At 37.3% G+C, this 144179-nt stretch overlaps 1 protein-coding gene and 1 pseudogene across 2 annotated transcripts; one reads left to right on the forward strand and one right to left on the reverse strand.

Annotated features, from left to right (window-relative positions):
- Positions 1-19066: 19066 nt before the first annotated feature.
- On the reverse strand, positions 19067-78817 carry LOC119513981 (annotated as a pseudogene).
- Positions 78818-79365: 548 nt separating this feature from the next.
- Positions 79366-112008, forward strand: LOC119527242 (cytochrome P450 2J2-like). 2 transcript variants are annotated; one of them, XM_037827080.1, is made up of 9 exons: positions 79368-79648; positions 88005-88167; positions 91475-91624; positions 92020-92180; positions 96996-97172; positions 98789-98930; positions 100870-101057; positions 102610-102748; positions 111472-112008. In XM_037827080.1, the coding sequence occupies exons 1-9, from the start codon at positions 79439-79441 to the stop codon at positions 111648-111650; spliced, it is 1509 nt and encodes a 502-aa protein (XP_037683008.1). In that variant the 5' UTR covers positions 79368-79438; the 3' UTR covers positions 111651-112008. The 2 variants fall into 2 exon arrangements, with proteins under 2 accessions (XP_037683009.1, XP_037683008.1); XM_037827081.1 differs by lacking the exon at positions 102610-102748 and having other exon boundaries at positions 79366-79648.
- Positions 112009-144179: the final 32171 nt, after the last annotated feature.

The raw sequence follows: 144179 nt of genomic DNA on the forward strand, positions 1-144179 counted from the left end.
TCCTCAACATGATAAAGAGCATATATGAAAAACCCACAGCCAGCATAGTACTCAATGGTGAGAGACTGAAAGCCTTCCCTCTAAGATCAGGAACAAGAGAAGGATGCCCGCTGTCACCACTGTTATTCAACATTGTGCTGGAAGTGCTAGCCAGGGCAATCCGGCAAGACAAAGAAATAAAAGGCATCCAAATTGGAAAAGAAGAAGTAAAACTGTCATTGTTTGCAGATGATATGATCTTATATCTAGAAAACCCTGAGAAATCGACGATACAGCTACTAGAGCTAATAAACAAATTTAGCAAAGTAGCGGGATACAAGATTAATGCATATAAGTCAGTAATGTTTATATATGCTAGAAATGAACAAACTGAAGAGACACTCAAGAAAAAGATACCATTTTCAATAATAACTAAAAAAATCAAGTACCTAGGAATCAACTTAACCAAAGATGTAAAAGACCTATACAAAGAAAACTACATAACTCTACTAAAAGAAATAGAAGGGGACCTTAAAAGATGGAAAAATATTCCATGTTCATGGATAGGAAGGCTAAATGTCATTAAGATGTCAATTCTACCCAAACTCATCTACAGATTCAATGCAATCTCAATCAAAATTCCAACAACCTACTTTGCAGACTTGGAAAAGCTAGTTATCAAATTTATTTGGAAAGGGAAGATGCCTCGAATTGCTAAAGACACTCTAAAAAAGAAAAACGAAGTGGGAGGATTTACACTCCCTGACTTTGAAGCTTATTATAAAGCCACAGTTGCCAAAACAGCATGGTACTGGCACAAAGATAGACATATAGATCAATTTAATTGAATTGAGAATTCAGAGATAGACCCTCAGATCTATGGCCGACTGATCTTTGATAAGGCCCCCAAAGTCACTGAACTGGGTCATAATGGTCTTTTCAACAAATGGGTCTGGGAGAGTTGGATATCCATATCCAAAAGAATGAAAGAGGACCCCTACCTCACCCCCTATGCAAAAATTAACTCAAAATGGACCAAAGATCTCAATATAAAAGAAAGTACCATAAAACTCCTAGAAGATAATGTAGGAAAACATCTTCAAGACCTTGTATTAGGCGGCCACTTCCTAGACTTTACACCCAAAGCACAAGCAACAAAAGAGAAAATAGATAAATGGGAACTCCTCAAGCTTAGAAGTTTCTGCACCTCAAAGGAATTTCTCAAAAAGGTAAAGAGGCAGCCAACTCAATGGGAAAAAATTTTTGGAAACCATGTATCTGACAAAAGACTGATATCTTGCATATATAAAGAAATCCTACAACTCAATGACAATAGTACAGATAGCCCAATTATAAAATGGGCAAAAGATATGAAAAGACAGTTCTCTGAAGAGGACATACAAATGGCCAAGAACCACATGAAAAAATGTTCAGCTTCACTAGCTATTAGAGAGATGCAAATTAAGACCACAATGAGATACCATCTAACACCGATTAGAATGGCTGCCATTAAACAAACAGGAAACTACAAATGCTGGAGGGGATGTGGAGAAATTGGAACTCTTATTCATTGTTGGTGGGACTGTATAATGGTTCAGCCACTCTGGAAGTCAGTCTGACAGTTCCTTAGAAAACTAGATATAGAGTTACCATTCGACCCAGCGATTGCACTTCTCGGTATATACCTGGAAGATCGGAAGGCAGTGACACGAACAGATATCTGCACGCCAATGTCCATAGCAGCATTATTCACAATTGCCAAGAGATTGAAACAACCCAAATGTCCTTCAACAGATGAGTGGATAAATAAAATGTGGTATATACACACGATGGAATACTACGTGGCAGTAAGAAGGAACGATCTGGTGAAACATATGACAACATGGATGAACCTTGAAGACATAATGCTGAGCGAAATAAGCCAGGCACAAAAAGAGAAATATTATATGCTACCACTAATGTGAACTTTGAAAAATGTAAAACAAATGGTTTATAATGTAGAATGTAGGGAACTAGCAATAGAGAGCAATTAAGGAAGGGGGAACAATAATCCAAGAAGAACAGATAAGCTATTTAACGTTCTGGGGATGCCCAGCAATGACTATGGTCTGTTAATTTCTGATGGATATACTAGGAACAAGTTCACAGAAATGTTTCTATATTATGTAACTTTCTTGGGGTAATGTAGGAACATGTTGGAAATAAAGCAGTTATCTTAGGTTAAAAAAAAAAAAAGGAAGAAATAGAAAATCTCTTCTGACCAATAACAAGAGATTTTATTAGTAAAATAAATAAATAAATATGTAAATATATAAATAAAATAAAATAAAAAACAACCTCCTGTTTTAGTTTCCTAGGCTGCTGAAGCAAATACCATGAAATGGGTCAGGTTAATCAATGGGAATTTATTACCTTGTGGTCTTGTGGCCAGGAAAATGTCAAAATCAACAAGGCAATGCTCCCTGCAAAGACTGTGGTGTTCTGGTCTGGCTGCCAGCAATCCTTTGTGGACATGGCAAACCACATGGTGCCATCTCCTGGTCTCTTCCTTCTCTTCTGCATTTCATTGATTTCATCTTCTTACTTCCTGTGACTTTCTCTTGGTGTATCTGAATTTCATTCCACTTATAAGGACTACAGTAATAGGATTAAGACCCATCCTGATTAAGGTAGGTCACATCTTAACTGAAGCAACCTCATCAAAAGATCTTACTTACAATGGGTTCACACCCAAAGGAATGGATTAAATTTAAGAACATCTTTTTCTGGGGTACATACAACTTTAAACCACCACACCTCCCAATATAGAAAATTCCAGGACCAGATGGCTTGAATGGTAAATTGTACCAAACATTTAAAGGAGAATCAATACCAATTCTTATCAAATTCTTCCAAAACTTTGAAAAGAATGGAATACTCCCTAACTCATTTCTGTGATAACAACATCATCCTAATACCATAGCCAAATAAAGACATCACAAGAAAAGATACAGACCAATCTCTCTTATGAATATAGGTGCAAGAATTCAAAACAAAATACTAGGAAACTGACTCCAACAGCATTATTAAAAAGATACACCACAACCAAGTGGCATTTATCTCAGTAATGCAATGGTGATTCAACGTTAAGAAAATCAATCAATTATTAAAAAGATACACCACAACCAAGTGGTATTTATCTCAGTAATGCAATGGTGATTCAACATAAGAAAATCAATGTAATACACCACATTAACAGAATGAAGGGAAAAAGCACACACACATGATCATCTCAGACACAGAAAAGATATTTGTCAAAATCTAACATCCCTTCTGATAAAAACACTTGGAAAACTATGAGTAGAAGGGAACTTCCTCAACATGATAAAGGCCATCTAGGAAAAACTCACAGCTATCATCATACTTAATGGAGAAAAATTGGAAGCTTTCCCCCTAATGTCAGGAGCAAGACAAGGATGCCCACTGTCACCACTGTTATTCAACATTGTATTGGAAGTTCTAGCCAGGGAAATTGAGCAAGAAAAAGAAAAAAAAAAGCATTCAAATTGGAAAACACATAAAATATCTCTATCTGCAGATGATATGATCCTATATATATATAGAAAATCCCAAATAATCCACAAGAAAGCTACTGGAGCTAAATAATTGAATTCAGCAAAGTTGCAGGTTCAAGAGCAATATACAAATTTTCTTAGTTCTAGAAGCTTTTTAGTGGGTGCCTTGAGGGTTTGTGATATATAAAATCAGACTATCTACAAATATAGTTGTACTTCTTTCCAATTTGAAGGCCTTTTATTTCTTTTTCCTGCCTAATTTCCATAGCTAAAACTTCCAGTACAATGTGGAATAGAAGTGGTGAGGGTGGACATATACCGGGAATGAACAATTCCAAAATGAAATTAAGAAAAATACTCCCATTACAATAGGATCAAAAATAAAATAAGTAAAATCTAACAAAAGAGTACACTGAAAACTACAAACCATTAATGAAGGAAATTAAAGACCCAAACAATGAAAAGATACCCCATGTTCATGGATTAGAAAACTTAATATTGCAAAGATGGCATTGTTCCCAAAATTAATCTACAGCATTGTGATGGTTAGATTCATGTGTTAACTTGGCCAGGTGATGGTATTCAGGTTTCTAGTCAAGCAAGCACTGGCCTAACCATTGCTGCGAGGACATTCGTGGCTACTTGATAAACCAGAAGGCTGGTTTATTAAATCATCAGTTAATTGGCTGCAGCTGTGACTGATGATGCCAATGAAGGATGTGTCTTCCACAATGAGAGAATGCAGTCAGTGGATTTAATCCAATCAGTTGAAGACTTTTAAATGAGACAGACAGAGGACCTTCACTTCTTCAGCTAACCAATGAAGCATTTCCTGAGGAGTTTGTCAAAGTTGCCAGTTTGTTTCCTGAAGAGTTCATCAAACAGGTTCATCGAAGTTGCCAGTTCATTTCCTGAGGAGTTCATCTAACATCTTCATTGGAGTTGCCAGTTTGCTGCCTGTCCTATGGAATTTGGACTTGTGCATATCCACAGTTGCATGAGACACTTTTATAAATCTTATATTTATAGATATCTCTCATTGATTCTGTTTCCCTAGAGAACCCTAATTAATTCAAGCATTTAGCAATTCCTATCAAAATCCTAGATGGTTTTGCAGAAATTGACATGCTGATTCTAAAATTCATATGGAAATGCAAGAGACCCAGAATAGCCAAACAATTTTGAAAAAGAAAAAGAAATTTGAAGAACTCATGTCTCTCAATTTCAAAACTTACTTCAAAACTTACTTCAAATCTGCAGTAATCAAGATTAGTGTGGTACAGGCATAAGAATACACATTTAGATCAGTGGAATACATTTGAGAGCTCAGAAATAAGGGGTTATGGTCAGGTAATTTTCAACATGGGTGCCAAGACAATTCAATAGGGAAAGAACTGTCTTTTTAAAAATTGAGAAAATTGATAAATAGGAATTCATCAAAATAAAAACCTTCTGTGTTATATCATCAAGAAAGTGAAGAGAAAACCCACAGGATGGAAAGAAATTATATGAAAATCACACATCTGATAAAGGACTGTATCCAGAATATATAAAGAATGTTTACAAGTCAACAATACCAAAACAAGTAATGCAATTTACAAAAGTTGGTAAAGAATTTGAAGAGACATTTCTTCAAACAATGTATAAAGTTGCCAATAAGCATGAAAAGATGGTCGAACTCATTAATCATTAGGGAAATGCAAATCAAAATCATGAGATCCTACTTCACACCCATTAGGATAGCTGAAATAATACATACAATATCAAGTGTTGGTGAAGATGTGAAAAAATTGGAGCCCTCATATGTTGTGGTGGAATTGTGAAATGTTGCTGCCACTTTAGGAAAAATTTGGCAGTTCTTCAAAATGTGTAACAGAGTTATTGTATCACCTAGTAGTTTTTCATGCTTGCAGGTATATATCCAGAATAGAAAACGTATGTCCACACATGTTTTAATATAGTTCAAAGCAGCATTTTTCATAACAGCCAAAAAGTGGAAACAACTTAAAACACTTAATCAACTGAAGAATGGGTACATAAAATGTGGTATATATTTAGGTATATATGTAATATATTATTATCCAGCACTAAAAAGGAATGAAGTATTGATATATGCTACAGCATGGATGAACCTTAAAAACATTATGCAAAGGGAAAGAAGCTAGTTACAAAAGACCACATATTGTATAATTCCATGTACACAAAATGTCCAGTGTAGGCAATCCATAGATATAGGAAGTTGATTAGTGGTTGCCAAGTGTTGGGAAGAGGGAAAAATGGGTAGTGACTACTAATGGGTAGGGGGTTTCTTCTGGGGGTGATGAAAACATTTTAGAGAATGAAGAGAATGGTGACTGTACCAGTTTGGATGTATTATGTCCCCCAAAACAGCATGTTCTTTGATGCAATCTTGTGGGGGCAGCCATATTAGTGTTGATTAGGCTAGAACCTATTGACTGAGTGTTTCCATGGAGACATAACTCAATCAACTGTGGGCAAGAACTTTGATTGGATAATTTCCATGGAGGTGTTACCCCACCCATTCAGGGTGGGTTTGAATTAAATCACTGGAGCCATATAAAGAGTTCACAGAGGATCTCAGAGAAGTTGTGAGTGACATTTTGGAGAGCAACTGAGAGTGACATTTTGGAGAGAAGCTGCAGCTAAGAGAGGACAAAATGCCCCAAGAGCAACATTTTGGAGAATGGCATTTTGAAACTCAACGTGGGAGCAAGTGAATGCCAGCCACATGCCTTCTGAGCCAACAGAGGTTTTCCAGATGCCAATGGCCTTCCTTCAGTGAAGGTACCTATTGTTGATGCTTTACCTTGGACACTTTATGGCCTTAAGACTGTAACTGTGTAATCAAATAAGCCTCCTTTATAAAAGCCAATCCATTTTTGGTGTTTTGCAAAACAGCAGCATTAGCAAACCAGAACAGTGATGATTGCACATCTATGAATATACTAAAAAAAGCCTCTGAATTGTATACTTTAAAAGGGTTAATTATTATGGTCTGTGAATTAAGTCTTAATAAAGCCATTGTTTAAAAGAAAAATGACTTTTGATAAGACCACTAAAAGGCTTAGGGATAGGTCCAGAGGAGTCAAAACATTCCATGGCTTACAGATATGTTCAGGGGAGTTGTGAGGCTGAAATTAAAACCCAGTTCTCCTAATTCCTTGCCTATTCAGATGTTCTTTGCAATGCACTCCCCTGATCTCTTCAGAGTTGGAATCCAAAGAAATCATTTTGTCCATTATCAGCAAATCTAGTTTAATGCCCGACATAATCTGTTGACTGTATAGAAGATATTATGCTAAGTACTGTGGGGAAAACAGAGATGAACCACATATGGCCCTGGATCTCAAGAAACTCAGTCTAATGGGGTGGACACATAAACAGGGTAGGCAATGTTAAAGATACTAAAACAAAGATTTTGAAAGTTTAAAAAAAAGGAATCTTTCATTTTGAGAAATCATGAAATGTTTTATGGAAGAGGGGGATGTTTGAGTTGAGGCAAGAAGTCTAAACTGCAGTTTTTACCACTTAATGAGGAGCAAGTCGCTGGAGCCTGGGAGGGCAGGGGAATGGAGAGCTTAACCTGCAAAGCCACAGCCAACTTGAGTGCAACTGTAGCCCTCTTCCTGTGCACGTCACTGTGTGCCAGAATGTGATGTCTGAGTTTCACTTTTGCTATATTTCTGTGATTCCAAATCACCTCTAATTTCAGAGAGAGAGATATGGAAGATGTACATTCAACCTAGAGATCTAGAACAGAACTGGCCAATAGAATTTTCTGGTGATAGAAATGTTCTATATCTCCACTGCATAATATGTTAGTAATTAGTCACATATGGCTGTTGAGCATTTCAAATGTGGCTGGTGAAAATAAGGAACCAAATTTTAATGAATTAAACATATTTAAATATCCATTGTGGTTAGCAGTCACCATATTGATCAGTTCAAATCTAGAATCTTGGATCACTCTTTGTGAACTAGTCCCCAAATAATGTAATGTTGTGCTAGCATTTATTGTATAGTTATTCAGAAAGTTAGATTCTTAGAAGCCTGCTCTTTGAGGATCATGGGGACAGCCTGAAGTGAAATAGGACTGCACTTTTGTCTCCATCCTTGCATACCTGGCACATTAACTTCAATAATTCAAATAATCATTAAACAAACATTTATTGAGCATCCATTAGCAGCAATAGAATTACACTTTTCCAAGAACATGGAATACCTGCAAATATCTAGAAATCAATTTCACAACTCATTTTTGACAAACCTGTATAAATTAAGAAGTAAGATAGGATACTAAAACAAAGAAACCACAAAATAGAGTAGCTTTAAAAGAAGATAGCTTAAAACAAGAGAAATCTGGGCAGGGAATTTGCAGCTGATGTGGCTAAATGATGGTGTCAGGGACCCAGGTTCTTTCTAGCTTGTTGTTCTCCTGTCCCTGAGAGTGCTACCCTCAGTCACATGGTTGAAAATATTTTCTGGGCCAGCTCAGGGGGAGGAGAAAAGGGCTAGGAAATGCATGCTCACAATTTTAACACACACACACCACTACTACTAATATCCTGTTTGGCCAGAACTTAGTCAAATGGCTCCAGACAAAAGAGTCTGGGAAGTAAAACTTTTTTTTGTTTTTCTGGATAGTAATATAACAAGTTAAAATTTAGGTTCTATTACTAAAGGAAGAAGAGGAGAACAGATATAGGGATAAATAGCAGTCTGCCAAAGATAAACCTTTCAAACAGAAATGTTCTAGACTCCATGCTAATGAGGAGGTCTACATTTCATTGGTGAAATTGGAGACATAAGAGGGCACAGCAAAAAAATTACTTTTATACATCACTTCTTTAGCAAGAATTTTTCAAAGGAAAAACAAAATTAGAATAAAATTAATGCAATGTACTTTTCTTTGCCAATTCAAATATTTTTAATCCTTTATTTAATGCAGCAAAGAGCATACATTTGTATCCACTAAAACCCATCATATACAGAAGCAGAAAGTTTATGTACTTAAAACATTTCACAAATATTATATTGTTATTCGACAATCATTTATTTAAAATAATATGCTAAATCTTTACAAAAATAAATCAAGTATTGCTTCTATTTTTCAGGTATCAAAGCCTTTGCCATAGGAAATAGAAAGAACCCTTTATAAACTAAACATTACATTTAAACTACATAAAGTTTAATAACTGCCCAGTCTTTTCTTTCTGATTGTGCTTTACGAATTTCTTTGAAAATATAGTTTCACAGTAAGAATGCATGTATACAATACAATTTTATATAGGAATGTTTCTCATTAAATATACACATAGAGAACTTAACAAAGAGAGTACTGTGGCCCAAAAGTCACCTCATAGGACCAGAAATGCTACTAAACAGTAACAGGCATAGAAGTGCAAGCATTATCTAACAGTCAAATCAGCACTCAAGTTATCAAAGATGATGCCATCTTAATGAAGGATACTCAGTTTAATGTTTCCAGACAACAAGACATCAATTCTTAATTTATACTAAATCATTAGTTCATCAGCCTTATTCTTTGGAAAAACAGAATAAGCTTGAAATATTTCTCAATACATTTAATGAGTCTCAGGATAAACAGTTATATATACAAACTTCTATTTTAAAAAGAGAGAAATGAATATAGATCTTAGAGCAAATGCTCAAAATTAAAGATCATTTCCAAATTGTTCTGTGGTTTTACTTTATAATCATAGGGCCATTCAATTCCTTATCAAATAGATAAATGTTGAATTTCTCTTTCATGGTATATACATTCAAGCCCCTCACAACACAGATGTGTATTAATCATGGTTCATAATGAAATATTTATAATGCTTTACCACCCACAGGGTGTCAGTCTCACTAAATTAACCAGATGTGAAAAGAATCTCACTTCTGATCAGTTCATGAATTTCTGTATGATTACTCACAATAACACAGAACTTAAAATTACATTAATCTTGTATAAATACTTGCATATCAAACACTTTAAATTCTATTTAACAATTAGAAAAATTATCAATCAGAAAATTTACCTATTCTCCATTAAGAAAAAAGAATCAAGCTTATGTTCTTATTCAAACATTGTATGAATTATTTAGAAAGTCCAAGTATAATAATCAGAAAGTTAAGAGCAACTGAACTGTGAAAATACTAACTTGTTGAAATTGATGTTCTAGAAAAAATGCCATAAAAAGGGAGCTTGAAGAGCTGGTAAATCTTAATTATAAGCAAGTAGTAAACACCAAAGGGGCAAATGTTTCCCTATTGACCAAAATACATCAAATGCCATAATATTTAGAAAATTTTAAATAGCATGCTAAAATATTTTCCAAGGCTCATTTCATTTCACTAAAAGTCACAGACAAGCAGAGGCTACAAGAATCTATAAAAATGCGAACCAACAATATAATTGCACCAAATAAAAAACATCAAGATCTAAGAGGTAGTCAACTGAATTATCCCTGGTAAACGAAAATATCCTGAAAGATGCTCCCTAATATCAGAAATCCAAATGCAGTATGGAATTCTTGTATTTTGAGTGATTAAGTAAATTTATTGGAAGAGAATCTAAAAACCGGGTACTAAATGAATAATACTGTGAATGGAATAACAGCCATACTTGAAAAGAAAAGCTAAGAATAAAAGTCTAGACCAGGGATCTACAGCCCTCAGGCCAAATCTAAGCCACCACCCATTTTTTTTAGTAAAGTTTTATTGGAACATAGCCATGCCCATTGTTTCCATAGTGTCTGTGGCTGATTTCACATTAAAGCAGCAGTTGACTAGCTGTGACAGAGAGCATATGGCTTGCAAATCCTAAATATTTAAAATCTGGCCCTTTACAGAGTTTGCCGGCTCTGGTCTAAGCATCTTCCTAGTGTGTAGTTGTTGTACAGCCCTGGAAAGATTTGTGAATGTCACAACATAAGGTATTCAAACTGTAAGGAATGTAGGATGTAGTTATGTCACAATTCGATTCTTTTTTATATCTAAAATAGTTCTAGCATTTTCCTTCTTATTTTTGTGGCTCTATACCAAAAAAGTATTTCCCTAGTTATTATAAAAAGATTTAGTGTGTTCTTGTCCAATAGAACTTTCTGCAATAATGGAAATGCTCTACATCTGCACTAATACAGAAAACCCTACTGAGCATTTGAAATGTGGCTGGGTACAACTAAGCTATTGAATTTTTAATTTTAATTATTTGAATTTAAATTGCCAACTGTGGCTTGTGGCTACCTATTAGACAGCACAGATTTAGCCAACTAAATTAAATTTTCAAAGCAGTTACTTTTTAAAATGACCAAAACTTTAGAAAGTAACACTTTTGCAAATAAGCGTTTTAGCAGAAATGAACTGAATACCATAAACTCAGCCCAAGACAGACTTCTTAATTAGTGAACAAAATCAAACTGATTCCAATGTCACTTTTCAATAAAGAGGCAAAATTATTATACCATCACGAATCTTTCTTTTTAGCAGAAGCCCTGATGATTTGCAATGCTTAAAAGCAGTAATTGAAATTGCTCATCAATTACATTAAAGAGTATGTTGGTATTTCACACAAAGTATATTTTTAAGCTTGATTTCCATTGGGAAGTCATCTCCTACAAAGGTCAGTTTGCTTCCACACCCTTAACATTTCAACCAAGCTGTATAGAAGAAGCCCTTGTATATAGTAAGCACGTAAGAGAACTATGAGCTTTTTTAGTCATTTTTAACTATGGCAAGGTCATTTCAACAGTCAACTCTTCCAAAATTTATATGTTCAATGACATGATAAAATATAGTCACTCAATGTCAGAATTAGAAGGATAGAGGTAAAAACTTGTATATATCAAGTCAAAGAATCACTCTTGTATATCTCTCCATGTATGTACCTCAAGAATATGTTTAATATGGGCCAAAAAAAAAAAAAAAATCACCCAAATAAAGATGTTTTTAGTTTACCTATTCTCGCTTAAATATTACAAAATAATCAAGTTACTGGAACAACTGAAAACACTAAACTAAAATATACAATATCAATTTGATATTATAATACTCTCAAAAGGCAACTATATTTGTTTGAGAGGTATACCTAATTACATCTTGTAATTATTCCAATGTGCTTCCTCCAGAAATGACAAATTTTATACTTCATTAACAAAATCAGCTGACATCCAGCATCATAAACTTCCTTTTCAATATGGTAGTTAGTTGAAATGTACAAAATATTTTAAGGGCACTTCTGTTTATGTTTTCTTTGCAATTTAATCAGATGTTGCAGCAGGAACTTTAACAGACAGATTTCTTCTGGTGTTGGTGAGGTGCTTTTGTTGTGCTAAAAATGACCATGCAGGAGTACATGCCCCAGTGTCTTTGCAAGAACCACTCCCACTCACAAGTCGAGATTCCATCCCCAGTTTCTGGAATACTAAAAGCTGCACAAAACAAAACAAAACAAAAGAGTAACATGACTAAATATTTGTATAGCCTTTAGAGTCTGTAAAGTGCTCTTCACATATATCAAGTTGTTTAATCCTCAAACAATTTTTTAAGGCTGGGGTTTTCCTTATTTTTATAGAAAAAAATATAAGTGTTGAGAAGCTAATTGATCTGCACGCAGTGATGCTAGTAAGAAGTAGAAAACAAATGAAACTCAGTTTCTCTATTTTAATCCACTAAACTTGAAATCATTTTAAGAGGTAGCTTAAAAGAATGTGCTGGAACCAGGTTTATTTATAACAATAGGAAACACTTCCAAAGAAAATTTGGAAAAATAGAGAAGCTTAGATCAGTGTTTCTCAAAGTGTGGTCCCTTGGTTAATAACATTAGTATCATTGGGAATTTGTTAAAGATGCAAATTCTTGAACTCTACCCAAACTTATTGAATCAAAAGTTCTACAGGCAATGTCCAGCAATTTGTGTTTTAATAAGTCTTCTTAAGTTTGAGAACCAACAGTAAAGTTCAGATTTACTATGGTCTATCTATATATTGATGCATGACTAATTACTGTATTTGTGGCTGTTAGGTTTCTTAATAAGGGAAGTCATTATTTACTCTTGCCAGACCTCATAGTGGAATTTTACTGAATTTGGTATCATTAGTAACTAGGACATTACATGAAATATATGAGATGCTCAATGAAAGCAAGTTGAAAAAAAATGAATAAATAATGAATTATTTGGCTCTAGTGTCTTTACGGATTTATGTATCAAAAAGCCACAGAGGAACAAGGGAAATGACACACAGTCCCTTATTTTAACTAGGAAAGTTCTAGAAACGCCTTTCACAGAGTAATTTCCTTCAAGGCCATGCTAAATTAAGCCAGAGAAGGTAGGGAAAGATGGAGGGATAAGTACAGACAAAAAATGTGATGGTATGAAAGAACAAGGCATGTTTGAGGAAGGGCAGCTAGTTCTCGGTGGAGCATAGGGAATCTATAAACTGATATTCCTTCATATTAAATAAACTGATATTCCTGAGGTAGACAACAGCTGGTTTATCTATTACAGATAATTAGAATAACCCAAAAGAACCATATATGCCATGAAACAATACCCTTGAAAACATCCTGCCGATACTAAGGATGACAAAATAAAACACATTTCAAATTATTTAATACTATTTTCTTCTTGTTAGGACAAATAGACAATAATTACAAAGTATTCCCTAGATAAAAAGATACAAATACAGTTAAGGACACAATGACGGGCAAAAGAGGATATTAAAATAATTATTGAGTTTCAGAAGCACTAATTTTGCATTATACAGATACCCAAATTTCTTCAGAAACCCTTTAAGGAACGCAAATTAAATGTCTCAGTTTGAATAAGGCAATTAAAAAACCATTTATGAATTGTTATGCTTGTACTTCATGCATATCAACTAAAGACTGTGACACATTAATAAATCATGAAATCAATTTAGTGGATTATGACCAATATTTTTTGAAAAAACAGAATAAAATACAACAGAAAATATCAGGGTGCAATGTAACTTGTGTTTCTATTATATATATATATACATGTACTGATTTATGATATAAAATCTATTTCCTTCTATAGTTCTTCATCAAAAAAGTTTGATGAACACACTTCTAAAAATTGAATCATTAGCTAAATTTCATCTCGGCTTACTATACCAGGCAGACACAATTAGTTTTTCTTCATAATCATAGAATTTTGCAACTTTACATTCACTCTGGAGAAACATAAGATAACTATTAAAATCTCAGAAATCACCACAAATTACTTAAAATGGAATCATTTCATCATTATGCTCATTTTTGAGAAAATCTGAATGCATTTGTGAGGCATATAAAATAGCCAAAGTGTAAACTGAATTATGCAGAAATGTATGTACAAGATTTTTAGAAAAGAATAGGATTTGTGACTAGTAAGTCCTTATTTCAGTAATTTTACCAGCAGAAATGAGCAATTTTCAAAAAAGAAACTAGTGATTCTTAGACTACTGACCCCAAAGTCTAGAAAGAATGTAACAACTGGCTCAGGTAACAAAACAGTGGAGCAGCCACCTACAGAGGAGTCAAAACTAAGGAGAAAGCGGCATAGTTTAAAATACCCTGAGAAACAATCCTTTAAATTCGTCCATTAAGTTTACCACAAATTCCTGTCTCTCAAGTCCTGGTGGCCTCTATACTAGATTCCTTTTAGCCACAAACAATTAGCCTAAGACGATTACTCTAATAGTGCTCAATTTCTTGTTTTATTGATCACCAAATATAGTTGGCTAATATTAGAAATATCATCTTGAAACACCTGAATCTTCCTTCAGTGGGGCAGGATGCTCATGTATGAAAAGCACACAGGAACCGAGCCCAAATGAGAAAGGGAAGGCTTCCTCCTCCCGCTCACAGCCACTCCAGGCACAGGCTCCCAGACAACGAAAACACACAAAGTGACCTCTGCTATTTATGGTATTTTCCCCCTTTTCTCTTTCGCAGTGTGAGTACAGATAAATTCACATAAATTAAATGCCTACATGCTGTGACTTAACTGAGTCTTTTCCTCCTACTTGTTAGGGAACTGCATACCAAACATGAATGATGTACATTATCAGTCTGGCTTTCACTGGGAAGTAAATAATCAGGAATTTAGTTATTGAGATTATCCAATCCAAGTCTCATTATTTTAAAGATGAGGAAATTGAGGTCCAGAGAGAAGAGGTGACAAATTTAACATAAGAAATTACCAATACTGTAAATCTGGCCTCCTGATTTATGTAATATTTAATGCTGGGGATACAGAGACAGATAAGACACAGCCTGTGCCCTCAAGGCTTTCCTAAACATGCCAAAAAAGTTCAAAGTACATGGAGTTACTATGGAGAGGAAAGTAACTTTGCCTAAGGAATATAGAGAGAGCTTTATGGATGAAGTGATATTTGAGTTGGATCACAAGAATTAATCATATTAGAAGAATTAGCAGTATTTCTTCAGACAGATACCCCTCTCCAATATTTGCTACAAATACTGCATGGCCTGAACAAGCATTTGTGGCTTATAGGTCTTCATAGTGGGTACACATAAGGTTTGTGTGTACACAGGGTATAGGGAAGAGAGTGTGTCAAAAAATATTTGCACCATAGCTCACATCTACTAGCTCAGAAATAATATGAAGGAAACAGTAAATTAATGTTTCTCTGAAATATATTATTCCTAATTGATTTAAAAAGAAACCAACTATCAATTATGAGAATTTCAAGGTCAGTATATAGACCTCAACATGGCTCTGCAATTATGTATATGTTATTATAAGGAAGTGTATATTGACTTCTAGAAATACCTCAAATCTCACTATAGTCTTAAAAAAATAGTAGCTTTGTAAAGGAAACTAGAACATGCCCAGTTAGAAAATCTAAGTATGCACAATTTCATATTGACATACTTAGCTCATAAAAAGTTTTAACCACTAGCTCAAAGACTTTTAAAGTTAAAGGTAGTAGCATTAATGTTAGTATTAGTATACAAGTAATTAATGAGAACATGCCATTACTAACACAATTTTGCCTGATTGACAACCAAGGTTGCCACTTCAGTTCAACGGCTCACTGGGATCCTATAAGTATGTCCATCTCCCAGGAATTCCAACTGATAAGTTGTTTAGGGTCAGTCAGGAACCAATGGCAGAGAAGACAAAGCTGGTTAACTGAGTGAGCACAGTGCCTTTCTAAAAAGGTGAACACAGTTTCTGTCTTTTTTAATTTTTTGAATGCAAATCACATCGGCAGAATTTTGAAAGGAACATCATAGAAGGACTCTGTTAGAAACTCAGGGATCTCCTATTATTGGCTATTATGAGGGAGAGAGACACAATGCAACAAGCAGTTTATAAATACAGTCACAGACAATACAGTCACCAATCTTGTGGGCTAATGAGATGTTCTGTAAGTGCTAAAACATGGTATTTCTACCTTCACCTTGTGAAACATTATCATTAATGACACATAGATGACAGCAGTTAATTACCAGGGTTACACAGAATAAGTAACAGGAAATGATTGAAATCAGAAGTTTTACCTCCAGAATATGAGTTCTTCTCTCTTTCTCTGCCAAATGTTTTCTAAGTGACATTATTACAACTGAAGCTGGATTTAATTTGGGATCTAAAGTTTTTATTACCTGTTTAAAGAAAAACTAAATAACATTTTATGTTCCTTTTAACTTAATAAGTATTGAAAATATAGGATCATCATCTATAAAATCTGTGTAAGTAAAATGAAAAATTACCTATGATATAGATCTAGAAAGGGATCCAGGAGCTAATTATAGCTTGTTCTACAATATAACTTGAATAACAAAATAACTTTTTCTATAAATGAGAAATCATATAAAAACTCCCCAAAATGGGAAGAACCCCATATCAAAATTGTTTCCCTTCTCCAAAGTTCAGTACTAATGAATATTTATTTAGCCCTTTCAACCTTTGAGTGCTGAGGTCTTGCAATAATTCTACATTTATCTGCTTGAATATTTTAAAAAAATTTAATGAATGCAGTAACTATAGGGGGACTTGTAGATTTGGCAAAATAAAAATAGCATACAAAAACAAAGTTCTTAGCAAATATCTTTCTTACCCCATTATCTAGTTATGTGTAATCCAAAACGTAAGATAAACATAATAGATGTTGGTGATTTTATCTGCAAATCTTAGGGTACTCAATCACATTTATGTAAATTACTAAAAATTAGGTTAAAAAGAGATGCTTTATCAGAATACCATTAAGAGACTCAGCTAAACTATGTGGGTGGCAGTCAGTCAGGGAACATCAGATACAAAGTACAAGCAAACACTACAAATTCTCCAATAACAGGCACATGCATAAAATGTCATTCTAAACCTACTAAAAAAGGTTTAAAATTTTAAAATGAATTAGGAAAATATCAAAATGTCATCTATATTTATTTAGGCCATGAAAAAAGAATAGAATACAATATACCTAAACATTACTGTGGTTCCTTCATTCATTCATGAACGATGCACTGAGTTGCCTACTGTGTGGTAGATACTGTGGCATATGGGGATACAGCATGAACAAGACACAGAGGGCCTGCCCTCAGGGAATTCACACCAAAGACAGACAATATTTTAAATCATAATTTAATTACAATGCTGTTACCTCTAAGTGGTAAAGTATGGCTGTGACGTTTTTATATTTTCTGATTTCTACAATGGACACGCGCTATAATTTTAACCAGCCCTTTCCGACCCCAGGTGACTCCCCTACCCCCATCCCAATTACATAAGGGCGAAAAAGAAGTCATGTTGGCCAAAACAAGCAACTGATTTCTAAATGATAATACTTTGATGGCAAGAATATGCTTTTCATTGTCATTGTTTACTCCAATTAATTATAATCCTTTTAGAATATCATTTAGGAAGAATCCTCCTAAAATTTTCTTATCCTTCAACTTGGTAATTCCATTTCTAGGAAACAAGGTTAAGATAATAAACCAAAGAGAGGGGTAAGTTTTCTGTATCAATCTGTTCCCTTTAGCCTTAACTTCTTTCTGGCAACAGAAAAAGAAAAAAGAAATGGAAAGAAACTATTGCCAACAATATGTTGATGAGTAAATAAACTAGGATATATCCCACACATTTGAATATTGTAGAGCCATTATTTAAGTCTGTTCCATAAGGGTAGCATCTGTCTTATTCTCTGCTGTATTCCCAGTGCTTAACAGAATAGACATTCAATAACTATTAATTACGTTATGTTTGTACAACATGAGGAAATGCTTGTGATTTTAAGTTAAAAAATCAAATTATATACATATATATGTATATATCTCACAAATCATGGAAAAATTACATAATGAAAAAAATGCACTGTCAAGAAAATACACCAAAATGGTGACATCAATTGTTTATGAGAACTTTTCTATAGTTTACATTTTCTACTATAAGCATTTATACTTTTATAACTCAGAGAAACTCAAGTGTGGCAGAGACTTCCTGGATGTTTATGAAGCCTATTTCCCTTTCTTTCATAATTTAATTAATTAAACAAACAAGGCCACACTATCTCTTCCTTTCTCCCCTGCTGCTGGGTGTGGCTTGAGTTCTGCCCAGTGGAATGGAAGTGGAAGTGATTTATGCTGTTTCCAGGCCTGACCCATTAGGCACCTCCCATGCAATCCATGCTGTCTTCTCTTATCTACTGGTTGGACAGCAATGCCGAGTGAACTGGGGAACCCCAGGTTTGAGAAGGCAGAGTCTCTGTCAGCTTGAGACAGACTGCAGGGAGCAGAGCTCCTTCCCCAGCAATGATTGGACTTATAAGTATGACTGTCTAGCAAGACAGTTCCCTATACAGTTGTGTTTTACTTGACTACCTGGGCTGGAGCAAAAAAGAACAAAACAAAAATAAATGTAAGAATGAAGTCACTTCAATATCACATACAGGTGCAAATTAATGACTCTAAAGATTTTGTTTTCAAATGGGTATTAAAACTGAAAAAAAAAGCTAATTAAGGAACAAAAAAACATGAAATGTGAAGGTCAAATGGATAATCTGTTCATTTGAGGAACATTTCATATGTAGAAGCTAAATATGAATGTTATGTTGTCAAACACAATTCATCCTGAAACAAATGCTAGTATTTATGTATACTTATGTCTAATTAACTATATTTTCTCAAAAGCTAAAATATGAATTATGGGAATGCATTTCCTTACACAAACCTTCACAAAATATACTAATGGGTACTGGAACATCAAACTAAATGTATTTACAGGTTACTCCATTACAAAATTCTAAGGGAAAAAAGTATCATTTCGGGTTTAGGGGTTCTAATAAAAAAACTGTCTTAGGAAGAATAGAACATTATTCTTCAGCTGAAGTAACTATGAACAAGCATGAAAGAAATTAAACTAGTATCCCAGATAAAAATTGATCAATACTTAAGACACAGTGATAACTCCCAGAAACCCTGATTAAAATATGGAATACCAAAATTGACTATGTAGTAACTCAGAAGTGACATAATTATATTTACACATAACCATACCTAAGTATATCTACTTCATCTTTCAGAGCTCTTGTTTCTTCAGCAAGACTAGTCAATTCACTATTTCTATGTTGAAATTCAATTAGTTGCTTTTCACAGTGAACACGGTAATCATCTTTTGTAGCTTTGCAGCTTTGAGCCTTTCATAAAGAAAACAACTATGTACTTGCCATCATTTATTTTTCCTACTGAGCTATGATCTTAGGAGGGCAAACTTTTTTTAAAAAATTTAATCCACAATCAAAAGAGGAAACACTTAAAGGGTAAGAAAATTTCAGGCTGTTGGTTTTAAAACAGACTTACGAAGTAAACTTAATGTTTTGAATTTTCATTTTCACTTCTGAAACACTGTGCTTAGTATTATCTCTAGTTCTAACAGAAATTTCTATTTCAGATGATGAGAAGAAAATGCACTTAGCATATTAAAATTACTCAAAGCTATACATAGCATGTAAAGTGATAATAACTCTAAGTAGACTGATGAATTAAGGATGAATACTTCAAACTCTAGAGCAATATCAAAAAGTAAAACGACAATACAGTAATGAAAACCAAATATTAAAAATTTATTTGATTAACCCAAAGAAAGCAGGGAAGAAAAAACAAAGGAATGAAAGAACAGACAGGGCAAATGAAAAACAAGGAGCAAAAAGACATATCTAAATACAACCATATCAACAATTATATCAAAGGGAACTGGACAGACTATGCCAATTAGAAGACAAATAATCAGACTGGATTAAAAAAAAAAAGCAAGGCTGAAATACACACAAACCACAAGACATATTTTAAGTTTAAAGACAGAGATAAATTGAAAGTAAATGACAGAAAGCTGTAGTAACTATATTAATATAAAGAAAAATAGATTTGAAGACAAAAGTATTATAAAACATAAATAGAGAAACTTTATATTTATGCAAGGATGAATTCATCTGAAAGGGAGTAAAATTCTATTAATATTTGAGATGGCTGTCATTCCTTAGGCTTTTCTATGAAAAAAAAACACACAAGTACTAGAATTAGTAGGTAAATTATGAAACTTTGCAAAATACAATACTAATATACAAGAATCTATTGTACACTTATATATTAGAAGAAAACTTTTGGATAATACTTTTAAAATTGCATTTGTAATAGCAACAAAAGCATAAAATACTTGGGAATAAAATTAATAGAAGACCTCTACAATGGAAACAATAAAGCACTGCTGGGAGGAAAGTCTTGAATAACTCAGAGACCATGTTCATAGATATGAAAACCCAATACAGTTAAGATTTAGATATACATATTCCAAATCCAATCCTAAAATGTTTTTTGTAGAAATTATTTAGCTGATTCTCAATTTTATGTGGAAATGCAAAGGGCTAAGAATAACCAAAACCAATTTTGAAAAGAAAGAACAAAGTTGGAAGACTTACACTATCTACAGTAATCAAGATTTGCTCTAAGTTTATAGTAATCAAAATAGTATCCTGTTGGCATAAAGGCAGACAAAATGATTGATGGAACAGAATTCAAAGCCCTGAAAAACACCTAGAGTTATATGGTTAATTTGTAATTCAATGGGATAAGCTAAAAGTCCTTTAAACAGCAGGGGTTTGAACAACCAGATGCTAATAATAATAATAATACCCACACCTCATGCCATTTGAAAAAAAATTAATTCAAGATGGCATGTATGCCTAAATATTAAAGATAAAACCATGAAGATTTTAGAAGAAAAATTTAGAGAATATTTTCATGACCTAGGAATAAGCTAATATTTCTTCGGCAGAAAACAAAAAGCACTAACTTTAAAAACACTTATAAATTTGACTTCATCTAAATTAACAACTTTTTCTCTCTGTAAGACACCATTTAAAAAATGAAAACACAAGTCACAGAATGGGAGAAATATTTACTCTTCTGTACCTGACAAAGAACCTGTATCATATATTCATATATATATATATATATATATACATATATATATATATATAATTAAAAAAAGAAAAACCTCCAACTCAATAATATAAAGACTACCCAATATTAAAATAGGATATAAAAATAGGTAAACAATGCAAAGTGAAAATACTCACAAAGTAAGAGACATGAATGGTCAATAAGCACATGAAAACTCAACACATTAATTATCAGGAAAATACAAATTAAAGTCTCAATTAGATGCCACTACACACCCACAATTAGATACCACTGCACATCAACTGGAATGGCTAAAATTAAAAGCACAGAGACCAAATTTTGGCATGTAGTTGGAACAGCTAGAACTCTCAAACACTGTTGATAGGAATGTAAAATGGTAAGACCACTCTGAAAAATGATTTGTCAGTGTCTTTTAAAAATTAAACACGGACCTACAATATGACCAAGCAATATTACTCCTATGTAACTGCCAAGAGATATGAAAAATTAAGTTCGCAAAAAATCTTGTGCTCCAGTGTTCATACCAGCTTTATTTGTACTAGCCCCAAACTGAAAACAGTCAAATTGTCTACCTAAAGGAAAATAGACAGCCAAAATATGGTATAATGTGGTATAATTTTATATAATTGAATACCACTCAGCAATAGAAAAGACTGAATTACTGATACATTCATTAACATGGATGAATCTTTTCAAAAATTCTGAGCAAAAGAAGCCAGGCTCCAGATTTCATACTGCATTATCCTATTTATATAATGTTCTAGATCAAAGAAAAATAACTTATGGTGAAAAAAAAAATCAGAAATTAGGGGTGGAGGAGATTGGGTGGGAAGAGGCAGGAAGCGATTTTTTGTAGTGATCCACATATTGTTAAGAGTGAATTACACAAATGTATGCATTTGACAAAATACATCAAATTCTACTCAGTAGTTATGCATTCCACTATATGTGTTATCTTGTAAATAAAAAAAGAAAACTGTAAACATACTGAACTCTAGCAATAGGCTGCTTTTTACAAAGGTATGGGTTAGCAATTCTGAAACGACTTTCTGTACACTTTGGGCTTGAGCAAATGAATATTGAGGTATATGGAAGCCAGGTTTTTCTCTATTGGAGAAGGAAGTTACAATACAGAAATGGAGATGACTAGAATGAATCCTATGGTGTAAATCTGGTTAGTCCATTTAATGAATTTGTGGCTCCTTTCTAGATTAAAAATAAACATGTATGTACAAGTATGTGAAAGATACATACTTGTATATATGGGCAAGTGTGAACCTGTGTGAGTGTCTTTTCTAGCTATGCCCACACGGTGGTCCACAAGCAGTGATTAAAAAAAAGCACATTTGGAGTATGGATCTTTGTTTATAAATAACATTCTCCAAGTAAAAGAAACCAAAATTCTTTGGAGAAATGGCTGCCTTAGAGTTGGGAAAAGTAAAGGATGAGATGAGTCTGGAACATTTTGTTGAGCCAGAAAGTAAGAACATGCTCAAAGAATGAAGCCAAAATATTGAAAGGACATAAGGGCCAATCTGGGACAATTTGAGCATAAAAATAAATGATGATAGTAATTGATTTATAATCATTGAATAAGAATCCATTACTAAATGCAATGCATCATGCTGGAATGGATTCTGGACCAGGAAAAAAAACCACTATACAAGACATTGAGACAGCTGATAGAATGTGAATATGATCTGTGGGTTAAATAGTATTGTATCAATGATCATTCTACTATGATTATGTAAGAGAATGTTCATAGGAAATACGCACTGAAGTATATGGGATAAAAGAGCATGTCTCCAACTTACTCTCAAGTGGATTGGAAAAATATGTATGCATATCTATTTGACTATGTTCATAGAATGATAATGTAAATGGGGCAAAAAGTAAAATAATTGTTGATTCTGAGTAAAGGGTATAAAGGATTCCTTGTATTATTATTGTAACTTTTTTTATAGGTTTAAAACTATATCAAAATAAAGGAACAAGATATGTACAGCACAATTAGAGTATCTACCCTCAAGGTCCTATGGTGAAAAGCTCAGTGGTAAGCATTCTGGAGACAATATGTTCTAAAGGTAAGAATGTGTACATTCACTTTTTAAAATATATATATAAAATTAAAGTGAAAAGATTCTCTTTAACTTCATATTTACATTTTTTCCATTTATTTTCAGGTTTTCTGTCCTATGTAAAAAACTGTCTATCCTCTCCATTCCCCCACCCACCCCTGCTGGCTTCAGCAATCAATCCCTTTTATGAACTCCTTTTGTTCTCTTCTGTAGTCCTCATTTGTCTGTTATTACATGCTGTTTAGAAATGTTTTCCTTTTATATGGCATCCACTCACCTAACTGGATTATAAGTCCTGTGAGGGCAAGAACAACTTCTTATATTATTTGGTATCTTTAGTAGCTTAACAGTATCCCATACATGTTTAGTAATGCTTAATAGTTATTGATATTATGGTTTTTGAGCTACCAGTTTAATAGACAGAACTCCATAAAATGACTTGTACTGAGAATGATACCTGAAGATTTCTTCCTGTAATTGCTCTAGTTGTAATTATGTATGAAAATACTTTTTTACAATCATTGTATTTGGATCATCAAAAGATCCATCCAACTGGTCAAGTTTTTCATTCATCATCTCATTCTCAGAAACCAGTGAATTCTTTTCATCTTGAAGTGTGGTCATCTAAAAAAAAATACACAAATACAAACATTGGTCGCAAAAAAGTCCTTAGATTTGAGTCTGAAGTTTTGGATTCTAATTCTTTCTGAGTCATTAAGTAGCTTGGTCAATAGGACTAGATAATTTACAAGGATCTTTCCAACTTTGGAATTTTGAGTCTACAAGGTTTAGGTCAAGCAAAAGAAATCAAAACAGAGTTAATATGGGAGAACCAAAGATGGCAGCTAGGTGAGACAGGGCAAAAAACACCTCCATGAAAAATACTAGATAAAAGCCGGAAAGTGACCCAGAACACCACTGCCAGTGATGCACCAGCCAGACAACATCTGCTAAATCCACAGGGAATGTGCATTTGGTGACACCAGGAGCCTGCATTCTGAAACAAGTGAGTGAGTCAGCTGAAAGTCCCATGGCCATGCTGCGGTGTGGGGAAATGGTGGGCTGGCATTTGGAGACGGACTAGTTCTTTAAAAAAAAAGCCCGGGAGTGGCTGCAGATGTGACAGGGAGAGCTATGCAGTGAAGCACAGTGGAAGCGAGCTGGGCTAACGCCTCAGTGTCTCTCATGGAGGACACCACTTCCCACACCCGCTGCTGATTGTCTTGAGACCAGAGGAGCAGAGAGGAGCCAAAAGGAGGAAAAAAACCGCATTCCTTGTAGCCATCTCCCCAGCAGGTGGGGGATGCTCCTGCCTGGGGCCAGACCCACAGCCCAGAGCCATGACAAGAAACCCAGTGTGATGGGGAATCTTTCAACAGCACTACACACAAACCACAATATCAGCTGTGGACAGTGGCCTTTTAATACACCCATGGCTGATGTCCCGGAGCTGGGAGGGCGGAGCTGTGCAAAAAGGGGGAAGTTAACGCTTCCCATTCAACCATCTATGAAGTGGGCTGGGAGTGCCCCTGCATGGCCCAGGGACCCAGGGCTTCCCTGGCGGGCTGGTGTGCACCTGTGATATGGCACAGCCTTTCCTCAGCAGAGGCTCTGGAAGAGCACAGCTGGGAGGGGGGAACCACTCGGAAATCCCAGGGACCCTATGCCAGTGCCAGGGACTTGTGGGTCAGTGCCAGAGAACAGCCTTAAATCTCCAGGAACACCTGGGAGGTTTGATTATTAAAGCTGCCCTGCCTGCCTAACTACCCAGACACACACCCCACATTCAGGGCAGACAGCACCAGCAACACACCCAAACGTGGTGCACCAATTGGACCCCACAAGAATCAGACCCTTACACACCACAAAGACAAAGTGAGGGAAAACTGACTTGAGGAGAATAGGTGATTCGTGGACACTGTTTGCTGGTTAGTTAGAGAAAGTGTACACCACCAAGCTGCAGTTCTGTCAAATTAGGGATCAAGTAAAGCAAATGCCAAGAGGCCAAAAACAACAGAAAATATTAAAGCATATGATAAAACCAAATGATATGGAGAACCCAAACCAAAACACCCAAATCAAAAGATCAGAAGACACACAGTACTTGGCACAATTAATCAAAGAATTACAGACAGGCAACAAGAGCATTGCTCAAGATATAAAGGACATGAAGAAGAGCATGGCACAGGATATAAAAGATATAAAGAAGACCCTAGAAGAGCATAAAGAGGAAAATCCAAGAGTAGGTAAAAAATAGAAGATCTTATGGAAATTAAAGAAACTGTAGGCCAAATTAAAAAGACTCTGGATACTCATAATACAAGATTGGAGGAAGCTGAACAACAACTCAGCCTCCTCGAGGACCACAGAACAGAAAATTAAAGAAAAAAGAAGGAATGGGGAAAAAATAAAAAAAAAAATCAAAATGGATCTCAGGGATAGGATAGATAAAATAAAACATCCAAATTTAAGACTCATTGGTGTCCCAGAAGAGGAAGAGAAGGGTAAAGGTTTAGAAAGAGTATTCAAAGGAATTGTTGGTGAAAACTTCCCAAACCTTCTACACAATGTAAATACACAAAGCATAAATGCCCAGCAAACTCCAAATAGAATAAATCCAAATAAACCCACTCCAAGACATATTCTGATCAGACTGTCAAATACTGAAGAGAAGGAGCAAGTTCTGAAAGCAGCAAGAGAAAAGCAATTCACCACATACAAAGAAAACAACATAAGACTAAGTAGTGACTACTCAGCGGCCACCATGGAGGCAAGAAGGCAGTGGCATGACATATTTAAAATTCTGAGAGAGAAAAATTTCCAACCAAGAATACTTTATCCAGCACAACTCTCCATCAAATTTGAGGGAGAGCTTAAATTTTTCACAGACAAACAAATGCTGAGAGATTTTGCTAATAAAAGACCTGCCCTACTTCAGATACTAAAGGGAGCCCTACTGACAGAGAAACAAAGAAAGGAGAGAGAGAGATAGAAAATTTTAACAGACATATATAGAATATTACATCCCAGGTCACTGGGACACACATGCTTCTCTAGTGATCATGGATCTTTCTCCAGAATGGACCATATGCTGGGGCATAAAAACAAGCCTCAATAAATTAAAAAAAAAAAAAAAAGAAGTGAATTTGTTCAAGGCACATTCTCTGACCACAGTGAAATACAAATAGAAGTCAATAACCATCAGAGACTTGAAGAATTCACAAACACCTGGAGGATAAAAATGAGGGGGAGATAAAAACATTCCTGGATAATCAAAAGCTGAGAGGCTTCATCACCAGTAATCAGTCCTATAAGAAATGCTAAAGGGAGTTGAGCAGGCTGAAAGGAAGGAACACTAAACAATTGACTGAAACCACATGAAGAAATAAAGATTTCCAGTAAAGATCACATGGTAAATATAAATACCAATACTACTGCATTTTTTATTTATAACTCCACTATTTACTTCCTGCAGGATCTAAAATACATAAACTGTAATGATAAATCAGTGGTTTTGGACTCAATGTAAAATATGTAATTTTTTACAAGAACTAAATAAAGGTGGAGGAATAATGGAGTATAGGAACATAGTTTATGTGTCATGTTGAAGTTAAGTTGGTATCAAAGAAAAACAAGATTGTTATAGATTTAAGATGTTAAATTTAAGCCCCATGGTAAACACAAAGAAAGTATCAGAGAATATGACCATAGAGATGAAAAGTAGAGTAGGGGTTATGAGAAGTGGGGGAAGGGGCAATCGGGAGTTAAGAAATGAGAGTAGGGTTTCTGTTTGGGGTGAAGGGAAACTTCTAGAAATGGATGATGGGAAGGTGATAACATTGCAACATTCTAAATGTGATTAATCCCACTAATGGAATGCTAGGGAGGGGGTGGAATGGGAAGATTTAGGCAATATATATGTTTCCACAATAAAAAAAAAAAAAAGTCTAAATAAATGACAATTAAATGCCAAGGATGATCCTGGATGGGATCTGAGGATGGAGGACAGGAAGCTCAAAGGGACACAGATAGGACACACACACACACACACACAAAGGAAATATAGAATGTAAGCTTTGTATCAATGTTGAATTTCTTCAACTTCTTAGCTGCGCTTAATGAGATTGCATAAAAGAATGTTCTTGTCCATGGGAAAGGTATGTGTGAATTATATTGTTTGTTCAAAGATATGTGCAGCTTGCTCACATATGTTCAGAGGACAGAGCAATAGATGGATGACAGATAGGGAGGGAGGGAGGGAGAGAGGGAGGGAAAGAAAGAAATGATGGTGTGACAAGATGTTAAAGGTGGTGGATCAGGGTATCAGGGGAGGGGGTCGGGGTATGATGGAGTTCTATGTATGGGGTTTGTACTGTTTTTGCAACTCTTCCTGTAAGATTGAATTTATTTCAAAATAAAATCTATTAAATTAAAAAAAAAAAACAGTTAATATATCTTCAAAATGTGCCTGCCTTAGTACTGGGAAGAAAACATTTTGAGACCTCTAAAATTTGACAGGCCAATAAACTTCAAAAACATCATTATACACTTTTAGGTATAAAATATCTAATTTTCAGGATGCTGTTACAAAGTAAACTAAAATACACACACATGCATAAAGTTATCATTTTAGGGTCACAGAAAATTATCAGTCACACATCACATATTCAGGGGAGGATCATATTTGGTTAATGAATGCATAGCAAAAAGATAAATTGTAACCATTTACACACTGAGAATATCTATTAACTGATAAAAATATGTTATTTTAGAACCACATTTTATGCATTTTTTTAACTCACACTTTATACCCAAATAGGACTTGGTTCTCTGGTGCTACTTCTTTTCAATTTAAAAACATCCTTAAAGGTGACATCATCAACATGATGACATGAACAGCTACTGAAAACTTCTCTCCAAAGATTCAACAAAAAAAATGATAATTCTGAGTTGTTTGAAATTCTGGAGGAGGATATAGACTAGAGAAAGACCCTACAAATGCCTAATTGAAGAAAGAGAAGAAATATCAGGTAGGAATTTTCCATTTCAGACAAGCCAATCATCTCACCTCCCCCTTACTTTGTCTCCATGCAGGAAAGGCACAGAAACAGCAGACTGGAACCCTCCCACCAGAGACACAGATTTTAAAATCTTACAGCAGTGAAAAATACCCTCACTGTTTGAAGATCCTTAAGGGAAGAAGCAGCCAGTGGCCATTTCCTTCCCTTTGGGGTGGCTTGAGTGCTGGGTCAGCTGGGGGAGTGCTTTGCCATAGGTGGGGCCCCATGTCCAGCCAAATTTTAGCCAGCAAAGGGAGGGCATAGGAATCTCACACTTTCAACCTGGCTGGGCCATAAAAGCCTGTGATCTGAGGCAAACAAGCCTCTGAGGATGATTAAGTTACTGAACAGCACCATCCACTGGACAGTACAGAAAGTGCAAAGGGGAAAAATACTTATTAAAAGAGGCTTCAGACTCTTAGGAGCACAGGACCTGGTCTACATGCCCTGTATGGAGACCCAGCCTTGTTTTGGCTGAGAAATAGGGAAGACGCAACTATTAAAGCAGGGCCCAAAAACAAACCCAGGTCTTTCTAGCTGGTGGAAAATAGGGCACCACTGGAAGCCAGCAGATTTGATTACCACACACAGTGAACTTGCTGGGTGCCCAGTGCCTACCTCCCATCCCTATGGCAGGCCATGGTGGGTGCCTGATTTGGGGAGAAGACTGGCAGGGGGGAGAGCCAATCTGAAAACTGGCCAGAGAGAAAAAAGAAAAGATAGAGATCAACACCAACCAACAAGAAAACCTTAGGCAAAAGAGAGAAAACAACCTACAGAATAAACCAATAAAGAAAACCAGATGCCTAGACACCAGCAAAAAATCATGAGCTACACTAGGAAATGGGAAGATATGGCCCAGTCAAAGGAAGAAACTAGCATTTCAACTGAGATCCAGGAGTTGAAACAACTACTTATAGATGTTCAAACATCTTTTAAATCAAACCAATGGGGTGAGAGAGAATGTGACAAAAGAGATGAGGGATATACAGAAGACACTGGGTGTTCATGAGGAAAAATTTGTAAGCTTGAAAAAACAAATGGCAGAACTTATGGGAATGAAAGGCACAATGGAAGAGATGAAAAACACAATGGAGACATAAAACAGCAGACTCAGAGAGGCAGAAGAAAGGATCAATGAGATGGAGGACTGGACACCTGAAATCTTGCACACAAAGGAACAGATAGGGAAAAGAATGGAAAAATATGAGCAGGGGCTCAGGGAACTGAATGACAACATGAAGCACATGAATACACATGTTATAGGTGTCCCAGAAGGAAAAGAGAAGGGGAAAATGGCAGAAGGAATAATAGAGGAAATAATCAATGAAAATTTCCCAACTCTTATGTAAGACATAAAATTAAGGTCCAAGAAGCACAGCCTTCCCCAAACAGAATTGATCTAAATAGACCTACTCCAAGACACTTACTAACAAGATTGTCAAATGTCAAAGACAAAGAGAGAATTCTGAAAGCAGCAAGAAAAAGCAACCCATCTCATACAAGGGAAGCTCAATAATACTAAGTGCAGATCTCTCAGCAGAAACCACGGAGGTGAGAAGTCAATGGTATGACATATTCAAGATACTGAAAGAGAAAAAAAACTGCCAACCAAGAATCCTATATCCAGTAAAACTGCCCTTCAAAAATGAGGGATATTTAAAAATATTTACAGATAGACACTGAGACAGTTCTTGAACAGGAGACCTCCTCTACAGGAAATACTAAAGGGAGTGCTACAGATAGATAGGAAAGGCAGGAGACAGAGGTTTGGAGAAGAGTATAGAAATGAAGATATCAGGAGATAGAAAGAGGGTAGAGATCAGGCATTTGATGTTAAAGGAGTATAGAATATTCTAGAAGATTGGCTGTGTAGATCTAGAAATGGAGAGCATGGTGCTGTGTGATGGTAGCACAATGTTGTAAATGCACTGAAAAAAGATGACTGTGAATATGATTGGGGAGGAGGGTTGGAGGTCTGTGTGATACCAGGAGGAAGGATAGAAGATGAAGACTGGGACTGTATAAATTGGTGAAACCTAGAGTGGTCAATGAGTGTGATGGAATGTACAAATATAAGAATGTTTTTGCATGTGGGAGCAGCAAGAAGGAATGAAGTTGTGAGGTATGCAGTGAAGTGAATGGACTATGAGGACAGTAGGTTGAGTGAAATAAGCAAGAAATGAAAAGACAAACATTATAATGCCTCACTAATATCGACTAATAACAATGTGTAAACTCTGAGACTTGAATCTGGGAGGATGGGTTATAAGGGTAGGGCTTATGTAAAAGTTCCTAGATTGTAAGCCCTTCAGCAGTCACATTTATTCATGAGTTGCAACAGTTATTTCTAAATGTTGAGATTCTGAGCTGTTTGTTTGTGATGTGGTCAGTCCCTGGAGCTTCGGGTATCTGTATGGCACCTGGGACCAAGAGTCAGAGTTCGGCAACTGTGAGTGTCAGCATCAGCCCATGAGTCAACTATTAAAGAGGCTGAAAAGGAGATATGAACAAAATGGACTTGGTTGAGATTGGGGTAGATCAGACCAAAGGTAGAGGATGATATTAACCATGTTTTAAAACTTTGGCTTCTGTGTGAGTCCAAAGGAAGAGATGGTTATATGGTACAAAACCTATATTTTCTGTAGCACACTATATAATTTAACTTGTATTAAATTACTCAAATTCCATAATTAACTAGGGAGTGAGTCCTTGTTGGTTTCTACAGGTTAGCAGGAAGCCCTGATATAACCCAGAGTAATCTGGGCAGAAAATAAAAAGGATTTGCAAAGTCCCCTTTTAGGGACTGTGGAAATATTAAACTTCCCTAGCTGGGGAATTCCTGAAATTCTTGCAAGCATTGGGGACCACCAGCTTAGTAGGTTGAGCCCTCGATCTTAGGACTTGCCCTTATGAAGCTTGTTACTGCAAGGGAGAGGCTAAGCCTACTCATAATTGTGCCTAAGAATCACCAACAGAGGGCCTCTTTTGTTGCTCAGATGTGGCCAATCTCTCTAAGCCCACTTGCAGGTAAACTCACTGCCCTCCCCCCCTACATGGGACATGACTCTCAAGGATATAAATCTCCCTCGTGATGTGAAACATGACTCCCAGGGATGAGCCTGGACCCTGCATTGTGTGATAGAGAAAGACTTCTGGACCAAAAGGGGGAAGAGAATTGAAACAAAATAAAGTTTCAGTGGCTGAGAGATTTCAAATGGAGTCAAGAGGTCATTCTGGAGGCAACTCTTATGCATTATATAGATATCTTTTCTTAGTTTTTATTTTATTAGAATAATTAGAAGGAAACTATTAGAAACTATTAGAAACTATTCCTTCTAACTATTCTGTAGAACTGCAATCCAGTATCCTTGATTCTTGAAGGCAATTGTATAACTATATAGCTTATATGGTGTGACCATGTGATTGTGAAAACCTTATGGCTCACACTCCCTTTACCCAGGGTATGGACAAATGAGTAGAAAAATGAGGAAAAAGGTTGTTCTAGTTTGCTAATGCTGCGGAATGCAAAACACCAGAGATGGATTGGCTTTTATAAAAAGGGGGTTTATTTGGCTACACAGTTACAGTCTTAAGGCCATAAAGTGTCCAAGGTAACACATCAGTAATCGGGTACCTTCACTGGAGGATGGCCAATGGCATCTGGAAAACCTCTGTTAGCTGGGAAGGCATGTGGCTGGCGTCTGCTCCAAAGTTCTGGTTTCAAAATGGCTTTCCCCCAGGACATTCCTCTCTAGCAAGCTTGCTCCTCTTCAAAACGTCACTCACAGCTGCACTCCGTTCAGTCTCTTTGAGTCAGCATGTTTTATATGGCTCCAGTGATCAAGGCCCACCCTGAATGGGTGGGGTCACACTTCCATGGGAGTATCCCACCAAAGTCACCACCCACAGCTGGGTGGGGCACATTCCAAGCAAATCTAACCAGCACCAAAACATCTGTCCCACAAGACCACAAAGATAATGGCATTTGGGGGACACAATACATTCAAACTGGCACAAAGGTTAATGAGTAATATGGAGGAGGGAGGTATGGGATGTTTCGAGTGTTCTTTTTACTTCTATTTTTATTTTTATTTTTATTTTTTGGAGTAATGAAAATGTTCAAAAATTGATTTGTGGTGATGAATGCACAACTATATGATGATACTGTGAACAATTATTGTATACTTTGGATGATTGTATGGTATGTGAATATATTTCAATTTTAAAAAAATTTTAAAAAGTAAATGATGGAGGAGGAGGGATATGGCATGCTTTGAGTGTTCTCTTTCACTTTTTTTAATGCAATTTTTATAACTATTTATCAAAAAATTAAAACAACAACAAAAAAACATTTAAAACAAAACAAAGCAAAGGATTAAGAAAAACAAATAACCTAAAATAACTGCTTTTCTTCCAACATGTTCCTAACATACCCCAAGAAAATTAACACACAATAATCAAAGGTATAAGAAAAACCAAGTAACCTAAAATAACTACATTGAAGCTAATTGTTTAATGCAATAGCTTTTTTTTGGGGGGGGGGGCATGGAAATGCATTATATCTTTTTATATATATATGTGTGTGTGTGTGTGTGTGTGTGTGTGTGTGTGTGTGTGTGTATTTTATTGAGATTGTTCAGATACCATACAGCTATCCAAAGATGCAAAGTGTACAATCAATTGCCCACGGCACCACCAGACAGCTATGCATCCATCAACACAATTACTTTTTTTCAATTTTTAGAACATTTTTACTACTCCAGAAAAGAAATGAAGACAAAAAGAAAGGAAACTCAGATCCTCCCATACCCCTAACCACACACCCCCTCCATTATTGATTCATAGTTTTGTTATAGTACTTTTGTTACTGTTGATGAAAGAATGTTAAAATACTACTAACTGTACTATACAGTTTTCAATAGGTATATATTTTTTCACTATATGCCTCTCTATTGTTAACTTCTAGTTATAGTGTCATACAGTTGTTCTAGTTCATGAGAGAGATTGCTAATATTTGTATAGTTAATCACAGACATTGTCCACCACAAGATTCACTGTTTTATACATTCCATCTTTTAACCTCCAACTTTCCTTCTGGTGACATGTATGACTCTGAGCTTACCCTTTCCACCACTTTCACACATCTTTTAGCACTGTTAGTTATTCTCATTACATGCTAACATCACCTCTGTCCATTTCCAAATATTCAAGTTCACCTTAGGTGAATATTCTGCTCATAATAAGCAACCGCTCCCCATTCTTTAGCCTCATTTTTATATCCTGGTAACTTATATTTCATGTCTATGAGTTTACATATTATAATTAGTTCATATCAGTGAGACCCTGCAATATTTGCCTTTATGTGTCTGTCTTATTTCACTCGATATAGTGCCCTCAAGGTTTCTTCATCAACCCATTTCTTTTAAGATGGTTTTGTTCAAACACTATACATTCCATCCTAAGTAAACAATCGTTGGTTCCCCATATAGTCACGTATTTATGTATTGAGCACCATCGTCACTCTCTATATAAGGACATTTCTTCCACAAAGATGGAGGAAGAGTCAAAGAAGGCAGAGAGGCAAAAGAAAAAGGCAAGAGAAAGAGAGAAAAACAAACAAACAAAAACTTGATAGCTAGGTGACAAAGGAAAGATAGCATTAACCTAAAGTAGAATAAAGAGACAACATCACCAATGCCAGGAGTCCCATACCCTTCCCCAATTCTCCACTCCCCCATATGCATTTAGCTTTGATATATTGCTTTTGTTACATTAAAGGAAGCATAGTACAATGTTTCTGGCAATTCTAGCCTCTAGTTTGCATTGATTGTATTTTCCCCCCAATCTCACCCTATTTTTAACACCTTGCAATGTTGACATTCATTTGTTCTACCTCATGTAAAAACATACTTGTACCTTTTATTACAATCATTGAGTACCCTAGGTTTCCCTGAGTTACACAGTCCCAGTCTTTATCGTTCGTCTTGTGTTCTGGTGTCCCACATGATCCCAGCTTTCCTCTTTCAATCATATTCACAGTCATCTTTGTTCAGTGTACTTACATTGCTGTGCTACTATCTCCCAACATTGTTTTCCAAACCTCCACTCCTGTCTTTTCCTTTGTTTGCTGTGCTTCCTTTAGTGTTTCCTGTAGAGCAGGTATCTTGTTCACAAACTCTGTCATTTTCTGTCAGAGAATATTTTAAGCTTTTCCTCATATCTGAAGGATAGTTTTGCCAGATATAGGATTCTTGTTTGGTGGCTTTTCTCTTTCAGTATCTTAAATATATCACCCCACTTCCTTCTTGCCTCCATGGTTTCTATTGAGAAATCCACACATAGTCTTATCAAGCTACCTTTATATGTGATAGATCACTTCTCTCTTGCTGCTTTCAGGATTCTCTCTTTATCTTTGATGTTTGATAATCTGATTATTAAGTATCTTGGCGTAGGCTTATTCAGATCTATTCTGTTTGGGGTACGCTGCGCTTCTTGGATATGTAATTTTATGTCTTTCATAAGAGATGGGAAATTTTCATTGATTATTTCCTCTATTATTGCTTCTGCCCCTTTTCCCCTCTCTTCTCCTTCTGGGACACCAATGACATGTAAGTTCTTGCTTTCCATTTTGTCTTTAAGTTCCTGGAGACATTGCTCATATTTTTCCATTCTTTTCTCTATCTGTTCTTTTGTGTGTAGGTTTTCAGGTGCTTTGTTCTCCAGTTCCCAAGTGTTTTCTTCTGCCTCTTGAGATCTGCTGTTGTATGTTTCCATTGTGTCTTTCATCTCTTGTGTTGTGCCTTTCATTTCCATAGATTCTGCCAGTTGGTTTTTTGAACTTTCAATTTCTACCTTATATGCATCCTATGTTTTCATTATATGGTTCAGCTCTTTCACCATATCTTCCCTAAACTTTTTGAATTAACTTATTATTAGTTGTTTCAATTCCAGCATCACAGTTGAAGTGCAAGTTTGTTCCCCTGACTGGGCCATAACATCATTTTTCTTGGTGTAGGTTGTAGTTTTCTGTTGTCTAAGCATGGTTTCCTTGGTTACCCCAATCAGGCCTCCCCAGACCAGAATGGGCTCAGATCCCAGAAGAAAGAAATATTCAGTATCTGGTTTCCCTGAGGGTGTGTCTTAGAAAATTGGTACACTCTCTGATGCCTCCAGTCACTGTACTTTTCTGCCCAGCAGGTGGCGCCTGTTAGCCTATAATTCTTGACTGGTGTAAGTTCTGAATGAGAGGCAGGTAGTAGAGCTGGGCCCCACCCCTTTCCTCTTAGAGAAGATAGACCCTCTAGGGGGAGGTCATTAGCATTTCAATGGTCTCTCTCTGCCAGTGCTATACCCTTGTCTGGGTCACAGAACTAGGAACTGAAAATGGCTGAGGCTTTCTCCACTGAGGAACAGAGCTAGTCTGAGGCGACCCTCCTGCTCTCCAAGGTCAGTCATTACCCAAAGCCTCTGTCTACTTGTTGGGGATTCGTACCTCGTAGTGAGCAGTTCACACTTGCTAATTAAAATCCCAGTTGGAGCTCAGCTGAGCTATATTTGCTCGCTGGGAGAAAGCTTCTCTCTGGCTCCACGAGGCTTTGTAGCTTGGGCTGTGGGGGAGGGGTCTCCCAATTTGGATCTGCAGTTTTTACTTACAGATTTTATGCTGTGATCTCAGGCATTCCTCCCAATTCAGGTTGGTGTATGATGAGTGGAAGGTCATGTTTGTCCTCCTGCAGTTATTCTGGATTATTTACTAGTTGTTTCTGGTTTTTTTTAGTTGTTCCAGGGGGACTACTTAGCTTCCACCCCTCTCTATGCTGCCGTCTTAGATCCTCCAATCTCTCGTTCTCTTTTATTTTTATTCTTACTTTCATTTTTATTTTTTGGAGTAATGAAAATGTTCAAAAATTGTGGAATTGAATGCACAACTATATGATGAAACTGAACAACTGCTGTGTACTTTGGATGATTGTATGGTATGTGAATATATTTCAGTACAATTTCAATAAAATTACTTATGGATTACATATAAAAATATATTTGCAATACAAATACAATTACATAAATAAATAAATAAATAAATAAATAAATAAATAAAGACATCCTTAAAAATTTATGGCTAAGGTTGTTTCCTTTGATGAGGCCAGAGGTTTACCTGTGATTTTATTAAGAATTAGTTTGAAGAAAAGGTGATTATCATGACTTCCAATATACTATTGGACAAGTTTTTCTATTTATATTTGCAAAAGGTATAACTAATTCAATCTACTTAAGTGAATGAAAATATAAATTGGCACTATGAGCTAATAATGACAAATTAAAATCAACTGATTGCCTTAAAGTATAGGCAAGTTGCAAACATTGCTCTCCAAACAAGAAATTAAAAGACTAGGGAATCCGTCCCTAGGTAGACTACACAAGGAAACAGCTTTCTGTTTTTAAATTTAATGTGTGCATCCATTCCTGTCATGCAATCAGCTTAGTGACTATTATCTGCCATGTACAATTCTAAGTGGTTCAAATACAAAGAAGAAGGGTTCAGTCCTCAAGGTTTTACAGTAGACATGTACATGAAGGAAATGTTCAAGGTGCACTGATGGAAGCATATTAAAGGGTGGTGATGGGGGCACAGAGCAAAGACTATCTGATTCTAGCTTGATAGTAGGGGCTGTCATAAAACAAATGATAGAAAGTAACAATGCCCTTAGTCTTCAAAACCAGGTATGAATTCTCTAAGAAGATGAAGAGCAAATCTAGTGTTTCAACACCTGGTGAGTAACCAGCTTTGATCCTGTCAGTATTTTTCACAGTGTGGTTCCAGAGCCACCTTCATCACAGACATGGGGATAAGGTGGGGTGGGGTGTTCTGTTTACAAACTCCTTAGACCCACCTCAGATCCTTGACTTGGAACCTCTGGTAGTCGGATTCTAGACATCTTTAACAGGCTCTCCAGGGTGATATATTTTAGGGGTTGAGACTGCACATGCCTCTGTCCTTCTCTTTCTGAGCCACATAAAAACATAAAAAAAACCACCCATTTTTTCATACCACCCGGATTTAACTATTAACACTTAGTCATGTTTACTTATTTCATATATATATATATATATTTTCTATAGCTGTATAGCTGGAGTCCCACATGATTATTAGGCACATTAAAGTTTGAAAACCAATGACTTAGAATATGAACTTACATAGTGATGATCAGGATCATGTTTTTTCTCTAACACACTATAAGCAGGAATAATGGGCCACTACTACTACAGTAAGTGAAAGAAATTCAGCTACTAAGCAGGTGTTATGAATAATGATTGGAAGAGAAGGAAATTAAGAGCCATTGGCTATAACTTGCTCTAAGTCCCCATAATCTTTTTGGCTGAAAAAGAAGTGGAACATGATATCAAAATTTTCAAAACTTCACATCAAAATCACATGTGGATATTTTTTAAAATACATATATTCAGGCCTTCCTCCTAACTTACTGAATTAGAATTTCAGTTGTCTCAACATATATAACCATAATTTGGATACAAGCTTAGCCATGTAAATGGATTCAAGCTTCACCACCAGATCTCTCACCACAGAATCTCTGTTCTGTATTTTGATTAATATTTTTATTAGCTGCATTGTGTCAACAAGTAGTTTTTTCAAGAAGGGCTCATCTGATTTGTCATCTGGGTTTAATACTGTTTCTCTGCCTCAGCACTTTGTACGTTTTCTGGCATCAAAGTTGAGGGTGGCTTCCCACCCCCCACCTACATGGGACAGGACTCCCAAGGGTGTAAGTCTCCCTGGCAATGTGGGACATGATTCCCAGGGGTGAGCCTGGCCCTGGCCTCATGGGATTGAGAAAGCCTTCTCGTCCAAAAGAGGGAAGACAAATGAAACAAAATAGAGTTTCAGTAGCCAAGAGATTTCAAATAGAGTTGAGAGGTTGTTCTGGAGGTTACTCTTAAGCAAACTTCAGCCAGATATTACCAATTGTCCCAGTATGCCAAGCCCCAACCAACAGTATTCCTGAAAACCCAAAAGAATACCCTGGGCTCTACCTAAGACTACATAAAAGTTTTACCCATTAGGTTTATTTTTTCAGAAAATTAAAGCCTCCAGATGGCTCCTATCCAGATAAGACCTGAAACCCAGAGGTTCCAGTCTCTCCAAGAACATCAACCAGTTTCATTCCTCTACCCCAGTATGTTGACACCCCTTTCCAGCATGAAGAAGTTAGAATGGTCATTGCCCAGATATCCCTGAAGATTGACGGAATGATCGAATGAGAGGGAGGAGCTGTAACTGAGAAGTTAGGATTTATCAAATGATTATGACTATTGACTCATTATATAGATATTTCTTTTTAGTTTCTAGTGTATCAGAATAGCCGGAAGGAAATATCTGAAATTGCTAAACTGTAGTCCAGGAGCCTTGATATTTGATAATGATTGTATAACTAGATAACTTTCATCTTCTAACAGTGTGATTGCAAAAACCCTGTTATGGACATCCCTTTTGTCTGGTGTATTGGTAGACGGGTAATAAAATAAAGATATGCATAGAAAAAAAAAGTTGCGTGTGGGTTCTAATTTTCTTTTCTATGGGTAATATACCTTTTCTACCTGAATGACTGAGGAATTATCTTTGTTCTATTCTTAAAGTACAGTAGCTTAACTAGGATAAGACTTGATCTGAAACACTATTTTTGTCTTTGAAACTAATTTTTTTTCTGAAACAGTGTGCTCTTCTTAATCTTCACATTCAGTTCATTTTAGAGTAAGTCTCGTATTTATTTGTTAGTTTCTTTCTGTTGCTTAGATCTCTTTATACTTTTTCTTAGATATATATGAATATATACACATATATGTGGGTCTCTATAAACACCTACTTATTGTCATTAATCCAACAAACATTTAGCAAAGGTGTATACATGCCAGACACCATGCTGGATACCAGATCTAGAGCAATAATTTATCACAGTCCCTGCCTTCATGGTGCTAACACAGAAACAGGGGAGTCCAAAAATTAAGCAAGTAATTACAATAAAATGTGTTGTATCTTATTATGGGAAAATAATGAGTTGCTATGGGAACAAACATTGGTGATTTTTTTGAGAAAAAACTTACACTAATCCTCCTTTATACTACCTGTATTTTTTCCTCTCCTTTCATCCTTTATTTTTTTTGTCCTCAATTTTTAAAAAAATAAATTTAAAAACATCCTCCCTTCCCTTCAGTTGCCTCTAATTTGCTTTCTATCTGAAAATTTGCTGTTACTAATCATCTCTTATAGGTGACATCATATAATAGTTGTACTTATGTGCCTTACTTATATCACTGAGTGAGCATGTTTTCAAGATTCTTCCATGCTGAATAATATTTCTTATGACTAAATAATATTACATTGTGTGCTAGTATCACATTTGTTCATATACTCATTTGTCCATGGACACTTGGGTTGGTTCCTCCATTGATTGTTGTGAATAATGCTGTAATAAACATCGGTGCACAAGTATCCCGTTTTCACTTTTTGGATATATACCTAGAAATGGAATTGCCATGTCCCAGGGTGATCCTGTATTTAACTTTTTGAAAAACCACCATACTGCTTTCCACGGTGGCTGCACCATTTTACACTCCCACCAACAATGTATGAGGTTTCCAATTTCTCTCCAATGCTTATTTTCCATTTTTAAAATAACAGCCATCCCTGTGGGTGTGAAGTGGGTATCTATTGTGATTTTGATTTGCATTTCCTTAAGTGCTAATGATGTTAAGCATCTTTTCAAGTGTTCATTGGCTATCTATATTTCTTCTTTGGAGAAATGTCTATTCAAGTTCTTTGCCCATTTTTTAATTAGGTTGTATTTTTGTTGTACTATAAAGGTTCTTTATATATATTCTGGATATTGAGCCATTATCTGATACATAGTTTGAAACTATTTTCTCCCATTATGTAGGCCATCTTTTCACTTTCTTTATAATTTCCTTTGATGCACAAAAGTTTTTAATTTTGATGAAATCAAGCTTATCTATTCTTTCTTTTGTTTCTTGTGCTTTCAGTGTTATATCTAAGAATCCATTGCTGAATCTCAGGTCATGAAGTTTTTCCCCTATGTTATCTCCCAAGAGTTTTATAGTATTAGCTCTTATATTTAGGTTGTTCGTCCATTTTGAGTGATTTTTATATGTGGTTTGAAGGAGGGGGTCTAACTTCATTCTTCTGCATTCTTCTGCATAGTTTTCCAGTCTTTATATTTTTTATTTGCATTCAGTGTGATCATCTTAAATCTTTCCTGTTAGTCATCTGATTTTCAGCTAAGTCTTTTCTGTCTCTGGCTGTTTCTGATTTATTTCTTAGTACTATAATGATATTGTTTTAGGGTCTCAATATGTTTCTATACATCTTCAATCTTTAAATCTCATTTTTTTAGATGTTTTATCATCTATTCTGCTTTGCTAATGTATTTTTGTGAAATTGCTATTCAGCATTGAATAGCATTGAAGCAACATTACTTTCTAAGCTGAACTATTGTCTCTTACATGCTCTCTTATTTTCTACTTTGGGTTTTAATCTGTAATATGTTTGCATAGGTGGCATGCTATTTTTCTTTTCATCTTCTTTATGCTTGATTTGCAGTTGAGAAATACTATTTGTTCAAATGCAGTGTGGATGACGTCTTTGACACCCTTCCCATTGTATCTGAGAGCCAAGTATATTTTCTCCTCTGAATCATAGTTGGGACCATATGAGACTACAGAGCTGTAAATGTTTTGGGAGGAATGGAGGCCAGTTGAGATAATGTTAGAATCTTTTTAGAACATCTGGAATATGCTCCAACTTCTGAGGTTGCACTAAGTGACTTATAACAGAATAGTGGGTGGTGTATCCTATTCTCAAGGGAACATTTTGTTCTTGCTTCTATGCAGTAATTATCTAATTTCATTTGTGCAGATAATTGAAGGATAACTCTTTTAATACTGGAATTTAAATTTCAAATCTTGGGATTTCTGCACTTTTTAACTAAAACCATGAAATCACATACTCTTCCTTAAATATGACAAACACTTAAATCTTGAACATAAAATTTTTTTATTTTTTAATGAGTAGAAATTTCTTATCAAAGTGTGTAGAGATCCTACATGAGGTGGCTAATACCTGCATGACTCAATCATCTATTCTCCATCTGAGATATTCTGGAGGATTCCTATGATCCTATATGAAAGGAACACATCTCAGGTGTTCTGCATATGCATGCAAGCGTGTGTTACCATGCTGGGTAGAGATGAGTGCAGATGGGAAAGATGCAAAGGAGAACAGGTAGAATTTCCCCTATATTTGAGATACTTTGTTTGTTTAAATGCAGAGGACTGAATTTTAAGGACAAACTTGTAACATCTTCTAGTACTGTCAGTGTCACATGTTGCCAAGTCACACTGAAGAAGTCACTTCTCTGTGGTAGTTTCCTTATTTACAAACATTTTAGGGTTAGACACATTGATTACCCAGCCCTATCATTCTAGATACTTACTAGCATTATCTAGCAAGGATAATGCACAACCCTACTTCCTTGTCCTCACACTTTTCAGAAGGTCAACTATTTATTTAGCTCATTATTTGAAAATAAAAAAAGGAACTTATACACAGCATATTATGAAGGTACATTAAACCTTTTTAATATATTTTTCAAGACTTATTACACACATACACATGCAAAACACATACATCGTGCTTATGTGCCAGACCCTGATCTGAGTGCTTTAGTTATATTAACTCATTTAATCTTCACAGAAACTCTGGGAGATATATACTGTCATGACTCCACTTCTCAAAAGAGAAAACTAAAGTGCAGAGAAATTAAGTAATTTGCCTAAGAGCACAAATCAGCTAGTAACCTGGTCAGGTTCTGGATATAGGTAGTCTGGTTTTACAGTCCATCCCTTAACCACTAACTATTGCCTCTCATGCCAGGTTTGTTTGTTTTGCTGACATGTATGTGTGTATGAGCATGTATGTATGTAATTCTCTCCATATATGTGTGTACATGTGAAAGAGAGAGAGAGAGAAAGGAAGAGAGGCAGAAAGGAAGCCAGGTAGACAGGGAGGGCAAGGAGAACACACTCATGTTTACTGGGTGTCAGGCACTTCTAAGTATTTTCATAAATCACTTTATTTAATACACACAAACACACAGTGAAGTAGGTTCATTAATTTCCCTATTTTACTAACGAGAAAACTGAGACCTTAACAGTTGAAGTTTTACAATTAGTAGACATGTTTTCTCAAACTTCCTTTTGGAGGCAGGGAATAGTTAGGTTATCAATTTCCAGCTCTCAGAGAAAAATAATTATGAATTTCATGTTTGAATAGCCAAGCCTATACCAAATCCTTTTAATGAACTCACCGTGAAATGAAACCCAACTTCCAAAATACTTTGCCAATTAATTAAAATAAAAAATCATTTATACACTAGAAAGGAATGTTTTTCAGATCAGGTTTCTTTTCTGTACCTGCATATCTAGTTCTTAGCATCTTTGTCTCAGCTCTTCTTTTTCTGCTAGTGCTTCCTGAGGTTCTTCCAAGGCCCTTTTAAGCTGCAATATAAAATGTCTTAATTTTTATTAAATCATGTTCTGACTCAAATTGAAAAAACATACTTTTCTCACTACAAATATATATATATATACTGATATTGGAAATTATTTTTTTAAATCTGTTAACAATGAGTCTTAATTTGTCTTTGCATAAATATTTATATAGCCTCATTAATGTTTAAGGGATCCCACAGGAAAAAAATTATATATATCCTGGCTAAATATTCAAACAAAAAAGTATTAGAGGAAGTATTGTTTAGTTTCATCAAAGAAAAAGTTTTGAAAGAATATAGCATGTTTAAATTTAAACAAATTTATTGAAAAATTTAAAATACTTCTTGAAATACCTGGTGACATTCATGAAGAAAATGATGTCCAACATTTTTAAAACAATAAAAGCACTTGATTGATTTGCCTCTCCTTGCCCACTTTTCCCTACACCTCAGATCAGGTTATACATAGGAGAATGACTTTTCCCTCATATAAAACAGTCATGTACTAGAACAAGGAAAAGGAGCCTTGATTACATGGTTTTTAAGCTGCATTTTCAATATCAGAAGAAATGATAGCTACAGTGACAAAATTATATTACCTTAATGGATAAGTTAAAATTTAGTATAGCTTTTCTTTGTCTACTATATAATTGTTTAACTAACATAGGCTAAATATTATCACAAATGTCAGAAGGAAAGTTCAAAGCTACTCATCTCTTCTAACATGATCACAAAAACTCTGGGGACCAATACCAGTTGCTTTTATGAAGGAATATGTAATAACATATAACTGAGTCTGTATAGCATAATAAATGCTGTAATTTTCATGGAAGGAAATACTTTTATATATGCTCTTCTTTGTAAGCCATATGGTAGTAAATGGCAAAGGAACTGTATGTATTTCTCTTTTTAACATTTTTCTCACTATTGAAACACTTACCTGTTGCTCTAGTTCTCCAACATCATCATTTATAGAAGAGCTCATTATTTCTTTACTCATCGACTAGGAAATTAGAATAGTTAAATTAAGTACAATAATGTGATGTTTCTGTATTAAAATATATTTACTTGAATGGATGTTAAGTGGCTTATCTTTAGTTTTTCCTTACCTTAACTTGATCCCCAGAACACTATTCATATAAAAATTTTATTAGAGGTTTAAACTCAATAACAGAATGTTCAAGCATTATTTTAGTGAAGACATTAAAAAGTAAAACATGCTTTGAATATATAGATACATTTAAAATACTTTTTGTACTAGAAAGTTAGAAACCAAGTTTTAGAAGATGAATTTCTGAATAACTCAAAAATGATTGCTTCATATAACGTAGACATTAGCATGCTTAAAATGCAGCCTTTAGTGACGTGGCAAAATTCCTAATTTGAGAAGTTACTTTAATATGTAGAAGTTATAATTATGACAAAAAATGACGCTGTAAAATATTTTTTTTGCATCTGAAAGACAGATTTATGTATAGGTAGGGCTTTGAATTCAAACCAACAGTGCAAACCCAGAGTATACAAATTACTAAGGTCCCGTATGATGTCTCTCTCTAAATCATGCCTTCTGAATTTTGCTTTTTCTCACTAATCCCTCTGTCAACTTCCCTTCATGTCTCTTCTGCACTCCATGTCATCGCAGCCTTCTTAGCCTGATTAAGAATCAACCCAGTCCTTCTGGCTCCACTTAGACAAGTAGATTTGCTTGAACCCAAATTACTTAGTTCCAAAACAGAAGTACCACCATACTTGCTAACAGATACAACATTTTGAAACTGCAACTGAAATACGTAAGCTTTGAAGTCTCAGGAAAGATTGTTTGTACTGGAAGAAAAAGAGAAGAAATTTTAAAACCACACACACACATATGCAGAGGTTGTTTATCCTAATTAGCTGAAATTATTTAAAGAAACTTGACAATATTAATTTATCAACTAGTTTTTAAAATGTAGATATTAAAATAGGACTTAAAGGTCTTTTAAGATACTCTGTAAAAAGAGATGATACCTTAGCTAAGATAAGCAAATATGCTATGAAGGGAAGTTTATGCAAATAAAAATGTATATCTAAAGTTTTTGTGAAAAGTTTTATATAATTTGGTTAACATGATATAACTTACCTCTTGAATAGCAGTTATGACTATACGCTTGAACAGACTCTTCCAATGACATTATATTTTGTATTTCCAATGATTTTTAAAAAAGATGAAAAAAATCTACTCTACTCATAGTACCTTAGCCATCCAATTAACAGAATGTAAAAATTCATTTACCACAAATAATCCTTCACTCAGTATATTATTTGCTAATAAAACAAATACATCCACTGAACACGAACAGGCAGTATAGAAAATATTTATAGAAATGCTTTTAAATGTTGTTTTTTTTTCCTAAATAAGGAAATCTCTAGTTTTCTTATAAGGAAGAGAGAGGGAAGAAATCACAATTAATCCAATTACAACATTTTTTTCTCTCTTGCTACTTGATGGATTCACAGATACGACATGAACTTCTAAAATCTTAGGCCAGACAGTTTCATTTTATCATCTACTTAGTTCATTCCAGAAAGGGTTTCAAACAAGGGAATTAATTATACAGCCTCCTTTTAAAACCTGTTCAACACTCACTAAGTCTCACTGTATGGAGATGCTTATACCTTATCACAAACACACGTATGCACTAAGTTAAGGTAATTCTGTCCTAATGAGAAATAAGGAATCATGAGAAAGAGTCCTTCATGTATTTGAAAATTTAAAGCCACTCAGAGTGTATGTTCTCCAGCTAAACAATTTTCCAAAAGTTTTAAGGATTTATTTTCTAATAATTTTATTGTTTTAATTTTCTTCTGAGAAACTTCTAAAAGTTCTTTAAATCCTTTTAGTTGGGAACCCAAGAACTGGACATAGATTCTGGTATGCACCTGACCACCAAGGACTATGTGAGGAGGGGGCACTAATCAGAGAATGCACAGGAAATGGATGGATTCCTTTATCTGATTTTCTGAATAACAGTGTTTGAAATCTGCTGAAACCCTTGCCAAAAATCACCCCCCCCTCCCCAATATAAAAGAGTATTATTATCCAAACTAGCTCTTTCTTTCAAGACTGAGATTGTTGCAGTACCTTGGAATCATTTTTATATCAACTCTGACTGAAAAATACGAAGTCATGGGAACTGTATCATATCCTAGATGTGTTTTGTTTTTAAAATTTTAATTAAATCAGCAATATGTTATTTTCGTTCTCCTAAAAACTGGAAACCACTATATACCCCCAAAAATAAATTCAATTAGATAATCCTGATTTTTTTAAATAATGAAAATATAAGGAAATTTCCTTATATTTACCACTTGCTAAGGTTTTGTTTACATATCCAGGAACTGAAAATTCTTTTAAAATTATGGGATAAAATTACTAAGTAATGCTTACAGCTGAAGTATGAAAATACTATATATCACCTCAAAATTTGTAGGATGCAACAAAAGCATTACTTTATTGCTTAACACTTCATAGTAGAAAAAAAAAGGAAGGCTAAAAATTAATGAACTATATGTCCACTTTAAGATGTTAGAATATGAACAGCTGATTAATTCACAGGAAAATAGAAGGAACAGATAAAAGATAAAATTAGAGAAAAAAATTCAAGCAAAGACAAAAGTTGGTTCTTTGAAAGAAAGCCTAATAAAACTGATAAATCTGGTAAGATTAATGAAGCGAAAAGAAGAGAAGTTACAAATAACCAGTAATAAGACATAGAAACAAAGCATTAATCAATGGAAAAAATAAAAACAGCCACAATTTTAAGAGAAAATTACTGGATTTATAAATGAATTACTAGTTGTCAATTTGTCAGTAAACATTTAAGGAACTGTTAACTTTCCATGAGAAATGGCCTTCACTTTTATAAAAAATTCAATACGTAAATCTTTGGCATGTGTAGGTGAAAAATAAAAGTCAATGAAGTACTGACTTGCTCTAAAAAAAACAGTGAGTTGATGATAGAGGGGACTAATATTAAAATTTCCTGATACCAATCCTTGTCCTTTCTTACTGATAAATTATATTGGTTCCATGTATTTTATTTTTCTCCTCTCTGAATTTGTTCTTATTGAATTTAGCCTCTCTCATATGCATCCCTCATTAGTTGGATAATGTTGCATGTGTTTTCTGAGGTGCTGGCTTTGAGTATTTTGCAAACTTAAGCACCCAGCATTCTGTTTTAAAGGTGTTGTACTAAGGCCAAGTTTGGACAAATCATGCAGAAAACATCAGCATCAAAATTCTCACCACCCGGACTGATACTATGTCCTTGAGGGAAGTAGTTCAAGATCTGTTCAGTTTGTAATTTAATTCTTTATATGCAACCAAAATAGATTTTTTTGTGCCCAGCCACAAATGTGTTGCTATATTAGGATACACCAATATAATGATCCAAATCCCTTTTATATTCAATGAAAATTGGATGAGCATTATTTCAAAAAGAAAAGAATATCATTTGAAGAGGCCTGGATTATAACTTAATAGCTGCATATTTATTTATGAAACATTGAATACTTAAGGTTCTATGTCACACGTAAAATAGATAATATATCAAATCAATATGTGCAATTTCTTATTGAATATCCATTATAAGCCAAGCACTGAATATATTAAATTAAGCTGAGCTATGAACTAAAATACCTTCATTTTAGCCACTGAGTATAAATCTCTGAATCCAGGTTCAAATGCGATAGTTAAGATACGTGGCTTTTTAATGGAGGACCTGGCCTGAATTCATATCTTCTGACTTACATTTCAGGGAGCTTTCTGCCAAGCTATAATAGCAAACTCTTATGCTATTTTGTATGGCAATGTAGGTTGTTTCTAGAAAGACGATATCCTTAAAGGATTGAAATTCACTTACCTTGCTTCTTTTCACAGTTGACCGCACAACCTAAAATAAGCTGGAGCAATCTCCCGAGCTCCAGAATTTGAGCATTCAGTTCTTTGGTTTAAATCAGGAATAAGTTCTTCAGAAATCTGCTGCCCTAAAAACTGACATGTCAAAACAACAAATTTAGCTAGGCTAAATTTAGGTAGGCTACAAGCAATTAACTACATTTGATTATTACAAGAGAAATAAATTATAAGTTCAAGAAAAGAATCAGATAAATTTACAAATGGCAAATCCAAAATTATTGATTAAAACTAGAATGTCCAGACAATCTGCCAAAATTTTGAGTATACAACAAAAATCAGAGGAAATGGTTTTCCACCAAATAGTCTTTGATGCCACTGTCACAGGGAGGGGTTGTTTAATTTAAGGAGCCCTTGACAAAGGATCTACTATGACAAAACTTACGTTTTCCATAAAATAAAGAGTTTTGTAAGCCAAAGAATATACATATTTCTTAATAAATTAGCAATTCCTAGAGAACCACAATACAAACTGGCACATTTTTGAACAAATAAATAATAATAATCTTTCCTTTCAATATTTTTAGCTTTTTGCTGGCATTGGAAAAGCTTCAAAATAACATTTATGTATTAATAAATAGAAATTGTTCAGGTAATTCTTAAGTTTTTTTGGAACAAACTACAAGTTTAATTGTGTGACACTACCAATAAATAGAAATAAAAATTCCTTAATAGCAAAACCAAACAAAAAGCTTCCAATCATTAAGCAATAAACTACCTGACAAAGGGTTTTCTTGTATCAAATAACTGTACAGAATTTTTATGATGCTGAACAAGATAAAATATGTACTATCTGAGTAACATACTAATGTAAATTTAATACTACTTTCATACAGCATTTTCCCCAATTAATCTCTACAAGCATAAATCTCACAATATATCTTTGCTGTTGTTTACAATGGAAAGAGACGTAAGATAAGAGAATGCTTTAAATTGAAAATTACTTAAATTTAATAATAAAGTGTACTTTATAGCACTGCATAAAATCAAATCATATAAAAATGAAGGTAATTCTATTTGAGGAAATATTTTAAAGAGTATGTGTATATAAGCAACTTTATTTCACAAATCAACATATTTAATTTTAAGTATGTCTATTTTCACAAAATTTGAGCGTACTAAAAATGGCAATAAGATAATAATATGTTCCAATTATGATGCAGTAAAATGTTATAAACAAAAAGCCAAGGGATTTTTCTGTGCCAATATAATTATCATATAGCATTTTGCATTTAAACAAGTCATATGTTTTTCATTCCTCACAGTAGTAACTCATAATTCCCTGAAGGACTTTCTTTAAATTACTAGCTTAATGGAAAAAAAAAAGAAAAAGAATTATGTAAATTCTTACTTCATAGAAAGAACACGTATGCCAAGGTGAAAGCCAAGAAAAACTTTCCCCTATTAAGAAGAATGACAGCAAAACCATCATATTAGAGTTAGATACCAGAGAAATCATAGTTTAATTGAAAGGAAATTTGTCTTCATGCTTACATAGTTTAACTAGGGTGATTCTATTTAAAATGATACACAAAAAATTCAAGTACCTGTTTTAAAGATTTAGTTATGAGCACATCCACTTCCAGCCATGAGCAAGTAACAAGTTTTGGATTCACCCTTGTACCACAAACAAGTAGAAAATAGGACAAAATACAAGGAGCAATCATTTTCAAACTCAAGACAACAGGCAGTATGAAATTCTGATTTCTGAGAGAATGAAAACAAAAGAGATGAGCCCAACCCTTACTCCAGCTTTCTATCTGGAGACAATTTTCAGACTACAGCATGGGGAGATGGAAACCAGACAAAGCCTGATATTTCCATTGAGTTGAGGAGACAGACATCAGGACCCAAATGCAGCTAGAATTTGCAGAGCAGACAAATAAAGAGGTGGGAGGTATGGAAAAAATGAACTCATAAATCTTTTTACTGGTTCCTTTTACTCTTTGGCTAAATATCAATTTGCACATGTGTAAGATAAGCTCAGTGATCTTAAAAAAAATAACTTCCTAGGAAGAAGAATTCATGGGAGCTATAAGCTGAGCAATTCTCAAAGCTCACACAAGGTCAGGAATTCTTGAAGTTCCACTTGCTAGAGTGAAGAGACTATGTTGTACACAAAGCATTCACTAGAGGCTTCAAAAAGGTCGTAACTTGGTAGTGGGTTGTAGAAAGACTACTCAAGATCTGCCCCCCCAAAAAAAGCTTAAAAACAAGTCTGGAAATAATCAAATGGATTCGCAAGTATCTTGCCTGGAAGAACAATTCTAACTCTTCAAAGAAATACAAACAAATCCAGCATTCAACAATACAATTCACAAGGCCTAGCATAAAATAAAAAATTACTATACTTGCAAAAAATTAGGAAAAATATGGACAATGAAGAGAAAAATCAATCTATAAAAATGAGTCCAGAATTTAGAGGTAAAAGAATTGAAAAAGTGAATGTCAAAACTGCTAGTTTAAAAATTTTCAAGGATTTAAAGGAAAACATGAACATAAGGGAAGAAATCAAAGGTTAAAAAAAAGAAAAAAACAGAACTACCAGAGATTAAAAAATACAATATCTGAAATACAAGTTCCACTGGATGAAATTAATAGCAGATTGGACACTGCAAAAGAAAAACAATGACTCACTGCAGAAGGAAAAATAGCTAAGTTAAAGACGTAGAAACAGAAACAATCCAAACTAAGCATGGGCATGAAAGAAATTGAAAAAGTTATTAGAGCCTCAGTTACCTGTGGGATAATATCAAACAGTCTACCATACAAGAAACTGGAATTTTAGAAGGAGAAGGGATGGAGGACAAAAATTATTTGAAGACATAATGTCCAAAACTTTCCAAATTTGATGATTATAAATCCATAGATTTAAGAAACTCCAAAAAGAATCATTGTTATGAAAATCATGCAAACACACTTAATAAAGTGCTGAAAATCAGTGATGAAGAGAAAACATTAAAAGCAGCCAGAGAGAAAAGGGAATATTATATAAAGAGGAATAGAAGTAAAAGTTATAAGACCCCTAATCAGAGACACTTCATGACAATTTGAAGCTCTATATACCCCCAAAAAAGGTACTATAGTTACTCCATTCCTGTGGATGTAGAACCATTGTAATTAAGATCTTTTGTTGAGTAGGATCTTAACTGAAGATGTGACCCACCTCATTCAGGGTGTGTCATAATCCTCTTAGTGGGGTTCTTTATAAGAGAATGAAATTCAGACAAAGACAGAGAGGGCCATGGAAGCAAGATGCTGAAAGCAACAACAACAACAAAAAACGGACGAGAAGGGAGAGACCAGCAGAAACTGCCAAGGATCACTGACAGCTAGTCTTCAGGAAGAAGAAATCATCATGATGATGACTTGATTTGGGCATTCTCATAGCCTCAGAACTGTAAGTTTGTAAGCTAATAGATTCTAATTATTAAAAGCCAATCAATTTTATGGTGTCTGCTTTCAGCAGCCTAGCAAACTAGAACAAATTTTGGTACAAGGAAAGTGGGGTACCATTATAGCAAATACAAAAAATATGGGAATGGCTTTAAAAATGAGTAAGGGGTGCTTAGTAGAAAAAAAAAGTGGAAGGGGTGCTTGATGGGAAATGCCTAAATTGTTTTGAGGAGACTATTGGTAGAAATATGGATGCTAAAGGTAAATCCAATGAGGCCTTAGACAGAAATGACAAATGTGTCATTGCAAACTGGGAGAGAGGCAACCCTTATTTTAAAGTGGCAGAAAACCTGGCAAAATTGTGCTCTGGTGTCAGATAGAAAGCAGAATTTGAAAGTGACAAGCATGGATATTTAGCTGAGATTTCCAAACTGAATGTGAAAAGTGCTGCCTGGTTTCTCCTTGCAGCTTATAGGAAAATGCAAGAGGAAAGCAGTAAACTCAGAACTGAACTCCTGGGAACAAAGAAACCAGAAATTGATGGTTTGAAAAATTCTGCACTTCTAGAAGGCAAGTCCCCGAGAATAGTCCTCTGTGTAAGGGTTTAACTGAAATGGTTCCAGTCAACCATTTCAGTGCAAGGCAAGATTGGAAATGCAGTTATCAAGAAAGGATCTGTGGGGAGTTCTTTTGTCTTATACCTTGTGTACTACATACAAACTGACATGTTTTTTGTGAGATCTGTATGAATGGAACCACTGCCAGCCTGGACTAAAAAGTGATAGAAAAGGAACAGATTGAAGAAAAATGACTTCCAGACAGAACCATAGAAGCTGAGGTCTAGATCAAAGACATCTTCTTGGGCCAAGACAGCAGACCCAAGCATGTATGTGGAAAGGGTGAGTCTGCCTCAGGGCTCAGAGAGGGTGGGCCTTCTGCTCTGTTGCTCAGGAAGTGTTATCACCACAGGTTTCTCAGATGCCTGGGGGATTGTGGAGTCTGGAGACCAATGTGATGCTTGAGAAGGGTGGAGTCAAGAGTCCAGCTGCCCCCCCGATGCTTGATGAGGGTGTAGCCAACAGCCTATCACCTCAGTGCTTGAAGACATTGGATCCCTCACCTTAGTGTTAGAAGAAAACATGGCTGCTGCACAAGCACTTGGAAAAGGTGGGACTGCTGCTTCCTCAGGCCCCAAATACAAGGCATCATTCTATATATGACTCCTGCAAGAAGGCACTGGAATGACATATTTAAAGTGCTAGAAAAAAATTTCCAACCAAGAATTCTATATCTGGCAAAACTGCCTTTTAAAATTGAGAAAGGGATTAAAATATTACCAGATAAACAAATGTGAGGGAGTAATCTGAGATAACATTCCATATGGGGGCAAATGGAGTTGTACAGGAGTAGAGCATTTGTGTACTACTGAAACTAAGCTGTGTGCTGGTTTGAAACTGTTGTGTACCCCAGGAAAGAATATGTTCTTTAATGCAATCTTGTGGGGGTGGGATCTTTTGATTAGGTTCTTTCCATGGAGAGGTGATCCATCCAACTGTGGATGAGACCTTTTGATTAGATTATTTCCATGGAGATGTGATGCTGACCATTCAGGGTGGGTTGTGATTAATGTACTGGAGTCCTTAAGAGAGCTCATGGAGGGAAGGAGCTCAGAGAAGCTGACAGAGACATTTTGGAGAGAAGTTAAAATATGTAATCCAGAGTTTGCCCCTGGGAGAAGCCAAGAGCTGACACAGATGCAAATGCTTGGAGATGCAGGCTGAAGGACATTTGGAGATGCTAAGCTAAGAGATGAAGCCCAGAGTTTGCCTCAGAGAAGCTAAGAGAGGAACCCTAGATTCTTAGAGAGAAATGCCCTGGGAGAATAAGCAACAATGCACAGGAGCTGAGAGAGAGAAGCTAAGAGAGCCAGAAGCCTAGAGACATTTTGGAGAAAGCCATTTTGAAACCAGAACCTGGGAGCAAAGGATAAACAGGCACCAGTCACGTGTCTTCCCAGCTGACAGAGGTATTCTGGATGCCATCGGCCTTTTGTCAGTGAAGGCATCCTCTTGTTGATCCCTTAGTTTGGTCACTTTTATGGCCTGAGAACTGTAAATTTGTAATCTAATAAATCCTCTTTGTAAAAACCAATCCATTTCTGGTATTTTGCATAACGGCAGCTTTAGCAAACCAGAACAAATGACATATTTAACATGCTTGAAAAAAGTTTCCAACCAAGAATTCTATATCTGGCAAAACTGTCTTTCGAAAATGAGAGAGGGATTAGGATATTACGAGATAAACAAATCTGATGGTTCTTCACCACCAGACCAGCCCTACAAGAAATGCTAAAGGGAGAGCCTGCCGATTGAACAGAAAGAATGCTGCATAATTAACTGAAGCCACTTGAAGCAATAAAGATCTCCAGTAAAGATGATGACATGAGTAAATATAAATACCAGCAATATTGTGTTTTTGATTTATAACTCCATGTTTTACTTTCCATAGGATCTAAAAGGCAAATGTATAAAATATAATGATAGCTCAATAGCATTGGACTAATAATGTACATATATGTAATCTGTGAGAAGAACTATATAAAGGCAGGGAAGGGAACAGGAATGTAGTAACATAGTTGTGTATACTACTTGTACTGGTTTGGATGTATTATGTCCCCCAAAACTCCATGTTCTTTGATGCCATCTTGTGGGGCAGACTTATTAGTGTTGATGAGGTTGGAATCTTCTGATTGAGTGTTTCCATGGAGATGTGACCCACCCAACTGTGAGTGACACCTTTTATTAGGGTGTGACCTATGATTAAATGTTTCCATGGAGGTGTGGCCTCACCCATTCAGCATGGGCCTTGATTAGTTCACTAGACCCCTATAAAAGCTCAGACAGAAGGAGCTCACTGTGAGAGGAACTGAGAGTGACATTTTGAAGAGAGGAGAAAATGCCCCAAGAGCAACATTTTGGAGACTTCCATTTTGAAATGCAACCTGGGAGCAAGCAAACACCAGCCACATGCCTTCCAACCTAACAGAGGTTTTCCAGACACCAATGGCCATCCTTCAGTGAAGGTACCCAATTGTTGATGCCTTACCTTGGACACTTTATGGCCTTCAGACTGTAACTTTGTAAGCAAATAAAACCCCTTTATAAAGGCCAATCCATTTCTGGTATTTTGCATAAAGGCAGCATTAGCAAACCAGAACACTACTGAAATTAAGCTACATAAAACCAAACAAGATTGTTTTAGATTTAGGTTGTTAAATTTAAGCCCCTTGGTAATCCCAAAGAAAGTATCAGAGAATATGAAACTCATAGAGACAGAGGTGGAGTGCAGGTTAACAGGGGTGAGGGGCAGGGATAATGGGGAGTTAACAAATAATGAATGTAGGGTTTCTTTTTGGTGTAAAGGGAAAATTCTAGTAATGGGTGGTGGTGAGGGTGCTGCAACATTTTTTTCCTTGAAATTTTGACATACAATAATGTTGACATACATATAGTCACATACCATACAATAATCCAAAGTGTAAATCAATTTTTCACAGTATCATTATTCAATTTTTGAACATTTTCATTACTCCTAAGTAAATAAATAAATATATAAATAAAATAAAAGTAAAAAAACACCCAGAGCAACCCATCTACCCATCTCCCTGGTATTAATTTACTTTTTGTCCCCATTTTTCTACTCATCTGTCCATAACTAGATAAAGGGAGTATGAGCCACAGATTTTCACTATCACATGGTCACACTGTGTAAGCTATATAGTTATACATTCATCTTCAAGAATCAAGACAACTGGGTTGCAGTTCAACACTTTCAGGTATTTCCTTCTAGCTATTCCAATGCACTAAAAACTAAAAAGGATTATCTGTATAATGCATAAGAATAACCTCCAGAATGACCTCTTGAATATCTCAGCCCCTGAAACTTTACTTATTTCTTTTCCCCCTTTTTAGTCCCATTGAATGTTATGCTTGAAGATTTGTGTTGTGTATATGTTTCCACAATTAAAAAATTAGAGAAACAGAAACTACAACCGATTGAATGCAATACATGATCCTGAATGGAATTTAAGAATTGGGGAGAAAAGGCTCAAAAGTGCATTTTGGGGACACTGGACAAAACTGGAATATAGAATGTAAGCTTTATATCAATGTTAACTTTCTTGAACTTGATAACTGTATTTAGGGTGATTACATAAGTGAATATCCTTGTTCTCAGGAAATATACATAAAGTATTATGGGTTTAAGGAGTATGATGTTACAACCTGATCTCAAATGTCCAAAAGATCAACAGAAAGATATATAGAGAGACAGACAGACAGACAGACAGACAGACAGACATGGATAGATAGAATGATGTAGCAAAGCTGGAAAAATGTTAAAATTGGTGGATCTTGATGTCTGGGGGCAGGCATGGGGGCATGATGGAGTTCTCTGTATGTGGAGTCTGTATTATTTTTTCAACAGTTCCGCAAGTTTGAAATTTCAAAATAAAAAATTAAAGAGTACAGACTATTTAAACTAAAAGAAAGGAATTGTTAGGTTTATATAATGGACGCAGATGCAGAGGTAAAATATATACCAACAATAGCACAAATGACAGGACAGAGAAAATAAAAGAATTCCATTGTAAGATTATTACATTATATATATGCAGCGGTATAATATATTTTAAAGTTAAACCATAATAAGTAATAAAGATGCATGTGGTAACTCTGAAAGAAATCACAAAGCAATAAAACAAAGAGGACCTAATAAACAAAGTACAGAATACACATTTTTTTCATGTATACATGGAACATCTGCCAAGATAGTCCATATGTTAGGTCACAAAATAAGTCTCCATAAATGTAAAAGAATTGAAATAATGCAGAGTATGCTCAGACAAAAAATGAAATTAAATTATGAATTAATAAAAGAAATTTTTAGATTTCAAAATACCAACTTCCCAATTACCTGTGGATCAAAGGAAAAATCACAAGGAAAATTAGAATTTTTTGAACTCCATGAAAATAAAAACATACTATGTCAAAATGTATGGAATGTGGCTAAGGCAGTGCTTAATATTAGAAAACAAAAGGCCCAAAGTTGATGATGTGAGCATCCACATTAAGAAGCAAACAAACAAACAAACAAAAAAGGGCAGCTTATACTGTAAGTACTAGAAGAAAAGAATAAATAATAAGGATCAGAGAGGACATCAAAAAATTGAAAAATCTCTATGTGAAAGAAGGGAGCCTACTCCATCCTCTGTGTTCATGCAAAAAAAAGTTTTATTCTACTTATTCCTACAGGTTTTTATAGCATACAAGGTAGTCTCCTACGCGACTGTTTTCAGGTATTTCAGGGAGGGGACATTTTTTCTAAAGCCATAAGGTGTGTTTACATTAATCTCAAGGGACACTTTCTTTGGGGCTAGATGGGAAACAGCAGGAGCAGGAGACAGGAGCACAGAAGGAGCCCAGCAAGGAGCCTAGCAACCATTCCCTTATCTATTCCCTTCAGGCATGCAAAGCTTTTGGCCTTTTCCCAGCTTGGCACCCACGTTCAGGCATCCGGAGCTTGGGAAGTGGCCCTGCTGTATAGTCTGTCAAGCCAGGGGACCTTCCATGTCTCCACACCTCTAACTAACTGATCAAGAAAAAGACAGGAAAGTTACAAATTACCAATATCAAGAAAAAAAGTAGGAACATCATTAAAGATAGTAAGTCCTTAGCATACTATTAGCATACAACTGTATGCCAACAAATTAAACAACTAAGATAAAACTAACAAATGCCTTGAAAGATAAAACTGACTCAAAAAATAGAAAATCAGTTTGGCAGTTTCTTATAAGGTCAACCATATCTTGCCATACAACTCAGCAATTCCACTCAGGAATTTACCCAAGAGAAACTGAATATATGTAGACTTGAAGACTCATACATGAATGTTCATAGAAGTTTTATTTATAATAGCTAAAAAAATAACTCAAGCATCTATCAACAGGTAAATGCTGAACAAATTGCAGAGTATCAATGTAATGAAATACTACTAAGCAATAAAAAGAAATAACAACTGAAACATGCAACATGGATGAGTCTCAGAAACATGTTGAGTGAAAGAAGCCAGAGAGAAAAAGTACATACTGTCTCATTCCATTTAGATGGAACTCTAGAAATGAATTCTTTAGTGGCAGAAAGCAGATCTGCAGCTGACTAGGGCTGTGCTAGGGGTGGGGATAAACTGTGAAAGGGATATGGAAATGTTTGGGGTAAATGGAAATGTTCTATATCTTGATTATGATGATGGTTACATGGGAAAGAATCATTAGGTGGTAAAATTTTATGTTTCCTAATTGCAAGAATGCCTTAGTACCGTATGTTTGTATGTGTTGATAGGATAAAGCTTCAATAACCTTTAGAGTACAAGTCTAAGTTTTTCTCCTTCTAGACCTTGATATTGGGTTTGCAACTGTTTTCAGAAAGAATCAGAATCAACAGTCACATTTGATGATGAATCTGGGCCATGGCCACTCCATTGGTCAGCTGTTTGACGTCTTGACAAGGGGCAGCAGTACTGAATGTCTGCAGCTGAAATGACAGGAAGCAAATGACTTTACTGATTTTTGATACCTACAAAGAAGGATTTAAAAAAAAAAAATTGCTAAATATATGGATGCCTTTTATGAAGTAATTCAGAATTTCTGAATAAAAAGCCACATGTAGATTCTTAAGACAGTAATAGTCCATGTTTTGCCTATTTTTAGAATAACAGAAAAAGAACTTAGAGATAACCTAATATTTGCAAGTGAAGATTTCATTCTTATCATTTCATAGGCGCACAAAGGTTAGAAATGTCAAGACTGAAACCGCTGACAGTTTATGAATGAGATCTGAAGTAAGACAGTACCTGTGTCTGCCAACCCACAATGAACCTCAGGGCATTGGACAAAAACCAAGGCCCCCAAGGCAGTAGCTTCTATCTAGTTTGGCTTTAGATATTACCGACTTTTCATGTCTCTATTTGCTAGACATTCACATATATATTAAAAAGAGAAGTGGATTGGTGACCTCTTTTTCAAATAAAAAGCAAATATAAGATAGAAAAATTTTTACATAGATAATTCCAACAGAGAGAAACTGAATCACATACTTTCTACAAATCTAATCTTAACCATAATGATCCTAAACTGAACATACAATTCTCTTTTCCCACACCTGATGATCTCCTTCCCTGAGTTTATCATGTAATTCCTTAGTTTACCACTAAATTAACTATCTTAATCCAATAAAATTATCTTTCACTAATTGTTCTACATATTTTGAGGTTCTACAAATATGTCCCCATTATCCCAACACAACATGGAAGAATGACACTGACAAACTAAAACTAGTCACAGTTACTTTCAAAGTCCACAGAGATACCTAAGTTCCTACTCTAAGCAGGACACTGTGGTACAGGATGGGGTTCCAAAGGAAAATCACCAGGTTTCTTCCCTCAAGTAGCTTCAGTCAAGGGTTAAGGATAAAAAGGCATAAACCATTTCTAGACAATGTGGAAGTACCATGATTGTAGTGTGCACAAAACGTTCTGAAAAATAGATATTATCCAATCTAATTTGGGATATGTATTTAGAAAAGACTTCTCAGAGATGATTCCTGAAAGGAAAGTCTTGATGCTGAAGTATGCTGAAAGGATGAGCAGCATATTTTCTAAGTGAAAAAAAAAAAAAAAAAAGACAGGGGAATGCAGCTTTAAGAAGTAGAAACATAATAAAAGGATAGATACATGAAGAGTGTTTTTAGGGAGCACACAGGTCAGATTACTGGATTTGCAGTGCACTGAGGCATGGGGAAGGAGTGACAAGGGGTTGAGAAGACCAGCAGGGGTCAGGTCAGTGGAAGGCCATGGCAAGAAATGTGGACTTATTTTATCCTTAATGGCATCATCTATATAATTGGAAATGGAAGCGTTTCTACCTCACTGTATGGTTGTGAGAACAAAATGAATTGGAAAACATAATGTACTTAGAATAGTGCCTGGCATGTGGTAAAAGCTCAATAACTGTTAACACGTTAGTTACGAGCCAGTTTCTCAAAATGTGGAGTCTAGGAACAACAGGTATCAGAATCTGCATATATCTATTAAATCAGAAAATCCCCAAGTGGTTCTTAGGCACATCAATTTTTGAGAGCCATTGCTCTGGGTGTTCTCCCCTGAGGGGGATAGGGAAGAAGATAATAACTTAGTACACTGTGGATGGCAGCAACAGCCTACAGAGACGAAGAGGCAGCGGCACGCTCAAGTCGGGCAGACTAGTCAGAAGGCGACTGCCGTGGTCCTGCTGATGAAACGGAGAGCTGGCAGGGAGAATGGCTGCAACAGGTAATGCTGACGGAGAAGACAGGATGAGTACATGGAATGTTTAAAATATAAATAAGCATTTTACAATTGGGTAGATGACAATGAAGGAAAACCCAAGGGCTTAGGGCATCTTTAAAAGGAAGACATGCATATATTTTCAGATAAACTGTGGCTCCCACTTTTCAGTCCTATCTACTTACACTTTACATCACTAAATTTTTTTTAATGGATATGATTAATGAATCAAAAAAGACAATGTCAGAGGGACAGGATGTTAGGCAAAATAGTAAAAAATATGCATAAGGAAAACACACATACACACACACACAGACACACACACCCCACATTAAGTAGTTGCTTCGTTGTCAATGTTTAGATTAAGATGAACTTCTCTGTATAGCCATGGAAGTTGGAGTGTCTCCTGGCAGTTCCTAAACTGGCTATAAAACAAACTAGATAACAGAGAATGCAGTTTCATTTGGCTAAATTAGAAGGCTTTATAACCAAGAACAGTGAATAAATTAGAAAGCTCAGTGATGGGAGTGAGGTGGAGGCAGAGGACAAAAGAAAATGAATTCATTCACATTACTCTTCATAGAGGGGAAGAAGCAAAAGCCTTTTTAGTGAGTAACCCAGGAAGGACAGACAGGGCTTCTACAACTGCTTCTCACTAAATGGTGTTCCAGAAAACAGTCAACTTACTTTCTTCTCAATTTTACAAAAAAAAAAAAAAAAACAAAAAACAAAGAACCAAAAATGTGTAAATGCTATTCCTAAACTGCTTCGGTATAAACATCGTAGAAATCAAAGAAGAAAAGGGCAGAATCACACTTGATATCCAACAATAATTCAACTTTGGGTAAACTGTATACCCATACTCTTCCCCCCTAGCTACTCATTTCAGAGAGGAAACCAAAGCTCTGAGTTTAAAGATCTTATAAGAGCGAGCCAGTCTTTAGTACATTGGTTAATCTGGGTATATATTTGGTATTAGTCTTTCCTTCACCTGCCTGTCAAAGAATTCAACAAGCAATGAAACCATTAAAGAACATCTGGTAAAACACCAATTTTATTGGTGAAAATCCAAGGATATTAAATAAATCTCAAAATGTTACAGAGCCAAGAGGCAGAACTTATCTTCTCGCAGAAACATCTTCAAACTGTCATCCATTCCTTCCATTATGTAAATGATGTCCAACTTCATCCTTAAGCCCTAAATTTACCCCTTATTAGCAGCACAGCCTTTCTGAGAACTAATTATTTTAGGAAGATGATCTCCAAAGAATCATAAAATATAACTTTTTAAAAACCAAACTTTTTTCTTTCTCACAAAGTGGCAGCCCCTCACTTAACCATCTTTCCTTTGACTTCTCTAATTCTGTTAATAGTGGCTCCATTCTCCTCCCAGTGCTGAAAGAACAGTTACTCCCAACTGTCTTCTCACCTCCAAGATTTGGTACCATCATAACTTTTATCTTCTCTCTCCTCCTACTTCCCTTCAACCCATTGCATTACTTATTATAGTCAGGAGAACATGAATAGAAAGGCTAAATGTAATTGAGATGCCAACTCTACCCAAACTAATCTATAGATTTAATGCAATTCCCATAAAAGTTCCAGCAATCTACTTTGCAGAGTTGGAAAAGTTGCCATCAAATTTATTTGGAAGGGAAAGTTGCCTCAAATTACTAAAAACATTCTAAAAAAGAAAAAGTGGGGGGACTTACATTGACTGACTTTGAAGCCTACTGTAAAGCCACAGTAGTCAAAACAGCATGGTATTGGTACAAAGATAGACATATGGAATTGAAACTAGAATTCAGAAATATGGTTGACTGACTTTTGATATGGCCCCAAGATCTGCTGAATTGGAACATAACAGCCTCTTCAACAAATGAGGCTGGGAGAATTTGATATCTATATCTATAGGAATGAAAAAGGAACCCTACCTCACACCCTATACTAAAATTAATTCAGCATGGATCAAAGATCTTAATATAAGAGACTGCACCATAAAGCTCTGTTCCAGTTTGCTAATGGTGCTGTTATGCAAGATACCAGAAATGAATTGGATTTTACAAAGGGGATTTATTTGGTTACAAAGTTATAGTCTTCAGTCCACAAAGTGTCCAAGGTAAGCCATAAACAACAGGGTTCCATCACAGAAGAATGGCCAATAGCATCTGGAACACCTCTGTTGTCTGGGAAGGCACGTGGCTGGTGTCTTCTTCCTTTACTCCCAAGTTGTGTTTCAAAATGGCTTTCTCCCAGGATGTTTCTCTCTATGCAACTGGGGGTGTTCTCTTATTTTCTCCCAGGCAAACTCTGGAGTAGCAAAAGTCTGTTTTCAATGGCTGTCTTCAAAATGTCTCTCTTAGCAACAGCAGCAAGCTCCTTCTGTCTGAGCTTTAATAGGGATCCAGTTAACTAATTAAGACCCACACAAATGGGTGGGGCTACACCTCCATGGAAATAATCTAATTAAAGTTATTACCCACAGTTGGGTGAGTCACATCTCCATGGAAACAACCTAATCCAAAGATTCCAACCTAATCAACACTAATACATCTGCTACCACAAGATTGCATCAAAGGACATGGCATTTTGGGGGACATAATACATCCAAACTGGCACATTACACCCTGTGGACCCCAAAATGACATTATCTTTACATATACAAAATACATTCATCCCATCACAACATCACAAAAGCTTAAATCATTTCAGTAACAATAGTTAAGTACAAGATTCCATGAAAATCAGTCACATGTGTATTCTTGTTCTAAAGTAAAATTCCCCTCTGGCTATGCACCTGTGAAACTTAGAACAAGTTATCTGCTTCCAATATACAAAGGAGAGATAGTCATAAGATAAACATCCCCATTGCCATAAGGAGAAACTGAAAGGATAACAGGGTTAACAGAACCAGAACAGTTCTTAAAACCCACAGGGCAAACTTCAGTAGATTTCAAAGTCTGAGAGTCATTTATAGAATGATGTTTTATCCTTGGGGCTTGAGAGAGCAGGCATCCAACCCTTTCCAATGGCCTTGGCGGTAGTGCTTTTCTCTCCAAACACCAGCGTGAGCGCTCCAGCATATCCACACATTGGAGAGACCACCTAACTTTCTTGGCCCCTACCTCCTAAAGCATCAGAGTGCCACCTGGACTCTGCATCTCTGAGGCAAGGCTCTCCCCTCTCCAAACAGTGGGCTAGTGGCCAGGGTCTCCCCAATCCCCAGGGAATGTGCTCCACCCTCTCTGAGGCCTGGGGTGGCAGCACTCTTCCTGAGCAGTGAGGCAGAAGGCCCACTCTCTGCCTCTAGGGAAAACTCACCTTTTCCACATGGGTGGGCTGCTCCACTCTCCCTGCCCAAGACCTCTTGAATCCATGTCTCAATTTCCATGATTCTGTCCTTGATGAAATTTTTCTTTCAATTTGCTGCTTCTCTGTCCCCTCTAGTCCAGACTGGGAGTGGTTCTGTTTATACAGATGTTGCAAAAATTTTGTAGGCTTGGCATGCAGTTTACAGGGGTCAAAACCATCAAACAATAGGACTTTCCACAAATCCTTTCCAGATAACTCCATTTCCAATCCTGGCTTGTACTGATATGGCAGTCAGGCTCCATGCTTGGTTAAATCCTCATGTGGGGCTGTAGCCTCTGGGGTTTCACTTTCTGGAAGCCCAGAATCTTACAAACCATCAATTTCTAGTTTCTTTGTACCCAAAAGTTGAATCCTAAGTTTATCTCTCTCATCTCTCATTGTACTATAAGCTGCAAGGAGAAGCCAGGCTATGTCTCCTATATTTATCTTAGAGCTCTCTTGAGCTAAGTATTCCAGATCATTGCTTTCAAATTCTGCCTTCCATCTGACACCAGGACACAATTTTGCCAAATTCTCTGCCACTTTAAAACAAGGATCACCTTTCTTCCAGTTGGCAATGACACATTGTCTCTAGGCATCTGGGGTGATCGCTTATTTTCTCCCAGGCAAACGCTGGAGTAGCAAAAGTCTACTTTCAATGGCCATCTTCAAAATGTCTCTTTTGGCTGCAGCAGTGAGCTCCTTCTGTCTGAATTTTTATAAGGCTCCAGTTAACTAATTAAGACCCACACTGAATGGGTGGGGTAATTCCTCCACGGAAATTATCCAATCGAAGATCTTGCCCACAGTTGATTGAGTCAAATCTCCATGGAAACACTCAATCAAAAAGTTCTAACCTAATCAACAATAATACGTCTTTCCCCACAAGATTGCATTAAAGACCATAGCATTTGGGGACACATAATACATCCAAACCAACACAGTCACCTTTTGGGGCTTGATGAGATTTCAGTCTAGATATGGCCTGGATGCAAAGAGGAGTGGTGGATGTTGGTACTGAGAGGAATTAATGGTGTCTTGCAAATCAAATATCTCAGGGGATTCCATTAGATGCTTGTCTGTCAAAACAGATGAATTGCCTCAGACAAGCATGGAAGGGCTGCCTCCTGAAGGGAGGCCATTAACAAGTTTATCTGGCAAAGAAAACTCAAGAATTTAGAGTTTCAGTGTTCCCCCCTCATCATGATCTGCCCATATGCTCCACTCCAATTTTTAAAATTAATTTTTATTAAAAATATTCTGAACCCTTCAAGCAAACATTCTCACTTCCCATCTCCCCCACTCCCTGGTAACCTCAAATCTACTTTCTATCTTTATGAATTTGCTATTTCTAGATATCTCTTATAAATGACATTGTACAGCATTTGTCCTTATGTGCCTTGCTTGTTTCACTGAACATAATGTTTTAAGGTTATTCCATGTTGTAGCATGTTTCAGAACTTCATTCTGTCTTACAGCTCAATAATATTTCATTGTGTATCTATACTACATTTTGTTTATCCATTCATTTGTTGATGAACACTTGGATTATTTCTACCCTTTAGCTTTTGTGAATAATGCTATTAAAAACATTGGTGTATAAGAATCTATATGAGACCAAGTTTTCACATTCTTTGGGTATATAACTAACAGTAGAATTGCCGAGTCTACTTTTTAAGAAACCCCATATTGCTTTCCACAATGGTTGTGCCATTTTACAACCTATTAGCAATGGACTAGAGTTCCAGTTTTTCTGAATTCTCTCTAACACTTGCTATTTTCCATTTGCAAAAGTAATATTCATCCTTATGTATATGAAGTGCTATCTCATTATGGTTTTGATTTGCATTTCCCTTATGGCTAATGATGCTGGACATCTTTTCATATGTTTACTGGCAATTTGAATATCTTCTTTGGAGAGGTGTCTATTCAATTCCTTTGTATATTTTTTTATTTTGAACTTTAACATATATACATAATAGTTATCACTTTCAAAGTATGATTCAACAAGTAGTTAGAGAACAAATTTCCAAGAATGCCATGGGTCACATTTCCACAACTTCAGGTATTTCCATTATTGTAAAATATATCATACATACAAAATGTGTTAACTTTCAATGTACAGCTCAACAAGGAGTTTTAGAGGTAATTTTAAAAATTGTTATGGTTTATACTTCCACAGTCTCATTTCTTTCCCCATTATGCAATATATGGTGTATACAGAAATGTGAAGATGTTCAAAGCACAATTCAAAGAGTAGCTATAGAGAAAATTTCAGAGTGTTATAGGTAACAGTTCCATGATGTCATTTATCTCCTTACAGCTATTTCAACACACCAGCATCTAAATATATATAAAGTTTTAGTATTCATAGACATTTTTTAAATCCTGTCTTCTGTGTTGCTACCCCTTCCTCTCACTTAATCTCTTTCTCCATCTTCAGGTGTGTCTAGGCAGTGAGCACCCTAACTTGTTCATACTGAAAGGGGGTGTTGACAGTATGGGGAAGGGGGCTGCGTCTTATTGTTGTTATTAAAGAGGCTGCTGCCTCTGGGTCTTAGGACTTGTATGGCATAGGAACAATCCGGTGGATTTAAGTATCTCAGAGATAGAACTTAGTGAGTGAATATTTTACAGAATCTCAGGTAAGGACCTAGGTATTTGGGAACTCCTTTGGGTAAGGACATGGAATACTGTGGCCATTTGGGATGTCTAGCTGGAACTTGTATAAGACAAACCTCCAGGATAGACTCTCAACTCTATTTGGGATCTCTCAACCTCTGTGACCTCAGCTTGTTACCTTTCTTTTTCCCCCTTTTGGTCAAGTATTCATTTTCAATCTTTCAATACTAGGGCCAGGCTCATTCCTAGGAGTCTTGACACATGTCACCAGGGAGATTCATTCCCCTGGGAATCATGTGTATCATGGATGGTGGGGGAGAGATAAATGAATTTATTTGCTGAGTTGGCTTAGAGAGAGAAAGGCCACATTTGAGCAACAAAAGAGGTTCCCTGGAGGTACATCTTAGGCATAATGATAGGAGAGCTCAGCCTCCAATTTACAACTCTAAATTTCACAAGAGCAAGCCTCCAGTTGAGGGCTTAATTTATTAAGTAGTGGGTTCATAATTTCACTTAATATATATTCTATCCCAAGATAAATGTTCAGTTTCTTACATTATCTTCACTTAGTTGTACAATTGTCATCACTCTTAACTTTAAACAATTGTCATAACATAATACATCCCAGAGCTCTTAATAGCTGCTAATTATTCATCCCTAGTATTAGTGTAGTGTTGATAAGGTAGTCCTATTAAATATAGTCTTTAATTTGTAATGGGTAGTTTTTCCATACTACTCTTGCTAACCCTCTACATCAGTGTCATACCTTAAAAGTATTTTACGCTAATGCTTGTTTAGGTTTGTGGTGCTACTCTATGGGCCACATGCCTTTAAACAACCATTAACATGTTTGTCTTCAATGCATCATTAATATTTATAATCCCATTAACAAATCATAGTCACCCATGACCATTCACATACCACTAAGTTCACCCCCATTATCATATCTGTACATGTTAGATTATTCCCTCTTCAATAGCTTCTGACCATCTCTAGGACTCCTATAGTCTACATTATAAGACATTTATTTTACATTTTTCACAGAGTTCACATGAGTGGTAACATGCAATATCTCTCCTTTTGTGTCTGGCTTATCTCACTCAGCATTATGTCTTCAAGGTTCATCCATGTTGTTATGTGTTTCATGACCTCATTCCTTCTTGCTACTGTGTAGTATTCCATTGTGTGTATATACCACATTTTGTTTATCCACTCATCTGTTGAAGGACATTAGGCTTGTTTCCATCTCTTGGTAATTGTGAACAATGCTGCTATGAACATTGGTGTGCAAATACCTGTTCATGTCACTGCTTTCATATCTTCTTGATATATACTGAGAAGTGAAATTGCTGGAAAGTAGGGTAACTTGATACCTAGTTTTCCAAGAAACTGCCAAACTGTCTTCCAGAGTGGCTGTACCATTATACAGTCCCACCAGAAATTAATAAGAGCTACAATTTCTCCACATCCTCTCCAACATTTGTAGATTCCTGTTTGTTTAATGGCAGCCATTCTTATTGGTGTGAGATGATATCTCATCATGGTCTTGATTTGCATCTCCCTAATAGCTAGTGAAGATGAACATTTTTTTCATGTGTTTTTAGCCATTTGTATTTCCTCTTCAGAGAAATGTCTTATATCTTTGCCCATTGTATAGTTGGGCTGTTTGTACTATTATCGTTGAGTTGTGGGATTTCTTTAAATATGCAAGATATCCATCTATTATCAGATACACGGTTACCAAATATTTTCTCCCATTGCTTTGGTTGTCTCTTCACATTTTTGACAAATTCCTTTGAGGTACAGAAGCTCTTGATTTTGAGGAGTTCCCATTTCTCTGTTTTTTCTTTCATTGCTTGCGCTTTGGGTGTAAGGTCTAAGAATCAACCTCCTAATACTAGATCTTGAAGACGTTTCCCTAGATTATCTTCTAGGAGATTCATGGTACTGTTTCTTATATTGAGGTCTTTGATCCACTTTGAGTTAATTTTTGTATAGAGTGTGAAGGAGGAGTCCTCTTTCATTCTTCTCGCTATGGATATCCAGTTCTCCCAGCCCCATTTGTTGAAGAGACTGTTCTGTCCCAGTTCAGTGGATTTGGGAGCCTTATCAAAAATCAGTCCACCATAGATATGGAGGTCTATTTCTGAATTCTAAATTCAATTCCATTGATCAATATGTCTATCTTTGTCCCAATATCATGCTCTTTTGACTACTGTGGCTTTATCACAGGCTTCAAAGTCTGGAAGTGTAAGTCCTCTGACATTGTTTTTCTTTTTTAGAATGTTTTTAGCAATTCTAGGCCCTTTCCCCTTCCAAATGAATTTGATAACTAGCTTTTCCAAGTCTGCAGAGAAGGTTGTTGGAATTTTGATTGGAATTGCATTTAATCTGTGGATCAGTTTGGGTAGGATTGACACCTTAACAAAGTTTAGCCTTCCTACTCATGAACATGGAATAACTTTTCATCTCTTTAGATCCCTTTTTATTTCTTTTAGTAAAGTTATGCAAGTTTCTATGTAGAGAGGTCTTTAAGTTTATTCCTAGATATTTGATTTTTTTTAGTTACTATTTAGAATGGAATCTTTTCCTTGAGTGTCTCTTCAGTCAGATAATTTCTAGTGTATAGGAACATTACTGACTTCTGTACATTAATCTTGTATCCACTAATTTGCTAAATTTGTTTATTACCTCAAGTAGCTGTGTCATTTATTGCTCAGGGTTTTCCAAATACAAGATCATATCATCTGCAAATAATGAGTGTTTTACTTCTTTTGAATTGGGATGCCTTTTATTTCTTTGTCTTGCCAGATTGTTCTGGCTAGAACTTCTAGCACAATGTTGAATAACAGTGATGACAGTGGGCATCTTTGTCTCATTTCTGATCTTAGAGAAAAGCATTTCAGTCTCTCACCATTGAGTATTATGCTGGTTGCAGGTTTTCATATAAGCCCTTTATCATATTGAGGAAGTTTCCTTCAGTTCCTACCTTTTGAAGTGTTTTTATCAAAAAAGGATACTGAATTTTTTTGAATGATTTTTCAGTCTCTATTGAGATGATCATTTGATTTTTCCCTTTTGATTTGTTAATGTGTTGTAATACATTGATGGATTTTCTTATGTTGAGCCACACTTGGTCTTGTTGTATGATTTTTTAATGTGTCTTTGGTTTCAATTTGCAAATATTTTGTTGACAATTTTTACATCTATATTCTTTAGGGATGTTAGTCAGTAATTTTCCTTTCTTGCAGCATCTTTATCTAGTTTTTGTACTAGAGTGATGATGGCTTCATAAAAATGAGTTAGGTAGCATTACATTTTCTTTGATTTTTTGAAAGAGTTTGTGTAGGAATGGTGTGAGTTCTTTTAGAAAAGTTTGGTAGAATTCCCCTGTGAAGCCATCTGGCCCTGGGCTTTTATTTGTAGGAAGTTTTTTGATGACTGATTGGATCTCTTTATGTGTGATTGGTTTGTTGAGGTCTTCATTTCTTCTCTGGTCAGTCTAGGTTGTTCATGTGTTTCCAGGAAATTAACCATTTCCTCTAAATTGCTTAGTTTTTCTGGCATACAGTTGTTCATAGTATCTTCTTATGGTTTTTTAAATTTCTTCACAACCCACAGTAATGTCACTCATCTTATTTGTTATTTTATATATTTTGTTCTCTCTTTTTGACTTGGTCAGTCTAGCTAAGGGTTTGTCAATCTTGTTGCTCTTCTCAAAGAACCAACTTTTGGTTTTATTTATTGTGTTGTTTTTTTGTTCTCCATATCATTTATTTTTGCTTTAATCCTTGTTATTTTTTTTTTCTTCTACTTGGTTTAGGATTAGTTTACTGATCATTTTCTTGCTTCTTCAGTTGTTCCATTAGTTCTTTGATTTTAGCTATTTCTTCCTTTTAATGTATGCATTTAGAGCTATAAATTTCCCCCTCACTACCACCTTCACTGAATCCCATAAGTTTTGATGTGCTGTGTTCTCATTTTCATTTGTCTGTAGATATTTAGCAATTTCTCTTGCAGTTTCTTCTTTGACCCACTGATTGTTTAGGTGTATGTTGTTTAACCTCCATATTTTTGTAAATGTTCTACATCTTTGATAGTTATTGACTTCTAGTTGCATTCCACTGTAGTCAGAGAATGTACTTTGAGTAATTTCAATCTTTTTAAATCTATTGAGGCTTGTTTTATGCCCCAGAATATGATCTATTCTGGAGAAAGTTCCATGAGCACTAGAGAATAGTATGTATTCTGGTATTTTAGGATGTAATGCTCTATATATGTCTGTTAAGTGAAATTCATTTCAATTTCCTTATTGGTCCTCATCTGGTTGGTCTATCTATAGGATAGAGTGATGTATTGAAGTCTTCCACAATTATTGTGGAAACTTCTATTGTTTCCTTCAGTTTTGCCAATGTTTGTCTCATGTACTTTGGATCACCTTGATTGGGTGCACAAACATTTATGATTCTTATTTCTTCTTAGTGAATTGTCCCTTTTATTAATATATAGTGTCCCTCTTTGTCTCTTATGACTTCTTTGCATATAAAGTCTATTTTATCTGAAATTAGTATTGCCTCCCCTGCTTTCTTTTGGCTGTAGCTTGCGTGGAATATTTTTTTCTATCCTTTCACTTTCAATTTCTTTGTGTCACTGGGGTCTAAGTTGAGTCTTTTCAAGCAGCATATTGATAGTTCATATTTTTTTAATCCATTCTGCCAATCTATTTCTTTTAATTGGAGAGTTTGATCCATTCACATACAATATTATTACTGTGAAGGCAGTTCTTGAATCAGCCATCTTATCCTTTAGTTTTTATTTGTCAGATCTATTTTTCCCTCTCTCTCTTTGTTTCCTTTAAGTTACACTTATTAAAACTTTTCAGTTCTGTGCCCTTCTCCAGACCTGTCTTGCCTATCTTTTTTCTCAGCCAATACAACTCTCTTTAGTATTTCTTGTAGGGCAGGTCTCTTGTTAACAGATTCTCTCAGCATTTGTTTGTCTGTTAACATTTTAAGCTCTCCCTCAATTTTGAAGGACAGCTTTGCTGGATAAAGAATTCCTGGTTGTCAATGTTTTTCTTTCAGAATTTTAAATACATCATACCACTGCCTTCCCACCTCCATGGTGCCTGCTGACTAGTCAGTACTTAGTCTTAGGTTCTTTTGCTTGTATGTGGGGAATTGCTTCTCCCTTGCTGCTTTCAGAACTTTCTCCTTCTCTAGATATTTGAGAATCTGATCAGAATATGTTTCAGAGTGGGTTTATTTGAATGTATGCTACGTGGTGTTCATTGGGTAACTTTAGTTTGCATATTTTTGTCATTTAGAAGGGTTGGGAACTTTTTCCCAACAATTTCTTCCAATATTCTTTCTAGTCCTTTACTCTCCTCTTCAGCTTCTGGAACACCAATTATTCTTATATTTGTGTGCTTCATGTTGTCCATCATTTCCCTGAGATTCATTTCAAATTTTTTTATTTTTTTCATCATTCGTTCTTTTGTGCTGTCACTTTCCATCGCTCAACCCTCGAGTTCACTAATTCATTCCTCTCCCTCTTCTAATCTGCTGTTATGTGTCTCAAGAATATTTTTAATTTGATAAATAATATCTTTTATTTCCATAAGATCCACTATATCTTTTTATCTACTCTTGCAAATTCTTCTTTATTCTCTTGTAGGGTTTTCTTCATGTCCTTTATATCCTGAGCCATAATATTGTTATTTTTGTGTACTTCTTTGATTAATTGCTCCAAGTTCTGTGTCTCCTCTGGCTTTTTAATTTGGACATTTGGGTTATCTGTATCTTCTGGTTTCTTCATATGCTTTATAATTTTCTGTTGCTTTTGGCCTCTCAACATTTGCCTATCTTTAAAGAGTTCTTTTAGGATATGCAGGATGATTTGAACATTTATCTATAATTTGGCAGAACTACAGCTTCGTGGACTGCACTTTCCCTTACCTACCAGCAGATGGCACTCCTGAGCCATTGCTTACTTTCAAGCCAGTTCTTCCCAACTTCCTCTATGCACTGAATGGGAATCCAAACCATGTGGAAGTCCAATCAGGACACCAATTTTCCGTGTGTACTGGGGACTATCAGCCCTGGCGGGGGGGGGGCATGCCCTGTGCAGTTTGGCAGGAAATCCACTCCAGGACACAGTGATCCTGGCCATTCCTGGCTCTGCAGATGGAGTACTCTGGGGCTGCAGAGCTGCATGTATCACCTTCCAGCTCAAGTGCTCCACAGTCACTGTTTGCCATGCATCCATGAGTCCTTGGGATTGTGGGAGAGCTGCTGGTACTTCTGTGCAGCAACTTTGCCTCTGGGTTGTGTACACCAGGGGCTTCTGTGGAGGAAGAGTGGACACTGTCACAAGCCCAGTGAATCCCAAATTCCCTCAAGCACTCTCTTGGCTGTGGGGCTGTGAAGGGTTATCTCCCAGCCAACTGCAAAGATGGCTGCTCAGCTCTTTGTTGCTCAGATGTGGCCCTCTCTCTCTAGCTAAGCCAACTTGGCAGGTGAAATCATTGCCCTCCCCCCTACATGGGATCTGACACCCAGGGGAGTAAATCTCCCTGGCAACATGGAATATGACTCCCGGGGAGGAAACTAGACCTGGCATCATGGGATGGAGAACAATTTCTTGACCAAAAGGGGGATGTAAAAGGAAATGAAATAAGCTTCAGTGGCAGAGAGATTCCAAAAGGAGCCGAGAGGTCACTCTGCTGGGCACTCTTATGCACAATATAGACAACCCTTTTTAGGTTCTAATGACTTGGAATAGCTAGCAGTAAATACCTGAACTATCAAACTACAACCCAGAACCCATGAATCTTGAAGATGATTGTATAAAAATGTAGCTTATGAGGGGTGACAATGTGATTGGGAAAGCCATATGGACCACACTCCCCTTTGTCCAGTGTATGGATGGATGAGTAGAAAAATGGGGGGAAAAAAGGCACCTAGTGTTTTTTTTACTTAAGATTTTTGTGTGTGTGGTAATGAAAATGTTCAAAAATTAATTTTGGTGATGAATGCACAACTATATAATGGTACTGTGAACAATTGATTGTATGCTTTGTATCACTGCATGGTATGTGAATGTATCTCAATAAAATTGAATTTAAAAACAAAGATGGCTGCTCAGGGTGTGGGAAACTGCCCACTTCTGCGCTTGTCTGCCTGCTCAAACCACCAGTCCCTGGCATGGGGGCTCTTGGCCAAGTGCTGAGGAGGGTGCCCCAGCGATGCTCACCTCCACACTCATCCACTGCTCTAACTGCCCATTCCCCATTGACATTTTGGACCAAACACTCACCTGTCTTAAATGCAGTCTCTTGATTTCTCCAAGTACATGCTCACTATGGGTGTAAAAGTCCCTGCCCAGCTGCTGGAAACCTGGAACTGCTATTCTGGAGCAATTTGTGTCCTTTTTCTAGTGTTTATCATGGTGGAAAATTTTGCTCTGTCTCTCGTAATCTGCCATCTTCCTGCATTCTGCCCATTTTTAAATCAGGTTGATTTTTTTTTAAAATGTTTATTAATTTTATTTATCAAAAGTTTAAAAAATTATAAAAAACATTTCCAGATAAAATAAAACAAAGGAACATGACAAATATCCTGAAATAACTTAATTGCTTCCAATATGCTCCTACAATACCATAAAAAAAATGAACAAACTACAGTCATTCCTGAACATTCCTGTATCATTAAGATTACCCTCAATATCTTATCTGTTCATATTAGATCTTTGTTCCCCCTTCACTAACTGCTGTCTATCTCTAGGTAGTCTACATTCTACAATAAGAGTTCACATTACTATAAACATACAATGTCTCTCCCTTTGTATCTGACTTATTTCACTCAATATTACGTCCTCAAGTTTCTCCATGTTGTCATATGCGTCACGACCTCATTCCTTCTCACTGCTGCATAGTATTCCATCATATGTATGTACCACATTTTGTTTATCCACTCATCTGATATAGGACATTTGGGTTGTTTCCATTTCTTGGCAATTGTGAACAATGCTGCTATAAACATCAGTGTACAAGTATCTGTTCATGTCACTGCTTTCAGGTCCTCTGTGTAAAAACCGAGAAGTGAAATTTCTGGATCATAGGGTATCTCAATACCTATTTTTCTAAGGAACTGCCAAGCTGTCTTCCGGAGTGGCTATACCACTATACAGTCCCACCAGCAATGAATAAGAGATCCAATTTCTCCACATTCTCTCCAGCATTTGTAGTTTCCTGTTTGTTTAATGGCAGCCATTCTTATTGGTGTGAGATGATACCTCATTGTAGTCTTGATTTGCATCTCCCCAATAATTTGCAAAGATGAATATTTTTTTCATGTGTTTTTAGCCATTTGTATTTCCTCTTCAGAAAAATGTGTTTTCATATCTTTTGCCCATTTTATAATGGGGCTATTTGTCCTGTTGTCATTGAGCTGCAAGATTTCTTTATATATACAAGATGTCACCCTCTAATGAGGTAGATATTTTCTCCCATTGATTGGCTGTCTCTTCACCTTTATGACAAATTCCTTTGAGGTACATAAGCTTTTAATTCTGAGGAGTTCCCATTTACCTACTTTTTTCTTTTGTTACTTGTGCTTTACCTGTAAGGTCCAAGAAGCGTCTTCCTAATACTTGGTCTTGCAGATATTTCCCTATATTATCTTCTAGGAGCTTCTGCTGGTTTGGATGTATTGTGTCCCCCACAATGCCATGTTCTTTGATGCAATCCTGTGGTGGCAGATGTATTAGTGCTGATTAGGTTGGAATCTTTGGATTAGGTTGTTTCCATGGAGATGTGACTCAATCAACTGTGGGTAATACCTTTAATTAGATCATTCCCATGGAAGTGTGGACACACCCATTCAGTGTGGGTCTTAATTAGTTAACTGTAGCCTTATAAAAACTCAGACAGAAGGAGCTTGCTGCTGCTGCCAAGAGAGACATTTTGAAGATGGCCATTGAAACTAGAATTTTGCTAATCCAGAGTTTGCCTGGGGGAAAATAAGAGAACACCCCCAGATGCCTAGAGAGAAATGTCCTGGGAGAAAGCCATTTTGAAGCACAACCTGGGAGCAAAGGAAGAAGACACCAGCCATATAAAAGAGCTGACACGCAGAAGGAAATTAGTGCTGCAGCTTACAGAGACATTTTGAAGACCGCCATTGGAAGCTGATGCTGACATTTTGGAGAACACCATTTTGAAACACAACCTGGGAGCAAGCAGATGCCAGCCACATGCCTTCCCAGCTAACAGAGGTTTCCCAGATGCCAAAGGCCTTTCTCCAGTGAAGGTACCCTATTGTTGATGCCTTACCTTGGACACTCTATGGCCTTCAGACTGTAACTTTGTAACCAAATAAACTCTCTTTATAAAAGCCAATCCATTTCTGGTACTTTGCAAAATGGCAGTATTAGCAAACCAGAGCAGATTTTGGTACCAGAGAAGTGGGGTGCTGCTGAGTTTGCAAATACCAAACACGTTGGAACAGCTTTATAAATGGATAAGGGGAAGATTCTGGAAGAATTGTGAGGAGCTTGATAGAAAAGGCCTAGATTGCTTTGAAGAGACTGTTGGCAGAAATATGGACTCTGAAGATACTTCTGATGAGGCATTGAGCAGAAATGATAAATGCGCCATTGCAAACTGGGAGGAAGGCCATCCTTGTTTTAAAGTGGCAGAGAATTTGGCAAAATTGTGATCTGGTATCTGATGGAAGGCAGAATTTGAAAGCGATGAGCAGATCTCCAGACTATGTGTGGAGGACGTCGCCTGACTCTGCTTGCAGTTTACAGTAAAATGCGACAGGATAGAGATAATCTGATAAATGAAATCTTGGGTACAAAGAAACCAGAAAATGATAGTTTGGAAAATTCTAGGCTTCCAGAACATGAGACCCCAGAGGCTACAGCTCCATGTGAGGATTTAACCAAATATGGAAACCAACCACCATTTCAGTACAAACCAGGATTGGAGATGGAGTTATCCGGAAAGGATTTGTGGAAAGTCCTATTGTCTGATGGTTTTGACCCCTGCAAACTGCATGCCAAGCCTACAAAATTTTTGTGAAATCTGTATAAACGGAACCACTGCTGGTCTGGACTGGAGGAGATGAAGAAGGACAAATTGAAGGAAAAATTTCTTCAAAGACAGAGCCATGGAGATTGAGGTTTGAAGTCAAGAGGTCTTGGGCAGGAAGAGCAGAGTGGCCCACACAGGTAGAAAGGGTGAGTTTGCCCAAGAGGCAGAGCACAGGCCTTCCACCTCTAGGTTCACGAAGAGTGCTGCCACCCCAGGGGTCTGAGAGGGTGGAGCACATCCCCTGGGGATTGGGGAGAGTCTGGCCACCACCCCACTGTTAGAGAGGGGAGAGCCTTTGTTCCAGAGAGGTGGAATCTGGGTGGCACTCTGATGTTTGAGAAGGGTGGGGCAGAGAAAAAAAGGTGGTCTCCCTAATGTGTGGACGTGTTGGAGCACTTATGCCAGCGTTTGGGGAGAAAAGGCTGTCGCGTAAGCCTTTGGAAAGGGTTGGATTCCTGCTTTCTCAAGCCCCAAGGATGAAACATCATTGTGTAAATGACTGTCAGACTTTGAAATCTAATGAAGTTTGCCCTGCAGGATTTAGGAACTGTTTTGGTCCTGTTAACCCTGTTTTCCTTTCAGTTTCTCCTTATGGCAATGGGTATGTTTATCCTATGACTGTCCTTCCTTTGTATATTGGAAGCAGATAACTTGTTCTAAGCTTCACAGGTCCACAGCCAGAGGGGAATTTTGCCTTAGGACAGACCACGCCTATGACTGATTTTGATGGGATCTTGTACTTATCTATTGCTACTGAAATGATTTAAGTTTTTGTGATATTGTGATGGGATGAAGTATTTTGTGTATGGAAAGATCATATCATTTTGAGGTCCAGGGGGTAGAAGTGCTGTTTTGGATGTATTATGTCCCCCCAAATGCCATGTTCTTTAGTGCAATCTTGTGTAGGCAGATGTATTAGTGCTGATTAGGTTGGAATTTTTTGATTGGGTGTTTCCATGGAGATGTGATTCAGTCAACTGTGGACAAGATCTTTGATTGAATAATTTCCATGGAGGTGTTAACCCACCCATTCAGGGTAGGTCTTAATTAAATCACTGGAGCCATACAAAAGAGCTGACAAACAGAAGGAACTTAGTGCTGGAGCTTACAGAGACATTTTGAAGACAGCTGTTGGAAGCTGATCCTGACATTTTGGAGAATGCCATTTTGAAGTGCCACCAGGGAACAAGCAGACACCAGCTACCTGCCTTCCCAGCTAACAGAGGTTTCCCAGATGCCAATGGCCTTTCTCCAGTGATGCCTTACCTTGGATACTTTATGGCTTTATGGTTTATTTGTAACCAAATAAACCCCCTTTATAAAAGACAATCCATTTCTGGTATTTTGCAAAATGGCAGCATTAGCAAACCAGAACAGTGAGGTGTAAAGTATAACCCATGAAGAAATGGGCTACACTCAAAAGAACTTCATGAATTTCTTCTAATTTATAGAGACAGGAGACAGGGGAGAATGTGTAGGAATGGATATTAATGGTGGAAGAAACAGAAAATTAGACCTTCAAATCTTATGGAGTTTACCCTGCTGGGTCTTGGACTTGCTTGAGACCCATGAGCCCTCTTTTCCTTCCAATTTCTCCCTTCTGGAATGAGAATGTCTATCCAATGCCTGTCCCACCATTGTATAGCCTTGGAGGCCAGTTCCAAAGCCAAGAGGGCTCTTCTTAGCTGTCTCTTTTCTTGGGTTTCTCTGGTAAACTTCTAGCTGGTCTGTGGTAGAGATTATTGCTCCCATGGAGCTACCAGTTTCCTCTTAATTGCTTACCACAAAAATCTCCACTGTTGTCAAGATCTCAGTCAAGCATAAACTTCCCCACTCTCTGTTCTAACTAAATCAGTTCCCTTGGTGAGAGCTTTAGTTTTCTCTTTTCTTATGGCCTGCCTCTCCCCCTGGGAAAAACCTCTGTGCCACTACTCCAGAGGTGAGGGTGGGGACAATGGTCCACTTCTGTTGCATTGGTATTGCTGCTTTCTGAGCAGGGCACTGGGCAGGGACAATACTCTCTGGTCTTCATGGCTTGCTTCTGGTGTAGGAATTCTGTCTTAAGAGTGCATGAAGGGGGAGATTATTGGTGCCCCAATAGTCTCAGCTGCAAGCCATGGGCCTGAGGTGACAATTCCACACTACAAGTTGGGGCTGGGTGGAAGAAGAGATTCCTTAACCTCTCAGCTGCTCTTGCCTAGACTAGAACTACTGCAGCATGCAGTTGGGGGCAGGGTGGGTGAGAATGTTGGCAGCCTTTCCCTTCCTTGGAAGTGAAATCCGTAAGTCACAACTGGTAGTTGTGGGAACAGGGTTCCCCGTATTCTTGGTTAAACTTGCCCAGCATGTACCTTCCATTGTGCAGAGCTGGGAGTTGGGAAAGGGAAGGAATGGGTTATCGCTCAGATGCCACATATTTTACTGTTATTATTGAAATTTGGTAGATTTTTCTGAATAAAAGATTCTCCATTTATTCTATGGCCTTGGGCTAATTAGCAGATACTTTAAATGGATGTATTTTTTGAAAATAATTTTCACTGGTTGTAGTTGTTTTGTTGGGTAGGCAGTCCACAGAGCATCTTATGCTGCCACTCCAGAAGTTGTCCCCCTGCAGCACGGTTTCAATGCAAACAAGTTGAAAAGGAAAGGAGGGAGATAACAAATCTAAATGTCCATTAATACAGGAATGGGTAAATAAATACTGTTATAGTGTCAGAGGATTACATGGTGGTGGTTAAAATGAATGAACTAGCCACCTCTATCAATCTGGAGAGATATCATATCCATAACAGATTGAGAAAAAAAAAGAAGAAGAAGAAGAAAAGCAATGTGTAGCCTATTTCAATAACAATATTATATTTTTTTCTTTTTAATAAAAGGATTTAAGCATAATATGTGTCTGGACCTTGTGTATGTGAGTGTGTGCTATATACTATTCCAGAACTATTCTGCATGTTTGAGTACCTCACAAATGGTGAGACACAGGTGGGCATGGGATGGCAGGAAAGGTTGGAAATTGGAGGCCTAGCACTGTCTTGGGATTTCCAAGAGACTCAAAAGGCAAACCAAAAAGAAAGACACACTCCCTCAACAACCTTCTGGACTAGGCTCAGTCCTAGGAGTTTTGCTTTTTATTCTGCAAAACACTTCTCAAGTACAAAAGCTTGGTTAATCTGGCAACAATCCCTGTGAGGTTTACCAGTCTGGGAGATCTGTTTTTTCACCACTTATTGAGTCCTCAACTTTCCGTGTCTCAGTGTCCTCAACTGCAATGCCGACTAACAAAGGCATCTCGCGCACAATTTTGTAAGGATGAAATACTTTATGTAGAGAGACCAACTCGCTGGCTGGCATGCAGTAAGAGCCCAAGAAATGTTAGTTGCTGCTGTTATCGCACTGTTTACCAGGCGCAGTTCCAATAACTGTGTGTGGAGATGACTAAGAAATAAGGAACCCAAGTGTCTGCTGCACAATCTGAGATGCATTAAAACCGCAAACCCAAGAACACCAACGGTTTCAGAGAAAGACCTGAAAATAGAAAAGAAAAACGCTCCTAGCCTAGCCTTCAAAATAGAAAAACGCTTCAAAATAGAAAAAGAAACACGCTCCTAGCCTGGCCTTTTCCAAGACCGTGTCCCGAGATGCGATGCGGGCTCTCCCAGGAATCAAGCGCCTGGCCTGCTGCACCCAGGGCCTGGCACCCGGCAGGCAGCACAGCTGGGAGCGGCGCAGCGCGGCAGGGGGCGGGACGCGGCGGGAGCTGGATTCGGTGGGGCGGGAGGGGCGGGACGTTGCTGAAAGCGGGGCGGGGCAGTGGGCGGGTGCGGCGAGGAGGAAGTGGGGCGCAGAGTGGCGGAGACTGGCGGTGACAGTCCTGCTCCGACCGCGGATGAACAGGCTGGCATCCCAGTCATGCTCTCGGCGTTAGGCTCCCTGGCGGCCGCCCTCTGGGCAGGGTTCCATCTGCGTTCTCTCCTGCTGGGTGCCGTCGCCTTTCTGTTCATTGCTGATTTCCTCAAGAGGCGGCGCCCAAAGAACTACCCGCCTGGGCCTCCGCGCCTGCCGTTCGTTGGCAACTTTCTCCAGCTGGGCTTTAAGCAGCCGCACCTGCAGCTTCAACAGGTAGGAGCGGGCAGAGGAGCCCGGGCGTGCCTTGGCCTGAACCTGCAGGGCGAGGGGCATCCAGGGGCCGGAAGGGAAGGGTATGGGTGGCTCTGCCGCTAAAGCTGGTAACCTGGGTAAACCCCGCTTTGAGGCTCCTCTTCCTCATCCAGATGACATTTTCTACCTGCCCTTTATATGGGTGAAATATTATTAAATGGTTACTACTCAAGTATGCTAGGCATTTACCTTCCTTAATGCATTTAATTATGTTTTCTTGTTAAATGTGATTGCAATATATTATTTATAATGATTGCTTTGTCGTCTGTAACATTACTATGCTGTAAAGCATCTTGAAAAATGCTCTATTTTCCTTCTTGGAGGTTCCATTTCCCGTGTGTGAAATGGTGATAATAATACCTCAATCAATACTCACCACTTTTCAAGGGGAATACTGCCCCCACCACACTAACTGAGCTTCTTGCCTTGGGCCTGCTCCCCTTTCAATGCACTCTCACTAAAGTAATAATCTACATCTGTCATGCACTGTTTAAATATTTCAGTGCCTCCCATTGTCTCCAGAATTCATACTCCTTACCAAAGCACATGAGACCCTCCTTGACCCAATTTCCTTCCACTTCTTTATTCTCATGTCCCACCAAGGCTCCCCAACTCTAACCTTTCTGAATTCCTTAAAGTTCCTCCAACATTCAACACTTTCTCAATAGAGAAAATGTACCCAGCCAAGAGTCAACACTGGGGTTGGTGGTTATGAAGATTAAATAAGATAGTTAATAGGCAACATTAATGTAGCTTATAGAAGGGCTCAAAAAATATTAGTTCTACTTTTCCTACAATTACCCAGCATAGTTTAAAAGCATATCTACATTACTGAAGTACAAATGGACAAGATTTATCACTTTCAGGAAGAAATACCAATTGGCAACTTTGGATGATAGAATTTAACATAGAATTGTAACAGTAGGCCTTTAAACCCATGGCCTTGTTTTAGAAGTATGTTGTTTAATTTCCCAGTGATTGGAGATTTTTCCCATTATGTTTCTGTTAATGATTTCCAGTTTGATTCCATTGTCTTCAGAGAAAATACTTCATATGATTTCAGTTCTTTTAAATTTGTTAAGGTTTGTTTTATGATTCAATATATGGACTATTGTGATGGAGGGCCCATATGTGCTTGAAAAAAAATGCGTATTCTGCTATTGGTGGGTGGAGGATTCTATGAATGTCAGTTAGATCCTGTTGTTTGATGGTGTTCAGTTCTTCCATATCCTTTGCTAATTTTTTGTCTATTGGTTCTACCAATTACTGTGAAGGAGGTGTTGAAGTCTCTGCCCATAATTATAGATTTATCTATTTCTCCATTCAGTACTGTTGGGTTTTCCTTCATGTATTTGGCAGCTCTGTTGTTTGGTGCATGCACATTTAAGATTGTTATGCCTTTTTAGTTAATTGATCCTTTTGTCATTATGTAATGTCTCCCTGTCCCTGGTGATTTTCTTGGCTCTAAACTCTACTTTGGGTGATATTTATATAGCCTCTTAGGCTTTCTTTTGATTAGATTTTAATGGAATATTTTTGTTCTAGTTTGCTAATGCTGCCAGAATGCAAAACACCAGAGATGGATAGGCTTTTATAAAGGGGGTTTACTTGGTTACAAAGTTACAGTCTTAAGGCTATCAAGTGTCCAAGGTAACACTCAGCAATAGGGTACCTTCACTGGAGGATGGTCAATGGTGTCCGGAAAACCTCTGTTAGCTGGAAAGGCACGTGGCTGGCGTCTGCTCCAAAGTTCTGGTTTCAAAATGTCTTTCTCCCAGGATGTTCCTCTTTAGACTGCAGTTCCTCAAAAATGTCACTCTTAGTTGCTCTTGGGGTATTTGTCCTCTCTTAGCTTCTCTGGAGCAAGAGTCTGCTTTCAATGGTCATCTTCAAACTGTCTCTCATCTGCTGCTCCTTTGCTTTCTTCAAAGTGTGCCTCTTGGCTGTAGCAAGTTCTTCAGAATGTCACTTTCAGCTGCACTGAGTTCCTTCTGTTTGTCAGCTCATTTATATGTCTCCAGTGATTTAATTTAGACCCACCCTGAATGGGTGGGACAACACCTCCATGGAAATTATCCAATCAGAGTCATCACCCACAGTTGGGTGGAGCACATCTCCATGGAAACACTCAAAGAATTATAATCTAATTAACACTGATAGGTCTGCCCACACAAGATTACATCAAAGATAATGGCGTTTGGGGGAACACAATACATTTAAACTGGCACAATTTTATACATCCTTTTACTTCTAACCTATTTATATCATTGTAATTCAAGTGGATTATTTATAGACAGTGTATATTTCAGTCATTTTTTAAATTCATTCTGCCAGTCTTTGTCTTTTAATTAGTGTATTAGATCATTGATGTTTAATGTAATTATTGATATATTAGAATTTAAGCCTGCCATTTTATTATGTTCTCTTTGTTTTATTATTGTTCCTTCTGGTTTTCATTCAGTTTCTCTTTCCTGTCTTCCTGTGGGTTACTTGAACTTTCTTTTAAGAATTCCATTTTGTTTTATCTATACTGTCTTAGAGCATATCTCTTTGTACAGTTTTTTTTTTTTATGGCCACTCAAGATATTACAATATAAATACATACATTATTGCAATCTACTAGTAGCAACACTTTACCACTTAAAGTTGAATATAGATTCTCTACCGCTAGGTAGGTTCCTTTACAATTTCTCCTTTATGATATAATTGTCTTAAATATTACCTCTAAATATATCAAGAACCACATCAGAAATATTATAATTTTTGTTTTTCACTGTCAGACGTGACTTTCAAAGTCAAGGCAAGAAGAATAGTCTATTGCGTATACCAATTTATTTGCCCTTTGTGTTATTCTTTCTTCATTCTTGAGGCTCCACCTTTCCTACCAATATTATTTCCTTCTGGTATGAAGAACTTTCTTTGCTATTCTTTTAGAGCAGGTCTTCTGCTGACAAGTTCTCTTAGCTGTCCTTCATCTAAGAATGTCTTTATTTCACCTTTATTTCTGCAATATATTTTCACTGGACAGAATCCTGGGTTGACAGCTCCATTCTTTCAACCCTTAAAAGTGTTGTGCCACATTCTTCTGGCCTTCGCCAGTCTCTGATGAGAAATCTTCTTTCATTTAAATTGTTGTTCACCATAGGTAATGGTGACTGAGTTCAGAATTTGTTTCTGACTGCTTTCAAGATCTTTTTTTTTCCTCTATTTTTTAGAAGTTTGTGAAGTGTCATGGTCAGAATTTCTTTCCATTTATCCTGTTATGGGTGAATTTCTTTGAGCTTATTTTCCTTGGGTTTACTCAGTTTTTTAAATCTCTAGGTTGATTTCTTTTTCCAAATTTAGGAAATTTTCAGTCATTATTTCTTCACATACTTTCCACTCCACACTATTTTCCCTTTCTTGGGAGTTTTCAATTTTGATGGCATTAGTGCAATCTTCTGTTTTTGTACCACAGGTCAATCTGTTTCCTCTGTGTTTTCAGATTGGATACTTTCTATTGATCTTCAAGTTCACTGCTTCCCCTATCATTACCATTCTGCAATTGCACTCATCTCTTGAGTTCTTAATTTCAATTATTATCTTTCTCAATACTAAAATTTCTACTTGGTACTTTATTTGCTGTATTTCTTTGCTGAGATTTTCTATTTCTTTTCCTTTTATCTCAGTGTCCATTACTACATGATGGAGTATGTTTATGATAGATGCTTTAAAATATTTATCCAATAAATCTAACGTCTGTGTCATTTCAGTGTCGATATCTGTTGGTTGTGATTTCTCATTCAAGTTGAGATTTTTCTGGGTTTTAGTAAGATGAGAAATTTTGAGCTGTTATCCTAGATATTTTGTATAAGTTATAAGATTCTGGATACTCTATAAATTTTCTATTTTTTTAGGTAGTCAACCTGTATAGATTCAAGATGCTTACTTCTTAGGCTGTGGTTCAAAGGTGACTGTAGGTATAAAGCTTCTACAGTGCTATTCTAGTCTACCTCACCTATGTGTTACCCAGATGATAGGGCTGTATCCCATAGTCTCTCCAGTGCAGGCCAGGGAGAAGGATGGTTGGGAGAGAAGACAGTGTACTGTCACTGAGTTCTCCAGGTAGGGGAGCTTCCTCCTTACTGCAGGAGGGATGGAAGTCAGTGTTCTGTTCACAGGCTTAATGGGGAAGAGGCACTTCCTTGTTACATAGACTTCGAAAGTCTGCCCACTACCCCTTCCAGGGATTCTCCTTACTGCTGTGCACAGGTGGAAGTCAGAGTTCAACAGACAGTGGTTCCTCCTCAACACTGCAGTGTTGAGTAGAAGTCAGAGTTTCACCCACAGACTCTTCAGGGGAGGGCGCCACCATGTTATGCAGATCTATGGTGGAAGTGAACTTTCCACCCATGGATACCATTAATGTAGCACCCTTAGGGTCAAGGGCACTGCATCTTTTTCATGGATTTTTGCCTCAAGAACAGGCAGATGAAAAGATTCCAAGTTTTCTGTTTATTGTACCACTCTTTTCTTGATCCTTGGCTAAATAGAACAGGCTTTTATTGAAGCTCTCTTTTTTTTTTTTTTTTGTCTGTCCTCATTGATGTTGTAGTAGGAGAGTAACATGGAAGGCTTTTACTCTACTTGTCCAGAATGAGAAGTTAAAGACTTGTAGTACCCCTCCCCCCCAGCATCTACTCTGGACCTACCACATGGGCTCCTTCAATTAATGGACCCTACATTCTACTCACACTGGGTAGCTTGTTTGTCCCTGAACACCCAGATTTTTCTGCCTTTGCATTTACATATGCTGTTGCCACAGCATTATCAGCTGAGTCATTTAACTTAGCCTGAAGTTCCCAGCTGTTTCATGAACACCATTATTGAGTACTCAGAATTAGTCAAGAAGGCTAAGAAGTTCACCCAAGCAACCAGCAAGATGGAAAAAATCTAATTGGTTTATATGGTCCCATTACTGCCACTTACTAGAAGCAAATACCTGTACTTTGCAGGCAAACCCACCTGAGATTGAATCTTGGTGCCGCCCTTAGTAGCAAGTCAGGACATACCATGCCTTCGCATTATACATTCTTTTGCTGGCATCCTGAACTTCACTGAAGATCTAGCTCAAATATTGCCTTATCTTAGATGATCTGTCTGTTATCTGGGGTGGATATTCATCTCTTCTTGTCTCTTTCTACCTCCATTATAGCTTATGTTATCTTCTGCTATACATTAGTTTTTCTGTGCAGTCAGCCCTTATCTGGGGTGGATATTCATCTCTTCTTGTCTCTTTCTACCTACATTATAGCTTAGGTTATCTTCTGCTATACATTAGTTTTTCTGTGCAGTCAGCCCTTCCCAAGGGACTTTGATACCTCAGGACACCACCATATCCTATTGATCTTTATACTGCCTGTACACGTAACATGGCAAAACAGGAAGGAGCCTGGCAACTCTTAAGAGTGTTGTAAAAACTTGTGGGATTGAATTTGAATTTGATTTCCACAGATTGTTCTCGGATACGTAGCATAGCCCCAAGAACTTCCTCTGAGACTGGGATTCCCAACAGGATTCCAGGAGCCCAGGGGACAACAGAAGCCATGAAACTGCATGCATAACTGTATTCATATGCATAGGATTTTACCAGAGAGTAGTTCCATGACTAACACTAGATTTTCAAAGGATTCCAGGACTCCAAAAAGGTTAAGAATCACTGTTATAAAACTTTACTCCTTTTTTATTTTCTTTCTTTTTTCCTTCTTTTCTTTTCTTTTTCTTCATTGGATGTAAATACCTTTTTTAACTATAAAAGCAATACGGTGTCATTGCATTATGCAGTTTAGCAAAAAAGAGAGAGAGAGAGGACCTGACCACCCCTTGTGCCCACACCTCCCACCCCTATCACTGCCTCCCCCCCAGGCCTTGCAACACAGTCAGCCATAGCTCTCTGTAAGGACACTGATATACGTATTTCCAGATTTCTTTGTAATATAAATAAACTTATTTTGTAATGCTTTATTAGAGTATCTATATATTGGTGAGAAAACTATTGAATGCCCCGATACAAAAATGATTAGAAGACATAAGCAGGCAATTCAATATGCAGATTGTGAAAAATGTATTAAACTTCAGTAAAATACAGAAATGCCATGCATTTTTTGCCTATCAGAAGGATACTGATGCTCACACATATGCACACAGAAAACCCAGTATTAATGAGAATTCAGGGGAACAGACCCTTTCACCCACTGCTGGTGGGAGTGGGAATTTGTACACCCTTTTCCTTTTTTCTTTTTTCTTTTCTTCTCTTTGTGTCTGTTCTGTTGGTTCTTAAATTTAAAAGCTTAGATTAAGTGGAATCTCTCTCAACTTTATATATCTTGTATCAGAATATGTTCTAACTGAGGAATCCTTTTCAGATGCCATCAGGGTCATTCATTCCATGTAAAGCAATTGGCACAATATTTGCACTAAGAATTGTTAGAGGCACCACCACAATTATTGACGTTGCGAAACCAGGGCTCTACAAGGTGGTTTGACCTAGCCATGTTTGCACAGGTGATCATACCATGTAAGGTTTTTATCATATCTGTTGGACTAGAAATATTCATAAGCAGAGAGTGTTGGAGATGGAAATCCGAAGAATTTTATGAAGTGCTAGATTACTCCAAGTAAAAGCTGAGATTTTAGATTTTTTCACATTGTCAGTTGAGTCATTTAACGTAGCCTGAAGTTTTTAATGAACACCCTTACTGAACATTCAAAATTAGTCAAGAAGGCTAAGAAGTTCACCCAGGCACTCAGCAAGATGAAAAAAGTCTGCCTGGTTTATTTGGACCCATTACTGCCACTTCTTAGGAGCAAACACATGTACTTTGGAGGCAGACCAACCTGAGACTGAATCTTGGTGCTGCCCTTACTAGCAAGTCAGGACATACTGTGCAAGAGATGAACAAAGACTGATGGAGAATCTGGGTCAAAGGAACAATAGAAGGATCAAATTGAGGCTAGGTCTTTAATGTGGAAGTCAGGTGCTGTGATGATACCAAATCCATTGTCTTTGCTCTTATGGGGTTTACACAGGTCCAGGGTTCTAAATGTGCCCTGGTGGAGTAAGGGCATGGGGATCAGGGAGGAGGAGCCACACCTGGAGGAAATGGGACCTTCCTTTTGATGCCACTGCCTGCACCTAGGTACAGCCCAGGCAGATAAGAGGGAGAGGCAGTGTTGACTTAGAGACTTTGATTAATGAACAATCATTGCCATCCAAGCCACATTTACACACACCCACACACATTTACACACACTCATGAGCACCCACACAGGTTTCCATCCACCCCCTCACTCTCTCAATCTCTCTGAATTCAAAGATGAGGGAGCCATCTCAGTTTTGGTTTTTGTTCTCAGATCTTAACCTGGTGCCTAGTGAGTGTGGCTGTCTTTGACCCTAAGTGTTTTCTCCTACATATCCTTGTGCTGTCATCCTCTCTGTTCCATGATTGTGCACCCACATCCCCTCCACACAGAGCCCATTCATTCCTCAGAGACTCCGGAGCAGCAGTGCACCCGGCACCAGAAAACAAAGTGCCTTTCACACCTTGCTCTCAATCTTCCTCATACAGCCCTCTGAGGAAGGAATAATTCTCTCTGTTTTATAGCTGGGGTGCTGAGGCTCAGGAAAGTGAAGCAACTTTACGAAGAGGACACAGCTAGTGAGTTCTAGAGCCAAGGTTCACACATAACTCCAGAGCTAGAGTGCTCTTCTCAGTACCTGGGCCCAGCCCTCTAATGAACTTTCTGTTTTCTGGCATGTGCTGGGGAATGGGGCATTCTCTTCTGGTTAAACAGACATTATGATTTACTAAGAATTTTGTGTTTGCTACACCAGACTCACACTAAACAAAACTAAGCCTTTTTTGGTGGGTCAGATGTCCTGAATGCAGTCCCTTCACTAGACTCTAGAATGCTTGAGATTAGAGGCCTTGTTTATTTTATTTGCAGTTGTATCCTCAGTGCCTTGTTCTAGGGACAGGTAGTGTGCTCTGTGCACTCACTCAATTTATGTTTTTTTTTTTAATATATGAATGAATGCTTTAGAAAGAACTTCCAAATCCTGTATTGAATTGAATTTGAGTCTAGTTAAGAGGAGGAGAAAAGAAACAGAGAAACACTCCCCCTAGACCACAAGGTGTGTGCGAACATACACACACTCACACACATACACACAGATTACCCTCAATCCAAGCCCCTCCAGCTATATGCACACACACCCTCCATTCCTAGACACACAGGTATGTGCATATTCAACTGTGACTATTTAACTATTTTCCAGCTTGTAAAGAAATATGGGAACCTTCTGAGCCTGGAGTTTGGTGATTTCCCTGTAGTAATTGTAACAGGATTGTCCTTAATCAAAGAAGTCCTTGTCCACCAGGAGCAAAACTTCATGAACCGCCCCATGACTCCTATCCGAGAGTATACCTTTAAGAAAGACGGTGAGTTTCTTAACGATCTGAGATTTATGTGTTCAATATTCTTATGTTCTGTTAAACTGCCACTATGATTATAATTCTTCAAAAACCCTGGTGTCAAGGCCTGCTATAAAATTCCTTCCATCAAAGGATGCTGGATTCCCACATTTCCCAAGTGAGGGCACCCTCTCAGAGGATTTGGCAGGGTCAGTCCTAAAGTCAGGGATGTGGGAAAGTCTCTTCCTACAGGAACTCACTGTGCGTGCTTTGATAATCAAGGAACCTCATCACTCAGTGATAACAGAGGAAGAAGCAATGCATCATTCTTTTCCTGCTTTCACAAAAATGAACAGAGATCTGCTTCCTTCTGCTGCTCATCCAATTTCTTCTTCTTATCTGTAGTTCATTATGGTTGGTAATTAAGATCATGCCACACAGGGCCTTCCAGATGCTCAGAACCCAATACACATTAGAATAGCTGGCATGAATATTTAAAATTATTCTTAAATTAATGTAATCATTTAAAAACTGAAATGAAAAATTCAAATTTATTTGTTTATTGAAGTTCCATTTTTTCCATTTATTGAAGTTCCATTTTTTCCAGAGGCTTTGCAATTCCTCTTTTAAGGATTTCATCCATTCACTCTATGTTTATTCCCTGAAATTTTAAATTAATTTCCATGTTAGACACACTGTCAGGCACAAGGGAAATAACAGGGAGTAGAATAGATGAAGTCCATGTCTTTATGTAACTTACCTTCTAGTCAGAGAGAGAGAGAGTGTCAGTTAATTCTATAACAGTTTAAAATCTATGATACTATTGAGTTAAGTGCAGCATGCACTTATTAGGGGTAACTAATCTAGTCAGGAATTCAGGAAAAGTTAACATAAGGAAACAGCAATTAATTTAATGTAGTGAAGAGAAAGAAGCAGTAATCAGGCAGAAGGAATAACATATGAAAATCACTGAGACGGGACAAAGGGCAGTGAAAACAATTAACTGAAAGGTGGCCAATGAAGCAAGAGCACAGGAATTAAATGGAGGTAATGGAAAGAGATGAAGCTGCTGAGCTTGGCCAGGAATAGTTCATGAAAGTTCTTGTTAAGGATATTGGTTTTTATCCTAATAACAATGGAACCTATTGAATAGTTTAAGCAGGGTAGGGAATCATTGTATTTACATTGAACATTTTTAAAACTCCTTTAGGCTACAGAATAGAGAACAGCATGAAGGGAACAAGAGTAGATGCAAAGAAGTTCATTTAAGTGCCTAGAGAAGATGATGGCTTGGAACAAGGAGGTGGCAAGAAATTAGAGTAGATTAGATCCAGCATGTTAGCAGTGTAGATACATGGATTCAAGATACTCAGATAGTAAGTCCAACAAGACACGACGAGCTAGATGGAGAGAAGTTAGAGGGAGAATGAGGTGTTGAGGTGGATGTCCGACTGGATAGATGATGGACAGAGGGAACACCTGGAGGAAGGTAAGCTGTTTGGTTTAGTTTGCTTTGGTTGGGGAGTTGTATGGAGAAAATCCTGAATTCAGTCTTGGATGTGTTGAATTTGAAATGCCTTTAAGTTGGCAAAATCAAAACAGTCAGTTGTATGAATGGATCTGGAGCTCAGTGTCAGGAATAGATGGTCATTATCAATAGATGATTGTTCTAGTTTGCTAATGCTGCCAGAATGCAAAACACCAGAAATGGATTGGCTTTTAAAAGGGAAGTTTATTTGGTTACAAAGTTACAGTTTTAAGGCCATAAAGTGTCCAAGGTAAGTCATCAACAATCGGTACCTTCACTGGAGGATGGCCAGTGGTGTCCAGAAAACCTCTGTTAGCTGGGAAGGCATGTGGCTGGTGTCTGCTCCAAAGTTCTGGTTTCAAAATGGCTTTCTCCCAGGACATTCCTCTTTAGACTGCAGTTCCTTAAAAATGTCACTCTTAGTTGCTCTTGGGGTGTTTGTCCTCTCTTAGCTTCTCCGGAGCAAGAGTCTGCTTTCAACAGCTGTCTTCAAACTGTCTCTCATCTGCAGCTGCTCTGTCAGCTTCTGTGCCTTCTTCAAAGTGTCCCTCTTGGCTGTAGCAAGCTCACTCCTTCTTTATGAGCTTATATAGTGCTCCAGTAAACTAAACAAGGCCCAGGCTGAATGGGCAGGGCCACACCTCCATGGAAAGTATGCAATCAGAGTCACACCCACAGTTGAGTAGTTCACATTTCCATGGAAACACCCAAAGAATTACAATCTAATCAACACTGATACGTCTACCTGCACAAGATTACATCAAAGATAATGGCTTTTTGGGGGACATAATACATTCAAACTGGCAAAATGATACTTAAAATTGTAGAAGCTGGTGAGATTTCCCAGAAATGGAATACAGAATGAGAAGAGACTTTGGACCTAATCATGATTATTTCAAGATTTCTTAGAAGAATATAAACCAGCAAAGGAAATTGGAGGAAAATCTGGAGATTATGGGGTCCTGGGTGCCACTGGAAGAGACTATTTCAAGCAAAAAGTGTCTAAGCCTCTTGAAAAATCAAGTAAGATGAGGTTAAAAATTTTCATTGTATTTAAAAAAAATGAGGACCATTTCATTGGAATGAAGGAGGCTAAAGCTAGATTTTAAAAGGAGTTTGGCGAAGAAATAAAAAAGAATGTAACATTACCTGATATAAAACAACTGATGTTATCTTGAACACACTGAGATTTTTTTTTACCTTTTCCCCTGCTGTTCTTCTTTCTCTATAAAGTATTCACCCCTCCTTGCTTTCTTGAGTCATTCCTTTACCCTTGAAGACTTTGCTTAGAAAGAACTCTTCCTAAAATGCCTTTCATACCTCCTTAAGTGTATGGACTTTGTCTTATCCATGAGTTCATTCCTAGTATTTAGACAATGTAAGTACTTAAATATATTTTTGTGAATAATATTCAAACCATGGGCTTTAGAATCAGGCACCTAAATTTGAATGCCTGTTTAGCTGCTTATAGTGATGTGACCTTTGGAAGTTTGCCTACACTGTACCTTAGTTTTTTCATCAGTAAAATGGGGGCAATAATTGTAAATTGTATAATAATTTATTCCATACAGTTTTTGTAAGTATTAAATTCTGTAATGCATGAAAGACACTTAGTAAAGTGCCTGGCATAGCAAACGTTCAGTAAATGTTAGCTATTATATCCACTGCTTTGAGGTTAATCTGTGAACTTGTTTCAAGTGCCTTAACACTCTTCACCTTCCCTCTCTCTGATACAAATCCCCAAGCTATTGCCAGACACTCATATTATACAATCAGAATAGCAACTGTTGGCTTCCTTTGTCCCAGGATTAATCATGTCCAGTGGCCAGACCTGGAAGGAGCAAAGAAGGTTTGCCCTGTCAACACTAAGGAACTTTGGCTTAGGAAAGAAGACCTTAGAGGAACGCATCCAAGAGGAGGCCTACCACCTGACAGAGGCAATAGAAGAGGAGAAAGGTGAGTGTTTCTTGGGAAAGATGCAGGAGATTGTGGCTCATTTATTCATTGAGCAGATACTCATTAAGTGCCTAAATGCTGCCCTATGTCCAACACTATGCTTGGCACTGAGGATATAACAGGGAACAACTAATAGTCTCTGCCCTCATGTGGCTCTAGAATTAATCACAAGACAGGCATTTAAAATATTGCCAAATTAAACCCTGGTCATCAATTAGACTCTGCAAGCATTGACTGAGTACTTTCTGGCTGTCAGCCCCCGTGCAGGGTACTGTGGCTGGAGCCTCGTATGTGGTTCTGTACTATGTATGCCATGTGTCGTTTTGAGTGGACTTTCCATAGAAAGCAGAAACAAACCATCTGAAGGATCCATCTCTCCCTTCCTCCACCTCCAGGACAGGCTTTTGACCCTCACTTCAAGATCAACAATGCAGTTTCCAATATCATTTGTTCCATCACCTTTGGGGAGCGCTTTGAATACCAGGATAGTCAATTCCAGGAGCTTCTGAAGTTGCTGGATGAGGTCACATACATAGAAGCTTCAATGCAGTGCCAAGTAAGACAGTTCTCTTTCCATATATGTTGGTTAGGGAGGTTGGGGCTGTTGTCAGACGCAGATGGGTCCTTCCTTTTCTTCCCCCAGCTAAAATATAATGTCTTTTAATTGACTTCAACAAAAATTAATTTGAAATCAATCTGTTGACTTTCACATATTTAATAATATTATGAAATATTTACTATGTGCAAAGAAAATTTTTAACAGTCATGTAAGGTAGAAAATTTCATATGGCATGCACTTACACACCTGTATTGTTCTTTTCAAAAAAAAAACAATATTGCCTTTGAGTCCCTTCCAAATCCTATCCATTTCCATCTTCCCTCAGAAATACTCTTTTGCATCTGGCTTCTCACTCAGTAGATCCTTTTGAGAGCCATTTATGTTGATTGCTCTTTTTTTTTAATGCTGAGTACTACTCCATTTTATGAATGTGTCACTGTTTGCTAATCTGTTTTCTAATGATGGACATTTGGGTTGTTTCCATTTGGAGGATGTTCTGAATAAAGCTGCTGTGATCGATCTTGTACAAGTATTTTTGTGGATATATCCACTTATTTCTCTTGAGTATATATGGAAGTAAAAGATGCCAAAACATTTTTCAAAGTGGTTACACCATTTACACACCCACCACCACTTGCTATTAACAATCTTTTATTTCATAGGGTGCAGCACTTTGGGATCCAAATTTCACCCCTTTTTCTTTGGTGGGCCCTGAACTCCAAATTTTATCCCTCTATTCCTATGTGTCTACCAAAAATTCTGCTCAGCTTCTTGGTCCCACAGCCACTTTGCTGGTTTGGGGGAGAAATCACCCCCAAGTGTTGAGCTCACCTTTCTGGGTTTCCTTTTTTCCCTAGACCTTGTCCCTGAATTCTTCACTGCCTTGGTAAGTATGTGTTTGTGTGTGTGCATGCACACGTGTGTATATGTATTAATTCTTATCTTACTGTTCTCAGTAGAAGGGTTGGCCTTTATTTACCTCTTCCGCCATTGCAAAAATTTTTTTAATTGCCTCACTTTATTTTTGAAAATTACAGACAATTGTAAAAGTAGAGAGAAGACAATAATGAATCACTATGTACCCATCAATCAGCTCCAACGATTATCAACATGTGGCCAACCTCATTTCATCTGTACCCACACCCAACTATTGCTACCCACCCACTGGATTGTTTTGGAGCAAATTACAGACCTCAGTTATTTGATCCATTAATATTTCAGTATATATTTCTTAAAAGACTCACCTTAACAAAAATATGTTACTGCACTTGAAAAATATAAATAATAATTCTTTGTCATCAAATACTCAGCTGCTGTTGGATTTCCCAAAATGTCTCCTAAGTATTTCTTATGGGTTATACAAGTTTTTTCTTTGACTCAGAATCCAAAGTAGGCCCATCTGTTGTATTTGGTTGCTATGTCTCTCAAGTCTCACTTAAACAGTGGCTTTCAGCCCACCTCTTTCTTTTTCCTTTAAAATTCATTTATTGACAAAACTGAGTCATTTGTCCTGTAAAGTATTCCACATTCCTGATTTGCTGACTGCATTCCTTTAACATGCTCTTCTATCCCTGTGTTTTATATATATTGATAGTTAAATCTAGAAAATTGTTCATAATCAGTTTTGATTTTGGGGGAAGACTACTTTTTAGGAAGTACATAAAGTCTGGTTGTTACTCTTTGTTATATTAGGATTGATCAGTGAGTCATGTGTTAACAGCCTGATCCATCAACTGTAACATCCCCCATCAGCTTTCTACCTAATGGTTTTAGAAATTATTGTTGATCATTGCCCACACTCATTATTTTTTGGAGGAATCAAATTGGTGATATTCCAATTCTTTCATTCCCTCTTTACAATTGATTTTGCTTACAGATTTCATATTTATCAAATTTGATAAACTCTTCTTAATATTATGATTACTCTGTGGATACTTCATTGACAATTGTCACATGCAAATAATAGCTTTGTTTTTCCCTTTCCAGTCCTCAAACCATTCATTTATGTTTTCTGCTTCATTGTGGTGACTATAGTCTCCAATGTGTTTGTTAAAAATTTCCTGGTATGATGGTGGATTTATCTTTTTGTCTTTGTAGTTCTGCCAATTTTCGCTTCATATATTTTTATGACTGTGTTGTTAATAGGTGCATGCAAGTTGAAAATTATGTCTTTCTAGTGAATTGAAACTTTTCTAACTACTTAGTAATGTTCTTTAGGTCTATTAATATTTTCTTCCATAAAGGCTATTTTGTCTGATACTAATTTAGTAATCACCATTCCTTTGCATTTGCATTTGGTTAATCCTTTTCTGAATCATTTTTAGTTTTTAATTCCCTTATGCTTTCAAAGTTTCTTTTTTTAAACAGCTTAAAGCTGGATATAAATTTTTTATCCAGTCTGAAAATATCTGTGTTTTATTGAAGCATTTTATTCCTTTACATTTATCATAATTATTGAAAAATTAGAACTTAATTCTAGTCATTTTGAGCTTTCTATTCATGTTTCATTTTTCTCATTTCTTGACTAGTTTTTGATTAGATATTTCACTCCTTGCACCTTTTCCTGTAGTAGTTTACAGACGTACTCTTGTTCTAATATTTTAGTCTTGATCCTAGAAATTTTAATATGCATATTTAAGCTGTCAAAATCTAAAATTAATATCTTTATCCTCTACCCAAATAATACAAGAACTTTACTCCTTCTGATCAATCCACTAGGCCTATAATATCATGTGTTTTAGTTTGTTTCTTTTTAACTAAAAAGTACATGATTTTTATTGTTTTATTCAGTCACTGTTCATATTTACCTACATATTTACCACTTTCTGTTTTCATCATACTCCTTGCCCTCCAGACTCTCCTCCTGAATTTCTTCTAGTGGGTGTCAGTGGTGGCAAATTCTTTTGTTTCCAGTTTTTTGAAAATATTATTATTTTGCCCTCACTTTAAAAATACACCTTGACATTGATTATTTTTTCTCTTTGCCCATGGAAAATGTTATTCCACTGCTTTCTGGGTTCCTTTGGTACCATGGAGAAGGAGTAGAAGAACATATATTTTTCTTTCTTTCTGGCTTCATTCAAGACCTTGCTGTCTTCAGTGTTTATTAATTTCTCTATGATGTACCTAGAAATGGATTCATTTTTTATTAACTGCTGAAAAGTACCTTAGCCTGGAGCTTTCTGAACATATCACATGAAAATTAGTGAAGCAATTACTATGATTCTTGACACATAAAAATGGCATAATGAATGCTAGCTATTATTATTATTTTCAAAGGTATTTTGAATTCCTTTTTTTCACTTCTAGTCATGGTAGGTCTCTGTACAGTAAATTCATTTTTTTCCCTCCTATTAGGACAGTCTAGAAGATCAGAGTTCAATAGCTGGCCAACTGACTTCTAAGTACATGTCTCAGGGATGAGAAATTTCTGGGAGGGGAAGAAGGGAAAATACAGTGGGGGTAATGATTGTTTCTTGGAGCCCCCAAGTATGCCAAGCACTTTGATGGACAATAGCACATACTTTACTCAGTTAATTTTAACAACAGTCTATGAAAATGAAGTAAAGCTATATGGTGTATGCAAGCAGATATGGGAGTGTGCAAGCAAATACAGGTAGCGTTCCACTGGCCTGGGTTAAACGTTCTATAGATTTAATGTCATTTGATCCCAAGAATAACACTGGGACCCCACAGGCAGCTGTGAAACTAAGGATCAATAAATTATGTTTTTTATTATGATTACTACTATTAAATTATTATGGCTGGAAAGAAGCAGAGGTAATAGTCAAACCCACAACTGTCTCATCTTAAGTCTAGGCAATGTGTATTAGTTATGCTATCTGCTTTCTATCAGATGTTGGAGAAAATTTATTCAACACCTATTTTATTCAAATAAAAGTGCCAAGTTTTGCCCACATGGAGATTACATCATAGTGGAGAGATAGGTAAATACAAACATACATATACTTACATGTATGTACATATGTGTATGTGGATGTGTAGATGCATGTATGTATGATATATGCATATATATGTATATATAATCACCATGAAGGAAAACAGAGCAGCATAAGGGAACAGATAAAGGGTGACAGAGGTGCTGCCACTTATAAGATTAGTTGATAAGACTGTTCCACAGAAGTGACATTTGAGCAGCACCTTAATGAAGTGACAATGTGGGGTCATACAGATTTGTAGAGGAAGAGCATTCCAAGCAGAGGGAATGGCAAATGCAGTGGCCTAAAATAGCAACACATGATGTAATCATGGAGGCCAGTGTGGCTGGAATGTAGAGAGTAAAGTGGTAATAAGTGATAGGAAAGGAGTAACGGGGTAGGTAGGGATCAGTTTCTTTAAGGGCTTATAGACCCAGGCAGTGATGCAGAACTTTTTTCTGAGTGTAAGGGGAAGTCATTGGGGGGTTGAGAGCCAAGGAGTGAAATGATCTGATTAAATTGTTAAGTGATCACTCTGGCAGCTCTGTGGAAAATAGACTAGGAGTGGGGTTAAGAATGGAATCAGGAAAAGTCTTGGGGACAGTTACAGGTAAGAAATGAGGTTGGTTTGTTCCTGGGTGGTAAGCAGTTGGGGTGGTGAGAAGTGGCCTGAGGCTGGACATATTTTGGATAGAGAGCTGAAATTCTTTGCTAGAGGGATGAGAAGAGAATGAGAGAGAAAAAGAAGAAGCAAAGCTGCCTCCAAGGTTTAACCCTAAGCAAATAAAAGTGGGATGGACAGAAGATTGTTTGTCTTAAAAAGAAATGAAAAGTGACAACCCATGGTCTCCATTGTTTTGCTTTTATCATTTAGCTCTACAGTTTATTTCCACGGATAATGAAATTCCTTCCTGGATCTCACCAAACGCTCTTTAGGAACTATGAAAAACTGAAATTGTTTGTTTCTCGTATGATTGAAGAACACAAGAGAGATTGGAATCCTGCTGAACCGAGAGACTTTATTGATGCTTATCTCAAGGAAATAGAAAAGGTAAAGAAACCAATTTCATTTCCTGTAATTTGTTCTTAAAGTGCAAATGGAGATATTGCTGCTGTAATAAATTGCCACAAACTTAGTGTTATCAAACACAAATTTATTCTCCTACAATTCTGGAGGTGAGAAGTCTGAAATCCTTTTCACTAGACTAAAGTCAAGGCATCAGCAGGGCCGGTTCCCTCTAGAGGTTGTAGGGGAGATTTCTTTCCTTGCCTTTTCCAGCTTCTACAAGCTGCCAATATTCCTTGGTTTGTGTTCCCTTCCTCTGTCTTCAAAGCCAGCAGCATAGCATCTCTCTGAGCTCTGCTTCTGTCCTGACATCTTTTCTCTCTGACTTTTACCCTTTTGCCTTCCCCATATAATGTTTCTTGTGATTACACCAGCCTCACCTTGATAAACCAGGATAATTTAACCACCTCATAATCCTTTGCTTACCCACAGGTGGTAAAAATAGAGGCAGTCTTTCAGAGACTGTGAGAGGAGAAGTAGCGTTAACTCAGGGTTGGTGAGGCAAATAGAAATAAAGATGGGGGTTAAATGGTATTTGGCTTGAGGACCTGGGAATGCCTACATATTGGCTCTTCATCCCCTCCTCCCACTCCCGTATCTGAAGGAGCTATACACAAAGGGAAAACCAGCACTGCTTTATTATTAGTTGGGCCTGTGCCCAGCAAAAGTATCCCTTCTACCAGCCCCAGTGCAGAACACAAGTAAAACTGAGTTGGAGGCAAGAGCTTAGCCTCAAGGCTTAAGTGGGGCTTCCTAATGCCCTTCCCCCCATATCACCTACTTTCCAAAATTATAAGCAAGAAACAGAGAAAACTGAAGGGGATGTTTGGCCTTTAACACAGTGGCCCCACAGTTAATATACATCACTGAACAGGTATCTTGTCTTTTGACTCATGAGATCCATGGTTCCTTTCCCTGGAATGGGCAGAATTGTGGATTTATTTCCATTTCCTCTGTTATTTAATCTTATTGGCACATTAATAAAAGTGTTTTTCCTCAAGGAGGAGACTTTCCTTGCTACATGGTGCTCAGGGATGGGCTCACACATTAAGAGGAATGTTGACAAATTGAAACTCCTGGAGGAAGGTGATGAAGATGAGGAGGTGTCATGGGGAATGTTTGATGGAGTCAGAGAGGTTTAACCTAGAAATGAGTCCTGAGAAATATGAGAATTGCTATATAAAAGAGTAATTCAGTGTATTGTTTTTGATATCGGTACAAGCATGTGTTGAGTATTCGCTATGTTCCTTTTGCATCTCAGGCTATTCCTAAAGTGGTCGTAAGAGGGGCATATTGTTATTTTCATTTTACAAAGCAGGAAACTGAAGGACAGAGAGGTTAAGGAGCTGGCTCTAAATCACACAGCTGTTAAGGATGTGGATGATATTGAAACTCAAGTCTGTCCATGTAGCTTCTGGCTCTTGGGGCAGGACAATGCTAATGATATTGGCTTAATAGCTGCTGTCTCCTGAGTTTACCAAAAGGAGATTTATTTATCCTGGAGACCTTTGCTTCCATGTTCCCTCCCTAGGATGTAGCCCCTGTGTTTTGTGGGCAGGCACAAGCACTAGGAACAACTTAATAAACATTGTCCTTCCCAGAATTCAGGCAGTGCTTCTTCAAGTTTCCATGAGAAAAACCTCATCTGCAGCACCCTGGACCTCTTCTTTGCCGGAACAGAGACAACTTCTACCACGTTGCGCTGGGCTCTACTTTACCTGGCCATCAACCCAGAAATCCAAGGTAACCCTGTCAGTGTTGTGCCTGGAACAAGACAGACTGCCTCCCGGAAACTACTTCCCTAAAGTTAGTCCAGGAGATTACATGGTGGAGTGGAAAGATAAGTTGAACACTTGTGAGGTGATATGGATCTAAGAACTGGAATAGTCTTCAATTTTTCAGTTGGGATAGCAATAAATCCTGGTAATACATGCATAACAGAGAGCCATGCCCTGAAGGTCATAGTCTATTGAGGAAACAGTGAAGCCAATGGGCATTGAGATAATTTCCATGAAAGTGCTGCATTTCATATGAAAATCTGGTCATGCCCTTCTCTTTTTAAGTAATGGGCTTCCCATTGCTCTCTGGATAATGTACACATTCCTTAGTCTGGAATATGGCACCCTCTGATGCACCTCTTTCTGCCTTTCCAGTCTCAAGCTACCCACTCTGCATGGGGCCTCACTAAATTCCATGTCACTTCCTCTTGCACTATCCTATCTGTGCCTCTAACCATTATGTATGATGTTCACTCCATAAAGAATAAACTTTCCCCAATTTCCCAACATTGTAAACCAGTAGTCTTCTTGAAGAATTTTTTCAAACACTACCTCCCTATGATGTTTGCTGTTCTAGGAAATTTCTAGCTTTTCTTCTTCTAGAGATGATACAAGGTACCTCCTTCTCTTGGCTGATCACATATTTACCATATCTTCCCGCAGATTGTACACCATTCAAGGAGAGTAACTGTTATGTTCATTTTTCTTTGCCATGGGGCTACGAGCTATTAGAGCAGTTTTTTTAAAACTTGAGTAGCAATTTATTAATATACATGAAATCATTTTCATGGATCAAAACCAACTTTTTCTTCTAAAACAAAAATAGAATAGAGAAAATCAAATAGCTCCCCAAGTGCTAAGCTATGTTCATGAAACTTTATTTCTTCCATATTTCATGAATATATATATAATGTGTATGTATTTGCATATATGTGCCCCAGGACATGATCTAAAATGCATTTCTAACTTTGGATTACATTTTCAGAAAAACTTTAAAAACTACTGAGTTAAGATATTGATTTTATTTCTGTAATAGAGGCTTGAAAATTACAATGGTTAAATGATAGTTTATTTCTCTCTTAGATGAAAAATCTGAGCTGGACTCTGTAGAGTCCTTAGAGCTCCACACTCCTTCCAACTTGTTGCTTTCTTATATTTAGAATGATGCCCTTGCTGACACTATCTAATAGCTTTCCACTAGGGCTCCTTTCCACCAAAAGGAAGGGGAAAAGGAGAAGGGAGCACACAGCCCATTTTAAAGGACATGTTCCAAGAGTTAAACATCACATCTGTGCACATTCTGTTGGCGTGTTGGTCACATTTAGTGTCAGGGGAGTCTGAGAAATGTAGTTTGTTGATGAAGAACCATGTATCTGATTAAGTTCTCTATTATTGTAAAAAAAAGAGCAAAACATACATTTGGAGACAACTATCAGTTTCTGTCATATATTGGGTGCTCACATACATCAGTTCATGACATTTTAAAAAAGCTTTAAGAGGAAGGTGGGTTTTCCCCACTACTCAGATGAGGAACCTGAGGCTCAGAGAAATTTTAGAAACTTGCAGCATTAATGTTGTGGAGCAAAAGTTTACATCCAGAATTTTCCTACATCATAGCTCCCTTTCCACTCATATATGCCTCCTTGAGAAACTAGAGTCTGTATAGCTTACTATAATCTTAGCCATTTTGATCCAGGTTATTCCACTCCTTAGCCTCACCAGGATCCTGGGGACTGATGGACTTGACAGTTATCTAAATAAGCCCTTTGAAAGGTTAAAAACCATTTTATTGCTTTGCAACTTGGTCACTAATTGGAATACAGCAGGTTAGATCTTGGAGACCACTCCTACATCTTTGGCAGGAATCATAAAGTTTTAAAAAATAATAGAACCTTCTTTTCCAGAGAAAGTACAAGCTGAGATTGACCGAGAGATTGGCCATTCGCAGCAGCCGAGCATAGCCGACCGAGAGCGCCTGCCCTACACCAATGCCGTCATCCACGAGGTGCAGAGAATGGGCAACATCATCCCTCTGAACGTGCCCAGGGAAGTAGTGGCCGATACCACTGTGGCTGGGTACTACCTGCCCAAGGTAATCAAGGACCCCCCAGATCCTCAAGCCCGTCTTTTTAGATAGTTGGAACATGACCTTGAAAAGTGACATGTATTGTTATTCTAAGAAATCACCTGAATGAGGAGAGAGATATATTATACCTCATATAACTCTATTTTTCCTCCTCCAATTATGAACTTTAAAACATAAGTTTGACTAAATGTTAATAGGTATTTGGGGGTTCCTTGGTCCAATAAGTTTAGGGAAAGAAGCCCTGTGAGATTTCTCAGAGTTTTTACTAGGCTAACACGTGTTGTGTATCTTTGTGGGATACAACTGGCAGTAGTTCTTTATTAATTTCAACAAATATTCATTAAGCACTATTGTGCTCAGATCTGGAGAAACAATCCTGAGCAAAACAAACCAGAGAAACAGTCTTGCAAAAACATGATTACAAACCATGATAAATGCCCAAAGGAGAGACTCACGGGGCACAGGTAAACTGGAGCAGGAGTAGGGGCAGGAGTAGTCTGAGAAGGCTTCCCAAAGGAAGTGACGTTCAAGCTGCGGATTAAGGGGTGATCAAGAGTTAGCTCGGTGAGGGAATAGGGAGGAAGAACTTTCCAAGCAGGGCCCAGCAGTGTTTAAAAAGGCCTTGAAATGTGTGGGGACATGGCATGTTTGAGGAAGTGAAAGAAGACCAGTGTAGTGGGTTGCAGGGAGGAGAAGACAGTGGCCCCGACAGGGCTCGGGTGGTGGGTCTTTAACCTGATTGACTGGAAGCTGTGGAAGGGTTTCAGTTCCTGGTGTTGGTGGGTAGGTGGATGTGACATGATAAAATCATCTCCAATGCTCACTCTGCTGTCAGGGTGCATAGTAGATTGAAAGGGCAAAGAGAGGATATGGGGCAAGCAACACAGCTTGTCTCGCGGGGCAGCACTGGACCTGGAATGGAGGTGACAGAATCAAGAGAAATTTAGGAAGTCAGTGACCATTCTTGCTGGTAAAGGCAGAGTGAGTGAAAGAGAGGCATGAAGGCTGTCTCCTCGGTTTCTTGCTTGTGTAATTGGATGGATAGTGTTGATTTTTCACTGTACTACCTGATTCTGTTTTTAACCTACTGGGTGATGGGGTGTCAATGTACTATTGGAGGCCATGGAGGGAGGAGAATGAGGGAAAACAGGGATGAATGAGACATTTTTACCCTTGTAGAGCTGCCACACTCAGCAGCTGGGATGATTTTGGTACAGTGCTGGGTGGACATCCTGCTCTCTCTTCTGTATATGCATCCCCTCCCAAGTCCTATGCAGACCTGTCCCTGTAGAGACAGATTCACTCCGCAATCAAGGAGGGCCAAACTTCCCTGATAAAATTCCCAACTGGGAACTGTCCCATGGCACTTATATGGCAATTCTACTGCAAAGAGCAGGGTCCTGGGGCTATGGGGGTTGGGCTCAGTAGATGGTGGGTTCGGGAGGGCGGGGAGTTCAGGGTGTGGTCAGCAGAGGCGTGGGGGCCCGAGGACCAGCACCCATTGCGCACGCGGCTTGTGCAGGTCAAGCCTTGCCTGAGACTTCCCTGTCTTCTCTAGGGGACCATGATCATCACCAATCTGACAGCGCTGCACAGGGACCCCGCAGAGTGGGCCACCCCTGACACGTTCAATCCGGAGCACTTTCTGGAGAATGGACAGTTTAAGAAACGGGAATCCTTTCTGCCTTTCTCAGCTGGTGAGTTGTAATAAACAAGTGTGGGGGTTCAGAGTTCCTCTCTCAGCCCTCCCCCACTGTTCTCCCTGAGGTCCTTGCTTTAGTTGGAATGTCTCCCTTTGGTCCCAGCCAGCATGACTCTGTCTTGATGTTGGTTGCAGCCTCAGGATTCCCTGGGTTTGGCCTTCTTCAGACAGCTCCTCACTTCCCGAGTCTTCCCTTGCCTCTGGTGGAAATTTCAGCTTGGCTTTGTTCTACCCCCACCCAGAGCATGGGGAACAGAGATCCACACCCTGCCTTTTGCTCACAAAGAAGTTTGGTCACCTGTAGTATTACTGGAGTTTTTATAAACTGTTTCAAAATCTTTTAAAGGACCAGCCCACTTACACAGAAATAGACCCAATTTATAATAAGGAGATAGGGAGGGAGCCAGGAAAGGAGCTACTATTAAGGGCATCAGGCAGTGACTGAGTAAATGTCATAGGCTTGACAAGGCAAGTTCTACTCTGTAAATACTCCATGAAAAGGCCCTTTTGCCTTTTTAAAATTTTAATTGCCTTTTTAACCTTTAGTTAATACATTTAACTTTTAGTTAATACATTTAAGTACCCAAATTGAAAGGTACAAAATAGGATGCAATGAAAACTATTACCTGTCAAGCATTTAGCCCTGAATGTATGACAATGAATAAATTAGAAAAAAAATAAATCTGTCCTTATGGAGTTCATGTTCTAATGTAACTTTACAAGATTCAAATTACTATCCCCACTTTAGAGATAATGAAACTGAGGCTTCGAAGGTTAAGTATGGCAACTGAAATCATAAAACTTGTACATGGCAGAGCTAGGACTCAGTGCCAGTGAGCTTTGTCAGTATCTAAATTCTGTGCTCTTTTCTAGCTCTATCTCCTAAAAATAACTAAATGCAACACAGAACCCACAATGTGTAATGCATGCCCCATGATTTTTTCATTAATGATGCTTATTAACTTAAAATAAAATATGTATCATATTATGAAACAGTTTCATTTTGCTGATGATGACATGAAGGCTCAGAGAGAAAGGAAGGAGCTGGAATTTGAACCCAAGTCAGTGTGAATCCAAAGTTCATGCTTTCCCACTGTACTGCCCTGCCCTAAGGGTATCTGGGCTGATTCTGATTAGATCCTCTCTGTCTTTCTTCATCAGGTAATATGTCACTTTTGCTCATGTTAGATGATTCATTTCTTAATAGGAAAGCTATATGAGACTTAGGAATATCTTCCAGTCTTCCTGTCTGCGATAACTTCAACTTTTGTATTGCAGTACAAAGGTTCAGCTGCACATATCAGTTATGTAATTATTCCTTTTTCTTGGCCCTTGTACCAGATCCATGTAATGCTGAAATACTAAATATATGACCTTTTATGCACTCCACAAAAATCTCCTGACCTAATGATTGCTGCAGCTGTGATGAGAGAAATTTTAAAAGGTGGTCATGGCTTTAAGAAGAATAATCCTTCTAGTGTGAGTGATACCTGGATGACTTCCCTTCATATTGCAGAAGCTTTTTTTTGTAGTGGCTTCATGTCTCCCCCTTAAAAAAATTTCTCTCTTCTGCATTAGCTGGAGTATAAAAAGTTCTACAAACATTTCCTCACTGGGTCTTTGTTATTGAGAATTGTGTCACTCCCTCTTAATTACAGGTTTCATTGGAAAGCAAGTTATCTTATTTAATCCTATAGCAACCCAGTTATTAATTGTTACATAGAAGATGGATTGGCATTTCTTTTCTTAATATCAGGAAACTAAGGATAAGAGATGTCAACACAACTGGCTGGTTTCATCCATCACATTTCCAGGTTTGCACACAGGTACTTTTCCTCACTCTTGGTCCAACACTTTCTAAAGACAGCCTCCCTGAGGAAATGAGGTGTGGACAGCTCCTTCCCTTCTCTTCTCTTGGAAAAGATGACCAGGTGTGAAATTACTACACATGTATAAACAGAACATATTGTTAAGCTTTTATTAAAAATTCATATTTTCTTTTCCTCATTTAAGTTCTTCCTGTTTTATTCAATGTGGCAGCTTCATGAAACTCAAGAGTCTAGTGCCTCATTTTTCAAATATAATCATTGGACCATAGGAGAATAGAGTTGGAAATAACTTTGTCAAAAACCTATGTCAGAGAGTGACATCATCAACATGGCAATGTAAACAGCTGCTGAAAACTTCTCTCCAGAGATTCAATGGAAAAAAAAAAAGGACAATTCTGAATTGCTTGAAACTGTGGAGGAGGATACAGACTGGAGAAGGACATGCGAATGCCAAATTTGAAGAAAGAGAAAAAATATCAGGTAGGAATCTTCCATCCCAGACCAGCCAGTCATCTCCCCTCCCCCTCACTTGATCTCAGTGTGGGAAGGGCACAGAATCAGCAGACTGGAACCCTCCCACCATGGACATAGGCTATAAAATCTCTCACAGCAGTAAGACACACCCCCAGCATTTGAAGACCCAGGATACAGGGGAGGACATTTCAAGGCCTAGGTCAGTGAAGGACAAAGAGACTGAGAAAATGTGGGCAGTGACTGTGTTTTCAGCCCTAGGTCTGAAATCCCATACATCACCCTTGAGGGAAGCAGCATCCAGTGGCTGTTTCCTTGCCTTGAGGACAACTAGAGTACTGGATCAGGTGAGAGCCCCACATCAAGCCACCTTTTGGTTGGCAAACTGAGGGCATAGGAGTCCCACAGCTTCAGTTCTTCTGTGTAGATGCAGCCTGTGCTCAGAGGCAAAGCAGATTATGAAGATGAATAAGTTGCTTAACATCACCATCTGCTGAACAGTCCAGAAGGTGCAAGGGAATTTAAACACTTTTAAAAAGATGCTCCAGAACCTTTCTTAGGACCACAGGAGCTAGTCTACACACGCTGTATAGAAACACAGCCCTGTTTTGGCTGAGAAATACGGAAGACCCAACTGTTAAAGCAGGACTCTAAAACAAATCCAGCTTTTGCTGGACAGTGGAAAACAGAGTACCATATGAAGCCAGCAGATTTCTATTACCACACACAGAGAACTTGTTGGGGTGCCCAATGTCTACCTCCCATCCATGGTGGGCCTCTGATTCTGGGGGAAAGTCTGAGGGACAGAGCCAATCTGACAGCTGGCCAGTGAGAGAAACATAGAAAAGATCAAGATCAAAGACGACCAACAAGAAAAACCTAGGCAAAAGAGAGAAACAAGCTCCTGAATAAACTAATCAAGAATATCATCTGCCTAGATAGCAAAAAATCATGAGCCACACCAGGAAACACAAAGATATGGCCTAGTCAAAGAAGCACACTAACACCTCAAATGAAATTCAGGAGTTGAAGCAACTAATTAAAGATGTTCAAGCAAATCTCCTAAATCAAATCAAAGACTTGAAAGAAAATGTGACAAAAGATATGAAGGCTATAAAGAAGACACTGGGTGACCATAAGGAAGAATTCCTAAGCTTGAAAAAACAAATGGCAGAACTTATGGGAATGAAAGGCACAATAGAAGAGATGAAAAATACAATGGAGGCATACAACAGCAGACTTGGATAGTCAGAAGAAAGGATTACTGAACTAGAGGACACGACTTCTAAGTTCCTACACACAAACGAACAGATAGAGAGAAGAATGGAAAAATATGAGCAGGGTCACAGGGAACTGAATGACAACATGAAGCACATGAATATACCTGTTATAGGTGTCCCAGGAGGAAAAGAGAAGGTAAAAGGGTCAGAAAGAATAATAGAGGAAATAATCAATGAGAATTTCTGAACTCTTATGAAAGACATAAAATTACATTATAGGAAGCACAGCATACCCCAAACAGAATTAATCCAAACAGACCTACTCCAAGACACTTACTAATCAGATTTTCAAATGTCAAAGACTAAAACAAATTCTGAAAACAGCAAGAGAAAAGCAATCCATCACATACATGGGAAGCTCAATAAGAGTAAGTGCAGTTGTTTCAGCAGAAACCATGGAGGTGAGAAGGCAGTGGTATGATATATTCATGATAAAGAGAAAAACTTCCAACCAAGAATATCTGTATCTGGCAAAGCTGTCTTTTAAAATGAGGGAGAGATTAAAACATTTACAGACAAACAGACCCTGAGAGAGTTTGTGAAAAGGAGACCTCTTCTACAAGAAATACTAAAGGTAGTGCAATGGACAGATAGGAAGAGACAGGAGAGAGAGGTTTGGAGAAGAGTGTAGAAATGACAATATCAGGAGATAGAAAGGGGGTAAAGATCGGACATTTGATACTGAAGGAGTATAGAATGTTCAAGATGACTGATTGTATAGCTCCAGAGATGGATAGCACAATACTGGGTGATGGTAGCACGATACTATATGTACGCTGAACAAAGTTAACTGTGAGTTCAATTGAAAGAGGAAGGTTAGGGATATGTGTGACACCAGAAGTAAAGATAGAAGATTAAAACTGGACTGTATAACTTAGTGAAACCTACACTGGTCAATGATTGTGATTAAATGTACAAATAAGAATGTTTTTACATGAGGAAGAGCAAATGAATGTCTGCTTTGCAAGGTATTGAAAATGGGATGGTATGAGGAAAAATACAACAATGCAAACAAGAGTTTATAGTTAACAGTAACACTGTAATATGTTTCCATTAATAGTAACAAAGGCACTATATCAAAGCTTTAATGTCCGTAAGACAGGAATGTAAGGGAGGGGTACGGGATTCTTGGCATTGGTGGTGTTCTCTGGCCTTTTTATTGTATTTTTTTTTCTTTTTTCCTTTTTTTCAGATTTTTTTTCTTTTTCTTTTTCTTTCATTTGTCTCTTTTCTCCTCTTTCTCTTTCTTTGTGGAAGAAATGCAAATGTCCTCATATAGATTGTGGTGGTGAATGCATAACTGTGATTATACTAGAAACATTTGGTTGTTTACTTAGCAGGGAATGTATGGTGTGTAAATAAAACTGCTTAAAAAATTAAAATTTTTAAAAAAAATTTAAAGTAACCTAGGTCGCCTCTCTTATTTTACTAATGAGGTAATTGATCTGGTTGGTTGTTGATAGCCAGTTATTGGAAGCACCAGGAAGAAAGTCCAAGTTACTTTTAATGCAGGCCAAAGGCTGGAAATCAAACAGTGCTAGATTTCATGCTTTTAAAAGGAAATTCATACCTGCTCTGTCACTGGCATCCTCACCCAGCCATGTAAGATAATTATGGGAGAGATTATTTCACTTATCTGACAAGTGAGAAGAGTTTAGGTCCATGAGAATGTATGGTTTACTCACAGCCACACAGCTGGTTACTGATGGAGCCAGGACTTTAACCCAGTTCCTGACTCTCCAGGTCCAGTTTTTTCACAATTTGTGGATTCTTCTAGGAGAACCTCAGTTGTTAACAATACAGCTGATTTGGTTCCATTTTAACGAATTTGCTGTTCTTACTATTTGTGATGGATAAAGAGATAAAAATGTGGGGAACCAAGCTCTGATGGGAAACAGGCATAAAATAATATAACAATGACATAATTGTGAAGCACATTTACATTTACTAAACACTTTTGCAAGTATTAACTAATTTTGTTTCTTTGACATCTCCTTATAGGCAAAAGACAAAATGGAAGCATTTTCAAAAATATTTAATTACACAGGAAAATACAAAGTAAAGCAGCAAAAGTAGATTATAGAATTCAATACAGAGAATGATACCAACTTTATAAGCATGGTGTATAGGGGAATGCCTGAAAAGACTGCAAAGAAATATGTTATGGGATTATAAACATCTTGTAAATCTTTTATTTTTTTCTTTTACATTTTTATAGTGAATATGTATTATGTAAGGGGAAAATAAACTACTAAAAGGACACCCTAGAATTAGAATAAGCAAACTCTTAGAATTAGAATCTAGAATATAGGTTACCAGGGAATAGGGTGTGGAAATAGGGAATGGGAAATTAAAGCTTAAAATGTACAGGGTTCCTATTTGGAATGATGGAAATGTTTTGGTAATGGATGGTGGTGATGGTAGCACAACATAATGAATGCAGTTATCAGCACTGAAGTGTATATCTGAATGTGATTAAAACGGGAACTGTTAGCCTCTATATATGGTAACAATAATTTTTTTTAAAAAATCCGTGAACTACTACACAGTGAACCCTACATAAACCATAGTCTTTTAATAGTACAATTATAAACGTGCTATCAGCAGTTGTAACAAACGTTCCACACCAATGCAAGGTATTGGTGGTGGTATCTGGGAATTCTGTATTCTATGCATGATTGTTCCAATGAACATGACTTCTCCAATGAAGAAAAAAATCAGGAAAAAAAAGCACATGCTAGAGGGGTGGTGGTTGTAAGTGGTGTGGGGTGTTGTAGACTAAGTGAGGGAGGGAACATTCGCTCACAGGGAACGGTATGATGGAAGCCTAGATTGGGCTTCAAAGCCAAGTGAGATGAGAAGTCTGCATGGGGTGGCTGTGGCACTGAAGGGAGATTCCTTATCTATAGGGGAGATTGATCCAATAAGTAGATACGATAGGGGTGATGGGAGGAAATTAGAATGAACCCTGTGGATTAGAATTGGAAGTTATTGATGTGAAGTCAAACTTTTCAATAAATATATATGGACATAAATGTGTATATACACACATTTGTGTGTGTATATGTGTGTGTAAATATATAACTCAATTTTATATATACATGTGCATACATTCCCCAGCTCTGTCCACGGAAATGGTCTGGGAGCAACAACACCCTAAGAGCAATGAGCAAACCTATTAGCAACCACACCCTAAGTGCAATGAGCAAACCTATTGCCCAGATCTAGATATCATTTTCCACTAAAAGGAACCAGGGTTTCTGGGAAGAACAGCTACTGCCAAGTCTGGAGAAGGAAAACTATAAGATGGTTCTGGAGTATTCTGTTGTGCCAGAAATAAGGAAATACCAGCATGGATGGGCATCCAGTGGCCAAATCTGAAAGATCTTGAGTATCAAAATAAATGACGATAATAACAATATGTTATAACCCTATGAATAAAAATAGTAACCCATGAATCCATACTTATATAAGTACATAAATGCAAAACATTAATGAGGAGGAGTACAAAGATTTCCTTATGGTGGAATGCCTGCTAATACATAAGGAAGGAGTGATGGAATTAGAAAATTACCATTCAGAAACCATCAGGGTAATGAATAATTCTGTTGGGAGACATCAGTGGATACTAAAACTAGTGGATGAAAGTTTATGGTTAATTTACATAGGCTTAAAGTATGTATTAATTACAAAGGAAAAAAGAGTAATTTATGACCTTCATCAAGTTATCAAAATTAATATCCACATTAATGGAAAAAATCAAATTCCTGTACCATATGATAGGATGTTCTCATTAGAAGGACACTGTGTCGCTTTAGTGATATTCCTATCAAAACTGTACAACCTAACTAACTGAATCTAATCATAAGGAAACATGAGGCAATTATACAAAAATTAAGGCATCAAGAGGTAGATACCTTCTCTGAGGAAAGGCAAATGGCATTCAGAGTCCTCTGTCACATAGGAAGGCACATGGTGACTTCACACAATTTATAAAATTAAGTTCTCATTTAAACACAAATACACACACACACACACACACACACACACACACACACAGTATACAACCATTTTCTCTAAGGCCTAGAGAAGTTACTTAATTTGCCCCAAATCACATGGCTAGAATGGGAGAGAATTGAATTGGGTCTCCATCCTCCTGCCTCTAGTTCTCCACTCAGCAATGGTGTGGGCTGTGGCCAGGGCAGTACCAAACGTGAGCTGTGGAGAGAAGCATCCAGGCTTGGGCTCCTTACCGTAACAAAAAAAAAGACTACTGTTTGTTGGAAAGAAATTGTGAGAGTTAGGGAAGTTACAGCAGGTCCAAAGGAGAGGGCCTCTTAAATTTTTGAGCCAATCCTTGTCAGTGATGTCCCCAGTAACTGAGGAAAACCTGGAGAAATTTAGAAACTGTTCTGACATTTACTTGATTATACCTTTGTACAATTTCCTTTTAAGGACTGGAAAAAATTGACACAATTTTATAGTGTTGCTATCTGCTTTTTGTATTATTTTTTGTTAATTGATTTTTGCAAGTTTTAGGCTGGACATCCATTTTCTTGGTCAACCTACTTTTATTGTCCTGCAGAGTGACCTTCACTCCTGTGCTTCACCAGCCTAACCCCTGGAGGTATTTAAGTTTGTGATGCTGGATTATGCTTCCTGTGATTTATGCTTCCTGTGATTTAGTTACTTGGGAGGTTGTCACACTGTACATAAGGCTCTGGGACCTACCAAGCCCTTCCTTAGCTCAGATTTTGCAAGACTTTCTGTCAGAGTTGAAAAGAGCCACATTATCAACTCTCCCAACCCATTTCATCCATAGAATGGTCTTCTGTAACTCAGAGATATCAGATATCAGAGATACCAATGAGCTTTCCTGGTGTTTACAATATAAAATAGCAACTTAGATGCAACCAGGGTCTTGAATCCAATTCAACGACCAAACAGTAATGGATAGGACTTTAAAAGTCTTCTTTGCTAAAATGGCTTTGTTAGCACTGGGAAAGTGCTTTCAACTCACCTCTTCAGTATCTGAGGTCCACAGTCATGGCTGCTCCAGTTGTAAGCAGGATGTCAGTCCCTTCTGAGAACCTCCTCGACCTGGAAGATAACTCAGTCTTACCATTTCTGTCTTTCAGGGAAACGGGTGTGCCTTGGAGAACAGTTGGCCCGGTCTGAACTGTTCATTTTCTTCACTTCCCTGATGCAAAAATTTACCTTCAGGCCTCCAAACGATGAGAAGCTGAGCCTGGAATTCAGAATGGGAATCACCATTTCCCCAGTCAAACACCGCCTCTGTGCCATTCCCAGGGGGTGATGTTGTTGGGGAAGGAGAAGGGAAAGGAAAGCAAGAAGAAACATGGACTATGTTTTGAAGACACTGGTGCCTGCTCAAAAGTGGAGGAACAGAATGAAAGTGACCCTGAGGAAAAGACACAGGAAGTCAACTTAGAAGAAACTGGATCCAAATCCCAGCTCTGACATCTCCTTCAATATAGCCTTAGACAAATCATTTATGTTCTGAACGATTTTCCTTTTCATCCAATGAAAATGAAATGTAGTCTCCTGGATGATGAGACATTAATGATCATTTCCCTAATGAGAGTTGCTATAAGAATCAAAGGAAATAATGGACTATAGATGGTTTGTAAACCATAAAGCATATCATAAATGTATAGCTATTACCTGCCTCCTCCTTCCTTAGGCATGTACTTGCTGTGGCCTATTGATATATCTCAGTTTGTTCAACATGGTGCAAATGGTTGATAAGAGTTAGAAGTTAGAACATGGGAACAAGGCACAGAGGTTCACCTTAAAGACTCACATGTGGGCATGGTGCATGTTTCATCTCACTTTTGATTCCGAATGGCCTTTTGGGGTCAGGAGGGCAGATAAAATTGTTCCCTATTTACAGGCAGGGAAAGCAAGTGTTGTTAAAGCCATTGCTATGGTTTACATAATGTAACACTACTTTGGCTTTGGACTCAGGGTCAAGTAGGGTGTTGACCACAATTAACTAAACCTGCAAAGTAAGTTTAGGGTAAAAGTGTGGAAATATTTTCCATCTTGAAGAATGGCTAGATTACTCAACCTCCTTGCCTGAATCCCACTTTCAGGCATTTATTCCCATTCTGATTCACATCATGATTTAACCATGTAGTGGGTGTGCATCTCTCAACTAGACTGTAAGCTTTGGATGGCAAGTATCACTAGTCTACTTTCACATAGACCCTCATAGAGTATAATACAGCAGAGAACCAGAAATGCCAGAATCCTGTTCAAGCCCTCTGTGTGTGATTGCTCAGGGCAAATGATGGCCATAAAATAAAAGATCAGGTAACACTGAGTTTGTTCCCAACTCCCGTGCAAGCAAGCAAACAAAAAAACCTTGTGAACTGAAGTAAATCATATGAAAAGATCTTCTCCCCCAAGATAGACTTAAGTAATTTAAAGAGCTCAGAGCAAAACAATATGCCTCAGTTTACTTATCTGTACAATGAAGCACTTTATTGAATTCCATTCCTGCTGCAAATTTCCCATGCTTCTAGAGGGAAAGTACTCAGTCACTACTTGTGGGATCAATGTAAAACCAGTGGGGACTTATCCTGACCTGATGGGTGAAATTGGACCCAGGACCAAGTAGGGCATAACTGCCATTAACCAGAATCCTTGGGGAATTAGAAGACTGTGAGTAATGGAATTTTATGACCCCATAAAATGCCCCCTTTTTTTTCTAAGCTTGTTTAGACTATAAAATATGAGGCCTCTTTCTGTTCAAGCTTTATACAAAGATTTTGTTATACTCAGTTTTCTACCTCTCTTACACTCCCATCTATTTGGGACGTCTTAGGGCCCTTTACCCCCAAACAGTGTCTGGCAAGTAGTGTGCAAGCAAAATAACATTTTCAATGGCCTCATAGAAGAGGCACAAAGGCAACATAGAAAGTGAATCTTCTCTCCTCCACTGTCGTGCAAAAAGACAAAGATAGAGACTGTGCAGTTTAAATTTAAAATAAGTTGGAGGACAGGGGGCTTGCCAGCAGAGCACTAGCAGGGCACACACCCTGAATTCTTATGGAAATGTGCTCAGGTCAGGCATAGTTATATTGCATGCATCAGAAAGAGGCCTCACAATGCCTGACGTATTTATAGACACAGAGGAGGGGCTGGCTAGGTGACAAGTAACCAGGTGTTTTAGTTTGGTAGACTGCTCAAAAAAGATACCATGAAATGGGTTGTCTTTAACCATGGGAATTGATTAGCTTACAAACTTACACTTTTGAAGCCATGAAAATGTCCAAATCTAGGTGTATTAGTTAGGGTTCTCCTTGGAAACAGAATCAATGAGAGATGTCTCTGATTATCAAATTGTAAAAGTGACTCATGCAACTGCGGGAGCGCACAAATCCAAATTCTGCAGAGCCGTCAACAAGCTGTCAACTCCAAGGAAGATGTCCGACGAACTCCTCAGGAAACAAACCGACAACTTTGACGAACTCCTCAGGAAACGAACCAGCAACTTTGACGAACTCCTCAGGAAACGAACTGGCAACTTCGACAAGCTCCCCAGGAAATGCTTCACTGAGCAGCTGAAGAAGAAGTGAAGGTTCTCTAACCGTCCGGCTTATAAGCCTCCAGCTGATCATCTGGATCAAATCCAGCCAATTGCATTCTCTCACTGTAGAAGCACGCCCCTTGATGAGTCATCAGTCAGCTGCAGTCAAATGACTGATGATCCGACAAACCAGCCCGTTGGTTTATTAACCAGCCTCAAATATCCTCACAGCAATCGTCAGGCCAGTGCCACCTGGCCAAGTTGACACATGAACCCAACCATCACAGTCCACCCCTTGTCAACTTGGCAGTTGTACACATCACCTAAAACCATACCTTCAAAATGAACGTTACAGATTATGCCTTATGATAAGGGGATAAGACAGAGAAGAAAGCAAAAATATTTTCTTTACAGACAAATACAAACATAACCATAACAAAACGAGGAGAAAATATTCATGTCATCATAGTCCTCGTTTCTGTAACTGGTCACGTGGCCGTAGTTCATATTTATCACGACCTTCTTCCACTACCCATTCCATGTTCCCTTTACCCTCAGCAAGCACTTCAGCTGGCCGTGGTTCTTTGCCTGGTGGGGTGACCCAAACCATCATTCCTGAAGTTTCTTGGCCATTGGCAGTCCTGCCTGGATTGGGTTGTTGCAGTTTTCCATTGACTTGAATCACGGGGCATGGTAGTACTAAGAGACACCCTAGGGGATCTCCTGTATTCCAGGAAAACTCTTCTTTACTTCCATTGTGTAGTTGCAGTGCTATTTCCCCTTGATAGTCAGGATCAATCACCCCAGCCAGTACAGTAATCCCCTTACTTGCCTGTTGATTCAGAGGCATAAGAAGCCCAAAGTGGCCAGGTGGCAGCCTTAACTTCCAATTCAATGGGATTATTGTTGTGTTTCCTGGTGGAAGCACTCCTCTTTTTGGAACCAAGACTTGTAGACCAGCAGAGCTTAAACTTGCAGGGACAGGAAGCAAAAATTTCCCTAGTGGATCACTAGGAGTGATAGTGAGTGGTGCTACTCCTGTTTCCACCCCTTGATTCCCGGACCCATGAATCCTGGCTATGGGAGAAACAGCACCATAGAGTGGACGCTGATTCAGAGCATACACAGCCTCCTGGAGAACACTGCTCCAGCCCTGCAAGGTATTGCCACCTAGTTGGCACTGTAATTGAGTCTTCAATAGGCCATTCCACCGTTCTATCAACCCAGCTGCTTCTGGATGATGGGGAACATGGTAAGACCACAGAATTCCATGAGCATGTGCCCATCCCCTCACTTCATTTGCTGTGAAGTGGGTTCCTTGGTCCAAAGCAATGCTGTGTGGAATACCATGATGGTGGATGAGGCATTCTGTAAGTCCACGTATCGTAGTTTTGGCAGAAGCATGTCGTGCAGGGAAAGCAAACCCATATCCGGAGTCTGTGTCTATTCCAGTAAGAACAAATCGCTGCCCTTTCCATGATGGAAGTGGTCCAATGTAATCAACCGGCCACCAGGTAGCAGGCTGATCACCCCGAGGAATGGTGCCATATCGGGGACTGAGTGTGGGTTTCTGCTGCTGGCAAATTGGACACTCAGCAGTGGCTGTGGCCAGGTCAGCCTTGGTGAGTGGAAGTCCATGTTGCTGAGCCCATGCATAACCTCCATCCCTACCACCATGACCACTTTGTTCATGAGCCCATTGGGCAATGACAGGAGTTGCTGGGGAAAGAGGCTGATTGGTATCCACCAAACGGGTCATTTTATCCACTTGGTTATTAAAGCCTTCTTCTGCTGAAGTCACCCTCTGGTGAGCATTCACATGGGACACAAATATCTTCATGTTGTTTGCCCACTCAAAAAGGTCTATCCACATACCCCTTCCCCAGACTTCTTTGTCACCAATCTTCCAATCATGTTCCTTCCAAGTCCCTGACCATCCAGCCAAACCATTAGCAACCGCCCAGGAATCAGTATACAGACGCACCTCTGGCCAGTTCTCCTTCCAAGCAAAGTGAACAACCAGGTGCACTGCTCGAAGTTCTGCCCACTGGGAGGATTTCCCCTCACCACTGTCCTTCAGGGATATCCCAGAAAGGGGCTGCAGTGCTGCAGCTGTCCACTTTCGTGTGGTGCCTCCATATCGTGCAGAACCATCTGTAAACCAGGCCCGAGTCTTCTCTTCCTCAGTCAACTGACTGTAAGGAACTCCCCAAGATGACATAGCTGTGGGCTGGGAAAGAGAAGGTAAGGTGGAAGGAGTGGGGGCCATGGGCATTTGGGCCACTTCCTCATGTAACTTACTTGTACGTTCAGGACCTGCTCGAGCTCTATCTTGTATATACCATTTCCATTTTATGATGGAGTGCTGCTGTGCACGCCCAACTTTATGGCTTGGTGGGTCAGATAACACCCAGCTCATGATAGGTAACTCAGGTCTCATGGTAACTTGGTGGCCCATGGTTAAGCGTTCTGTCTCTACTAAGGCCCAGTAGCAGGACAACAGTTGTTTCTCAAATGGAGAGTAGTTATCTGCAGAGGATGGTAAAGCTTTACTCCAAAATCCTAAGGGCCTGCGTTGTGATTCTCCTATAGGAGCCTGCCAAAGGCTCCAAACAGCATCTCTATTTGCCACTGACACTTCCAACACCGTTGGATCAGCTGGATCATATGGTCCAAGTGGCAGAGCAGCTTGCACAGCAGCCTGGACCTGTTGCAGAGCCTCATCTTGCTCCGGTCCCCACTCAAAACTAAAAGCTTTTCTAGTCACTCGATAAATGGGCCGGAGTAGCACACCTAAATGAGGAATATGTTGTCTCCAAAACCCAAAGAGGCCAACTAAGTGTTGTGCCTCCTTTTTGGTTGTAGGAAGGGCCAGATGCAGCAGCTTATCCTTCACCTTAGAAGGAATATCTCGACAGGCCCCACACCACTGGACACCTAGAAATTTTACTGAGGTGGAAAGCCCCTGTATTTTTGTTGGATTTATCTCCCATCCTCTGCCATGCAAATACCTTACCAACAAATCTAGAGTAGTTGCTACTTCTTGCTCACTAGGTCCAATCAACATGATATGATCAATAAGATTTTCTTTCAGGGCACAGATGGAACCCTTTACATCTGTCATACAGTGTTCAAGTTTTGAATTTGAAACCTTTAGCTCATCCCTTTCTCTTACAACTGTATCCAAAGTATCTAAGAGCAGCCAGCCAACATCATTTTCCCTCTTAATACTGCAAAACTTCGTGAATGTTTTGAAAACACTGTCACCCAGAGCCTCGCTTCGTACTAGAGCACAATTAGGAGAATCAAATGGTGCTATTTTGCGTATTTCCTTTGCCAACACCTGCCATGGACTGTTAGTACCCTCTTGATTATTGGAAATAGAGTCATTAGTGCCTCTGAATCTAATCAGAGTAGAAAACAAATTGTAAAAGCCCATTTTAAGATTCCGTTTCTCAAGAACCACTCTAAGTTGTATTAGTTAGGGTTCTCCTTGGAAACAGAATCAATGAGAGATGTCTCTGATTATCAAATTGTAAAAGTGACTCACGCAACTTCAGGAATGCACGAGTCCAAATTCTGCAGAGCCGTCAACAAGCTGTCAACTCCAAGGAAGACGTCCGACGAACTCCTCGGGAAACGAACCGACAACTTTGACGAACTCCTCAGGAAACAAACCGACAACTTTGACGAACTCCTCAGGAAACGAACAGACAACTTTGACGAACTCCTCAGGAAACGAACTGGCAACTTCGACAAGCTCCCCAGGAAATGCTTCACTGAGCAGCTGAAGAAGAAGTGAAGGTTCTCTAACCGTCCGGCTTATAAGCCTCCAACTGATCATCTGGACCAAATCCAGCCAATTGCATTCTCTCACTGTGGAAGCACGCCCCTTGATGAGTCATCAGTCAGCTGCAGTCAGTTGACTGATGATCCAACAAACCAGCCCGTTGGTTTATTAACCAGCCTCAAATATCCTCACAGCAATCGTCAAGCCAGTGCCACCTAGCCAAGTTGACACATGAACCCAACCATCACACTAGGCATCATCACAACAATGCTTTCTTCCTAAAGACCAGCTCTCCATGATGCTGAACACATCGTAAGCCACATGGTAGTTTCTGCTGGTGTCTCCCTTCTCTTCCAGGTTTCCTTGCTTTCATCTTCTCACTTCTATGGCTTTCTCTCTTTCTGTCTGAATTTCAGTTTCTTACAAAGGACTCCAGTAAGAGGATTAAGACCCAACCTGGGCCATGCCCTAACTGAAATAACCTTATCCAAAGATCCTACTTAGAATGGGTCCACACCTACAGGAATAGATTAGCTTTAAGAGCTTGATTTTCTGGGGTTCATATAGTTCCAAACCACTACACAAGGATAGCATCCTGGGGGAGGAGGTGGCTTTGTCAGGCTGGGAACTCCAGAGCTGTCTCTGGTGTCAAGCTGCTCTTCCTTTGAGCTAACTCAAGTCCACTGAATAGTTTTGTAGGCTGCCAGGACAAAGTTATACAAATGGGCTGACTAAAAACAACAGAGATTTGTAGTCTCGCAGTTTGGGAGGCTCTAAGTCCAGAAGCAAGGTGTCAGCAGGGCCATGCTGCCTTTGAAGCCTGTGGGGAGAACCCTTCCTTGACTCTCAGCTTCTGGAGTTTGCCGGCATTCCTTGGTGTTCCTTGACTTGTAGCTGCAGCACTTCAGTCTCCGTCTTCATGGTCACATGTCATTCTCCCCTGTGTCTGTGTGTCTGTGTAAACCTGGGTCCAAATGTCCAAATGTCCAAAAGGCTGCCCCCCTTTTTTCCTCCCCCCTCTTAAGAACCAGTGCAATACAGTATAACCTGAATTCTCTTTGTGTTTTTTCCTACTTCTCCTTCTTCATTTTTCAAGAATAATTTCACCATGTACAGAATTCTAGATTAACAGGTGTCTTTTCCTTTAGTACTTTGAAGATTTCATTCCATTGTTTCCTGGATTACATTGTTTCTGATGTAACAATAATGTCCACAATAATTCCTATCTTTGTTTTCTATTCCCTTTTTAAACTTCTAGCTCTTTTACAGATATTGTATTCTTTATGATTATTTTCAATAATTTTTATTATAATGGACCTGGCATAATTCTCTTTGTTTTTAATCTGATTGGAGTTCATGGAGCTTCTTGGGTATGTGAGTTTATTATTTTTAGCAAATTTGGAACTCTCCTGGTCATTCTGACTTAAAATATTATTTTTGTGAAACCACTCCCAATTCTTACCCCACATTTCAGGGATTCCAGTTCAATACATGTTAGACCACTTGGTACTGACCCAGTGGTCATTAATGTTCTGTTATTTTTCAGCCTTTTTTTTCTCTGTGCTCCAGTGTGGATAGTTTCCACTGTCCTGTCTTCAAATTCACTTTCTTTTCTTCTGCTGTATCTTATCTGCCATAAAGCACAATCATTAATTTTTTCCAGTTTACATGCTTTTATTAATTTGTTTAAATTCAATTTCATAGAGATATATTCACAAACCATACAGTCATCCACAGTGTACAGTTGTTCACAGTACAATGATACAGTTGTGCATTCATCACCATGATCAATTTTTTTAACATTTTCATTATCACACAAAAAAGAATAAGAATAAAAATTAGAGTAAAAAAGAACACCCAAAACATCCCATACCCCCCAGTCCCTCCCTATTATTCATTAACTTTATGTCCTAATTTTTCTACTCATCTGTACATACACTGGATAAAGGGAGTGGGAGCCAAAAGGTTTTCACAATCACACAGTCACATAGTGTAAGCTATATAATTATACTATGGTCTTCAAGAATCAAGGCTACTGATTGCAGTTCAACAGTTTCAGATACATCCTCCTAGCTATTCCAATACACTAGAAACTAAAAACGGATGTCTATATAATAAGAATGACCTCCAGAATGACCTCTCAACTCTATTTGAAATCTCTCAGCCACTGAAACTTCATTTTGTTTCATTTATATTCCCCCTTTTTGTCCAAGAAGAATTTCTCAATCCCACAATGCCAAGGCCAGATTCATCTCCATGAGTCAAGTACCATGTTGCCAGGGAGATTTACACCCCTGGGGAGTTATTTTCCACATTGAGGGGAGGGCAGTGAGTATACCTGCAAAGTTGGCTTAGAGAGAGAGGCCACATCTGAGCAACAAAAGAGGTTCTCTGGGAGCGATTCTTAGGTACCATTTTAAGTAGATTTAGTCTCTCCCTTGTGGTAACAAACTTCATAGGGCCAAGTCCCCAGATTGAGGGCTTGGCCTTCTAAATTGGTAGTCCCCAGTGTTTTTGAGAATATCAGAAACTCCCCAGGTGGGGAAGTTTAATATTTCCACATTTTTCTCCAGTCCATAATGGGGGCTTTGCAGATATATTTTTATTCTCTGCCCAAATTATGCTGGAATTTATCAGGGCTTCACAGTAACTTGTACAAACCAACCAGATTTCACTCACTAATCAAAGTCCCATGTAATTATGGTGTTTGATTAAACTGACCATGTAAGTTAAATTATATAGTGTGCTACAGAAAATATAGATTTTGCACCTAATAAACATCTCTTTCTTTGATCTCACATGGAAGTTGAAGTTTTAAAACACCATGAATATTGTCCTTTACCCTTTAGTTGATTTACCTTAGTCCTAACCAAATACATTTCATTCTTATCTCTAATTGAAGTGTGACCTCTTTTTCAGACTCTTTAACATTTGCTTTATGGGTTAATGCTGACATTAATAGCTGCTGGACTCTGGCTCTGAGTCTCAGGTGTCACACAGATACACAAAGTTCAAGGGACCAACCAGGTTATACACAAAGAGCTCAACATTTCAGAATTTACAGATAGCCATTACAACTCAGGAATACATGTAACTGCTATAAGAGCTTACAATGTAGGAAATCTTTACAATAAACCTTCCCCTGATAACCTATGCTCTCAGATTCAATTCTCAAAGTTTGCACATTATAGTTAGTCCATATTAGTGAGGCATTATAAAGTTTGTCTTCTCATTTCTCATTTATTTCACTCAACATACTGTCCTCAATGTCCATTCACCTAGCTGAATACCTCACAACTGCATTCCTTTTGTAGCAGCTCATTATTCCATTGTATGTATACGGCACAGTTTGCCTTTCCATTCATCAGTTGATGTCCCCTTAGGCCAACTCCATCCACTGAAAATCATGAATACTGCCACCATAAACATCACTGTGCAAATGTCCATTCATGTCCCTCTTTTCAGTTCTTCCAAGAATATACTCAATAAACAAGTTGCAGGATGATATGGCAACCCCATGCTTCCTGTGGAACCACCACACTGTCCTCCAAATGGGCTGCACCATTCTACTTCCCCACCAATGGGGATTCAGTACATCCCTCTCTCCACTTTTTATCCAGCACTTGTATCCCTCTATTTTTTAGACACTTTTATTCACACACCATACACTATCTTCTAAGTAAGCAATCAGTGGTTCCCTATATAATCATATAGTTATATATTCACTACCACTATATATGAGGACATTTCCATTCCTGTCATGAAGAAAGACAAAGAGGCTAAAAAAGAAAAAAAAAAGAGAAAAAGAAAGAGAAAAAATGACAAAAAAAAAACAAAAGAAAAAATAAAATTAAAATACAATAAAATACAATAAAAAGTCAGATGACACCACCAAAACAAGAATCCCATACCCCTCCCTTACATCCCCCCTTTATAGACATTTAGCTTTGGTATATTGCCTTTGTTACAATTAATGGCAGTGTATTACAATGTTACTGTTAATTATAGACTCTAGTTTGCATTGATTGTCTTTTCCCCCATACCATCTGTTCTGGTTTGCTAATGCTGCTGTTTTGCAAAACACTAGAAATGGATTGGCTTTTATAAAGGGGGTTTATTTGGTTACAAAATTATGGTCTTAAGGCCATAAAGTGTCCAAGGTAAGGCATCAACAATAGGGTACCTTCACTGGAGAAAGGCCATTGGCATCCAGAAAACCTCTGTTCACTGGGAAAGCACATGGTGGTGTCTGCTTGCTCCCAGGTTTCCTTTCAAAATGGTGTTCTCCAAAATGTCTGCATGAGCTTCCAATGGCTGTCTTCAAAATGTCTGTCTCAGCTGCAGCTCCTCTGGGGTCCTTCTGTTTGTGAGCTTTTATAGGGCTCCAGTAAACTAATCAAGATCCAAGCTGAATGAGTGGGGCCACATCTCCTTAGAAACAAGCCCATCAACAGGTCATACCCTAATCAAAGGTGTTATAGTCACATCTCCATGGAAACACTGAATCAAAAGTTTCCAACATAAGCAACACTAACATGTCTGACCCCACAAGATTACATTAAAGAATATGGCTTTTTATGGGGGACATAATATATACAAACCAGCACACCATCCCATTTTCAACACCTTGCAAAGCTGACATTCATTTGTTCTTCCTCATGTAAAACAATCTTATATTTGTACTTTTAATCACAATCATTGACCACTCTAAGTTTCAAAAATTATACAGTCCCAGTCTTTATCTTCTGTATTTCCTTCTGGTGTCCTACATGCCCCTAACCTTCCTCTTTCAATCATACTCACAGTCATCTTTGTTCAGTGTACTTACAATATTGTGCTATCATCACTCAGTATTGTGCTGTCCATTTCTGGATCTATACAATTAATCCTGTTGAACATTCTGTGCTCCTTCTGCATTAAATGCTCAATCTTTACCCTATTTCTGTCTCCTGTCTACATTTCTGTCTCATTTCTACACTCTTCTCCAAACTTCTCTCTCCTGTCTTTTCCTATCTATCTGTAGCACTCTCTTTAGAATTTCTTATAAAGGAGGTCTCCTGTTCACAAACTCTCTCAGAGTCTGTTTATCTGTAAATATTTTAAACCCTCCCTCTTTTTTAATCATATTTTTATTATTGAATATAACATATACATAGAAGTGATATATTTCAAAGTTCAATTTAACAAGTAGTTAGCAAATTTCAAAGAATGTTATAGGTTACAGTTCCACAGTTTCAGTTACTTCCTTTCTGTGAAATAATAATGCATATACAAAAAGCTGTCTTTCAAAGTATGATTTAACAAGTAGTTATATAGGAAGTTTCCTGAGGTGTTATGAATTACACCATAGGTTTGGGTATTTCCTTATTGTGTAATGTAAACACCGCCAATCTATACAAAAATGTTATAACTTTCAAATTACAATTTAGCAAGTAGCTATAAGCAAATTTCAAAGGATGCTATGGGTTGCAGTTCAATGTTTTCAGTTCTTCTAGCTATTCTAATATTCTAGTAATTAAGAAAAGGAAAATTACATAGAGATTCAGTATTCATAATCCTTTGCTTAGTACCATCTTTTCTGTTGCTACCCCTTCCTCTAGTTTAATCACTTTTCCAAACTTCAGGGATGTCTAGGCAGTGACCGCCATAACTTGTTCAAGTTGAAAGGGGGTGATGAATTTATGTGAAAAGGGGACATCTCTGGTTGAAGTTCTTGAAGAGGCTATTGCCTCCGGGTTTTGGGAAAGATGTCAGTTCTACCCAAACTGATCTACAGATTCAGTTCAATTCCAATCAAAATTCCAACAACCTACTTTTCAGACTTGGAAAGTTAATTATCAAATTTATTTGGAAGGTAAAAGGGCCTCAAATTGCCAAAAACATCCTTAAAAAGAAGAACAAAGTGGAAAAACTTACACTTCCAAACTTTGAAGCCTACTATAAAGTCACTGTGGTCAAAACAGCATGGTATTGGCACAAAGATACACATATTGATCAATAGAATTGAACTGAGAGTTTGAGAAAATACCCCCAGATATATGGTTGACTGGTTTTTGGTAAGGTCCCCAAATCCACACAACTGGCAAAGAACAGTCTTTTCAATAAATGGGGCTGGGAAAACTGGATAGCCATAAACAAAAGAAGGAAAGAGGATCCCTAACTCACATCCAATACAAAAATTAACTCAAAGTAGATCAAAAACCTCAATATAAGAGGCAGCACAATAAATCTTAGAAGATAATATAAGGAAACATCTTCAGGACCTAGAAATAGGAGGTAGCTTCTTAGACCTTACACCCAAAGCACAAGCAACTAATGAAAACTAGATAAATGGGCTCACTCTCATTTTTTAAGGACAGTTTTGCCAGATACATATATTCTTGGTTGGAAGTTTTTCTCTTTCAGTATCTTGAATATATCATACCACTGCCTTCTCACCCCCATGGTTTCTAAAGAGAAATCCACATTTAGTCTTATTGATTGTATGTGATGGATTGCTTTCCTCCTGCTGCTTTCAGAATTCTCTCTTTGTCTTTGACATTTGAAAATCTGATTAGTAACTGTCTTGGAGGTTGTCTATTTGGATCATTTCTGCTTGGGGTACACTGCACTTCTTGGACATGTATTTTTATGTCTTTCATAAGAGTTGAGAAATTTTCATTGATTATTTCCTCTATTGTTCTTTCTGACCCTTTTACCTCTCTTCTCTTTCTGGGATACCTGTAACATGTATATTCATGTGTTTCATGTTGTCATTCAGTTCCCTGTGACCCTGCTCATATTTTTCCATTCTTTTCCTTATCTGTTCTTTTGTATGTAGGTTTTCAGATGCCTTTTCCTCTAGTTCAGCAATCCTTTCTTCTGCCTCTCCAAGTCTGCTGTTGTATGTCTCCATTGTTTTTCATCTCTTGTATTGTGCCTTTCATTCCCATAAGTTCTGTCATTTGTTTTTCTAAACTTATTAATTCTTTCCTATGATCACCCAGTGTCCTCTTTATATCCTTCATATTTTTTGTCACATTGTTTTTTTCAATTTGTTGATTTGATTTAAAAGATCTGTTTGAACATATTTAACTTGAATCTCAGTTGACACGTTATATTGTTCCTTTAACTAGGCCATATCTTCATGTTTCCTGGTGTGGCTCATGATTTTTTGCTGTCTAGGCATCTGATTTTCCTGATGAGTTTATTCTGGATGTTGTTTTCTCTCTGTTGCCTTGGGTTTCTTGTTGTTTTTCTTTGACCTCTGAATATCTTTGTTTTTCTCACTGGCAAGTTGTCAGATTGACTCTGCCCCCAAGTTCTCCCCCCAAATCAGGCACCCACTGTGGCCTGTCTCAGGCATGGGTAGTATGCACCAGGCACCCCAGCAAGTTCACTGTGGTAATATAGATCTGCTGGCTTCCAGTGGTGCTCTGTTTTCTGTAGGCCAGCAAGACCTGGGTTTGTTTTAGAGCCCTGCTTTAACATATTTCTCAGCCAAAACAGGACTTGATTTCTGTGCAGAGCATGAAGACTAACTCCTGGTCCTAATAAAGGACCTGGAGCATCTTTTTAAAAGTTTCTATTCCCTTGCACTTTGCAGACTGTCCAGCAGATGGCAGCGTTTGGTAACTTAATCATCCTCACAAGCTGCTTTGCCTCTGAGCACGGGATGCATCTACACAGCTGAGCTGAAACTGCAGGATTCCTATGCTCTCACTTTTGCAGCCAAAATCTGGCTCAATGTGGGGCTCCACCTGTGGCAATGTACTCCCTCAGCTGACCCAGCACTGCAGCCATCCCCAAGGTGAGGAAGCTACTGCTTCCCTCAAGTATGGGGGTAGGGTTTTCAGACCCAGGGCTGGAAACTCAGTCTCTGCCCACGTTTTCTCAGTCTATTTGTCCCTCACTGACCTGGGACTTGAAATGTCCTCCCCTGTTCCCCAGGTCTTCAAACAGTGGGGGTGTTTCTCACTGCTGTGAGAGATTTTAAAATCTGTGTCCCTGGTGAGAGGGATTCTGTCTGCTGATTCTGTGCCTTTCCAAAACTGAGACTGAGTGAGGGGGAGACAGAAGCTTCATACCTGATATTTCTTCTCTCTTCAATTTGGCATCTGCAGAGTCCATCTCCAGGTTATATCCTCCTCCAGAATTTCAAACAATTCAGAATTGTCCTTTTTTTTTCATTGAATCTCTGGAGAGGAGTTTTCAGTAGCTGTTTACACTGCCATGTTGATGATGTCACCCCCTTTGTTAACTTTCAAAGCAGTTTTACTGAGATGTATTCACATACCATACAGTCCATCCAAAGTGTATAAACACAGGCTTTTAGTATAATCACAGAGTTCTGCATTCATCCCCACAATCAATTTAAGAACATTTTCATTACTCCAGAGAGAAAAAACCAATAACCCTTAGCAGTCACTTCTCAATCTCTTTCCCCAGCCCTACATAACCACTAAGCTAATTCTATCTCTATAATTTTATTTATATATACATTTTATATAAACGGAATCATAAAATATGTAGTGTTTTGTGTCTCGTTTCTTTCACTTAGCACAATGTTTTTGTTTTTATTTTATAAATTATGGTTTTTTAATATTTTTAGAGAGGCTGAATGTTTATAGAAAAGTCATGAAAAAATACATTTCCATATATCCCTTTTGTTGACACTTTACATTAGTATAGTAACTTTGTTACCATTGATGAAAGAATATTAAAATATTACTCTTAACTATAGTCCATAGTTTACATTAGGTGTATTTATTCCTACACTACCTTATTATTAACACCTCATAATAGTATTGAATATTTGTTATAATTCATTGAAGAATATTCTTATATTTGTAATATCAGCCATAGTCCATTGTCCACAACAGGATTCACTGTGTTATACAGTCCCACTTTTTATCTTCTAACTTTCCCTCTAGTAACATACATGACCAGAGACTTCCCCTTTCAACCACATTCATCAACATAATTCAGCACTGTTAATGACACTCACAATAATATGCTCCCATTATCACTATCCATTTCCAAACATTTACAATCATCCTAAATAGAAATTCTGCACAAATTAAGCATCAGCTCCCATTTCTCTACTTCCATTCTATCCCCTGCTAACTATATTCTAGATTCTAGCTCTATGGATTTGCTTATTATAATGTTCATATCAATGAGATCATATAATATTTGTCCTTTTATGTCTGGCTTATTTCACTCAACATAGTGCCTCCAAGGTTCATCCATGTTGTCACATGCATCAAGGCTTCATCCCTTCTTACAGCTGAATAATATTCCAATGTACGTATATACCACATTTTGTTTATCCACTCATTGATTAATGGACACTTGGGTTTCCCCTCTCTTTTGGTAATTGTGAATAATGCTGCTATGAACATAAGTGTGAAAGTATCTGAGTCTCTGCTTTTAGTTCTTCTGAGTATATACCTAGCAGTGGAATTGCTGAATCATATGACAATTCTATACTTAGCTTCCTGAGGAGCTGCCACACTGTCTTCAACAGTGGCTGCACCATTTTACATTCCCACCAGCAGTGAATGAATGTTCTGATTCCTTCACTTCCTCTCCAACACTTTAGAATTCTGTTTTTTTTTTTAAATAGTAGCCATTCTAGAAGGTGTGAAATGATGTCTCATTGTGGTTTTGATTTGCAAGTCCCTAATACCTAGTGATGTTGACCATCTTTTCATGTGCTTTTTAACTATTTGATTTTCTTTGGAAAAATGTTTATTCAAGTTTTTCACCCAATTTTTAATTGGGTTGTTTCCCTTTTTGTTGTTAGGTTAATGGATTTCTTTATATATTCTGGATATTAAACATTTATTGGATATGTGGTTTCCAAATATTTTCTCCCATCAAGTAGGTTTTCTTTTTACTTTCTTTACAAAGTCCTTTGAAGACCAAAGGTTTTTAATTTTGAGAAGGTCTGAAATATCTATTTCTTCTGTCATTGCTTGTCCTTTGGGTGTAAGGTCTACTAAACCATTTCCTACCAGAAGATCTTTAAAATGCTTCCCTACATTTCCTTCTAGGACTTTTATGGTATTAGTTCTTATATTTAGATTGTTGATCCATTTTGAGTTAATTTTTCTATAAAGTGTGAGATAAGGGTCCTACTTCTTTCCTTTCCATATGGATATCCATTCTCCCAGCACCATTTTTTGAAGAGACTACTCTGTCACAGTTGAGTACACTTTGCAGCCTTATCAAATATCAGTTGGCCATAGATGTGAGGGTCCATTTCTGAACTTTTAATTTAATTCCACTGGTCAATATATCCACCTTTATGTCAGTAGCACATAGGCTATAGGAATTCTGAGTGTGATTGCACTGACTCTGTAAATCAATTTGGCTAGATTTGACATCTGTGCCAGTTTGAAACTCATGTACCCCAGGAAAGACTATGTGCTTTAATGCAGTCTTTTGAGGGCAGACTTATTATCAGTGGGATCTTTTAATTAGGATATTTCCATGGAAATGTGACCCACCCAACTTTGGGTGAGACCTTTTGATTAGATTATTTCTGTGGAGACGTGGCCCTGCCCATTCAGGGTGGGTCTTGATTACTTTACTGGAGTCCTTTAAGAGAGCTCATGGAGGAAAAGAGCTCAAAGAAGCTGAGAGAGACGTTTTACAGAGAAGCTAAGTTATGTAATCCAGAGTTTGCCCCTGGGGGAAGCCAAGAGCTGACACAGACCCAGATGCTTAGAGAGGCAGACAGAAGGACATTTGGAGATGCTAAACTAAGTGACTAAGCACAGAAAAGCTAAGAGAGGACCCCCAGATGCTGAGACAGAAATGCCATGGGAGAACAAGCAAGGATGCACAGAAGCTGAGAGAGAAGCTAAGAGAGACAAAAGCCCAGAGACATTTTGGAGAAAGCTGTTTTGAAAACAGAACCTGGGAGCAAAAGACCAGCACATGCCAGCTATGTGCCTTCCCAACCAACATAGTTGTTCTGGATGTCATCAGCCTTTCCTCATTGAAGGTATCCTCTTGTTGATACCTTAGCTTGTACATTTTTATAGCCTTAGAAATGTAAATTTGTAACCTAATAAATCCCCTTTATAAAAGCCAACCCATTTCTGGTATTTTGCATAACAGCAGCTTTAGAAAACTGGAGCAACATTTTAATGATATTTAGTCTTCCAATCTATGAGCATGTTATATCCTTCCATTTATTTAGGTCTTCTCTGATTTTTTTTAGCAATGTTTTGTAGTTTACTGGGTACATGTCATTTACATCCTTGGTTTAATTTTTTCCTAGATATTTCATATTTTAAGTTGCTCTTGCAAATGGATTTTTTCCTTTATTTCCTCCTCAGATTGCTCATTACCACTATACAGAAACACTGCTGATTCTTGAGTGTTAGTGTTGTATCCTCCCACATTGCTGAACTCATTTATTAGCTCTAATAGCTTTGTTGTATAATTTTCAGAACTTTCTATATATAGTATCATGCCATCTGCAACTAGTGAAAATTTTACTTCTTCCTTTTCAATTTGGATGCATATCGTTTCTTTTTCTTGACTAACTGCTCTAGCTAGAACTTCTAACACAATGTTGAATAACAGTGGTGACAGTGGGAATACTAGTCTTTTTCCAGATCTTAGAAGGAAAGCTTTCAGTCTCTCACTATTGAGTATGATGTTAGCTGTTGGTTTTTCATATGTGTACTTCATAATGTTGAGGAAATTTCCTTCTATTCCTACTTTTCTAGCTTTTTTATCCAAAAAATGTTGTATTTTGCCAAATACCTTTTCTGCATCAATAGATACAATCATTTGGTTTTTCTCCAGCAATTTGTTAATGTGGTGTTCCACTTTGCTGAAGCTGCCATTATGCAAAATGCCAGAAATTGATTGACTTTTATAAACAGGATTTATTAAGTTACAAATTTACAGTTCTAAGGCCATAAAGTGTCCAAACTGAGGCATCAACAAGAGGATACCTTCACTTAAGAAAGGTCGATGGCATCCAGAACACCTCTGTCAGCTGGGAGGGCACATGGCTGGTGTCTGCTGGTCCTTTGCTCCTGGGTTGTTTCAAAATGGCTTTCTCCAAAATGTCTCTTGGCTTCTTTCTTTACTTTTCTCTCTCAGCTCCTGTGCATCCTTGCTTCCTTCTCCCAGGGCATTTATCTCTAAGCATCTGGGTGTCCTCTCATAACTTCTCTGAGGCAAAACTCCTCTGGACTTCATCTCTTAGCTTAGTATCTCCAAGTGTCCTTCCGTCTACATCCCCAAGCATCTCCAAGCATCAGCGTCAGTGGTGGCTCTTTGGCTCTCTTAAATACTCCAGTGAACTAATAAAGACCCACCCTGAATAGGTGGGGCCACATCTCCATGGAAATTATTTAATCAAAGGTCTCTCCCACGCTTGGGTGAATGACATCTCCATGGAATCACTCAATCAAAAGTTTCTACCCTAATCAAAAGACTAATAGGTCTGCCCCCACAAGATTGCAAGACCCCAAAAAGACATTCTTTCAAGATACAAAATACATTCATTCCATCACAGTATCACAAAAGCTTCAATCATTTCAGTAATAATAGATAAGTACAAATCTTATCAAAATCAGTTACAAGTGTGGTCTGTCCTAAGGCAAAATTCCCCTCTGGCTGTGGAACTGTGAAACTTAGTATATCCAATATATAAATGAGGGACAGTCATAGGCTAAATGTTTCCATTGCCATAGGAAGAAATTGGAAGGAAAACAAGGGCCAAAGGTCTGAAACAGTTCCCAAAACCTGCAGAGCATACTTCATTAGATTTCAAAGCCTGAGAGTCATTTATAGAATTACATTATATTCTTGGGGCTTGAGAGAGCAGGAGTCCAAACCTTTCCAAGGGCCTTTGTGGCAGCCCTCTACTATTCCAAACAGAGGTTAGCGCTCCAACATATCCATTCATTGGGGAGATCACCTTCTTCTCAGCCCCACCCTCCACAAGCACTGGGCTGCCACACAGACTATGCCTCTTTATGGCAAAGTCTCTCTCGTCTCTGAACAGTGGGGTGGTGGACAGCCTCTTCCCAATCACCAAGGAAATGTGCTCCACCCTCTCTGATGCCTGGGGTGGCAGGATTCTTCCAGAGCATTGATGTGGAAGGTCTGCCCTCTGCCTCTGGGACAAACTCACCCTTTCCACATGCGTGGGTTACTCTGCTCTCCTTGCCTGAGTTTTCTTGACTTCAGACATTGACTTCCATGGTTCTGCCTTCTCTGAAGTAATTTTTACTTCAATCTGTCCCTTTTCTGTCCCTTTTAGTCCAGACTTGCAATGGTTCCATCTATACAGATCTTGCAAACAATTTGTTGGTTTGTCTACATCATATAGGGGTCCAAACCATCAGAAAATAGGACTCTCCACAAATCCTTCCTGGATAACTCTATCTCCCCCCTCATTTCTGATTTTATTTATTTGAATTCCACCCCCTCCACACACTTTTTTGTGTGTTTTTTTTTGTTTTGTTTTGTTTTGTTTTGTTTTGTTTTTTGTCAGCCCAGCTAAGGGTTTGTCAATTTTACTGAACTCTCATCTTTGGTATTTAATTCCTTCTGCTTGCTTTGGGGTTAGTTTTCTGTTCTTTTTCTATTTCCTCCAGGTATGCATTTAGGTCTTTGATTTTAGCTCTTTCTTGTTTTTTAGTGTAGGCATTTAGGGCTATAAATTTCCCTCAGCATCCCCTTCACTCCATCCCATAAGTTTGATATATTGTATTCTTGTTTTCATTCATCTCAAGATATTTACTGATTTATCTTGCAATTTTTTTCTTTGACCTACTGATTGTTTAAGAGTGTGTTGTTTAACCTCCATACATTTGTGAATTTTTCAGTTCTCTGTCAATTATTGATTTCCAGCTTCATTTCATTGTGCTTAGAGAAGTTACTTTGTATATTTCAATCTTTTTAACTTCTTTGAGTTGTGCTTTTTGACCCAACATGTTGTCTATACTGGAGAATGATCCACAAGCACTTGACAAGAATGTATATCCTATTGTTTGTGGGTGCAATGTTCTGTATATGTTAGATTTAGTTCATTTATCACAGCATTCAAGTGCTCTATATCCTTGCTGATCTTCTGTCTAGATGTTCTATCTATAGATCAGAGTGATGTACTGAAGTCTCCAAATATTATTGTAGAGATGTCTATTTCTCCCTTTAGTTTTGCCAGTGTGTGCCTCATCTATTTTGGGGGCATGCTGGTTAGGGGCATGAATAGTTACGGTTGTTATTTCTTTGTAGCAAATTCCCCCTTTTATTAATATATAGTGTCTTTGACTCTTATAACAGTTTTGCACTTAATGTCTATTTTTTCTGATATTTGCATAGCCATCCAAGTTCTTTTGTGGTTACTGTTTCTGTGAAATATCTTTTTCCAACCTTTCACTTTCAACCTATTTGTGTCTTCAGATCTAGGTTGAGTCTCTTATATACAGCAGATTGATGGATAATACCTTTTTATCCATTCTGCCAATCTGTTTTTTTAATTGGGTTTAATCTATTAACATTCAGTATTGTAAAAGCAGTCCTTACTTCAACCAATTTATCCTTTGTTTTTTACATGTCATATCTCATTTTTCTCTCTCTTTTTTACCCTTTTAGTTCCCCTTAGGTAATCTTCATTTCTAAACTCTCCTCAAAGTCTCACTCTCCTGTCTTTTCCTTATAGTCTAGAGAACCTCCTTTAGTATTTCTTGTAGGACAGACCTCTCTCAGTTGCTGCCTATCAGTGAATATTTTAAACTCTAACTCATTTTTGAAGATCAGTTTTGTTGCATAATGAATTCTTGGCTGCATTTTTTCTCTGTCAGTGCCTTAACTATATCATATCACTGCCTTTTTACCTCCAAAGGTTTCTTATGAGAAATCAACACTTAATCGTATTGTGTTTTCTTCTATGTGATGGATAACTTTTCTTTGGCTGCTTTTAGGATTCTCTATCTTTGCCATTTAACATTCTGATTAATACACATCTTGGAATAGGTCTAATAGGATTTATACTGTTTAGAGTATGTTATGCTTCTATGACATATATTTATGTCTTTCATGAGAGTTGGGAAAGTTTTGTGTCTATTTCCCCCAAAATTGTTTCTTCCCTTTTCCATTCTCTTCTTCACTGGGACACCCATGATGCATGCTTGTGCACTTTGTGCATTCAATTCCCTGAGAACCTGCTCATTTTTTTCCATTCTGTTCTCTGACTTGTGAAGAGAAGCACTTCTGAAGTGGCAGAGTAAGAATCTCCATAAATCCATTCCTCCTTAAAAGCACCAAGCACACTGGCAAAAACTGTCAACATCACATGTTCCAGAATTCTGCCAATTAACCAAAGGCTTGAAAAACATGAGTGTTTATTTTAAAAAACAGCTAAATCTCAGTAACAACAAAGAGTTTTGTGGCATTTTAACTTGCCTATTCTCATTGTCCTGTCCACAGCTCTGAAGTATCCTTGAAAAGCCACAGCCTTGTAACTACAGTAGCAGTGGAAAACAACAGCCAAGCAGTCATGGGAAGGGATAAATGGGTTTGGAGCATGCCAAGAGCCTATCTTCAGAAAATTGTCACTATTTGACATGCCTGGCAGCTTCCTGAAAAGCTCCATTCTCAGGACTTGTCTTTATTTGCCTTAAGAGAAAGCCCACTCTGTGCAAGCAAAACAACCCTTTTCATAGGGCATTTGTTGAAAAACTCAACATTGATTGTATAATATTGCAATAACCTGAGACAGCAATACCAGTTGGTCCTAATAAGTGAATTAAAAGGGAAAACTGGGGAAGGAGATAACTGTTGGGGCTGTGAAAATCTCCAACATGTTTTTGGGTATCTAGAAGTCCATGACATGTGATGGCTCTGTGCATCCCCAGGAAAGACCAGATAAAGCCTGAATCTCCCACCTCTGACTGACCTTGAGGATATGTAGAGGCAGGAAGTAAAGGCTAATATGAGTTGAAAACTAATGGCTGCAGTGTTTAAGGTATGCCCCCAAACAAGCATGAGAGTTTTGGCAAAGGGTAGTAGACTTACTGGTTCAAGGCATTTAAGGAAACCTCTGTCCAATCATTAGCTGAACACATAATAGAGCATAGAATTCAGTGGCGATACATGATAAATATTACCAATTTTACAGAATAAGTCCAAGACAGTCACTAAACAAGATGTAACAAAAACAACAAATAGTAACAATAACAAACCTGGGAGAGAGGACCTGATTTCTAGAGTGGCCATATTATATCATTTAAAATGTCAAATTTTCAAAAAAAATTTGCTTACCATGCAAAATTTTAAAACTAGGAAAATGTGGCCCATACACAGGATATAAAAAGTCAATACAAACTGTCCATGAGAAATTCCAGACATTGTACACATTAGGCAAAAACTTTAAATCAGGTACTATAAATATGCTCAAAGAAATAAAAGGAATTTTATCTAAATAATTAAAAGTAAGTAAGAGAATAAGTTCTCACCAAATCAATAAAAAAATGAAGAGAACAATTTCTCACCAAATAGATAAAACAATGAAGATAAAATTAGAAACTCTAGTTTTGTACTGAAAAGTACAATAGCTGAAATGAAAATTTCACTAGAGAATCTCAGACGTACATTTGAGCTGGCAGAAGAGGGAATCAATGAGCTTGAAGATAACTCCATTTAGATTATGCAGTCTGAGGAACAGAGGAAAAAGAGAATGAAGGAAAAATTAACAGTGTCAGGAACCTGTGGGGCACCATTACATATGCATAATGGGAGCACCAGAATAATAGGATAGAAGGAAAAGACAATGAAGAATACTGAAAGGAATAATTGCCCCAAATTTCCCAAATTAGATGAAGAACATTAATCTGCAGAAACCAAAATCTTAATTAACTCCAAGTAGGAAAAATTTATAAAGATTTATCTCTAGACACAACATGGTCAAACTGTTGAAATCCAAAGACATTAAGAGAGTCCTGAAAACAGCAAAAGGAAAGTGATTCACAATGTACCAGATCTTCAATAAGATTAAGCTAGCTTCTTACCTGAAACCATAGAAGCCAGACGGTAGTGGGGTAATATATTCAAGTGCTAAAAGAAAGACTGTAAAGAAAGATTATGTTGAGCAAAAATATCCTACAAGATCAAAGAAAAAATTAAACATATTGAGGTAGACAAAACTGAGAGAATTTGTTGGCAGCAAATCTGCCCTAATATAAATATACTTAAGGGTGTCCTTCTGCTGAAATGAAAGGATGATAGATAATAACTTGAAATTAAACAAGAGACTCCAAAGTAAACAGCAGATCAAAGAAGAAATCATAAGAGAAATTAGAAAATATATTGACATAAATGAAGGCAAAAGCACAATATACTGACCATAAATCAACTAGAAATAAAGACATGTAAAGAACATTCTGCCCAAGAACAACAATATACACATTTTTCTCAAGTGTGTAAGGATCATTTTCCAGCTGAAGTATGAAAATACTACATATTTCATCAAAATGTGTAGGATGCAACAAAAACATTGCTTTTAGGGAAAATTATAGCTTTACATTTCATAGTAGGAAAAACGGTAAAAATTAATGAACTATTACATCCAATTTAAGATGTTAGAATATGAACAGCTGATTAATTCATAAGAAAATAGAAGAAACAAGATAAAAGATAAAATTAAGTAGAGAAAAAAAATCAAACAAAGCCAAAAGTTAGTTCTTAAAAGGAAGAGTAATAAAACTGATAAATCTGGTAAGATTAATCAAGCAAAGAAAAGGGAAATTACAAATAACCAGTAATAAGAAATAGAGACAAAGCATTAATCTATGGAAAAAATCAAAACAATCACAATTTTAACAGAAAATTACTGGATTTATAAATGAATTACTAGTTGTAAATTTCTTATTAAATGTTTAAGGAAGTTTTAACTTTCCATAAGCAATGTCCTTCACTTTTCTAAGAAATTCAATCTATAAATCTTTGGTATCTATACATGAAAAATAAAAGCCTATGGAAAAGTACTGACTTAATCTAAAAAAAAAAAAAAATAGCGAGTTGGTGATAGAGGAAACTAATATTAAAGTTTCCTGATATCAAATCCCTGTCCTTTTTTACTGATAAACTACTATTGGTCCCACATATTTTATTTTTCTCCTTTCTGAATTTGTTCTTATTGAATTTATCCTCTCTCATATGCTTCCCTCATTAGTTGGCTAACGTTGAATGTGTTTTCTAAAGTGCTGGCTTGAAGTGTTTTGCAAATTTAAGCACCCAGCGTTCTGTTTTAAAAGTGATGTACTAAGACCAAGTTTGGACAAATCATGCAAATAACATCAGCATCAAAATTCTCACCATCCAGAATGATGTTAAGTCCTTAAGGGAAGTAGATCTAGGTCTACTCATTTCATAATTTAATTCTTTACATGCAATGAAAATCAATTCTTTTGTGCTCAGGCACATATGGTTGCTATATTTGGATATATGAATATAATGATCCAAATCCCTTTTCTTTATGATCAGACAGATTATTTGGATGATACACTGGACAGGCATTATTTTGAAAAGAAAAGAATATCATTTGAAGAAACCTAAATTATAACTTAATAGCTGCATATTTATTTATGAAAAACTGAATAGTTATGATTCTGTTACATGTGAAATAATGTATCAAATCAATAAATGCCCTTTTTTATTGAATAGCCATTATAAGCCAAGCACTGAATATATTAAATTAAACTGAGCTATGAACTAAAATACCCTCATTTTAGCCACTGAATATAAAACTCTGAATCCAGGTTCAAATGGGATATTTAAGATATATGGCTTTTTAATGGAAGACATGGCCTGAATGCATATCTTATGGCTTACATTTCAGGGAACTTTCTGCCGAGCTATAATAGCAAACTCTTACACTATTTTGTATGGCAATGTAGGTTGTTTCTAGAAAGTAGATATACTTAAAGGATTGAAATTCACTTACCTTGCTTCTTTTCACAGTTGACTGCATATCCTAAGATAAGCTGGAGCAACCTCCCAAGCTCCACATAATTTGAACATTCAGTTATTTGGTTTAAATCAAAAATAAGTTCTTCAGAAATCTGCTGCCCTAAAAACTGAAGTATCAAAACAGAAAATTTAGGTTACCCATTAGGTAGGCTACAAGGAATTAACTACATTTGATTATAACAAGGGAAATAAATTATAAATAAGTTCAAGGAAAAAGTATGATAAATTAACAAATGGTAAATCCAAAATTATTGATTAAAGCTAGAATGTCCAGACAACTTGCCAAAATTTTGAGTAAACAACCAAAAGAAGAGAAAATGGTTTTCCACCAAATAGCCTTTGATGCCACTGTCAGAGGGAGAAGTTGTTTCACTTAAGAAGCCCTTGGTTTGATCTACTGTGACAAAACTTATGCTTTTCCATAAAATAATGACAGTTTTGTAAGCCAAAGAACATATGTACATCTTGATAACTGAGCAATTCCTAGAATATTACAATACAAACTGTTACATTTTTTTGCAAATAAATAACAAATATAATCTTTCCTGGCTTTTTTGTTCAATATTTTAAGCTTTTTGCTTAAAAATAACTTTTAGGTATTATTAATAGAAATGTTTTAGAAAATTCTTATCTTAAAGTTTTTTGGAACAAGTTTTCAGATTAATAGTACAACATTACCAATAAATAGAAATAAAAATTCCTTAAGAGCAAAACCAAACCGAAAGCTTCCAATCATTAAACAATAAGTGACCTGACGAAGGATTTTCTTATACCAAATTACCCTAATATAGAACTTTTCATGATGCTGAACAAGAAAAAATTTGCCCCAGTGAGTAATGTATGAATATAAATTTACTACTACTTTCTTATAGCATTTGTCCCAATTCACTTGTACAAGCATAATCTCACAACATCTCTTTGCTGTTGTTTACAATTGAAAGAGATGTCAAAAGAAGAGAATGCTTTAAATTGCAAATTACTTAAACTTAATTATAAACTCTATTTTATAGCACTGCATAAAATCAAATATTATAAAAATGTAGGTAATTCTATTTGAGGAAATATTTTAGAGAGTATGTATTTATAAGCAACTTTATTTTACAAATCAACATATTTAATTTTAAGTATGTCTATTTTCACAAAATTTGAGTGTACTAAAAATGGCAATAAGGCAATAATATGTTCCAATTATGATGCAGTAAAATATTACAAACAAAAAGCAAAGTGATTTTTCTGTGCCAATATAATTATCATATAGAATTTTGTATTTAAACAAGTCATATGTTTTTCATTTCTCATGGTAATAACTCATAATTCCTTGAAGGACTTTCTTTAAATTGCTAGCCTTGTGGGAAAAAAAAATAAAGAGTTACATAAATTCTTATTTCATATTAATAATGAAAGAACATGAAGAGAAGAAAAACTTTCTCCTATTAAAAAGAGTGACAGCAAAACCATCTGTTCTAGTTTGCTAATGCTGCCAGAATGCAAAACACCAGAGATGGATTGGCTTTTATTAAAGGGGGTTTATTTGGTTACACAGTTACAGTCTTAAGGCCATAAAGTCTCCAAGGTAACACATCAGCAATCGGGTGCCTTCACTAGAGGATGGTCAGTGGTGTCCAGAAAACCTCTGTTAGCTGGAAAGGCACATGGCTGGCGTCTGCTCCAAAGTTCTGTTTTCAAAATGGCTTTCTCCCAGGACGTTCCTCTCTAGGCTGCAGTTCCTCAAAAATGTCACTCTTAGTTGCACTTGGGATATTAGTCCTCCCTTAGCTTCTCTGGAGCAAGAGTCTGCTTTCAACAGCCGTTTTCAAACTGTCTCTCATCTGCAGCTCCTGTGCTTTCTCCAAAGTGTCCCTCTTGGCTGTAGCTCCTCTTCAAAACATGGCTCACAGCTGCACTGCATTCCCTCTGCCCATCAGCTCATTTATATGGCTCCACTGATCAAGGCCCACCCTGAATGGGTGGGGCCACACCTCCATAGAAATATCTGATCAGTTATCACCTACAGTTGGGTGGGGCGCATTTCCACGCAAATCTAATCAGCACCAAAATGTCTGCCCCACAAGACTGTATCAAAGAATATGGCTTTTTCTGGGGGATATGATACAGTCAAACCAGCACACCATCATATTACAGTTAGACATCAGAGATTTAATCAGAGTTTAATTGAAAGGTAATTTGTCTTCATGTTTACATGGTTTAGCTAAGATGATTGTATTTAAAGTGATACACAACAAATTAAAGTATCTGCTTTAAAGATTTAGTTATGAGCACATCCACTTCCAGCCATAAACAAGTAACAAGTTTTGGACTCACTATTGCACCACAAACAAGAAGAAAATAGAACAAAGTATAAGGAACAATCATTTTCAAACTCAAGACAACAGGCAGTATAGAATTCTAGTTTCTGAGAGAAAGAAAACAAAAGAGACGAGCCCTACACTTACCCCAGCCTTCTATCTGGAGACAATTTTCTGACCACAGCATAGGGAGATAGAAACCAAAAAAAAAAAAGCCTGGTTAAAGATTTAGGATGTTTTAAGATATGAAATGTTAAATTTAAGCCCCTTGGTAACCCCAAAGACAATATTAGAGAATATGAAACTCATAGAGATAGAGTTGGAGTGCAGGTTAACAGGGTTGGGGGCAGGGGTAATGGTGAGTTAATGAAAAATAAATGTTGGGTTTCTGTTTTGGGTAAAGGAAATATTCTGATAATGGGTGGAGGTGAGGGTACTACAACATTTTGAAAGTGTTTAGTCCCACTAAATGTTATGCTTGAAGATTTATGTTGTATATATGTTTCCACAATTACAAAAAGAGAGAAAGATAAACTAAAGACAATTAAATGCAATACAGAATCCTGGATCGGATCTAAGAATTGAGGAGAAAAGTCTCAAAAGTGCATTTTTGGGATACTGGATGTGGCAAGCCATGGCCTGAGTAAAACAGGTCTGCAGATCTTTGGTGCACAGCAGTCTGCATGACCCAGGCAGCTAAACATTTAACCTATTGTCTTTGTAAGCCAGTAAGGAGAGAAAGGGTAAATTGACCTTCAAATGTAACTTTATGGGAAGCAGGCAGGAAGTGAGAGACTCTTAGTCTCACAAAAAGAGCAAAATGTAATTGTTCAAATGTTATTCTAGTCCTTCCTGCACCACCCTTCAAGTCAGAGTGACCTGTTCCTGCATCTGTGCTCCCCCCACCCTTAGGGATGTCTTTGTATAAAACCCTTATAAAAGGGCTTGCTGTTCTCTGAATAGCGCAGCCGATTTTCCCTGTGAAAGCAGTACCTGCCCAGTGAGAGAAAAGCCATTTAAATTATGCCTCCCTGTGAGTAAGCCCCAAATAAAGTTCATGTTTCAGTAAATGCTGGCATTTTCTTTGGTCTTATGAGTGGTAAAGCCCCCTCGGGCTGTGAAAAGTTGGAATATGGAATGTAAGCTTTATATCAATGTTGACTTTCTTGAACTTGATAACTGTATTTAAGGTGATTACATAAGTGAGTATCTTGTTCTTAGGATATACATGGACGTATTATGCATTTAAGGAGTATGATGTGTACAACCTGCTCTCAAATGTTCAAAAGATAGACAGATAGAAAGATAGGTAGATAGACAGACAGACATGGATAGATAGAATCATGTCTATAAAAATGTTCTATAAGTTTGAAATTATTCAAAAATAAAAAGTTAAGAGTATTGACTGTTTAAATTAAAAGAAAGGAATTGCTAAGGTTATGTAATAGATGCAGAGGTAAAATATATACCAACAATAGCACAAATGACAGGACAGAGAAATAGAAGAATTCCATTGTAAGATTATTGCATTATACATATGCAGTGGTATAATGTATTTTAAAGTTAAACCATGATAATTAATAAAGATGCATGTGGTAACCCTGAAAGAAATCACAAAGCAATAAAACAAAGAGGAGTTAATAAGCCAACAGTGGAGATAAAATGAAATACTAAATATACTTAATCCAAAAGAAGGCAGTGAAAGAGGAAAAAAGGAAGAAAAGAGACCAAAAAAATTACCTGGTAGATTCAAATGGAATCACACTAAGTAGACAAACCTAAATATGCCCCTTAAAAGACAATCTGTCAGACTGAGTTAAAAAAGCAAGACCCAGCTACTAAGTATCTGCATGAAATGCTTTCAATATAAAGACACAGCAGATTAAAACAATGGAAAAAGATATGACATGTAAATAATAATAATAACAAAGCTAGATTTGCTGTATTTATCAGACAAATTATAGATTTCAGAACAAGGGATAATACTAGTGATAAAGAGAGGCATTTCATAATGATAAGCAGATTAATTCATCAAGAAGACATAAAAACTTAATGTGTATGAACCTAGTAACATATTCAAGATACACAAATTAAAAATTAACAGAATGGAGAGAAGAAATGACAACTCTGTCATTATTGTTAGAGATTTAAGGACTTCTCTCTCTGTAATTGATAGAATAAGAAAATTCTTAAGGATACAAAAGATTTAAGCAACAGTATCAACAAACTTGACTTAATCCATATTTATAAAATAACTACAGAATACACATTCTTTTCAAGTTTACATGAACAACCGCCAAGACAGTCCATATGTTAAGTCACAAAATAAGTCTCCATAAATGTAAAAGAATTGACATAATACAGAGTATGTTCTCAAACAAAATGGAATTAAATCAGGAATCAATAAATCAATAGAAGAAATATAGCTGGAAAATCTTCAAATTTTTAGATTTTAAAATACCAACTTCTAAATTACCTATGGATCAAAGGAGAAATCACAAGGAAAATTAACAATTTATTGAACTTAATGAAAATAAAAACATACTATGTCAAAATGTGTGGAATGTGGCTAAGGCAACGGTTAATAATAGAAAACAAAAGGCCCAAGGTTGATGATGTAAGCATCCACATTAAGAAGCAAAAAAGAGGGCAGGTTAAAGTCTACATTAGTAGAAGAAAAGAATAAAGATCAGAGAGGAAATCAATGAAATAGAAAATGGACAAATAGAGAAAAAAACTGATGAAAATAAAAAGCTGGCTCTTTAAAAAAAATCAATAAAATTGAAAAATCTCTAGCTAATTGATCAAGAAAAAGATAGGAAAGTCACAAATTACCAATATCAAGAAAGAAAGTAGGAGCATCACTAAAGACAATATGTCATAGCATACTATTAGCATAATAATAGTTAAGAACAACTGTATGCCAACAAATTAAACAATGAAGATAAAATAAATGCCTTGAAAGCAACAACAAAACTGACTCAAAAGTAGAAAAGCAGTTTGGCACTTTCTTATAAGGTTAAACATATCTTACTGTAGAACTCAGCAATTCCACGCAGGAATTTTCCCAAGAGAAACTGAATATGTGTAGACTCCAAGACTCATACATGAATGCTCATAGCAGTTTTATTTATAATAGCTAAAAAAATAACTCAAGCATCTATCTACAAATTGTGGTATATCAATGTAAGGAAATACTACTTAGCAATGAAAAGATATAATACCTGAAACCCCAACATGGGTGAGTCTCAGAAACATTTGAGTGAAAGAAGCCAAACACAAAAATTACACTGACTGATTCCGTTTAGATGAAACTCTGGAAATGAATTCTTTAGTGGCAGAAAGCTGATCTGCAGCCGATGAGGGCTGGGCTAGGGGTGGGGACTAACAGTAAAGGGGATATGGAAATGTATGGGGTGGATGGAAATGTTCTCTATCTTGATTATGATGATGGTTACATTGGAACATACACACTTGTCAAAACTCAAACTGCACACAATACAATACACCTATTTTAAGTATTTAAATTATACTTCATACAGTTTATTTTTTAAAAAAGATTTAATTGTGTTTAGTGCTAATTTTAGGAACACTCTATGGATCAAGTGCTTCTTCACATTCATTCTGTATACCTCTATTCTCCAGTTTTCACCAACATCCTCTTTAATTTGGCTTAACCAAGATTTGTTGAACCAAGTTACATAACTAAAAAAAAAAAAAATACAAATAGTAAACATTAAAATGACTTTTATTACATGAAAAACATTAAGAATACCAAACAGAATCAAGGGAAAGTTATTTTATATTTTGAAGCCTGTCCGTAAGTTAACATGAATAGTAAAAATTATTTTTTTTGATTCCTGGGGATTTCTTTTGGAGTTTCCCATGTGAGATTACTTAAGTTACTAACATTTTCAATTTAACAAACACTTATTAAATATTTCATGCTAGGGACAATGCTAGCAGGAAGAAACTAATATTTTAATAAGTGCCTTTGTATCAAGCACTGTACTTGATACTTTCCCATATTACTTCATTTAAATATCATAATAATTTGGCAAAGAAACTTATTATTCCAAAATTTACTCCTCATGGAACTGAGGATTAGAGAAGTTAAGGAATTTGCCCCAAGTAACGCCAGTACATGGCAAAGCCCAAACAATCAATTTGATTATAATCAAGGCACATGAGTTTAGCTGAGAAACCTATAAGAATAAATATTGCTTTTATTAGAAATAAACTTATATACTGATATTGAAAGACCAAGATAAATAATTGCTATATCAGATTTTTTAAGAAAACCATTTGACTATAAATAATGGACTATAATAATAATAAATTATATTCTTTCAACAAATATTTGGATGCTTGCTTTAAGTAGGCAATTGAAAAACATTAATAAGATGACTAATTAATATTCTGACTCTCAGAGAAATAGCTATTAAAGGGGGAATGTCAGGAGCACAAATAATTACACTCAAAGAGAATGTGATAAATGTTCTAATAGTTAAACAAAACAAATAACAACAAAATCACAGAAAATTAGTGCTGGAAGAGGTCTTACAGGTCACATCTAAAATTTTACTTTATTATAAGCCAACTGAAGTGGGGGAAAAGTTTAAAAGAATTCTTTTGCAAGGTTGTATTTTAAATTTGAAAATGCAAAGCTGAAACCAGAACACAAGGTCTAGTTCCATTAGCTTTTAGAAATTAGTTTCTCTCAGACATTATAATACAAACAACCTCAGTTCTGGCTGGGAAAACTCAAAATGGTTTTACCACTTTCAATTCATCTATTTGAAATTTGTGACCATTTTCTTTTGAAAAAAGTAATGTTTATTTTGCTCAATTTTTCCTAGATGCTAGTGCTACAATTATCAAAACAATTTAGTTAAGTGTATAAATAAGGCATTGCTAACACAATTAACTGAAATGATTGAATTAATTTTGTTAATGTACCAAATAAATAAATAAATAAATGTCAAAATAAATTTACCTTCTTTTTATATCAGGATGGGTAATAAAAAGCCTAGCACAAAAGAGGCATATGCTGGTCTTCTAACTGACTCTAAGAAAATATAAATATATGATTCTAAGATACAATTATCATTTGAAATCGGATTTAAAGATAATCTGTCCTTATTTCTCCTTTTGTCTTCCATTCTTTTTCTTTTTCACCCCAATGAACCTAAGCCCAAATTGGAAAAC

The sequence above is a fragment of the Choloepus didactylus genome, chromosome 2 (genome assembly GCF_015220235.1).
Source record: "Choloepus didactylus isolate mChoDid1 chromosome 2, mChoDid1.pri, whole genome shotgun sequence".
Lineage (NCBI taxonomy): Eukaryota > Metazoa > Chordata > Mammalia > Pilosa > Megalonychidae > Choloepus > Choloepus didactylus.

Bases quoted from the DNA above. Each gene is read 5' to 3' on its own strand.
- LOC119527242 (XM_037827080.1), top strand. From the start codon at position 79,439: ATGCTCTCGGCGTTAGGCTCCCTGGCGGCCGCCCTCTGGGCAGGGTTC. The intron at 92,181-96,995 runs GTAAGACAGTTC...TTTATCATTTAG, and splicing joins AAGCTTCAATGCAGTGCCAA to CTCTACAGTTTATTTCCACG. The intron at 102,749-111,471 runs GTGAGTTGTAAT...TCTGTCTTTCAG, and splicing joins CTTTCTGCCTTTCTCAGCTG to GGAAACGGGTGTGCCTTGGA.